General features: G+C 41.9%; 2 protein-coding genes, 2 non-coding genes and 2 pseudogenes across 7 annotated transcripts; 4 read left to right on the forward strand and 2 right to left on the reverse strand.

Annotated features, from left to right (window-relative positions):
• Positions 1–22478: 22478 nt before the first annotated feature.
• On the reverse strand, positions 22479–77610 carry TRAPPC11 (trafficking protein particle complex 11). Its single transcript, XM_010377919.2, has 30 exons — positions 77436–77610; positions 73140–73364; positions 70454–70623; positions 69745–69815; positions 68764–68878; positions 61784–61883; positions 61355–61428; positions 59016–59112; positions 57079–57212; positions 56282–56429; positions 53740–53833; positions 52511–52590; positions 52342–52420; positions 52207–52261; positions 51728–51873; positions 51430–51491; positions 51172–51304; positions 49835–49965; positions 44335–44490; positions 42634–42821; positions 42035–42183; positions 41744–41865; positions 41057–41176; positions 38187–38252; positions 37920–38076; positions 34301–34412; positions 30626–30717; positions 29045–29178; positions 27425–27592; positions 22479–23463 (listed from the first exon to the last, which is right to left on the reverse strand). The coding sequence occupies exons 2-30, from the start codon at positions 73341–73343 to the stop codon at positions 23419–23421; spliced, it is 3402 nt and encodes a 1133-aa protein (XP_010376221.1). The 5' UTR covers positions 73344–73364; positions 77436–77610; the 3' UTR covers positions 22479–23418.
• Positions 29647–29747, reverse strand: LOC115896057 (annotated as a pseudogene).
• LOC115895827 lies at positions 60867–60973 on the forward strand. The gene has a single exon (XR_004055932.1). It is a non-coding gene; the product is annotated as a U6 spliceosomal RNA (small nuclear RNA).
• Positions 77611–77670: 60 nt separating the features above from the next.
• On the forward strand, positions 77671–96780 carry RWDD4 (RWD domain containing 4). 3 transcript variants are annotated; one of them, XM_010377916.1, is made up of 8 exons: positions 77671–77954; positions 80908–80988; positions 85808–85917; positions 86004–86151; positions 87512–87629; positions 90492–90541; positions 90675–90677; positions 94947–96780. In XM_010377916.1, exons 1-8 carry the CDS (start codon positions 77931–77933, stop codon positions 94977–94979), a joined length of 567 nt encoding a protein of 188 aa, XP_010376218.1. In that variant the 5' UTR covers positions 77671–77930; the 3' UTR covers positions 94980–96780. The 3 variants fall into 3 exon arrangements, with proteins under 3 accessions (XP_010376218.1, XP_010376220.1, XP_030774751.1); XM_030918891.1 differs by having other exon boundaries at positions 77683–77954; positions 85812–85917; XM_010377918.1 differs by lacking the exon at positions 90675–90677.
• Positions 83481–83585, forward strand: LOC115896087. The gene has a single exon (XR_004056069.1). It is a non-coding gene; the product is annotated as a U6 spliceosomal RNA (small nuclear RNA).
• A 26950-nt stretch (positions 96781–123730) lies between the features above and the next one.
• Positions 123731–125499, forward strand: LOC104673782 (annotated as a pseudogene). Its single transcript, XR_749555.2, has one exon. The product of XR_749555.2 is annotated as an alpha-enolase pseudogene (transcript).
• The last annotated feature ends 18680 nt before the right edge of the window (positions 125500–144179 follow it).

Genomic DNA, 144179 nt, shown 5'->3' on the forward strand with positions numbered 1-144179 from the left:
ATGTGTCAAAGAGCTCAAAACAAATAGAAAATAATATTTTATAAATTAAGACTAAGCTAGAATTTACATGAGGCATTACAGAAAGCATAGCAAAGACATTGAGATTAGAAAGAAGGCAACAAAAATCAAATGGGACATTTTTTGGTTGTTGTTTCTTGCTTGTTTGTTTCTGAGACACGGTCTCCCTCTGTCACCCAGGCTGGAGTGCAGTAGCGCAATCACGGCTCACTGCAGCCTCAATCTCCCAGCCTCAAGCAATCCCCCTGCCTCAGCCTTCTGAGTAGCTGGGACTACAGGTGCTCGCCACCACACCCAGCTGATCTTTTTATTTTTTTACAGAGATGGGATCTCACCATGTTGCCCAGGCTGATCTCAAACTCCTAAGCCCAAATGATTCTCTCACCTTGGCCTCCCAAACTGCTGGGATTACAGGCATGAGCCACCATACCCAGCCCAAACAGAAAATTTTTAAAAATATTTTTGAAAAGATAGATATAGAAGATTGGCAAAGGAAGTCTATGACAATATGACATAGGATTTCCTTAAAAATGAAATCAAATAAATAGATCTGAACAAATAATAATGTAAGTAATCTTTTGACAAATAAAAAGATACTTGAACTGGGCACGGTGGCTCATGCCTGTAACCCCAGCACTTTGGGATTCTGAGGCGTGGAGCACTTGGGCCCAGGAGTTCGAGACCAGCCTGGGCAGCATCATGAGAAGCCATCTCTACCAAAACAAAAAATATATATATATGTTTAAAAAGTAGCCAAGCATAGTGGCACATGTCTATAGTCTCAGCTACTCAGAAGGCTGAGGTAGGAGGATGGCTTCGGCCCAGGAGTTCAAGGCTGCAGTGAGCCGAGACCAAACTACTGCACTCCAGCCTGGGCGACAGAGGGAGACCCTGTCTCAAAAAAAAAAAAAAAAAAAAAAAAAGATACTTGAATCTACCATTAAGAGGATATACTATGTACCCAGGAAAATCACTCAGAGATCTATTCTGAGATACATCTCACACTGAGATATTCTTGTTAACCTACTGGGAATTAGAGAGAAAGAAAAAATTTTCTGAGTATCTAAACAACAACAAAATGAGAACTACAATGGAAAAAAGATAAAATTTGTATCAGACTTGTTAATAATAACACTTCATAATGGAGGACAGGGAACAATATATTGACAATACTCAAGGAAAGAAAATGTGAGTGAAGGATTTTATATCCAGTCAAACTCATCGACAATAAAGATCACCATTATAAAGACATAAGACTGGCCCGGTGCGGTGGCTCAAGCCTGTAATCCCAGCACTTTGGGAGGCCGAAGCGGGCGGATTACCTGAGATCAGGAGTTCTAGACCAGTCTGGTCAACACGGTGAAACCCCGTCCCTACTAAAAATACAAAAATTAACCAGGCATGTTGGTGGCAGCCTCCTATAGTCCCAGCTACTCGGGAGGCTAGGGCAGGACAACTGGTTGAACTCCGGAGGCAGAGGTTGCAGTGAGCTGAGATAGCACCATTGCACTCCAGCCTGGGCGACAGAGCGAGACTCCGTCTCAAAAAATAAATAAATAAATACAAATAAATAAACAAATAAACAAACATACAAGACCTCAGATAATATTGTTCCCACATGCCTTTCCAAGAAATCTATGAAAATGAGCTCCAAACAACCATTCAAAATAATCATAAGAAGCTTCAGCACAAAGTCTTTGATAAGCCTTAAATATATTTATCTGTAGAACTAAGAAAAAATAATAAGAATAAAAATGGAAGAAGGGTAGGCCCTGCATGGTGGCTCATGCCTATAATCCTGGTACTTTGGGAGGCAGAGGCAGGAGGATTACTTGAGTCCAGGAGTTCAAGATCAGCTGTGCAATATAGTGAAATCTTGTCTCTACCAAAATTTTTCTTTTTTAAATTAGCTGAGTGTGGTGGCACATGCCTGTAATCCAATTAACTCGTGAGGCTGAGATAGGGTGGTCCCTTGAACTCAGGAGGCAGAAATTGCAGTGAACCATGATCACACCACTGCACTCCAGCCTGGGTGACAAAGCAAGACCCTGTCTCAAAAAAAAAGAAAAAAAAAAAAAAAAGGAAGAAGGTATTTCAGTATTATATACTCTGAAAATATGGATATAATAGAACTAATAAAAATGAGTTTTGGATGAACGAAGTACTTGGAAAGCAGAATAAGTAACTCGCAGATATTAACTGTGAGTGAAAGGCTATCCCTTTAATTTGGAGGCTGGAAGAAAAAGAGTAAAGAGTGGGTATTAGTTAATTTCATTATTACCCATAGCTGGGAGCAAACAGACAGTGCATTAAAAAGAAGGACTTGGGCCGGGCGCGGTGGCTCAAGCCTGTAATCCCAGCACTTTGGGAGGCCGAGACGGGCGGATCACGAGGTCAGGAAGTCGAGACCATCCTGGCTAACACGGTGAAACCCCGTCTCTACTAAAAAAAAATACAAAAAACTAGCCGGGCGAGGTGGCGGCGCCTGTAGTCGCAGCTGCTCGGGAGGCTGAGGCAGGAGAATGGCGTGAACCCGGGAGGCGGAGCTTGCAGTGAGCTGAGATCCGGCCACTTCACTCCAGCCTGGGCGACAGAGCGAGACTCCGTCTCAAAAAAAAAAAAAAAAGAAGGACTCAAAGTTCTTATACAAAGATATGAATACCAAGATAACAATCAGAACAAAAATACAAAACTTCCTGAATATTAAAACATACCAAAAACTTTAAATCTACATTGTAAAAGAATATATATTGAGAGAGATATATGGCATATCTATCCTAAAGCAGTATAACAGAACTGAGAACTTTTGTATAAGAAAAGAGAAATAAATAAAATTAGACATTTGCCTAAATTTGCAAAACAAAAATAAAAACAAAGGATGCAAAAACCAAAAACCCATAAAAATGGTTCCCTGTGGGAGTGGAGGTTAGAACACTACAGAGAACTGGGAGGCAAGCAAGGCTTCAGTGAAACTTACCTTGTGGTGTCATTTAGAAACTTCAAGAACATTGTACATGGTTCACATGGTTAAAAAAATAAAATTAAATCACCAATTAAAAACAAAGCAAAACCAAAAATGAAAAACAAACTGAAATACAGCTGCTGTACATATAAAGCTGGTGGCACAAGCAGACAGAGAAAGGAATTATTTAAGTGAAACCATTAAGTGAATTAATAAGGTGAATTAACAAATTAAGTGAAATTATTAAGTGAAACAATTTTACTGTATATCCTTAGAGATGTATAATCTAAGGACACAAAGTCCCATAGAAATCTGAAATACAGTTAATAGTATTTTAGTAATAATGGTATTTTTATTTTAAAACTATTTTAGGGGCCGGGCTATGTGGCTCACGCCTGTAATCCCAGCACTTTGGGAGGCCAAGGTGGGCAGATCACAAGGTCAGGAGATCGATACCATCCTGGCTAACACAGTGAAACCGCGTCTCTACTAAAAATACAATAATTAGCCGGGCGAGGTGGCGGGCGCCTGTACCAGCTGCTCGGGAGCCTGAGGCAGAAGAATGGCATGAACCCGGGAGGCGGAGCTTGCAGTGAGCCGAGATCGCGTCACTGCACTCCAGCCTGGGCGACAGAGCGAGACTCCGTATCAAAAACAAACAAGACAAACAAACAAACAAAAACTATTTTAGGTATTTGTAGAATAAAGCCAATACGTAATTGCGTTATTATCATTAGGAACTAAGATTTTCAATGATATAAGAGATTAATTTACTCAATTTAATTTTTCTTTTCTTTTTTTTTTTTTAAATGAAGTCCTGCTCTGTCTCCAGGCTGGAATGCAATGGCGCGATCTCAACTCACTGCAACCTCGCCTCTCGGGTTCAAGTGATTCTCCTGCCTCAGCCTCCCCAGTAGCTGGGATTACAAGCGCAGGACACCACGCCCAGCTAATTTTTGTATTTTTAGTAGAGACAGGGGTTTCACTGTGTTGGTCAGGATGGTCTCGAACTCCTGATCTCAGGTGATCTGCCCACCTTGGCCTCCCAAAGTGCTGGGATTATAGGCGTGAGCCACCGTGCCTGGCCAATAAATTTGATTTTTTTAAAAGTAACAACTCTGTAATCTTAAAGCTGAATTGGAAATCTCAGTATGAACTTTTACAAAAGTAAAAGGCATTTCTCAAAATTCCCTTGGAATTTCACATAAAGTATATAACAGGTTTAAAAATAAAAGCTATGAGACTTTTAGGAAAAAAACATAGAAAATCTTTGGGCTCTAGAGTTAGTCGAAGAGTTCTCAGGCTAGCCCCTAAAAATAAATCCATAGAAGGAAAAAATAATAAATTGGACCACATCAAAATTAAAATCTTTTGCTCTATTCTCCTCAAAGAAGATGAAAAGACAGGCTACAGACTGGGAGAAAAAAAGTGTGCAAACAACATGTCAGACAAAGAACCGGTGTCTAAAATATGTAAAGAACTCTCAAAATACAGCAGTGTCAAAATCCCGGTTAGAAAATGGAACAGGTATGTTTTCACTGAAGAGCAAGTACAGATGGCAAATAAGCACCAGAGAAGATGGTCAACACCACTAGCTGTCAAGGGAATGCAAATTACAAGCATAGCGAGCCACAGGTATCATTACACACCTATCCAAATGGCTACAATAAAAACAGTCACAATGCCAAATGGTAGCAAGGATGCAGAGACACTGAATCGCTCATGTATGACGGGTGGAAATGTAAAATGGTACAGCCACTCTGGAAAACAATTTAGCAGTTTATTGTAAACTGGAGCATATCATTACCATAAGGCCCAGTAATTGCACTCTTAGAAATTTATTTCAGAGAAACGAAAACTATGTTCACAAAAACCTGTAAACAAATACGTATTGCAGTTCTGTTCATAGTATTTAAAAACTAGAAACAACCTACATGTCCTTCGATTTGTGAATGGTTAGTTAAGTTGTGGTCCATCCATCACGCAATAGTAATCAACAATAAAAAGGAACGGGTTAGGCCGGGCACGGTGGCTCATGCCTGTAATCCCAGCACTTTGGGAGGCGGAGGTGGGCAGATCACTTGAGGTCTGGAGTTCAAGACCAGCATGGCCAACACGGTGAAACCCCGATCCCACTAAAAAAAAAATTACAGAAATTAGCCAGGCAGGGTGGTGCGCACCTGTAATCCCAGCTACTCTGGAGGCTGAGGCGAGAGAATCGCTTCAACCTCGGAGGCGGAAGCTACGTGGGCCGAGATCGCGCCACTGCACTCCAGCCTAGGCAACAGAGGGATGTTCCTTCCCACCCGCCTCCAAATAAAAAACGAAAAAAAGGATCAGGTTCATTTCTGGGGAATTATGCTGAGTGAAAAATGCTAATCCCAAAAGTTACATATTGTATTATCCTATTTATATAACATTTTTGAAATGATAAAATGAAAGAAATGGAGAGCAGATTAGTTGTTGCCAGAGATGAGGAACTGTATAAGGGGGACGGGGTGGTGGGGGGGCGGGGTGCTGGGCGGGGGCGGGGGCGGGGGCGGGGGCGGCAATACTTAACAACACATGGAATCCTCCTGGAGATGGATCTTTTCTGTATCTTGTTGTTTTGTTTTGTTTTGATTTTATCTTAGAAAAAAAAATAGGTCTCACTGTGTTGCAGGCTGCTCTCAAAAACTTCTGGCCTCAAGCAATCTTCCCACTTTGGTCTCCCAAAGTGCTGAGATTATAGGTATGAGCCACTGTGCCTGGCCTATTCTATATCTTCACTATGGTGGTGGGTATATCAACCTACATAGGTGATAAAATTGCCTAGAACTCAATACACACACACACACACACACACACACACAGACACACACGCCAGGTGAAAGTGGAGAAACCTGATTAAGACTGGTGGATTATATCAGTGTCAATAGTCTCTTGTGATCTTGTACTCTAGTTTTGCAAGGTACAAAAGATCTCCCTGTAATAGTTCTTACAAATGAATGTGAATCCATAATTATCTCAGCATAAAAAGTTTAATCTAGTTTTTAAAAAATGCAGTGCTCTGGGCTAACCAATGTTCTTAAATCAATATTCAACATTAAGGGAAATTTCACTGATGACAACAATGACAATGGTGGAGGTGGCAGTGCTGATGACGCTGTCGTTTGCTGAGCTGTTACTGTGGGCTCCAAGATAGCTAAGACCTTGTCTGTATCATTCACTACTATATCCCAAACACTGCAGCCTCCTGAACAGTTGTTTGTTAGACAGCACTAAGCAAACAATTGTTGAATAAATAAATGAAGAATTCTGCAAGATTTTTATTTTTTATTATTATTACCTATTATCGTGTTTCAGATGAGAAAACTGGAACTCAAAAAGTTTAAGTAAGCTGGGCACGGTGGCTTACGCTTGTAATCCCTGCATTTTGGGAGACCCAGGTGGGTGGATCACCTGAGGTCAGGAGTTTCAGACCAGCTTGGTCAACAGAGACCTGGGGCGGATGGAGCCCTGCGGCGCGGCAGCCCGGGCCCTGCTGCTTACAATACCTTATGTCAGCACAGAAGACCGGGACTCAAGCGCAGGGAATACAATTTTCTCACAAATAGGAGTTCTGGACACACAAACAAAACAGAAGGCGAGGGAGACTCAGTCACATCTGTCAGGGCCATCGTCCACCGTCTGCTACAACTGTCCTGGTTACCGGGCTCGGGCAGGTGACTCAATTCCCACTTTTGTGATTGATGAAATACCATAAGGGGTTTCTGAGGACGTTTCCAAAAGGCAAAATCTTTTTATCTGTCTCTACTAAAAATACAAAAATTAGCCAGGCATGGTGGTGCATGCCTGTCAACCCAGCTACTCAGGAGGCTGAGGCAGGAGAATCGCTTGAACCCAGGAGGCACAGGTTGCAGTGAGCCAACATTGCACCACTGCACTCCAGCCTGAGCAATAGAACGAGACTCTGTATCAAAAAAATAAAAATAAATAAAAAGTTTAAGTAATACCCCAAGGTCAAACAACTTACAAACAGAGAAGCCAAGACTGACTCATCACTGTCTGTGCTATTAATAAACTAATCACAGGCTCCCAAAATGCTAACATAGCTTCCAATAAACCAAAACGAATATTCTTTATTTTAGCAATAATCACTTTAACTGCCTAACATCTCTCAACTGAACCTCCGGATGGTTCTTTAGTTCTTATTTATAGAAAGCCATCACCAGCCCTCCTCCCACGCCCTATTGTTCTCTGAGCGTCATTGTGAGAGGGTATTATTAGTGCTTAATGGGTGTGCAGAAAAACTACCAATGACTAAAGCATTTTTAAAGCATGTTAGCCACTGTGGCAATGTCCATTAATTCCTGAGAATACTCTTAGGAATCTTACCCTATGGGTTTGTATTACTCCAATTTAAGTTGGCCATGTAAACTGCAAATAAGATCGGTCATGGTGGCTCATGCCTGTAATCCAGGCACTTTGGGAGACCAAGGTGGGAGGATAGCTTGAGCCCAGGAATTTCAGACCAGCCTGGGCAACGAGCGAGACAAAAATAAAAGCTAAGAAAAGTAGCCAGGTGTACTGGCACTTGCCTGTAGTCCCAGCTACTCGGGAGGCTGAGGCAGGAGGATCACTTGAGTGCAGGAGTTCGAGGCTGCAGTGAGCTATGATTGCACCACTGCATTTTGGCCTGGGTAACAGCACGAGATCCTGTCTCTAACAAATACAAATTAAAAATCTGCAAATGAGTTTAGTGTCAGGCATGAGAGTTAGTTTAAAAATAATAGGTCTGGGCCGGGCGCAGTGGCTCAAGCCTGTAATCCCAGCACTTTGGGAGGCCGAGACGGGTGGATCACGAGGTCAGGAGATCGAGACCATCCTGGCTAACATGATGAAACCCTGTCTCTACTAAAAAATACAAAAAACTAGCCGGGCGAGGTGGCGGGTGCCTGTAGTCCCAGCTACTCGGGAGGCTGAGGCAGGAGAATGGCGTGGACCCGGGAGGTGGAGCTTGCAGTGAGCTGAGATCCAGCCACTGCACTCCAGCCTGGGTGACAGAGCGAGACTCCGTCTCAAAAAAAAAAAAAAAAAAAATAGGTCTGGCTGTTTTGAGGACAACTACTTAGAAAATAAGCACTCTTGATGCAAAGAATAAAAACTAGAAGAAAATTCTGCAGAAAGTTCAAGGTCTTCATGATTCAGTAATGGCCGGTGAATTATTTTCATTTTCTTATTTATATTTTGCTGCATTTTCCAAATTTTCTACTATAAATATATATTCCTTCTATAAATAACACAGTAAAAATAAGAAAATGAATGGCCTAGGTCAAAAATTTTGCAAACACTATTTTAAATTGCAAAAAGAAGTCAGGGCCTGGAGTGGTGGCTCACACTTGTAATCTCAGCACTTTGGGAGGCCTTGGTGGGCAATTCACTTGAGTCCAGGAGTTCAAGACCAGCCTGGCCAACATGGTGAAACCCCATCTCTTCAAAAAACACAAAAATTATCTGGGCATGGTGGTGCGTGCCTATAATCCCACCTACTCGGGAGGCTGAGGCAGGAGAATCACTTGAACATGGGAGGCGGAGGTTGCAGCAAGCCAAGATTGTGCCACCATGCACTCTAGCCTGGGCGACAGAGTGAGACCCTGTCAAAAGAACAGAAGTAAGGGAAGGGAAAAGAAGGGAAGGGAAGGGAAGGGAAGGGAAGGGAAGGGAAGGGAAGGGAAGGGAAGGGAAGGGAAGGGAAGGGAAGGGAAGGGAAGGGAAGGGAGGGGAGGGGAGGGGAGGGGAAGGGAGGGGAAGGGAAGGGAAGGGAGGGGAGGGGAGGGGAGGGGAGGGGAGGGGAGGGGAGGGGAAGGGAGGGGAAGGGAAGGGAAGGGAGGGGAGGGGAGGGGAGGGGAGGGGAGGGGAGGGGAGGGGAGGGGAGGGAGAAGGAAAGAAGGAAGGAAGGAGAGAGGGAGGGAGAGAGGAAGGGAGGAAGGAAGGAAGGAAGGAAGGAAGGAAGGAAGGAAGGAAGGAAGGAAGGAAGGAAGGAAGGAAATTCAAGATCAAGATATTCTGGAATAAACTTATCTTAGCCCAGGTTCTCTGGAAACCAGAACCAAGGACGAGGCATTCGTGCTAATGCTTTACTAGGGAGAGTCATCCCAAAAAGTATCAGTGAAGGAAGGAGGGAAGGAGGAAGGAGAAAAGGGGAAAGAAAAAAGAGAGAAGGGGGAAAAGAGGAAGGAGAAGAGGAAGAAAGGGGAAGGAGGAAGCAGGGAAGGAAGGAAGGAGCAAGGAGGGAGAGCAAATACAAGCGCACCGCTGAGCTCCTCACAAAGCCGTGATTTTTCTGCCTTACAGGATGTCTCTGGAGAGGCTGACTAAACTGTAAACAGTATCATGAAACCGTCCATGAAGGAAGGCAGACTTTATCCACTGACTCTTGTCTGTCATTGACTGAAGTTTGTCTCACCGGACACCAACTGCTCGTCCCCTTATCTGGGTGGTCTCTGCAGGCAGCCACCAGGAGACGGGATCCCAAGCAGTGGTGGCAGCCTCCCTTGCCCACCTGCAGCCTGCAACTTCCGGGGCCTGGTGAGGTGAGCAGGATGGCAAATGTGGGCTCCAAGAGGTCACGGGAGCCGAGGAGTGTCCCTCAGGAGGGCAGAGGAGAGGCAGGCAGTGGGGTGCTATCTGATGGTGAACGCCCTGGGCACCCCTGCAGCCAGAGGCCAAGTGTGCAGGTGTAGCTCCACGTGCCACTGCTGGCATCATGAGGTGCGGAGGCAGCTCAACAGGCCTCCCTCCCAAGAAGACAGAAACGCCCTCTCTGGACATGTGGGTTGTTAGGGATCGTGGACAGTCCAGCGGCTTCTGCAGTGCTGCTCAGATGGGCACTCAGTACATGTGGTCAATGACAGTGGCTTCCTGGGCTTCAAGGGAGAGTCTGAAGCCAAGGCTCTGTGCGTCTGTGGGTACGCAATCCCTTCCCTGTACCTTGTTTTCAATGAGAAAATAAAGTTCATCCTAGTGTTTGCTGCAGAGAAAATAAGAGCAAATCTTGCAGGCAGATTTCACTGAGAGGCAGAAGCTACACGTGGCCTATCGGGATGCGCGGGGCTGCCCAGGCTCACCGGTGCAGCCTCTGATCACCCAGGGCCTCTGCCCAGCCAGCAGCAGGCACAGAGACCTGGGGCGGATGGAGCCCTGCGGCGCGGCAGCCCGGGCCCTGCTGCTTACAATTCCTTATGTCAGCACAGAAGACCGGGACTCAAGCGCAGGGAATACAATTTTCTCACAAATAGGAGTTCTGGACACACAAACAAAACAGAAGGCGAGGGAGACTCAGTCACATCTGTCAGGGCCATCGTCCAGCGTCTGCTACAACTGTCCTGGTTACCGGGCTCGGGCAGGTGACTCAATTCCCACTTTTGTGATTGATGAAATACCATAAGGGGTTTCTGAGGACGTTTCCAAAAGGCAAAATCTTTTTATTATCTGCCTCCTACTTTATTTGAAGAGCCCTCCAGAGACGCCATCTTCTACTGTCTCCAGAAGAAAAGATGTCAGCTGGGGTTTTCCCTGGTGGGAGGACAAAGAAACGTGGCTTGGGAAAAGACAAAAAAACTTTTGCAAAGGGATTTAGGGCTAGAGTGCCCGTGGTGAGTGAGCGGCATGGCCATCAGCCTGCACTGTCTGATAGAACTCTCATGCTTACACTTCGACAGAAATTCTCGGTATCCTTAGGCACATTATGTCGGCCACGGTACATCTCCAACTTATCTGGAACTAGCCATGAGAATCAAGGGTGCAGTCAAAATCACTGTGCTTTGGTTTCCGCCTTCTCTTTCTTTTCTTTTCTTTTCTTTTTTCTTTTTTTTTTGAGACAGAGTCTCACTCTGTCACCGGGCTGGAGTGCAATGGTGCCATCTTGGCTCACTGCAACCTCCGCCTCCAAGGTTCCAGTGATTCTCCTGCCTCAGCCTCCCAGGTAGCTGGGACTACAGGCATGCGCCACCATGCCCAGCTAATTTTTGTATTTTTAGTAGAGACGGGGTTTCACCATGTTGGCCAGGATGGCCTCGATCTCTTGACCTCATGATCCGCCCACCTCAGTCTCCCAAAGTGCTGGGATTAAAGGCATGAGCCGATTTCTGCTTTCAAAAGCACCAGGACTTTGCTGTGATGGGACCTGGAAGCTTCCAGATATTAGGGTATTAGATAAGATTATGGCCAGTGCTTTTATGGGTATTCATATGGGCCCATTATTTATTTATTTATTTATTGAAACAGGATCTCATTCTGTCACCCAGGCTAGAGTGCAGTGGCATGATCTCAGCTCACTGCAACATCCGCCTCCCGGGTTCAAGCAATTCTCCTGCCTCAGCCTCCCCAGTAGCTGGAATTACAGGCATGTGCCATGACGCCTGGCTAATTTTTGTATTTTTAGAAGGCATGGGGTTTCACCATGTTGGCCAGGCTGGTCTCGAATTCCTGACCTCAGGTGATCCACCTGCCTTGGCCTCCCAAAGTGCTGGGATTACAGGCGTGAGCCACCGCGCCTGGCCTGGGCCTCTGTGGTTTGATTCTGAGCAAATGACAAATGGACATGGGGTGGGGTGAGGGGGGAGTTCTCAAATGTAAACGTAAATGTGGAAAACGAAGAAGAAAGGCCGGGTGCAGTGGTTCACACCTGTAATCCCAGCACTTTGGGAGGCTGAAGCGAGAGGATTGCCTGAGGCCAGGAGTTTGAGACCAGCCTGCGGAACATAGCAAGTCCCTGAAATAAATAAATTGATAAATAAATAAAAAGAAGACGAGAAAGAAAGAACAAGGAATAGGAAAGGAAAAAAAAAAAAAAGAGGAATCTGCAACTGGGGAATAAATCATTTCTAAAGAGTAGGCCTAAATTCACTTATATATGCAACAAATATTCTTCTCTTCTAATGTACCATGGATGGTTCTGGGGGAGCTGGAGACGAGGCGGTGAATACAACATGTCTGTTTGGCATGTCTAATGGTTCTGCTGGAAGACCCATTTAGGAAGCTGTGGCAAGACTGAAGCTATGCCCTCAGGTTTAATTAGGGCTCTGAAACGCTTTAGGTCACTTGGCGGCATCCCCTAAGCCAGAGGCTTAAGTCTAGATCTGTCTCCCGCAATCTAAAGGCTGAGATACCTCAGAGTGTCTGCTATGAGAACCCCTCCTGGCCACATTAGGCTGGAAGTGGGAGTCTTGGTGGGCTTTGTTCACCAATGTACCTGAACTGGCTTGAGAGAGCACCTGACACATTTTTAGTGTTCAATAAACATCTGTTAAGTGGCCGGGCGCAGTGGCTCACGCCTATAATCCAAGCACTTTGGGAGGCCGTGGTGGGCGGATTGCCTGAGCTTAGGAGTTCAAGACACCCTGTCTCTACTAAAATACAAAAAAAAAAAAAAAAAAAAAAAAAAAAAAAGCTGGGCATGGCAGCATGCACCTGTAATTCCAGCTAATCAGGAGGCTGAGGCAGGAGAATTGCTTGAACCCGGGAGGTGGAGGTTACAGTGAGCAGAGATCGTGCCACTGCACTCCAGCCTGGCAACAGAGCGAGACTCCATCTCAAAAACAAAACAAACAAACAGTATCTGTTAAGTGAAAGAATGAATGAACAGTTCAGAGTACAGTAAGAAAAGTCTCCATCCACGTGCAAATAGGACTCTGGATAAGATGGTTACAAATGCCCAGCCAGGTTCCCACTCTGTCTTCCCAGGCAGTGGAAAGGCATATGTGAGCAGATGCAGGACCCGGTCAACTTCCAGGGAAAGCTGCCCCTTTGTTAGTAAGGAACGTTTGTTTCTGGTGCGAGACCCCAGCTTCCTCTACCCAGGTTCCAACAGCCTCGGTGGGATTTGTGCTGCGGTCAGAGACCAATGAATGATGGATGCACCGACACTGGGTTGCTGTCAATCACAAGATGTCTGCCAGCCCCTCTCTCTCCTTACACACACAGTTCGGAGGCATTCACTCGTGCCATCCCCTTCGACTGAACAGAATCCAGTGGAGAGCTGCGCAGAAGGCAGAACAAGCTACTATTTGGCAAAATGGTATTCTTAGCATTGGCCAAACTGGGGATGTGCCCTTAAAAAGTAGATCCTGTTAAGGTCTGGGATCTAGGCCAGGCGTGGTGGCTCACACCTGTAATCCCAGCACTTTGACAGGCTGAGGCGGGTGGATCACTTGAGGTCAGGATTTCGAGACCAACCTGGCCAACACGGTGAAAACGTCTCTGCAAAAATACAAAATTTAGCCAGGCACAATGGCTCATGCCTATAATCCTAGCACTTTGGGAGGCTGAGGCAAGTGGATCGCTTGAGGTCAGGAGTTTGAGACCAGCCTGCCAACATGGCGAGACCCCATTCTCTACTGAAAATACAAAAAAAAATTAGGCGTGGCAGTGGGCACCTGTAATCCCAGCTACTGGGGAGATTGAGGTGGGAGAATCACTTGAACCCAGGAGGCAGAGGTTGCAGTAAGCCGAGATCACGCCCCTGCACTTCCTTTCAAAAAGTAAGCATTTATTAGCCCTTCTTAGAAAAAAAAATATATATATGCTTACTGTGGTAAACCATTCAGAATAGATAAATAAAATTATTATCACCTGTACAATCCAACAATCCAAAAACTTTTTCTAGAGAAAGAGAGAGAGAGAGAGAGAGAGATGGGGCCCAGCTCTGTCACCCCGCCTAGAGTGCAGTGGCACAATCATAGCTCAGTGCAGCCTTGGCCTCCTGGGTTCCAGCAATCCTCATACCTCAGCCTTTTGAGTAGCTGGGACTACAGGCCCACACCAGCACCTGGCTAATTTCTTTTTAATTTTTGTAGAGAAGAAGTCGCGCTTTGTTGCCAAGGCTGATCTTGAACTCCTGGGCTCAAGCGATCCTCCTGCCTTGGCCTCCCAAAGTGCTGGGATTATAGGCATGGGCGACAGCCCCCTGCCCCAGAACAATATTTTTATGCATGACCATTTTCCTTTGGGTTTGTATTTGTGCAGTGTCTGTTTTGTTTTGTATTACAAAACAGGATCATTACCATAGACACTGTTCTGTCCTTGCTTTTTTTCTTCGACAGGACCTAGTGATCATTTCCTCACGTTACTGTTAAGTACTGAATCTCTCTATGACAGATCTCTGTAATCCGAATAAAAGTGATTTCATGAAGGAAGAGGGTCCTTCTTACAAAGAAAGCCATGATTATCAAGGTTTCAGGCTCCACTGAGAGCACTACCATCTGCCAAACCAAACAGAACAGACAGAAGGAGGGGCATAGGGTCAGGAGCACCTAGCACCTGCAGTGTGCACGCACTCACTTCCGGGTAGGAAGCTCCAGGGCACCTGAGTTTGCAGAGGCCAGGTGCAGCCGAGAGGCCAGGTGCAGCCGAGAGGCCAGGTGCACCAGAGGCCAGACGCAGCAGAGAGGCCAGGCGCGGGAGAGGCCACGTGCAGCAGAGGCCAGGTGCAGCAGAGAGGTCAGGTGGGGCAGAGGCCAGATGCAACAGAGAGGCCAGGTGTGGCAGAGAGGCCAGGTGCAGCAGACAGGCCAGGTGCGGCAGAGGCCAGATGTGGCAGAAGCCAGGTGTGGCAGAGGCCAGGTGCAGCAGACAGGCCGGATGCAGCAGAGAGGCCAGGTGCAGCAGAGAGGCCAGGTGCGGCAGAAGCCAGGTGCAGCAGACAGGCCAGGTGCGGCAGAGGCCAGATGTGGCAGAGGCCAGGTGCAGCAGAGGCGAGGTAGGGCGGCTTTGCAAACCCTCACCGGACGTTCTGCATTGTGCTTCCGAAAAGCCACAGGAGCCTCCCGCAAACGGTCGCGGCGCGGTTGCAGGTGGCGACGGCGCAGAAGGCCCCTGCAGCGTCCGCGTCGGACGGGCTTCCCAGGCGGGCGCTGGCGGCGGCGGGGCGCGCCGGAGTCCTGGTCCCGCCACGGCCGCTCCCTGGCGGCCCCCGCTGGCCGCGTCCCCCAGCTCCACGGCGCCCGCTCCCCTGGGCGCGCACGAGTTCCTGCAGGTCTCTCGTGCCAGCCGCAGGGGAGCCTCTTCGCGGCGTGGCCCCGTTGGGTTCCGGCTTTAAAACAGAAAGGTTCATTGTCCCGAGGTCCCCGGGCCGGTCTAACCGCTGCAGAAACTCCCCGACGCCCCGCCCCACGCCGAACGGCCCCGCGGCCTGGCCGGAGAAGCCGGGACCGGGAGCGGGAGCCGGGCAGGCAGGCCGAGCTAGAGAGGCAGGGCTGGTGTGGGTTTTTTGTTTTACCTTTTTTTTTTTTTTTTTTTTTTTGAGATGAGGTCTCGCTCTGTCGCTCAGGCTGGAGTGCAGCGGCGCGATCTTGGCTCACTGCAACCTCTGCCTCCCGGGTTCAAGCCATTCTCCTGCCTCAGCCTCCCGACTAGCTGGGATTACAGGCGCCCACCACCGCGCCCGGCTAATTTTTGTATTTTTAGTAGAGACGCGGTTTCACGATATTGACCAGGCTGGTCTCGAACTCCTGACTTCAAGTGGTCCACCCGCCTTGTCCTCTCAAAGTGCTGGGATTACAGGCGTGAACCTCCACGCCGGCCTGGGTGAATTTGCTGTGTACGTAAGGGAAGCAGCACCGGATCGCCTCCTGTTCCCTTGCGTTCGCCGTAAGCACCGTGGACACTGCCACCTGACCGCGGGTTGGGGGGAAGTAGCCGGAAAATAAAATGCTGCAGGGCGCAGTTACGCGTATCTGTTAGTGTGCGTGTGGTAAAAGATCTGTCATTCAATAAGTACCCGTTTTCAAAGAATGAACATAAAGTGAACATTTATTAAACATAATTTAAACTCTTGTCCATTTCAGGCCCTTGCACTGATTTCCCAAGGTGAGCATTCGGATCATCCTTACCTTAATACTGATTTAAGTTGCTAAAGGTTGTGTTTGAAGCTGCCGTCTTGATTTTTTTTTTTTTTTTTTTTTTTTTTTTTTTTGAGGCGGAGTCTCGCTCTGTCGCCCGGACTGGAGTGCAGTGGCCGGATCTCAGCTCACTGCAAGCTCCGCCTCCCGAGTTTACGCCATTCTCCTGCCTCAGCCTCCCGAGTAGCTGGGACTACAGGCGCCCGCCACCTCGCCCGGCTAGTTTTTGTATTTTTAGTAGAGACGGGGTTTCACCGTGTTAGCCAGGATGGTCTCGATCTCCTGACCTCGTGATCCGCCCGTCTCGGCCTCCCAAAGTGCTGGGATTACAGGCTTGAGCCACCGCGCCCGGCCGCTGCCGTCTTGATTTTATCCTTGCAGCTGAAGATACCTTGTGAACTTTACTTTTCAGAGCAGAGCGTCTGAGCGGTGGGCAAGGCACAAAGCACGAGGGAAGCCGCTGGAGGGAGCTGCTCTCCTGCACGGAGGGCGCAGGCGCCAGCCGCTGCCAACGCCACCGGAAAGCCCTCACCCTAACCTGAGATTCCTGACCCCAGGCTCCTAATTTACATCATCATTCCATAACAACAGGGGAGAAACGGAGAGGGCACCAAGCACAAACACGGAAGCCATGGGATAACATTAGAGATACGAGGGCCACCAACTCACTACACTGAAAATTAAAAAGACAGAGGCCTGCCGCTAGGGCTCACTCCTGTAATCTCAGCACTTGGAGGCTGAGGCGGGCAGATCACTACAGCCCAGGAGTTGGAGACCAGTCTGGCCAACCTGGTGAAACTCCGTCTCTACTAAAAATACAAAGATTAGCGGGGCTTGGTGGTGCGTGCCTGTAATCCCAGTTACTCTTGGGAGGCTGAGGCAGGAGAATCGCTTGAACCCGGGAGGCGGAGGTTGCAGTGAGCCAAAATCATGCCACTGCACTCCCATCTGGGTGACAGAGTTAGGCTCTGAAAAAAAAAAAAAAAAAAAAAAAAAAAAAAAAAAAAAAGGAAGAAAATTACAAATAAAGAGAAGGAATTAGGTTATTAAAAACTATCTTTGCTTCCTTGTCTGATGAGCTGAAATAAGAAATAAGAAAAAAAATTCTCTTTGCTGTGGAAACTATATTGTAGGGTAATTAAATAGACCTAGTGGATGAGGAAAAAAAATCTCTAAGAATTCCAATCAATGAATGCAGAATAGCATTCTTTAATTACATTTTGAAACTTCTAATTGAATAACTTCTAATTTTAAAACATATTTAAGTTAAATATACAGTTCAGCTAAACAGCGATCGATGCGTCAATGCAATGAACGTCATTCAATTCAGACAACTGCATCGATAGCTGTTTAGCTGAACCTTATGATAAAGGAATTAGGCTGCCACCTTCTAAACCCATTGATCAATCTTACCACGAAAAGCAAGACAACTAGACATGAAGTGTGGCAATAGGAAATATCACCTATGAAATAGTCTTATCCAAAAAAAAGGAAAGATGGAAGGAAGGAGTGAGGGAGAGAGAAGGAGGGTGGAAGGAAGGAAGTAGAGGAGAGAAGAACTGGAGGGCGGATGAAAGTGAGAAAGAATTTGAGCTCACGCCAGCTTGTAACTCTAACTCCCAGTCCACTTGAAAAACAGCAGATAGAGGAACAAGTTACATAAACACCCTGGGTTGCAATTAACCAAACCCTGAATGTGGGATATTTTACAAAACAACTGACCCATTTCTTCATCAAGTCAATAGGGGATGTAAAGGGGGATGGGATGGTTCTACATTAAATGAAACTTAATATAATGATGGACCTTGTTTGGATCCATATTCAAACAAGCCAACTGTAAAAAGACTTAGGGAAAATTGAATAGGTTATTATACTAGACAATGTAAAGAAATAATTGATTAGATGTAATAATGCATTGTGGTTATGTAATTTTAAAAGTCCTTTTCTTTCTGGTGAAATGAGTTCGGGAGGATGGATGGTAGAGGGCAAGGCATTAATGGCTGAAGCTGAGTATAGCATGGAAGTGTGTTACAGTGTTTGGAAATGGTCACAATAAAAAAGTAAAATGAAATAAAGGATGGCAATCAGAAGGGGAGAGAATATCATAAATGTAGTCTGACCAACTGTGTCACTAATGCCTTTGATTAAAAAAATATATCAGCAATTTGATTTTTAAAATAGCTCCTCGGAGCTCCTCCCATCCTATGACTGAATAATTCCGTATTTCATCTTTTTTTTTTTTTTTTTTTGAGACAGAGTCTCACTCTGTCACCCAGGCTGGAGTGCAGTGGCATGATCTCGGCTCACTGCAAGCTCCGCCTCCCAGGTTCAGGCCATTCTCCTGCCTCAGCCTCCTGAGTAGCTGGGACTACAGTAGGCGCCCGCCACCACACCCAGCTCATTTTTTGTTTTAGTAGAGACGGGGTTTCACCGTGTTAGCCAGGATGGTCTCAATCTCCTGACCTCGTGATACGCCCTCCTAGGCCTCCCAAAGTGCTGGGATTACAGGTCTGAGTCACTGCACCTCGTCTATTTCATCTTGAATTAAGGGTTTCTGAATTGTTCCTGTTAAATTTGGCATTTGGAATTCAGTCCTTGTTGAGATAGTGATTTTGAATTATTCTCCAAGATCAAATATTTTGTCAGACTACAGTTCTTCAATCTGATGAGCATTACCAAAAAGAAGACCAGCTTCCTCCAAAAGCTCCAGGAGAGAAGCCCTCCTCCCCAGAGGCAGCAGGGAGACAGCAGCAAGCGCTCTTGCATTCTTAAATGAGTTTCATCCCCCACCCACCATTCTCTTATCACTGAATATCTAAGGTAGAAAAAATAAAAGGTTAGGTTTACTCAACAGTGGACAAGTCTGTCTACGTTCAAAGCACTGGCATGCCAGGGTGCCGCAGGGGCGCATGCCAACAGTCCCTTTCATCACCTGGAAAGCTCTTCCTTGATCTGTTTATTTTACAAACGTTTCTATGTCCTCCAAAATCCAGTTCACATAATATTATCTGTTCATGGATGATGGAAATGCATTCCCACAAAACAAAAGCACAGAATCATTTTATTATGAACACAAAAACAAAACAACTCCAATGTCAATGTCACTCCTTGAGGAAGCCCTACCTCCCTGCAGCTTCCTCCTCACACTCTAGAAAGTTAATCCTTCCCTGGGGCTCTTTCTACCCTCTATCCTTTGTTATGTTTTTATGATGGAAATTTTCAGACATACGCAAAAGGAGAGCGAATGGTAAAGCCCCCAGGCCCACTCATCTTTAATGTTATCAACCTTTTCTATTTAGGACTAAGCCCTGGCAGCATTAGAATGGTGGCTGTGTAGTGTCACGGCCTCTGCACAACAGTGCCTTGATTGGAGTCCCAGCTCTTCTCCCACTTGCCACGTCACTAGGTACAGCAGATTCTCTTTTCCAAAGATGGATGCAGTAACACCTCCTGTCCTATACCTTCTGGATGACGCCATTTCCCCCTCAAGAGGTGACATTTATAGTTTGTGTTCCCTCCCCTTCAATCTGGGTGGACTGTGACCCTAGCAGTGACGTTATGTGATACCGAAGGCAAGGTCAAAAAGGGTGATGCACCTTCCCTTGCTGGTTCCATTCTTACTGGACGTTTGAGCTGCCGGGTAAGCAGTCCAGCCACCTTGAGCCGGCCATGCTGTGAGGAATCCCAGTGAACACATGGAGCAACCCTAACTAAAGAGAGGTGCCTGGCTAGCTCCAAGCTGCCTCCGTTCCCTGGTTCTCACAGTTGGCCCTATTCTAACTCCAGCTACTGTTTGACTCCAACTACATGAGTGACCCCAAGCCAGAACGAGTTGTTCCCAAATTCCTGCCCCACTGAAACCATAAAGATAATGACAGTTGTTTTAAGCCATTAAACGTTGGGCAGATTTGTTTTGTAGCAATGGATAACCAGAACACTGGGCAAGTTACTTAACCTTTCTGCGCCTGAGTTTTCACATCTGTATTTTTTTATTATTATTTTTAAATTATCATACATGTACTAGGGTACATGTGCCCAATGTGCAGGTTACATATGTATACATGTGCCATGTGGGTGTGCTGTACCCGTTAACTCGTCATTAGGTAGATCTCCTAATGCTAACCCTCCCCCCTCCCCCCACGCCACAACAGGCCCCGGTGTGTGATGTTCCCCTTCCTATGTCCGAGTGATCTCATTGTTCAATTCCCACCTATGAGTGAGAACATGCAGTGTTTGGTTTTCTGTTCTTGCGATAATTTGTTGAGAATGATGGTTTCCAGCTTCATCCATGTCCTTACAAAGGACATGAACTCATCCTTTTTTATGGCTGCATAGTATTCCATGGTGTATATGTGTCACATTTTCTTAATCCAGTCTATCACTGATGGACATTTGGGTTGGTTCCAAGTCTTTGCTATTGAGTTTTCACATCTTTAAAATGGGAATAATAAGAGTACCTAAAACCACATTGAGCTTTTATGAGTGTTATGAGATAAAAACATACCCATGTGGCACATCACAGTACTCAATAAATGTTAGCAATTATCATTTGGGAAAGATAGTTTAGAAATCATGACCAACCTAACGAGGTCATATTTGTAGGTTTCCATTTACCATGCACGATGACACTATTTTTTTTTCCTGAGACAGGATCTCGCTCTGTCACCCAGGCTGGAGTGTGGTGATGTGATCATGGGTCACTACAGCCTTGACTTCCCAGGCTCAAGTGATCCTCCCACCTCAGCTCCCTGAGTAGCTGAGACTACAGGACTACAGGCACGAGCCACTATGTCCGGCTAATTTTTTTTGTATTTTTAGTAGAGACGGGGTTTTGCCATGTTGCCCAGGCTGGTCTTGAACTCCCAGGCTCAAATGACCCGCCTGCCTCGGCCTCCCAAAGTGCTTGGATTACAGGTGTGAGCCACCACACTCTGCCTCATGTTGATACATTTTGGAAGGGTGTATTCTGTAAATAAAGAAACCAACTTCAGGATTACTATGAGTTTTATGTTCTTTCAATGGAGAGAAAATAGAAGTTAAAAAAAAAAAAAACCGTTTGGAGTGAGCATAGTAAAACAAGAAAAAAAAGTTGCTTAGAGTGTAACTTGGATGATCCAGAGGCCCTGAAATGCAGGGGTACTTGGCAGTTTGAGTTTTTTCCTTTTTAGTACAGCTCCTTACAGAGCAGGGCTAACTCAGGCAGCGCACCCGGAGTGGGCTTGCATGGCAGTTTTGACCTTGGTTCTGCTTCCCCCTCCAGTAAAACATGCTTCAGAAAGCAGAAGCAATAAGACGTTGTGATCGCGTTCTCTCTCGTTTGCAGGCATAAGTAAACTGAGTGGAAGGGAATGTTTTTTCACCAATTTGATCTTTAAGGAAAACCTGAATATAATTGAACTATGCATTTTTCTTTTTCATGAAAAACATGGAATTTTATACTCATTTAGTGAATTTTATGGAGCTCTTCAGTAGGTGTGTCCGAGAATAACATCGTTTGCTAAAATAAAGGGTATGGTTATGGTCACCAAAGAATGGCACGAGTATAGCCAGGGACGGTGGCTCACGCCTATAATCCTAGCACTTTGGGAGGCTGAGGCGGGTGGATCACCTGAGGTGAGGAGTTTGAGACCAGCCTGGCCAACATGGCAAAATCCCGTCTCTACTAAAAATACAAAAATTAGCTGGGCATGGTGGTGCACACCTATAATCCCAGCTACTAGGGAGGCCGAGGCAGGACAATCGCTTGAAACTGGGAGGCAGATGTTGCAGTGAGCTGAGATCGAACCACTGCACTCCAGCCAGGGCAACAGAATGAGCACAGCGAGACTCTGTCTCAAAAAAAAAAAAAAAAAGAACAGCAGGAGTGTCACTCATTAGAAACGTTTCCGAACAAATCTGTAAGTGTAAAAAAGGGTATGTAAGAATACTGGGACAATGAAATAATATAAGAATTTGTTTCCTTATATAACTGAATGCTTTTACTTAGCATTCATTCATAATGCTTTAGCTGAAGAAGATTCAGTCCTGTGGGGTGAGTCCACATGGCATGAAAAAATGAGGAGATGAGATTTCTATTTGGTTATCACATATTTGTTCAACAATCTCTGATCACTAATGCTGCATGCACATACCCACTCTGAAAATTACCATCACTGCTATTTATCCACTCTACCATTAAATAATGCAACCCATGTCTAACTTTTAAACTGAGTTGGGACACTTTGGGTGCTTTTTCTGAATTTTAAGGCCAAGTGAGAAGGCTTCAGAGGGGTATTTGCTGGGACTGCATGGACCCTCCCCATTAAAAGGTGAGCTTCACTTGTCTACTTGCTGTCCTTTCCTTAAAAGCACTCCCTCTCTCATTACAACACCAACATGGAAATCACAGCTTGGAATTCTTCACAGTTATTATTTCAGAGTATCAACTGGGGGGCTTTTTTTATATTCTGGGTGGAAATGTAACATGGGCCATGAAAGAAATGACTGAATTTGAACAAAAATAATGAATCTCCAAGTAATGTGAAGACATTTTGAAAAACGTGAAGAGCCATGCTCTGTAAAACCTCTTCATTCATCAAACCAGCTCAAAATAAAAGAAACAGACAGACAAGCATATCTGAAAGAGAACATGTTTATTTACATTACTATTTCCTTTTTACAATTCCTCCACCTTTCAAATAATAAAATTTTCCAGGAAATCGGGTAGTTTTAAATTACTAAGATATTTTAACAAATACAATTTTCACCCTATGATTTTTATTTACATGAGTTTGCAAGAGTTTTAAATAGTTCTTTTGAAGCTGCACAATATAACCAAAAGGTCTGACTCAGACCCTGCATCTTTTCCAAAAACTTTTAGTCTATGAAATTATGTTTATCATCAAATCCTTGCAGTTTGGCTCTTTTTAGATGAGGATTTTATTAACACCTCTAAAATATGAACCTGCTTCACAAATGATCCTTATTTTGGCTGCAAGCTGAACCTATTTGACATTTTTTGATACTAAGCAAAGGTATTTTTGATACCTTAATTAAACTGCTTTGATTAAAACTTTCTGGAAGTTTTCCCTATCAGTCATACAACTCCCTATGTTGTGTATGTATTCTGAGTACACACTGAATTTCTGAGAATAGATTATTTCCGGTCTGGCCAGTTCTGAAAGAGACACGTAGGGGATTCGGAAATTTATAGCACAGGCATTGGTGCATCTACTCTCTTTGTCCAGTCATACTTGGGATGCTGAATTTTCCTGATAGTATACATGCAAATCACTTACTTTTGACAGAATTTACCATTCATCAAATGACTTTCAACAATAACAATGGTCTGACATCCTTTCATGTCATACTGAGATTTCAAATATTTATTAGAGAAACTGTAAGACAGATTTTCCTAATATTTTCAAAGTATGGTTCCTCTGAATAGTTGGTATAACATCCACTAAAAAATAGAAAAGATTAACTTTTTACCATGATCAAAGCTAGAGTTCACAGTGGAACACCTGTATAGCTCTGCCCAACGTCTCTGTAACGACAGCCAAGGGCCCGTCTTCAACATCATGCGGCAGCAATAGAGGTATCATCCATGAGCCGACCCTGTGGCTTTAAAGTGGGAAAGCAAAGTGGGTTTACAAAGTTACAATGTAACAAAAGCTCTATTTACTGGAAGGATTTTGAAATTCTTGAAACTGCTTCACAAAAACAGAATAAATGAGTGTAAGCATCAAAATAAAAATGGTTATGTGGTGATTCTCCTCCTCTCACCCCACCTCTTTCGTTCTTCACTTGCACCTGGGGATGGCCACGGCACAGGCTGGGAGCCGCCCTCTCCCGCAGCCATCACCAGCTGACTCTGCACTTCCACCCGCCGAATCCTCTTCGGTCAGTACTTCTCTCTCAACCCTGCGTTCCAGCAGCTACTGCCAGGCCATCTCCCACTGACGGCATGTGGAATGGAACCTTGTTTATCATTGTTTTATTCTCTCTCGCTTGCTCAGGGCCCTCCTATGTCTCAAGGTTTAAGCAGGCCCAGAGCCCGAGCTGACAAGTAAGTCCCTTTTGGGGACTCAAGGTTGCCTAATATCCTGTTTGAGAAAAAGTTTCTGCAGTGAACTCCAACGCATGCTGCGAGGATAAAAGCAGGAGATAAAAACAAAAACTGCCCTATCTCTAAGATCACTGATTGAAAGAATTTAAAACATCACATCAGAAAAGTCAAGACTAAGAATGAATAAAAGGTATCATAACTGTTTTTAGCTGTAAAATTTCTGGCAGGTTAACAACATCCCAGAGGGATATCTAGCAGCTGAAAGAATAAAATTCTTACAAATAATTTTATTTTATTTTACAGATATACAATAGCAGACGTTTGTGGGGAAAGCATGAGAAAGATGATTGGGAAATGAAACAGAAGAGTGTTCACAATCAGAAGTGATTTGCTGCGCTTTCAGCAGAAAGACTCTGAGGAATTCCCGAGGCAGTGAAGACAGCACTCCTCTTTCAGTGTGTTGCTGCTGTGGTTGCTCAGATGTATATAGGGGTGTGTGTGTGTACATACATACATAAACACAGTTAAGTACAGCTTCCAGACATTCACGGCAGGAACGGAGTGAGTGAAATAGGTTCCCAATCCTTGATTCTTGACTATTTTTTTAGTACTGATGGAAGCTGCTCAATTTTAGAAACAAAATCATGGCTCAAGCTAGTGAAATCCCTGCCAAATGTAGCTTTTACAAACAGGAGCAAAACATGAGTGCATCATACAATTAGAAAACCAAAGTCTTTTATTCAAAGGAAGAAAAGTATGGATTCAACCTTGCCTAGGACGTCACTGTCCGCTATGGCAGCCACTAGATACATTTAGCTATTGAGCACTTGAAGAGCAGCAGTGTAACCAAGTACATTTCATTTAAACTGATCTCAGTAGCCACATGTGGCTAGCAGCTATACTGGACAGCACAGCTCTGAAGTTTAATACAGGTGCACTGGGACCTAAAGTTTCAGTCAGTGATTGTCCGGTAAGTGGGAAAGGGTAATCCTCAGCCACTGTCCTTAGTGTGACAAGTAAAACAAAATTGTAGACATTTATGGCATACAACATGATGTTCTGAAATATGTACACTATATATACACTGTGGAATGGCAATTTTTTTTTTTTTTTTTTTTTTGAGACAGAGTCTCACTCTGTTGCCCAGGCTGGAGTGCAATGGCACAGTCTCGGCTCACTGCAACCTCTGCCTTCCAGGTTCAAGCAATTCTCCTGCCTCGGCCTCCCAAGTAGTTGGGATTGCAGGGGCCTGCCGCCACACCCAGCTAATTTTTCTATTTTTAGTAGAGACGGGCTTTCACCATGTTAACTAGGCTGATCTCGAACTCCTGACCTCACGTGATCCGCCCGCCTTGGCCTCCCAAAGTGCTGGGATTACAGGCATGAGCCACCTCTCCTGGCCAAAATTTTTTAATTATAAGTTTTCCTAACTGATAAAAGAGCTGGCTCTGCAGAATCCAGTCAACATTTTTGGCAGCAGTCAAGTTGCTAAAAGGTGGTACTTGTACTGAGAAAAGGGATCCCTGCAGTTAAAAAGGGCATGCTAGTTATGTTAAAACTTAAAAATGTTTATCTTCTGGAACCTTTCCTTGTGAATTTAAACACTACCCAGAAGAGGTTTACCTTGAGAGAAAATCAAAAGACTGAACTAGCATTAGTTGGGATTAGGTTTGGGTCTCCTGATCAACAGAGAAAGGAATGAAATCGATTAATTGATGGAATCAAAAATCTCTCCTTTTCAAATCAGAATTCTTTCTGAGCCTCTTTCATTGTCCCTAACATAATCACTTCCAGAAAATTGTGTATCTGGAATCAAAGAGATTTAACAGCAAGACTCCAGGTTTTAAAAATATAATCATTTTTTTAAATGTTCGTGTTTGTAAAGCACCTTCAGTTCTTTGGATGAAAGGTGCTATATTCCCCTGGTGTAAATGAGTAAAAAGATTATAAAAAGAAAAAAAAATTCTCTCCTTTTCAATATTCATTACTGTAGTATTTCAAACAAGCTATTTCTGTGCAGCTAGAGTATGACCAAGTCTACATACGTCTAAATGATTCAAACAGTACTTCTAACTTTAAAAATAGCAAACTTCAAAAAGTCAAACAGCTAAAAGGACATGACAGAGGCCACCTGTTCCCCTCTGTTCCCCCACCCAGTCATGAGACTCCTCCCCTGCCCTGCTAAGTGACTTCACCATGGGAGTGTGCGGCCAATGGAAGCATCAGACTGAAGGGATCCGGTGAAAATATTCAAAAAGTCACTGTTTAAACATAAGGAGATCCAAAATTATGAGATTTTTCTTTTACAATTTATTTGTTTATTTTGAGACAGAGTCTTGCTCTGTCGCCCAGGCTGGAGTGCAATGGCGCAATCTCCACTCACTGCAAGCTCCACCTCCTGGGTTTAAGCAATTCTCCTGCCTCAGCCTCCCGAGTAGCTGGGACTACAGGCATGTGCCATCACGTCGGCTAATTTTCTGTATTTTTAGTAGAGACGGGGTTTCACAGTGTTAACCAGGATGGTCTCGGTCTCCTGACCTCGTAATCCGCCCGCCTCGGCATCCCAAAGTGCTGGGATTATAGGTATGAGCTACCACGCCCAGCCTCTTTGACAATTTAAAAGTATGGTGTGGAATAGGAACTTGGGAGGGTTTTTTTATACAGATAGAAAAAACTCTGTATAAAACTCTGGAAATATAAAAGCTGGCAGAGTACGGAGAATATATTAACAGATAATTTACCAAATCTTGGGTTATATAAACAAGGAATGGTTCCCCTGAACTTGAATAAGACAGACACAAAAAAGAAAGTAGTGAGCAATATAAATTGTCATTCCAAATGAGGGTAGAAACTTAAAAGAGGGCGCAAAGCAGTGACATATATTCATGTATATGTATATTCATGTATATGTATGTTAGAGGGACACCAGAAGCATGTGAAGGGATGGCTCTTATTTAGGTATCAGGGAGTGACAATCAGAGGTGGACTGCTGAGCTAAATGAACCACTCATCCCTCCAATCCACTCTCTTACACACTGCCCATCCTACGTATACTTTTATTGTAGGAACCTGGAAATTGTGTAATTTAAAAAAAAAACAACATTAAATCAGAGTATACTTTCTGAGAGATGGTCATTTTCAGAAGAGAGCTAAATCCAATATTACACAGTTACAAGGAATCAGGAAAGTTTAAGAATATTTAAAGTCAATTCATTTTGATGAAAGACTAGTTACAAACAAATTACAATTTTAAAGCATACTTTACTAAGCCAAAGAGAAAATATGCTTAAGGATATTATAAAGATAAATCATTATTTACCTAAGGAAATACAAATCTTTGAAATTAGATTCTATAAAAAGCAACTTTATAGAAATGAATAGCAATACCGCCAAATACATAGAATAAAAGGCAAAACTATCACTGTTGGTCTCAAAATACTGTTCAGTGAAGTGTACATGAAAAAGAAGTCGGTTTAAGACTTTGAATTTAAAAAGCAGAAAATGTCTAAGCTTTACCTTGACAAAAATACTGGTAGGAATAAAACGCCTGAGCAGCTGATTTGTGAAGTTAGGAAATCTAAGCAAGTTGATGTTGAGAGACGGCAGCTGCTGGTATCCAGCCATCAGAGGATAGAAATTATATAGCATTTCCTGCTCCGTGCCGGGGAGGATACGTAATCGAATCTGCATCATAAAAAGTCACAGAGAAAGATAATCAAATACACATACGTGCAGTATCTATATGTTGTTATCCTCAATTATTTACAAAAGATTGGATAACCAAATCCTTCTAGTGAAATATTCACTCTCTCCTAGTCCACCTTCCAAACAGATTCTAAAGCGTAGGGCTGAATTAGTATGAGCTGAGGACACGGCAGACAGGAAATGTGTAAGAAATACATGCATGATTTCTGTTTCTACCAAGACCTGCAACGGTAACTTATACCTCCTAAAGAATGAGAACACTAGGCAGGTGAATATTTTCTTCTTAGCCCAGGTAGATTTTATGTTCACAATATGTTCAGGGATAATTTGTACAAGTGTCGTAACTTGTAGACATTATGCCAATATAAGACAAATTAGTTCTTTCTAATCTACTTAGTGGTTTCTGTTTTCTTTTAAGGATTTTACCTTTGTGTTAAGTAACTACAGGAGGAAAAAAAAGATGTTTTGAAAATCCTCGACAATACTTTAAGAAAGTACACAAACTGGTAAGATTTTAGCATCTTTATATTTCCTACTATTTATAAAAGTGAACACCTGGAAAAAATCAAGACACTCAAGAAAAAAGCTTACTCATTTGTAAATGTTATAGCTGGTATATTTAATGCTGTATATTATAAATATAAAACAGTACCTGAACATACAGCATATTTCATATAAACTTCTATTTTGCATTTAACAACAAGCACAGCACTCAGAATAGGCAGAGCAGCTCATTAGTCAGGGTAGACACTTCCAGGTGTTAAGACACATTTGTTCTCTAATTGTGCCCTTGTTCATTACAAAGTATTTCCTGACTTTGGAGGGGCATCTCTGCTCTCCCTCTGACAGTGGAGGGCTGGACTCTCACTGAAGCATAGTTCTGCCTGGGTGTTTTGTTTGCTCATTTAAAAACTCAATGAACTTTTCCAACTCTGATTTGACTGAATGAATAAAAAAGTCTAGGTAATTTAAAGAATAGAAACAAAATTGTATCTAAACACACCAAAGGTTAAGTATAGTCTATGCAAAATCAAAATTTCTATGAAACTTCACTGATAGAAAAATGGACTGTTAGTATTAGTACAGTGAAGTCTTCAGACCTCACACTGACACACACACACACACACACACACTCATCAGTAACAAGGGGAGTCTTTAAGTTTTTCAGAAATTATAACATATTATCATACAGTCCAAGGATTTGTGGACTTTTGTTTTATAAGAACCCACACGTCTGATCTCAATGATGTCACAAGGGTAACCCACCTTTATAGGTAGCTGTACTTCAGGTGCTTAAAAATTCACTATTACCAAAACAACAGGGGCCACAGTCAGCTTTACTCAGTTCATTCATAAAAACTAAAGGTACAGCTCTCCGTCTCCTGGCCGCAGTTTTGTGTCAACATAAACAACACAGGAAATGACCTGTACCTGTTTGAGACCTGAGAACATGAAGGCATCACTGGGCTCCACAGAAATTTCCACATCTTGAACGAAGTCGGTCTTATTCTGTAGGTGATACTTGACAGGTAAGGACTCTCTGACACGCCCAAATGACGGCAGATCTACAGAGAAAGACGACACATTTCTCTTGGTTTCAAAAATAGCTCACCACTTATGGCTTCGGTTTGTAAATGAATCTCATTCTACGGACACAGTATCGTTTATATGAATGGTGTTACTGTACTCTCGCCAGGTAAGACAATTCTTTGATCGGACAGCAGCAGTAGGACTAGGATAAAACAGGCTAAGGAAGTAAGTGTCCTTCTAAAAATGACTGGCCCAGACAGGGTCCTGGCTATCAGGAACCAAATTATATTTTAGGGATCATTTTTTAAATCCATAAAAGATTTCCCAAAATACCAATCATGGTTCCTAAACTAGAATAAGCAAAAGCTGTGTTTTAGTGAAGTTGTAAGTAAAACTTCATTCATTCATTTGTGGATACACTGTTGTTTGGTGTGTGTGTGTGTGTGTGTGTGTGTGTGTGTGTGTATTCTGGCAGTTCTGCCATTTTATTTTTCCTAGGATACAAAAATATGGAATGCTTCCTGAATCTGAGTGTCATCCTTGCACGGGGCCATGCTAATCTCTGCACCACTCCCATTCTAACATATATGCTATTGGTGAGCACTACACCCAGGTTTTGTAAATTAGAGACATCAGGATAAGCAAACAGTTGATAAAGGGAAGTTTCTCTTGATAAAGTATTCCAGTAAAGAAAGAATGATGGACAGATACTACCTGCCTCCTAGTGGGAGCACATACCATTAACTATGAAGCATTCTTGCCAAAAACTTGACCCTGAATCTGATCAAGCCTACAGACAGGCTGCCAATTCATAGGGACAGAGAAACATCGAAAAATAACACCATGTAATCTGCAAAATCCAGGCTGTGGGAAACTCTACAGGACAAATGACTTAGTTTCTTCAGCAAGGAAGACATGGGGGCAGGGAGAAGAAGGACAAAGTGGTAGAGAAAGTGGTATTGGAAGAGGTGATAGAGGGGTTAATGGTCAGGGGGGAGAGGAGAAAGGGCATGGGGGAGGGAGAGATAGTCAGCTTACCAGCCTACATATAGGTTATAGACGTATAGTATAAGACTATACGTCTTATACATCAATTAGTGTATAAACCTCAAAATAAACTGAAAAACCATCCAGAGTTAACTAGGAAAATTTCAACATTGGAATTTGATGACATTAAGACATTACTGCTAATTTTTAAAGTCGTGATAATGGTACTGTCATTGTATATTTTAAAATAGCCATTCTTTTTCAATCAGGCATATGAAAGTATTTATGGCTTGAAATGGTATCTGGGATTTGTTTGAAAATAACAGAGGTAGGAGGAGTGTGTAGAAGTAGAGATGAAACAAGACTGGCCATAACCTACTTTTACAAATGTTGAAAAACTTTCATAATAGAATGTTAAAATAACTAAACTCTTAGAAGTTAAAATAACTATTGTTATTGGGTCCTTCTTATCAAGTAAAATTTGAATTCCGCTACCTGCATTCACATGGAGAGGGATATTTTCCACAATCACATGTGGCAGAGTGATGACAGTTCTGATGACAGGGATGTTCTCCATTGCTGAGGTCCTGTGGCAGAAGAGGTCATCTTTTTAAACTCACATTTTATGAAAGAAGCTCATCAAAAACAGGAAACGTGTATTCACCAACTAGTTTCAAAGGAACTATGTTACTTACCCATTTCCCAAAACATTATTATTATTATTTTTTTTTTTTTTTGAGACGGAGTCTCTGTCGCCCGGGCTGTAGTGTGGTGGCGCGATGCGATCTCAGCTCGCTGCAAGCTCCACCTCCCGGGTTCACGCCATTCTCCTGTCTCAGCCTCCCGAGTAGCTGGGACTACAGGTGCCGCCACCACACACGGCTAATTTTTTTTTTTCTTTTGTGTTTATAGTAGAGACGGTGTTTCACCGTGTTAGCCAGGATGGTCTCGATCTCCTGACCTCGTGATCCGCCTGCCTCGGCCTCCCAAAGTGCTGGGATTACAGGCATGAACCACCGCTCCTCGCCTTTTTTTTTTTTTTGAGACAGTCTCGCTCTCTCACCCAGGCTGGAGTGCAATGGCGCAATCTTGGCTCACTGCAACCTCTGCCTCCTGGGCTCAAGTGATTCTCCTGCCTCAGCCTCCTGAGTAACTGGGATTACAGGAGCATGCCACCAAACCCAGCTAATTTTTGTATTTTTAGCAGAGATGAGGTTTTGCCATGTTGGCCAGGCTGGTCTCAAACTCCTGACCTCAGGTGATCCACCTGCCTCAGCCTCCCAAAGTGCTGGGATTACAGGCTTGAGCCACCGCGCCCGGCCTGGAAATAGTTTTGTGAAGTTAAGAACTTTTAAAATCACACTTCTGAATATTTCCAATTAACAAACTGTTATAACCCAGGGCCGCTGTGTGTTACCAGCGGCGGATAAGTCAGGAGGTGTGTGAGACTGTCAGTCATGATGCACACCATTTAATACAGTGTTTGGGTAGCAAGGCTTTCTCAATTCAGGAACAATTCAGTGATTTACATTATGACATAAATTCCTTAACTCACCGAGGATGGTTTACAGGCGGGCCCCAGACCACTCTGTTGTAACTCACTACAAGTATATGGTAGAAACTGAAGAACTAAAAGTATTTTACTATCAACAACATAGTGGTGCTCCAATATTTATGGAGCTGAAGTAATATCATGAAACTGTTAAATATTTTCCCTGTGATACAGTTAAAGTGGGAACTACAGGGGTGGTGCCAGGGAAATCCCTTGTGAGTCTAAGGGTGGAGCAGCTGACATGATGTGCAAACTATCACAGAGCAAAAGCAACAGGCAAAGCAGCTAAGCCTTCATCAATAATAAATGAATATATCTCTGTGGTAATACTGTAGTATGATGGAATAATTTAGCAGTGCCTTTAAAATGCTGTTTTGACACCTACAAACAAATAAATAAAACTAAACATCAATATGGTAAATTCAGGAATGGGGAAAAGACAAGTTTATTTACTTCTTAATAAAATTACCTATTTCTCCATTCTTAAAAAGTTTCTGCTTTGGTTTCTAACATGGTAAATATCTATGCATATAACTCACATAAATAAGCTGTTTAGGGTTCTCGATGATTTTTCAAAGTGTAAAGGTGTCTTGAGACCAAAAAGTTTGAGAACTGCTGCCCTACAGTTGTCTGTTTGTTTTCTGCCTTTGTCAGGTTTAGGTATGGGTGCTCTTCACAAACCAACCCAGGGAATTTTCCTTCTTGTTCTATGCTTTGCATATAATGTATAACGTGAAAACAATAAATCATACCATGTAATTACATATACTAAACATACATTCTTTGAAGGTAATTTCATGAATTTCCTCCAGTTACTGTTTTTATAGGTTAAAAAATTTTCCTTTAGTCAATTTTGATAATTTATAACTTTTTCGTGACAGCCATTACATTCAGATCTTCCTACTCATTATTCCGAGTTGCATAAACATTCCCTTAAAACTAATATCTTCTGCCAGGTGCGGTGGCTCACACCTGTAATCTCAGCACTTTGGGAGGCTGAGGCAGGTGGATCTCAGCACTTTGGGAGGCTGAGGTCAGGAGATCGGGACCATCCTGGCTAACACAGTGAAACCCCATCTCCACTAAAAATACGAAAAATTAGCCAGGTGTGGTAGTGGGCCCTTGTAGTCCCAGCTACTAGGGAGGCTGAGGCAGGAGAATGGCATGAACTGGGAAGCGGGGCTTGCAGTAAGCAGAGATTGCTCCCACTGCACTCCAGCCTGGGTGACACAGTGACACTCCGTCTCACAAAACAAAACAAAACAAAAACAAAAACAAAAAGAACTACTGGCCGGGCGCGGTGGCTCACGCCTGTAACCCCAGCACTTTGGGAGGCCGAGGTGAGTGGATCACAAGGTCAGGAGATCGAGACCATCCTGGCTAACACAGTGAAACCCTGTCTCTACTAAAAATACAAAAAATTAGCCAGGCATGGTGGTGGGCGCCTGTAGTCCCAGCTACGCAGGAGGCTGGGGCAGAAGAATGGCGTGAACCCAGGAGGCGGAGCTTGCAGTGACCCCAGATCACGCCACTGCACTCCAGCCTGGGTGACAGAGCGAGACTCTGTCTCAAAAAAAAAAAAAACTAGTATCTTCTGACTCCTTTCTCATTTTATTGTTTTAAAATTTCTGAAAATAAGCCACACCAAGAGGATACACATGAATATCATGTATCTACTTCCCAGTCTAAGAAAGAAATTACAATGATACAACTGAACCTTCCTGCAGAGCTGCTTATATCCCCCTACCCCAAAGGTAACCCCTATCCTCAATTGGGTATTTATCATTTCTATGTATTTTATACTTTTCCAAATTATGTATGTAGTCCTAAGAAATATATAGCATGTTTTTCAAAGTCATATAAATGCAATTTATTCATATTTCCATCAGTAGCTTGCTTTGTTCACTTTACCTTAAGATGGTGATGGTGTAGCTCTGGTTCACTCATGTCATTGATATGTATTCCACTGTACGAATGTGCCACAATTTATTCTCTTTTCTACTGATGGGCATTTACCTTTTGTTTTTGTTTTTTTCCCATTTTTTTCCTATTACAATCGATGCTGCTATGAACGTTTTTTTTAAAACAGGGTCTCGCTCTGTTGCCCAGGCTAGAGTGCAGTGGCACAATCTCAGCTCACTGAAACCTCCACTTTTTGGGATCAAGTCATCCTCCCAACCTCAGCCTCCTGAGTAGCTGGGACTACAGGTGTGCATCAACAAGCCCGGCTAATTTTTGTATTTTTTGTAGAGACAAGGTTTCGCCACGTTGCCCAGGCTGGTCTCAAACTCCTGAGCTCCAGCGATCCTCCCACCTAGGTCTATGAAAGTGCTGGGATTACAGGTGTGAGTCACTGTGCCCAGCCCATGCACATTCTTATACATACACCCTTTGTGTACAGATTTAGTTTGGCTAAAATTTCAATAGCATATAAGTCACAAATTGTGACAAGCACAAATTCAGGTTTAATTATCTTTTTCAGCTTTGTGTTCATATCCACGTGACTTCTGCTCTTCAGAATGACAGAAACTCTCAAATATTAAGTGACAAAGATGAAAAAGAAAGGTATCAGAATAACAAAGACATTGAAGAAAAGACAGGATTGACATAATTTTTACCTTTTCCAAGAGATAATATAATGCCCGGTTGCTACTCCACCTTCAACATTTCCAAGAGATGGGCATCGAAGACAAAAGCATTCACTAGCACTCTCTCCAGTCTGTAAGACAACTACAGGGAAGAGCTTTTTACTCTTTAGGCAATGGTTTCATCTATGAAAGGAGAGTTTCACATCCAAGCAACAAAGAAAGAACATCTCACCCACTATATATTATTTGTAGAGACTTAGAAAGTAGGGCTCAGAGATGTTAAATGACTTTTTCAAGGTCACAAAGTCCACTGTTTTTGCTAATGTATCAATATTCCATCACAATAAAATCCAATAAGGCATCTGTGTATCTGCGAGAAAGTCCTAAGGAAACTAATAAATGCGAAAAGCTTTGAGACAGAATCAATATTTTATGGTGATTGTTTTTCTTTTTCCAGATTATTTCATGCCTCCAGAGTAAACACTTTGGGGTAGAGAAAAAGAAAATAGAAAACTTCAGTTACTCTTAAAGTACTCAAAATACCATTCCAGAAAATTGTGGCTTTCTCTGAGTAAACACATAGAGGTTGACCATCCCTAATCTAAAAATCTGAAACCAAAATGCTTCAAAATCTGAAATGCTTTGAGTGCCAACAAGACACGCAAAGGTTATTCCAAAAGGAAATGCATCCAGGTGTGGTGACTCACAATCTCACTTAGGGGGGCCAAGGCAGGAGGACTGCTTGAGCTCCAGGAGTTTGAGACCAGCCTGGGCAACACAGGGAGCCCTCGTCCCTATAAATAATTTTAAAAGTAGCCAGGTGTGGTGGTGTGCACCTGTGGTCCCAGCTACTTGGGAGGCTGAGGTGGGAGAATAGCTTGAGCCCAGGAGTCCAAGGCTACAGTGAGCCATGATCCTGCCACTGCACTCCAGCCCAGGTGACAGAGTGAGACCCTGGCTCCAAAATGAAAATAATTTTTTTTTTTTAAAAGAGGAAATGTTCTTTAAAGCATTTCAGATTTCAGATTTTTAGATTAGGGATGCTCACCCACTAAGTATAATGCAAATATTCCAAAATCTGAAAAATCCAAAATCTGAAACACTTTTGCTAGCAAGAATTTCAGGTAAGAGGTACTCAGCCTGCATTACTAATAGCACTCATACCACCTCAATATTGCCTCACATGGCTATTCACCTCTGTGCAAGAATGCTTTCCTCCTGGTGAATACCACCTTTCAGCTCTTCAGAGCCTGCAATGTCTCACCTTTAGATGCAAGCAGGCAATAGTACTCATTTAATGGCAATTTTAGCAATCTGTGAGTGAAACTCCGAAGTAATAACAATAACAAAGGTTCTAAACATTAGGTTATTTTTAAGGTTTTCTAATGAAGAAGGTTGTGACAGATGAATGGAGTTCTGACTGTGGACAGATAACAGCAGTGAAAGGGAAAAAAGCTGGATCAACCTTTGCTTTAATTACTTTTAAATAATGTTAAAGACTTGGAAATGATATTGTAGCCCAGTAAATAAAATACATATCAATTGGAGCTTCTAGAGATCACCTTTTAAAAAACCTGGGCCATTCATATTAAACTCTACCAAAGTTCTCCTTCATTCTAAGAAGTTAAACAAAATGATCACAATGTTTATGAACAATTAACATTAGGGTCAATTTGCGAGAAAGAAGTGCTACACTGCTGGTTTTGAAGACAGGGGAAGGAGCCACATGCGGAGGAGTGCAGGAGGCCTCTAGAAGCTGGAGAAGGCAAAGAAACAGATTTTCCCTGAGAGCCTCCAGAAGGAACGCAACCACGCTGACACCTTGTTTTTTGGACTTCTAACCTGTAGAACTTTAATATAGTTGAATCTGTGTCATTTTAAGCCACTAACTTTGTGGTCATTTGTTACAGCAGCAGTAAGAAACTAATATACTGGAAGTTCAAGCCAGAGATTTAGTAAACACTTATTAGCTAAGTACTACGATGCTGGCGATATGAAGATGAATAAGACACAGCTCGGGTTCTAAGGGAACACACAGTCTAGTAAGGGAGACATATTTACAAATAAGTAATTGCAATATAATGTAAGTGTTACAATGTAGGTATGTACAAAACACCATGGGAGTAAAGAAGGAAGAGTACTTAGCCCTGCTTGGGAGGAACAGGAAGTTCAAGTTTACATGAGCCCTGAAGAGCTCATGAATCTCTCAGATTCAAGCCAGAGTTCAACAGCTTGAAAAAGATGAAGGTTTTGGACAAAAGTTCCAAATATATGTTCAAAAGCAGCTGGGGGCAATGTTGGACGAATGCCCTAAGTTTGTCTTGGTTGAAAACTGGGAGAGAACAAAGCGCAATAGACAGCCTCGGGGAGAGGCAGCTGGGAAGGTCAGCCAGAGCCTGACCAGATGAGGTCCAGCGTGTCACAAACTCTAGTGGCAATATGAAAGGCAGGCTACGGAAGAGAATGACTGCCAAGGAAGAAAACAGTTAAGGGCCTACTTCTATAGACTAGGTGAGAGACATGGTGAGGATGGCACTGAGAATGGAGATGAAAAGCTGGATTCAAAAAATGTACGGATGTGGGTGTGAAGGACGGATGTGTGTGTGAAGGAGTGTAGTTTTTTTCTGCAGTTTCCAGCTTGGATCAAGTGTACATACAACAACCCCTCCAACTGGACGAGGGAATGCAGGCAGCCTAAGGTCATGTGGCAGCTGAAGACTTGCAGACAAAGAACAAGAGAACCAACGTCAGGATACTGGAAATGACCAACGCTGAAAGAAAAGGAATCAGCAAGAATGGACAAATAACCAGCTTCTGTTGAGCTGTTAGAAAATGAGCACTGAGTTAAGATATTTCATATTTTCTCATATATATTACTTAGTTATTTCACATACATCATCCTCTTTGACTCTAAGAAGTGACGAAAGGAACCAACCAAGTTCACAAAAGAGCAAGTGGTAGGGCTGAGAACCGAATCCAGTTCAGCCTGACCCTAAAGCTCATTACTCCCAATTAGCACAATAAGGAAAAAGGGAAGGAGACAGAAAAACAAAGTAGGACAGAGACAATGATTTCCAAACACACAAGAGAAAACCAAGTTTCAAGGAGAGATGAAAAAAAACTCATGAAGACATTGTGAAAGCAAAAGATATTATTAGTACTTTTTGAAACCAGAAAGGTGTTGTCCTGGGTTTCAGTCAGTCTTACAAATTGTTTTACTTGGGTGACTTAGAAAATTTATCTCCTACTTTTCTATATTTTCCAAAGTTTCTTTAATAAATACCTTTTCTCATTTCAAATTATGAAAAACAGTAAACATTGAGAGTCAATGAGAAAAAAATATTTTAAAAATTCAAAAATGAAAAAAGAATTCTTTTGGTGAAGTGCATTTTCAAAGTATAACTTCCTTAGAGTAGGAAAAAAATCTGACCTTTTAAAATCAGGTATACTCAAGCAAATGGTATTATAAATGACACTAATTCCACCCTAATTCCATATGCATTTGCTTTCACGAGTGCAGGTCTCAAGTTCCCTCACTTAGAAAAAGCTAATTAACTCTTCCATTGCAAGATTACACACACACACACACACACATGCATGCACACATGCTGCTCCTGCTCTTTTAAGCGGGAATGAACCAAAGACTCACCATTGTCCACTTGAGACTCTAGCTGGTCCACTGTGGTCATGGATGGAGCAAGCTGGAGCTCACTGGAAACAATAGTGAGGGCCCAGGGTGAGGCACTTAAGAGGTCCGTCATCAACAGAAAGGGGATGTCAGCATAAACCCTTTCCAGGTGCTCAAACTGTCACAAATGAAGATAAAAGGTCTGTCGGGAATTACATTAATCCATTTTATCATTTCAGTCCATTTCTATAACCTAAACGATTTCTAGTTTGCCTTACAGAAACATACCTTGGTAGAAACAAATTTAACCGCAACATCAAATGGAAAGACTGTTTCAATTGTTACAGTTTCATCCTGCAAGAAAATGTAAAGGGCACATTCAATGGATTTTCTAAATCTTTTTATATAAAGTTTTAAAAAACACAATCTATCACTGATCAATAAATAACCCCAAATTATACATACTAAGAAGTAAAGGCCTTTCTTTTAGACAACATTTGTGTTGAAAGAACTGAGTACTGTTTTTTTTTTTTTTTTTTGGAGACAGGCTCTCACTCTGGCAACCACGATGGAATACAGTGGCACCATCACAGATCACTGCAGCCTCGAACACGTGGGCTCAAGTGATCCTCCTGAGTAGCTGGGACTACAGGCACACACCACCATGCCCAGCTACCATATTTTATTTGTTTAGAGATGGGGTCTTGCTGTGTTGCTCAGACTAGTCTTGAACTCCTGACCTCAAATGATCCTCTTGCCTCAGAACCCCAAAGTGCTGGTATTAAAGCCGTGAACCACAGCACCCGGTTAAAGTGTTTTCTTACACATTATTTATCTCTGGATCTAATGAAGTAGGCAGGGCAGGCATCATCACCATTTTACAGAGGAGGAATCAGATGTTCCAAAAAGCTAGGGTCTTCCTTTTGTCTAAGTTCTTACTACACCTCAACTCAAAATGACTAATAAGATAATAATAATGTAATGTGACAGACACTGCTATCATCACTATACATGTATTATATAATGTTCATAATCACACAAGGAAACAAGTGCTATTATGATTGCCACTTTAAGATGAGGTCACATAGCCAGAAGGTAACAAAGGCATAGAAGCAGAACTGTAATTGGCCATGGAGCCTACACTCTTAACCAACATGCTACATCTCCTTCCTAAAAGAGTCTGTTAGAAAAACAATGAGGGATGGGCATGGTGGCTCACATCTGTAATCCCAGCACTTTGGGAGGCTGAGGTGGGCACACTGCTTGAGATCAGGAGTTTGAGACCAGCCTGAGCAACATGGCACAACGCTGTCTCTACCAAAAATACAAAAAATTTGCTGAGTGTGGTGGTGCACACCCGTAGTCCCAGTTACTCAGGAGGCTGAGATAGGAGGATTGCTTGAATCCAGGAGGTGGAGTTTGCAGTGAGCCAAGATCGTGCCACTATACTCCAAGCTGGGCAACACAGTGAGACCCCATGTCAAAATTTAAAAAAAAGAAAAAAGAAAATAAAATGGGGTTATTTCATCTTTCAAAACAAATAACACAACCTCTTGGTAAGAAACCTTTAAAAAAGGTCATACTGGTTAAAAGCTCAGGCTGTAATGCCAGACAGAGCCGAATTCTAATCCTGGCTCAATACATACTTACCAGCTCTGTGACCTTGAACCTAATGATGTGACCTTGGGAAAGTTATACAGGTTATCTGAAATGCTTGGGGCCAGAAGTGTCTCCGATTTTTTGGATTTTGGAATATTTGGATTATACTTAACTGGTTGAGCATTCCAAATCCAAAATGCTCCTGGGAGCATTTCCTTTGAGTGTCATGCTGGCTCTCAGAAAGTTTCAGATTTTGGAAAATCTGAAAATCCAGAAAGTTCTGGATTTTGAATTTTCGGATTTGGGATGCTCAACTCATACAGTCTCTTTAAGTCCCAGTTTCATAATCCTCAGGGTTGTTAGAAAAACCAGATGAGACAATAGATATAATGTGCTGAGATTGGCACCCTTATCTCCTAAGTTACCATATAGGACTCTATGTATTATACCAGGCTATGAGAAATTTTCAACAGTACATTACATGCCTTCTTCTCTCCCACTTGGAAAATAGTAACAATTTTGAGATGGTTTTCTTTCCTAATGACTTGTAAACAGCCCACAGCCCAGACTCTGTGCAGTAACAAAACTACAAATCCCCAAACTGCTAGGCCTTCTGCTCTGCTGGGTTGAGGACCCAATTCCTAAGAGAAAACTAAGACAACATTACTGTCAGGACCAAGAAGATACTACGTATCACAATGTTCTATTAACGAAAGAGAACATAAACATTATATACAGCACAGTTAAATCTATTCAGAAACATGGCCTGTTCAAAATCTCTAGAAACAGAAAAGAGACCAAAAAGAAATACAAAGACTTAGCAGTTGCCTTCGAGTTGTGAACTGTAACTGTGATCGTTTGTATTTTCACTTTTATGTGCACTTACCAAAACCAATTTTTACCAGTATTTTTTAATAACAGAAACATTTTTTTCAAAGGGAGACCTCCTTTTCTCCAGAACCTTCTATATATAAGTCAACTTACAGATTTTATCTCATGTGTGATTTGCTTGAGATCTCAAATCTGTTGATCCTCTATATGAAAAGCCATATAGGCCAGGCACAGTGGCTCACGCCTGTAATCCCAGCACTTTGGGAGGCCAAGGTGGACAGATCACCTGAGATTGGGAGTTCAAGACTAGCCTGACCAACATGGAGAAACCCCATCTCTACTAAAAATCCAAAAAATTAGCTGGGCGTGGTGCTGCATGCCTGTAATCCCAGCTACTCGGGAGGCTGAGGCAGGAGAATCGCTTGAACCCGGGTGGTGGAGGTCGCAGTGAGCCGAGATCGTGCCATTGCACTCCAGCCTGGGCAACAAGGGCAAAACTCCGTCTCAAAAAAAAAAAAAAAAGCCACATAAGCCAATTTTCTGTTTAATGTTTGAGCAGTGAATGCCAGCCTCAACAAAACTCAACATAAGTGATTTTTTAAAAAGTTTAATTAAAATTTATAACAGACTATAAGCACCCAAGCTGCTTATTTTATAGTTACACTAAAATAACACAGAATGGGACTACTCCACATATGACGCTTCATAAAGTAGTTATAAAAAATTACCTTGTGGCACTTGCAAACAATTTCTTTTTCTTCAGCCGTTGTATTGATCAGATAAGAAACATATACAAGAAACATTCTCGAACCCACTGTTCCACAGCGAACATACAACATTTTTTCCAGCTGTAACAAAATAAATGTTGTAATTTAATATTTAATTTTACAGATATTTCCTCTTGATACATATTCTAGGATAGTGTTCCCACCTTCTAGAGTTTATCTATACTAACTGGCTAAATTCCTTATCACTTTTACAGAACGTTACAATGTAACTGACCAAAGCTGCCACTGTAGAAGAGCCCTCTGATTACACTCCAGCCACAGCATAAGGGTGGGATCATTACTACTGCATCTTTTAGAAATTATTACTCGCAACTTCCAAAACATTTTTGTATCTAGTTTGGAAGCAGAAGTTGACTGAGAAGTTACTGCACTAAGTTACAAACAATGGTTATTTTATTAGCCAACTAATTCATGTTAAGCATGTTTTCTAAATTCCCTTGCAGAAAAACTGCTTAAGACATTTTACACATTTAAGTATGTAAAATGTGTATGAAATGTTCATTAGTTAAATCGCTTTTTCAGTCCAAGAATATGCTGTTAAAATGCTCTGAACTGTTAAAAACTCACTATATATTTAAAATTACAAACTAATCGATTTCCTCCTCAATCCCAGTTGACCAAGTTTACCTGTTCCCCTGGATGTAAGTCTCCAACAGGAATGTCAGTGAGTAAAGCTGGGTAGGATTCATCGCACAGTTCTGTTCCATGAAGAGTCACGTGAGTTTTCTGAGTTAAATTGGCATCCTGTCCTAAAAGAGTTAATAGTGGTTCTTCAAAACAAAGAATTCAAACATTATCCCAATAATCAATACTGTGTGAAGAGCACTATGCCATACCTTCTTTTAAACAAGAGTCCTAGAGTTGACATCCCTGATGCTTACTTAATGTTGGATCAAACTTACAAAAAGGAATGCTTACCTGGTTTTAAGCCAGCGGTGAGCTTCACATCTCTGATTTGGGTCTTTTCATGGGATTGAACAGTCACCACCAAACAATACATTTCATTAGTCAGAGCAGGGGGCTCGTGTCGCAGATGTACAGAAATGTTTGGAACTCTGGAAATGATCCTTTGAAAAGAAACTTTAGCTAAGTAACTGATTAAAAAAAAAAAAAAGCAAATAAATTATTTAAATAAAGTATTTAAAAGAAATAAGAGGCTGGGTGTGGAGGCTCAGGCCTGTAATCCCAGCAGTTTGGGAGGCTGAGGCAGGAGGATCGTCTGAGCCTAGGAGTTTGAAACAAGCCTGGGCAGCATAGTAAGACCCTGATCTCCAGAAAAAATACAAAAATTAGTCAGGCATGGTGGCACCTGGCTGTAGTCCCAACTACTGGGGAAGGCAAGGGTGGCACCTGCGGTGGGAGGATCGTTTGAGCTCAGGTGGTCAAGGCGATAGTGAGTCATGATCACACCACTGCACTGCAGCCGGGGCAAGAGAGAGACTCTGTCTCCAAAAAAAAAAAAAAGCTAAAGAAATAAGAGGGTGACCTTTAATACCAGCTTAGGAAAGCAGACTCACATCGTGCTTGCCTGAATTATAATGCTGTCCCAGTGAACTTCATTGTCAGGTAGCTTAGGTCGCCTTTTGAAAGACCGAGCTGCCTGTAAGGCTTCTTGGGAGGAAGCAGCATCTCCTCCTCCTCCCTGCCAATTTAAAACCACACATCTTCCGGTCTCATTGCCCAGAGCAAGATCCACTGAAGTAATCTAAAAAAAAAAGTGTCAGAAATGCCATCTCGTATGTGCTTGTCACCATCCCCTCTCACCAAACTTACATCGTCGACGGCTAGACCATGGAGTTCATCTAGAGACCCCAGTGTGACAGAAGTCAGAACACCTGCTATTAAGGTATTACTCGGGCTGGGACAGAGACTAACTGCGCTCTGGGTTCCAACTTTAAACAGGTTTCACCTTTAAAACAGAGACAATAACCTGACTTTCTACTGAGAGGCTGATTGTACAGTAGTGTTATGATTTTAGCATCTGGCATAGTCCCTGATGTAACGAATGCTCAATTAGGGGTTGCTGAATGAAATAAATATTGTGATGGCTATGGATACATTATAACCTAATTTCTGATTCCACAAATATTTTTCCTGAAAATATTTATAGTATTAGCAATAAAATGCTTTATTAATTGAATACATGCTCTATTCAACTAAAACCATTAACAAAAGGACTCAAAATAGGCTTACTCACTATAATTTATGTCTGGTAAGTTTCCTTAGGCATGAAAAAATCAAATATGCAATTAGGGCATTTAGTCAAAATCATGAAGTTTTTTTTTTTTTTTTTTTTTTTTAAATGAATAAGCAAACAATTCTGGATACTGGTGAATAATAGAATCAACATGTTCACAGAAACTGTTATGGGAACACTGGTAGTACAACTTTATAAACCATTTATCTTAGCAATGGTACCAAGTTTAGATTAGCTAACTAACCATTCCCATTCAAGTCATGAAAAACAAGCACTCAATGAGTGCTTACTGTGTGCTAATCACTATTCCAAGCAAGTTACATTAACTAGCTGATTTAATCCTCATGAAATCCTAAGAGATTAGTACTCTTAAGATCCCCATTTTACAGATGAATACACTGAGAAGACACAAAGAAGCTAAGTAACTGCCCAGGGCCACAAGCTAGTAAGCTAGAGAGCTGCAATTTAAACCCATACAGTTTGGCTCCAGAGTTTATGCTCAATAAAGACATTACCTAGATCCTATATTTCTAAAAGGCATTTCAATTATCTATACTATATCAATCTTTAAAATATATATGCTCATTTTTCTTTAAGAATATGTACTCAGTAATGTTTAAACATCAAAAGATATTCAGTCTGAATAACATAAAAAATCTATTTGCTATATTACATAATATACATTGTTTAAAACTCCTTAACTATGTAGTCATTAAAAACAAGATTGGTTTACGTACTAACAAGAAATAATATCTAGTATACACTATCAAGTGATAAAAGCCAGCTACAGTTTATTACATATATTCTCAATTTTTTAATTGAAAAAAAATTTATACCACAAATAGTTCACAGAAAAATGTCTGGAAGGAAACCTCCCAAACTATTATGAATGGTTTCCTTTAGGAAGTCCAGGTAGAAGATTTTCATTTTTTACTTAATAAGCTTTTGTATTATTTAAAATATTCTGATATAAACATACTTTTATCATTAAAAATATTTTTAAACAAATTTCATAACTAACCTCAATTTTCTTTCCCACATCTTCAGTTTTCGCAACAAACTTAAATAACAGTTTTCTTGTTTTACCAGGAACTAGGCACATCTTTCCTTGAGTTAGATTTTCTAAAACTTCACTTGCTTTGGATGCTTCTTCTATTACACAGAACTGGTTGTACTCCTGAAAGAGGTGAAGAGAGGTCATCAAATGTCAGATGTCTGCTAACACTAAATGCCGAGTGCTTTGGAGCTCATTTAGTTTTAACTCCACAAACACTGAAGCATTATGAAGGGTTACTTATAAAAGTATTTTTATGCCAGATAGAGGCGCTTATCCACTCACGACTGCCGCAATAAAACAATTCACTACACATGAGCTGCTTTTTGAAAATATTTAGATACCTCTCTCCCAGAGAAACAGCTTGTTCTTTGTTGTGCTGGACACTACTGCTTATCACCTCCTTTTCTCGAAGAGCCTTTTTTTACTTGGCTTCTGTGATGCTATAATCTTTAGGGTTTCTCGTCCTGCTTAGTTACTTCCTGTTTTTCCCACCTGGAGTGCAGTGGCATGATCTCGGCTCACTGCAGCCTCAAACTTTTGGACCCAAGGGATAGTCCCACCTCAGTCTCGAAACTAGGTGGGACCATGGGCATGTACCATCACACTTGACTAATTTTTCTATTTTTTGTAGAGATGGGGTCTCACTATGTTGCCCAGGCTGGTTTCAAACTTCCTGGGCTCAAATGATCCTCCTGCCTCAGCCTCCAAAAGTGTTGGGATTACAGGCGTGAGCCACCAAGCCCAGCCCCATTCCTTTGCTTTCTTTCAGGTCTTCATTTCTCTCTACGTTCACTTCATTGGAAAATGTATTTGTTTCCACATACACTACGTCATTGTTGCTAGTATCTCTCACATACAGTTGTCCTATTCTGTCTTATTTCCTTAATTACAAGCTTATATCCACAACTGTCTAGAGGACATGTCCACTACCACCTGAAACTCAGCATGTCCCAAAGTGAATGTGCATCTGCCTTCCCAGAAGAGAACAATCCACATAGATGAGTAAAGGAAGACATCGTTCATGTTTCTATCTATGGAATCACCATTCTCACCTGTTCAATAAATATCAAGACCTTTCCAAGAGCCATCTTCAATCCCAGCATATAAATTACCTTCATAGAAACTCTTACACAGTTCAAATTTTATACTTTCCCACTAATTTTCATTTCTATTCCATGCTTATAAAACCTACTCTACTTTTTTTCTTATGGTTTATATTGTGAATTTCTTTTCTTTTAAGACAGAGTCTCACTCCATCGCCTAGGCTAGAAATGCAATGGTACAATTTCAGCTCACTACAACCTCCAACTCCCAGGTTCAAGCAATTCTCATGCCTCAGCCTCCCAAGTAGCTGAGACTACAGGCACCCACCACCAAGCCCAGCTAATTTTTGTATTTTTAGTAGAGATGGAGTTTCACCATGTTGGCCAGGCTGGTCTCGAACTCCTGACCTCCAGTGATCCACCCACCTTGGCCTCCCAAAGTGCTGGGATTATAGGCATATGCCACTGTGCCTGGCCTGTATTTTGAATTTCAAATAAGATATATTCAGAGGCCGGGCGCGGTGGCTCAAGCCTGTAATCCCAGCACTTTGGGAGGCCGAGACGGGCGGATCACGAGGTCAGGAGATCGAGACCATCCTGGCTAACACGGTGAAACCCCGTCTCTACTAAAAAAATACAAAAACTAGCCGGGCGAGGTGGCGGGCGCCTGTAGTCCCAGCTCCTCGGGAGGCTGAGGCAGGAGAATGGCGTAAACCCGGAAGGCGGAGCTTGCAGTGAGCTTAGATCCGGCCACTGCACTCCAGTCTGGGCGACAGAGCGAGACTCTGCCTCAAAAAAAAAAAAAAAAAAAAAAAAAAAAAAAAAAAAAAAAAAAAAAAAAAGATATATTCAGAATATAATCTAAACTTTAAAACTAATTGCTTTATATTCCATTTTAGCATTTTTATTAGTTTTTAATTATAGAAGTTTATGTTTTTTGTTAAAAAAAAAAAAAAGGAAAGAAAAGAAATGAAATAGTAGGCTATTAAGGGAAAAGTAAAATAAGAGTCCCCATACTTCAGTTGAGCCCAGGAGTTTGAGGCTGAGATGAGCTATGATCACATCACTGCACTCCAGCTTGTGCAAAAGAGTATCTTTTTTTAATAAAAAAAAAAAAAAAGAGTCCTTGTTTTGACCCCCTAATTTCATAACGAACAAAACAAACGAACACACACAAAAAAACCTCTGCCCTTCTTCCCTTGTGGAGCTTAGATTCTAGTAAGGAAAACAGGTAATTTACCAAATAATCACACAGACAACGGTGAAACCACAGTGTGATTAGTACTACTAAGGCTATGAGAGCCTGGCTAAGTGATTCACTCATGTAAGTCAGGGGAGGCTTCCTTGAAGAAGTGATGCTTTTAAGTGAGAAAAGGCAAGGAGGAATGAACTAGTCGGAGAGGAGGGCAAACCAATTCAAGCAGAGGAAAGGGCATGTATAAGAGCTCCTGTCCTTCATTCATCCTATCCCCACTTTTCAGCCACTCTATGTACTCGGCAATGCAGATTTATCTATTTTTAAATGCCTCTTGTATCCCTAAATCTCCATGCCCAATACCAGCATCTTAATTCCAATACTTGTACTTTTGTATGTGGATTAATATAAAGAGCCTCTATTTGGCTTCCATGATATTGTTTCTATTTTGCTACTAGAATAAAGTTTCTTGAAACTTTAAGAATAAATTTCATGCTCTTGCTTTAAAATTCTGAAACTGGGCCAGGCATGATGGCTCACACTTATAATCCCAGCACTTTGGGAGGCTGAAGTGGGTGGGCTCCTTGAGCCCAGGAGTTCGAGACCAGCCTGGGCAAAAGAGCAACACCCCATCTCTATTAAAAAAAAAAATACAAAAATTAGCTGCGCATGGTGGCATGTGCCTGTAGTCCCAGCTCCTCAGAGGAGGCTGGAGTGGGAGGATCACTTGAGCCTGGGAGAGTAAGGCTGCAGTAAGTCAAGATGGAGCCACTGCACTCTGCCTGGGAGATAGAGTGCGGCCTGGTCTCAAAAAAAAACAAAAAAAAAACAAAAACAAAAAACAAAAAACCACACACACACACACAATAAAATAAAATTCTCAAACTGATTAGAGGAAGTCCCTGGGTAAGGGTCTGAAGTTGAATAAAACATACTGATCTTCAGGTGACCCAGCTTCATTTAATCATTTATATTAGAGATATTTTTCATTTCTTATGAATCAAATTCTAATAAAACAGATAACATCGTTTCTCTATCACCATCCAATAAATAAAACACAGATAAAAGAATGAATAAATCCTGAGAGACATCTGTTTGCTAGCCTATCCCCGCTTAACTCTTCAAGGTTCCTTTAAGCCACCTGGCCTTATTTCCCATACTCAGCATTATAAACCCCCTGATCTAGTGAGGCTTGACTTCACCAGAAACACAGATTGTGCACTTCTGTTTCCATGCAGTGTTTTCTCATTGCCAAACATGTTCTCCCCTCCCATCTTTTGGACCTACTGTAATTTCATCTTCATTCTTGGAACTCCCTCCCTTTTCTCCAGCATGCGTACTACAGCTGTACTTCCTCCTTGCCTATACAACGTCATTTAGTCTTCATTACCTACTTGGACAATCTTTGATTCTGTCCTGGCCCTTGTCCCCAAAATGCCTACATTTTAATGAGGTCGACATATGCTATACTCAGATTCAGCATGTTAAGAATATCATAACTCTCAATAAATGCTTGTTGGTGAAAGACTCACTATACTTTCTGGGTAATCAAAAGATGATTATCTACTAAGTGAGATAATAACACTGTTGTAATGAAGTACTTGACAATATACTATATAATGCTTCAAATATATTCAAACGCAGGAAATACGATACGATCCCAATTCTGCAAGAAGAAAAGTTGCTCATATATTCGTGCCCAGAAAATGTCTAGGTTATTCAAGAAGTTAACATAGAGGGTGTGTGGGAGAATGGAGTGGAAAGACACACATTTACTTTTCACATTATATCCATCTATTCCATTTCAATTTTTTAAATATCAAACATAAATTAGTTTTATAACCATAAACTAGTAACATTAACTAATAATGCTGAAGTAGAATATAAACCAAATTATTTTTTAAATTTTATTCATAGGCCGGGCGCGGTGGCTCAAGCCTGTAATCCCAGCACTTTGGGAGGCCGAGACGGGCGGATCACGAGGTCAGGAGATCGAGACCATCCTGGTGAACACGGTGAAACCTGTCTCTACTAAAAAAAAAAAAAAAAATACAAAAAACCAGCCAGGGTAGAAGGTGGGCACTTGTAGTCCCAGCTACTCGGGAGGCTGAGGCAGGAGAATGGCGTAAACCTGGGAGGTGGAGTTTGCAGTGAGCTGAGATCCAGCCACTACACTCCAGCCTGGGTGGCAGAGCGAGACTCCGTCTCAAAAAAAAAAAAAAAAAAAAAATTTATTCATTCCGAACATAACTTATTTGGAATTCAAGTATACATTATAAAAAAATATAAGGCCAGATGTGATGCCTCACACCTGTAATCCTAACACTTTGGGAGGCTGAAGTCGGTGGATCACTAGAGCCCAGGAGTTTGAGACCAGCCTGGGCAACATGGCGAAACCCTGTCTCTACAAAAAATACAAAAATTAGCTGGACATGGGGCAGGTGCCTATAGTTCCAGCTACTTAAGGGGCTGAGGTGGGAGGATCTCTTGAGTCCAAAAGGTTGAGGCTACAGTGAGCTATGATTGTACCAATGCACTCTAGCCTGGGCAACAGAGCGAGACCCCGTTTCAAAAAAGACAAAATTAAAAAGTATATATATATACATATACTGTGTGGGTACATATATACACACACAAACACAGAGAATTCTTAGACTTCATAAACATAGAATGAAAACAAAAATTGGAGTAACCAAAATGTAAACTTGAATTGCTAGAAGTTTAGAAATATATATGTGTATGTGTGTGTGTGTGTGTGTGTGTGTGTGTGTGTGTATATATAAATTATTATTTTTGAGACAGAGTCTCGCTCTGTAGCCCAGGCTAGAGTGCAGTAGCATGATTTCAGCTCACTGCAACCTCCACCTTCCGAGTTCAAGTGATTCTCCTGCCTCAGCCTCCCAAGTAGCTGGGACTAGAGGCACGTGCCACCATGCCCAGATAATTTTTTTGTATTTTTAGTAGAGATGGGGTTTCACCATGTTGGCCAGGATGGTCTCGATCTCTTGACCTTGTGATCTGCCCACCTCGGCCTCCCAAAGTGCTGGGATTACAGGCATGAGCCACCATGCCCGGCCCTAGAAATATATTTTTAAATAGACCTTATCAAAGTTCATTTGTTACTATGAAACCATCAGACATAAAATTCACTAAGCTCATTTCATTTAGGTTAACACAAGCTACAATAAGATAAACGTGGTAAAAACACATGAAACGGCACCATTACCTGGTTATTAAAGCTGACACAGAGCTTGGAAAACCTAATGGGATGTGGACAATCAGCCTTCAGATAAATATCAAACTCAACGGGAACATCAACATGAAAACTTGGGGAATGAAACTTGGCTTTGCATTGTACTAGAAATAAAACACAAGGGCTGCGTTATGCACAACCAGATACCCATGACCCACAACATCCTGTCAACCAAATTCATTCTTCAGAAAGATACATCTGCACTGACCATTCTTACTGACTTCTGCACTTAAGGCATTTCAAGTTGACAAATGAGCTCTTTTTATTATAAAAATAAAATTTAGGCTGAGCGCAGTGGCTCACGCCTGTAATCCCAGCACTTTGGGAGGCCAAGGCAGGCGATCTCTTGAGGTCAGGAGTTTGAGAGCAGCCTGGCCAACATGGTGAAACCTTGTCTCTACTAAAAATACAAAAATTAGCCGGGCGTGGTAGTGTACACCTATAATCCCAACTACTAGGGAGGCTGAGGCAGGTGAATCACTTGAACCTAGGAGGTGGAGGTTGTGGTAAACCAAGGTCACACCACTGCCCTCCAGCCTGGGCGACAGAGCAAGACTCTATCTCAAAAAGAATAATAAATAGGACAGGTGTGGTGGCTCATGCCTGTAATCCCAGCACTTTGGGAGGCTCAGGCGGGCAGATCACCCAAGGTCAGAAGTTCAAAACCAGCCTGGCCAACATGGTGAAACCCCACCTCTGCTAAAAATACAAAAATTATCTGGGCATGGTAGTGCACGCCTGTAAGTAATCCCAGCTAGTCAGGAGGCTGAGGCAGAAGAATCGCTTGAACCTGGGAGGCAGAGGTTGCAGTGAGCTGACATCACGTCACTACACTCCAGCCTGGGCAGCAGAGTGAGACCCTGTCTCAAAAAAGAAAAATAAAATAAATACATAAATAATATAAAATAAAATTTAAATAAATATAGCTTCAAAACCATCTTTAATTTTAAAAATACAGCTACTCTTGAAATGTAGATGACAAGATTTTAAACGAAAAAGAAAATAAATTTATTATTTCAAAATACCCACCTAGACAGTAAAGCACAACCTTTTAAATAAGTATCAAGTGTTTCCAATAACACCTGAACTACAAATGAGCAAAGTATATCTTAAAACATAAATTAAGTATTTAAGATCCTAACTATCTTTATAAGTCACTGAGGGGATACACACACAAAAATCAGTTTATCTATAACATGATTCTACTTTGAAAATTCTTTCTTGACTTTTATGTTTATTATTCCGCATCTATTCATTTTGTAGAGAAAGACAATTTCTCTGATATCATACTGTAGATGTTAGCTACCTACCAAATGGCACAAAGTCCTGTACTCCTATTGTGAAAATATTGCTGCCAGCCAGAGAAATCCGGTCTGCCCACAGCTTCTGAGCAGTTTTCACAGCAAAGATATCACAGTCGGGTTCTGGATCAGGACTTTCATTCTGCATCAACACAGAGTTAACATTCATTCAACTAGTTGAAAAAAAACCACGACTTGCATTAGTTGATATAGATATAGGTATACATATTCCTAATACCACACTCTATATAAACAATTCCAACCTACCATTAAAACATTTATGAGGTTCTTTTCTATCCGAGACTTTTGGTCATCTTTCAGAGTTGAAGCTAGTATGAAGAATGAAGGAAAAACATTGTAAGTACTTATAATTAAGTCTACTACCCCCATTTATTGTTTTAAAAACTTTATAAAATACTTCTTTAAGATGACTAAGCACAGTGATATGCACATAGTAAAAGTATACTAATTATCTGGAACCGAATTATTCTTTAAATTTTAAAAAGCTTAAAGGTACTAAATAATTTTATATATCAAGAATTTTACTCAAAAAACATCAGGTTACCTCTGCCAAGGAGTTCTAGGGAGTAAGTAATGTAATCCTTTAATTGGGCCATGAGGTAGGAGCACTTCAGAGCTGTAGTTAATATAGACGTGAGCAGAGTCCACCACCCTTCACTCCGATAATCACACATCACATAATCCAGCAACCTCAAAGAAGACAAAATGTAATACTGAACCGGCTTCACAAGAAAGGGTTTGAAGAGTTCATGGAGAAAAAAGTACTTTCCTCATTTTATGTAAGTTTAGAAAATCTTACTGAGATGGTTGAACAGCTATTCTCCTATTTAGCTAAACGTGAGATTTCTTAAAATGCTGAAAAAGTTTGTGCCATTAATGGCACTTGAAAACACATTACAAAATGGAGTTTAACAGCAATAGAAATAAACGTGAAAATACGAACTCCTTCTACACCGATTTCTATTTCAATTTCACTTCAGATAATCCAAATACTTGTAAAAGTAAATCGTGAACAAGACTCACTTCAAAGCTTTGGTATAATCCTTTGCGTAATAATATTCCTCTCCCATCTGAACCACTATAAAGGAAAGAAGATTTATGTATGTAATTTAAAGTCATTCAAAGTTGCATGCAATGGTGACGTTTGTGGATACATACTTAGGTGACTTTTCATTCGCGGGCACTTATACTTCTTGAACTGTGCGACAGCATTGCTCAGGAGAGTTATGATGACTTCCTAGTAGAAAAAGTAGAGTGCAAAACATTGCAATACAAATATATTTTTTTAACAGTGTAAAAAATAGTTTATATTGGACACAAAACTTACAGAGTGAGCAACATTTCTCTCCTTCAGCTGAATGGCAAGAACTCCCACTTTTTCTTTTTCAGGATCAGAAAGATCAAAACCTGTGTAAGATGAGACACAACCCATTCTAGATAGCTCATTTAATATAAATGTTCACATGAATATTGTATGTGTACACTCCTTGAAACCTTTATTTAATATAATCATTTCAGATTCTTCAACATTCTAGAATCTTAAAGATGCTAAGAGGCAGCTTTATTAACATGGAAACTTCTGTGTTCTGTTCTGATGGGAACATTATTGAGCTCCATGTTCTTCTACCTACTGGAATCAATGATCTGAAAAGCAATGTTACTATCATCCTCTATAGAGGATACACTCACTGGAGATTAAATCATTTCCTTTTTTTCTTTTTTTTGAGATGGGGTCTTGCTCTGTTGCCCAGGCTGGAGTGCAGTGGTACAATCACAGCTCATTGCAGCATCAACCTCTTAGGCTCAAGTGATCCTCCCATCTCAGCCTTCCAAGTAGCTGGGACTACAGGCACGTGCCACTATGTGTAGCTAATTTTTGTATTTTTTTGTAGAGATGGGGTCTCCCTATGTTGCCCATGCTGGTCTCAAACTCCTGGCCTCAAGCAATCCTCCTGCCTTGGCCTCCCAAAGCACTGGGATTACAGGCATGAGCCACTTCGCCTAGCCAGTAATTTAACAGTTCTAGTTCAATTGCTTGAATTAAAATTATGTATAAAGTATTAAAAAAATGCAGAGAAATTGTTGTTAAGGTAATACAAGTTAATGCTGTTTTAAAAAGTCAAATCAATTGTTAAAGTTAACTGGAATTAAAATATTGAAATAAGACAGCAGTGGCATGTGTCATTTAAAACAAAAGATGTTCAAATGTTGTACTTTTTTTTTTTGAGATGAGGTCTCACTATGTTGTCCAGTCTGGAGTGCAGTGGCTGTTCACAGGTGTGATCCTTCCGCCTCAGTCTCCCAAGTAGATGGGACTACAGGCATGTGCCACCACACCCAGATAAATGTTTTAATCATATCAACGACTTTAATTATAAAGTCACTCTAAGATGTAGTGATACACACAAAGCATTCTAAAAATGAAAACAGTGTTTAAAAAGCACACATTTTTACTTCAACATAATTTCTTATGCACGTGCAGCCAATGGAAAATCTATTATAGCTATTGCTGCCTTTTGAGGTTGAGAGGAAAGGATAGAGGGAAAAATTATTTACTTAGAATTCCTTGTCGCCATGATCTTTGTCCATAAAAGTCAAGAACGCCTGTTTGTGTTTCTAAGGGATCAGGATTGGGATACATTACAGAGGCCTGTAAATTAAAACACAAACCTAAATAATAGTTTATGGAACTCATTGCAAATCAACTCTTGCCCAATCTTGGATGGAACAAAAAACTTTTCATAAATACAACCACCAAACATACATTCAATTATCAAATTTGTGAATATTTTAACATAAATTTTAACAAAAATTAAGCTAAAAATGTTTCATTTAATATTTAGGTAGTCTTATAAAAATCAATCTGATTCTCACGAATATTTCACAGTAATTTCTTCACTTTTTTAAATCTTTGCTCTAATAAACCAGTAAAACTATATTACAAATTATGTTCTATATTTATTCCACATGCATACATGCTGTTTGTGTAAATGAAAACAATGTTACAAGGAGTTTTACAAAGAAGACACTATTTCCCCTCTTTATCACTTCTGTATTAAATGCTGTATTGTGGGGGAATATTTCTGGCACCAGAACTGACAGATTTACAGTGCTTTTTCTTCTTTTTAACTTTTCCCTCTGAAACCAAAATGTAACACATGAAAAATGTAGAAAACATCCAAAGGAAAAGGATGAAAATCTAAATTACTTATAAACCTACTACCAACTCCCACTATTAAGAAAGTATGTTATCATTCTTCCAGATTTCACAGGCAAAAATTTGTTAATGATTAATTTTCAACCTCCTTCTTTCATTTAAATATATTCTGTATATTTAACCCAGCATTAAATATTCTTCTAAAACATCATTTTTCATGGCTGCTTGCTAGTGCATATTTTAATGAATTCCCTACAGCTATTCATCTTATTTCTATTTTACAATTAATAAATCTGTGAGAACAACTGTATAAATAAATTTTGGTACTTATCTCAGAATTTATTAGCTGCCTTAGTATCTCCAAAAATTAAATTCTAGGTCAAAAGATATGCATAGTTTTAAAGCTTCTCAAATTATTATTTGATGGAAATATTATTTTACATTTTAACCAACGATATTTATTAATGTCCAGTTCCTTACATTCTTGTAAAATCTAGTGTTAATCACTTTTTAAAATACTGTGTTCAAATTAGAATATGCCAAACTTTTGAAATATAATACATACAACAAAATTATAAATCATACAAATAACATGGTAAAAACAGTTAACTCATCATTTCAGAGAAAAAAATCATTAAGTATTAATATGCAATCCATTTGTTTTTGGAACAGTTTTTTTTTTTTTTTTTTTTTGAGACGGAGTCTTGCTCTGTCGCCCAGGCTGGAATGCAGTGGCCGGATCTCAGCTCACTGCAAGCTCCGCCTCCCGGGTTCACGCCATTCTCCTGCCTCAGCCTCCTGAGTAGCTGGGACTACAGGCGCCCGCCACCTCGCCCAGCTAGTTTTTTGTATTTTTTAGTAGAGACGGGGTTTCACTGTGTTAGCCAGGATGGTCTCGATCTCCTGACCTCGTGATCCGCCCGTCTCGGCCTCCCAAAGTGCTGGGATTACAGGCTTGAGCCACCGCGCCCGGCCAGAACAGTTTTAAAGATAGTACTACTGATAATATTTACTCATCTTCAGACAACTGTAGGTTTTAAGTGAAAATAAACTGATGTAACTCTATAAATAAAAATGTATTAAATATGTATACCACGTTCTTATTTTAAAGGTGTTTACAGGAAAACTGGTATCTAAACGTAATTATCCAAGAAAAAGGCAAAATGAAATATCAAGTTTAAGAAACTATGCAATTAACACTATTCCTCAGACTCTTAGTCTCCATGCAGGAGGCCGGGCGCGGTGGCTCACGCCTGTAATTCCAGCACTTTGGAAGGCCAAGGCGGGCGGATCACCAGAGGTCAGGAGTTCGAAACCAGCCTGGCCACCATGGCGAAATCCCATCTCTACTAAAAGTACAAAAATTAGCCCGGCGTGGCGGCGGGCACCTGTAATCCCAGCTACTCAGGAGGCTGTGGCAGGAGCATCACTTGAACCCGAGAGGTGGAGGCTGCAGTGAGCCGAGATTGCGCCACTGCACTCCAGCCTGGGCAACAAGAGCGAGACTCCGTCTCCAAAAAAGAGTCTCCATACAGGAAACCCCAGGAAGAGAAAGAAGTCAAAAGTTATCCCCTCCAGTGGGTCAAAACATATTTCCAAACTCTTACAGCAGTGATCGTAGAAACAAAACAATGGATTTATAGTGTAACAAGGATGAAAATGCGGCTTTTACTTTAAAGTAATTTTCTCTTGTCTAAATAGTCACTAACTTACTGCCAAAAATAAATTAGTTCTTCAAAGAAAAATGTCTGCTCAATTCACAGGTGAAAATAGAGTACTCGGGCTAAAACCAAAAATCAATGTAATTCCTAAAACTATAAAAAATAAAAACTCATTAAATTTAAAGACTTGGAAAAAATTATCGACACCAATCAGTTCTAGCTTCTTTCAAAAGAAGAATAACTTTTCTACGTGCTAGATAATATGGAGTCAGTAACTTACTTCGTGGTTACAGAGGCTTTTTGCAAGCTGTTTCCGCTCCTGGGCATAGTATGCTGCCTGCTGGTAATAGAAACCAGGATTCTGAGTTTGAATAGCTGTTAACCCTAACTTAATCGCTTCATCAAATAAATCTCCAAAGGCCTGGAATCTTAAAGAAAAAAAAAAAATCAAGAAATAAAAAGGAATGAAAAGAAAAAGAAGCTTATTTCTGGTAATTCATCCTGGGAATCTTAACCTCAGCAGATCGTATTAAAATGGTGCTAGTGATGAACAGTTAATATTTGTTGTAATTTCTGTGTAAATATTAATACACACTAACTGTAGGTTACAGATAGGTTCTATATTTAAGTCATCTCTTCTAACAAGTCTTCATAAATATACCATCAAACTAGATCTCAATATAGTTCCTACCACTCAAATAAATACACCCAAGTTCCTGGGAACAATTTCATTTTAGCAATTTTTAAACTTCATTCTCAAAAAGTAAGCTCCAGGACAGCAGGAATTTTGTTTACTGCTATATCCTCAGGACCTAGACACATGGTAGAGACTCAATAAATATATGTTGAATGAAGAAGATGGTACCATGAACTAAATAATTGCCATTAAGGAACTGTATACAAACAGTATCAATCTACAGTATTACCAGAAACATACAAACATACTTATGCTACATCATCAAAAACCTACTTAGTGACCAAAAACCTGGTTCAGTTTTAGAACCAGAGTCCATGCTATTTCTCCAAGTACTATATATTATTTTTAAAAATATTCTAAAAGTACAATGTAAAACATACTGTTTAGACATCCATGCAGCATGCTCAAAAGACAACTCTGCACTTCCAATCTTTTTCTTACACAAGTCGATGTGTTTCCGGAACTGAGCAATTGCATCTAATGGGGTGTTGTGTTGAAAACACAGCCTACAGATCTGCAAAATGTAAAATTGATCCCAAAATAAAGGGAAAGAAAGAAAGTCAAAAGGCATATTCATTTAAAAACTATTTTGAGAATCACATTAAAAAAAGACTATGAAATTTCCTTCTCTGAAGCTCTTTGCAATACAATTGATTTTCCTCATCAGAATGGTTATGCTGAAACCAAAGGTTATATATGCCTTTTAGAAATGAAATAAAATAACTCAGTGTTTGTACATAATTTATTCTAAACTTTAGAAAAGCTTTTAAAAAATGTGGAATAGAATTTTAAATTATCCCCAATGAAGAACATAAAGATGGACTAAAATAAACGATGTCCAACACGTAACAGAGAAGACTGATCAATTTTCAGTTTTAGATTTGCCATAAAGCTAAAGATTTTCTGTAGCATAATTAAAGCAAAGTTACCTCTATATCAAACAAGTATTACAGAAATTCTTGAAAATTTTGTGTCTGGTATGCTATTTCAAAATAGTACTAATATTTACGTACTTGGGGTAAAAGGAAAAAAGGAAGAAACAAAGCCTAAATGTATTTCCATATGCTTGTTACAATTTTCACTTTTATTTTTTAAGTACAAAGGAACATATTAGAAGTCAGTGTCTCATCCATTCCTGCCCCTCAGCCATCTAATTTCCCTTTCTAGAGGCAGTTTCTGCCATATGCTTCCTGATATATTCTAAACACAGATAAGTATGTGTGTGCCTTTCTATAAAACTATTGTTTTTATACAAATAACAACATCACACTAAATACGCTAATCTGTGACTTTATTCATCTGGCAATATATTTTGGGTATCATTCCATATCACTACATAGAGTTGCCTTATTCTCAATAGCTTTTAATATTCCTTTGTTTACAGTTATAATTTACATAACCAATCACTTATAATTGGGTTGTTTCTAATCTTTTCCTATTAGAAAAAAAACAGTGAATTAAAGCATCTATTTGGCCATACATCACCAACACAGTGTCAGGCATCTTTAATATAAATGTGAAAAAACTAAAATCAAACCAAATAGCTGTTGCTTGACTTCTGAGGGCATCTATTCCTGTGATGCACAATCTCAAAATAAAATGCTCAAACAGTAGGTATAAAAGTTTCCTCTGGCCGGGCACGGTGGCTCACACCTGTAATCCCAGCACTCTGGGAGGCCAAGACGGGTAGATCACGAGGTCAAGAGATCGAAACCATCCTGGCCAACATGGTGAATCCTCATCTCTACTAAAAAGGCAAAAAGTAGCTGGGTGTGGCGGCGCATGCCTGTAGTCCCAGCTACTCGGAAAGCTGAGGCAGAAGAATCGCTTAAACCCGGGAGGCAGAGGTTCCAGTGAGCCGAAATCCCACCACTGCACTCCAGCCTGACAACAGAGCGAAACTCCGTCTCAAAAAAAAAAAAAAAAAAGTTTCCTCTAAGGTGAATAGATACACCTTTTCTGTGCCATTAAACCAAGAAGGAGTCACATAGTTCTAATAATTTTATCTTTTAAAACTCAGTAATACAGGCAGCTTTCTTCTCAACTCCTCCTTGCTCCCACTGAAAAACAAATAAACAAAAACTAAAAAACCTTCCAAACTTTAGAAACCTCTAGAATTTATCAATTCAAAACACAACTACTGTAAATAGGCTACTAAGAATCAAGGCCCTTCTGAGAAAAAGGATATAAAAGGAGAGATCATAATTAATCAAATACTAACTTTTCAGAGCAAGAAACTGATTTTGATATTCAAATTTTAAAAAGATCATTGAATATTTAAACACAAATTCCCTGTATTTGGAAGCAGAACTATTACCTTGTAGTTTATAAATCCTGCCATAGTCTTAATTTCCAGAATATTAGTTTCATGGGCTCTCAATTCGTGTACAAGATTATAGGCGGTCCTATAATTCCTAAATGGGGAGGGTGGTTAATAATGATATAAATTAGTTTAATAAACAATTTCTACAACCAAATCACTAGAAATAACAGAATAGTTACTCAACATTTCTTAGTGCTCAAGAGCTCAATAATGTCAATCTCTGATTTCCTGATAAATGAGCTATTAACAAATGTATGTGAGAGGAATCAATGATTTCATAAAGAATAGAACCACGACATGTGCATTGTTATTTTCATCATCAACATTGGTCAATAACAAACAGGTAACTTAAAAAAGGAAACTGGACAACTGTCCAGAAAAATGAGCATTCTGCTAAAAAACATAAGTATTTTAAAGTACCATTACAGGCTCTCAAACAAATAGAAATTGTATTAGCAAAGGTGATATCAAGACAGCACAGGTCAGCCGGGCACGGTGGCTCACACCGGTAATCCCAGCACTTTGGGATGCTGACGTGGGCGGATCACTCGAGGTCAGGAGTTTGTGATCAGCCTGGCTAACGTGGTGAAACCCCGTCTCCACTAAAAACACAAAAATTAGCCAGGTGTGGTAGCATATGCTTGTAATCCCAGCTACTCAGGAAGTTGAGGCAGGAGAATCCCTTGAACCCAGGACGGAGAGGTTGCAGTGAGCTGAGATTGTGCCACTGCACTCCAGCCTGGGTGACAGAGCGAGACTTCATCTCAAAAAAAAAAAAAAAAAAAAAGACAGTACAGGTTAACAGCTTTTTAACCCCAAGTACCTCTACAGGTTAAGTGAATATTACTGGCCTCAGGGAAAGTCTACAGAGGAGGGAAAAATGTCCTCAGGGCAGCTCATACGGAGGAGAAGGATAGTGAGAAAGGAGCGCCTGGTAGGAACAGGGCCTACCTTGCACATGGAAGGTAATGAGAAAATCTCAAAACAGGCTTTTCATAGAAAAAGTCTGTTCATAGCTTCTCCAGGTAAAAGTATTTCTTTCCAGAATTACTTTTGAACAGAACTGAAATTGGAGAATTTAAACTAATACCATCCATAAAAATGAACCACAGGCCAGGCGCAGTGGCTCACACCTGTAAATCCAGCATTTTGGGAGGCCAAGACGGACGGATCATCTGAGGTCGGGGGTTCAAGACCAGCATGGCCAACATGGTGAAACCCTGTCTCTACTAAAAATATAAAAATTAGCTGGGTGTGGTGGCAGGTGCTGATAGTCCCAGCTACTCGGGAGGACGGGACAGAAGAATCACTTGTATCCGGTAGGCAGAGGTTGCAGTGAGCCGAGATCGTGCCACTGCACTCCAGCCTGGGCAGCAAGAGCAAAACTCTGTCTCAAAACAATACAAATAAACTACATTAAAGCCAGTTATATGAAGTTGTTGAGATTCAGGAAACACAACTTGGTGCTCTGGTCCTTAAACCTCTCAAAACAACAAAGATAAGATATTTCTGCAATATTCCTGTGAATACTAAAATTATTTTTATTTATTTCTATTTTTCTTTCCCCTCCTCAATTCTGGGATAAATAGCTGTTTTTTAATACCTTTGTCTTCAAAAACGGAGTTAAAGCTACAAAGAGGTCAAGTTTCATTAAATTCTCCTTGGTAAAAAGCAAAGGACTAAAATGTTTAACCACTGCCAACACATCTGCAACTAATCTTCAAAGCTCTAAGCAGAGACTTCAAATGGAAAATGATGCAACTGATATTAAAATTTTTTAAATTAAAAAATACTTGAATTCAATAAATGTACTAGTAATACAAACCTATAAAAATCAACAGTCTGATGCTCACTTCAGCAGCACATATACTAAAATTGGAGCAATACAGAGAAGATTAGCATGGCTCCTGCACAAGGGTGACATGCAAATTCGTGAAGAGGTACATATAAAAATTTATTTTGGAAAAAAAAGTCAAGTCTGATTTAGATAATGTTTAAATCAGTGTCTTTCAAGAATTTTACTGAATATACACATAAAAAATAGTCAAGAAGATGGGGGAAATTTTAATATTACATTTCTGTGGCTCACAAAATTTAATTAATCAAACCAGAAAGCTTTATGACACAATGAAATTTACTTCCAGTAATAAAAATGAAAATTTTTTAAAATCCTAAAATATTATATTCCATTCATCTCTAGACTAATTCCTAAATCTAAGCAATATGAACACTTTAAAATTAATTATAGTTTGGTTGAGATTCAGAAATTGCCATTTCATGTTATTGTTAATATAAAAATAGGAAACATTTAGTTTGAAAGCTTAACAACTTACTTCAGCGCATTTTGTGTATCTTGTTTCAACTCACTGAAGAAAGCTATTTTGAACTGATGCCTAACAAATAAAAGCTAAAAAGAGACAAAAAAAATCACTATTAAACATATTCTATTTAAAATGTGAAAATTATAATAATGTTTATTACGAGGAAACATAAAAGAATGAAGAAAAATATTCAAAATTGAAATCCAAGAATTATTCCCACAAGTAAGGGTACAGTTAAGAAGGCTATAAAAATCTACCTTTAAGAACTTTAAGAGCAAAGAGTCTAATTTAAAAACAAATTAATTTTTAAAAGCTTTAAAAAAATCTTTAGAAATGCTGAAAGCATTGAAAACATTAAAGTATTAACAACATGTAATAATCACCTCAAAAATAGTAATAATCCACTCTAGAATGCTTCTATTATTGCAAAAAATCACGTACCTGGTGTGTTGTTTTATTCAAAAATTCTTTATGAGATTTCACTCTTCTGATCTCAGTGTAGTAATAAGTCTGTGCATGTTCATAAAAGGCATTTTCCAATCTGTTAAAAAAAACCAAACCAGCATTTAAATATTACAGTTATTTTAAACCAAACTTTTCAAGAATCATATTTGTGAGACCTGAAAGTAAAACGGTGACAGAAATATCTATTTTACATTATGAATAAGACAAAGTGAAGCAAAAGATAACCTGAATTTTCAGATTAAAAAGTCTAAAAACAAGACCATCCAAAAGCCATTTAAAATTATTTATAATATAGGATACAACAAATAAAAATACCTTTTTCTGACTCATAAACACTTGATAATCTCTTTTTTTTTGAGACAGGGTCTGGCTCTGTCACCCAGGCTGGAGTGCAGTGACACAATCTTGGTTCACTGCAACTTCCACTTCCCTGGTTCAAGCGATTCTTGTGTCTCAGCCTCCCGGGTAGCTGGGACCACAGGCATGTGCCACAACGCCTAGTTAATTTTTGTATTTTTAGTTGAGGTGAGTTTTATCATGTTGGCCAGCCAGGCTGGTCTCGATCTCCTGACCTCAAGTGATCCACCCACCTTGCCCTCCCAAAGTGCTGGGATTAGGATCACAGGTGTGAGCCACCGCTCCCGGCCTAAAATTTGGTCGGAATCTCTAAAAGGACATTTGCCCTACTATTTTATTTTTTATAAAAAGTCTGAAAAAAAGTTATTACTCAATTAGATCTCACATTTTTTGTGATTTTAGTATTTAGAATTTAAAGGAATAAGAAAACTAATGGGCAAAGAACCAAAAATGAGAACTGGCAAATAAGGTGAAAACATTTGTGTGATTTAAGTCGTCCATCATTCTATCACCTACACAGGAACAAGAAAATCTGACCAGAGATGGATACACAACTCAAGTTTTCTTTGGTGAAAAGAAGTCATTAGGAGTTATCTGCCTAGGGCATGAAAGAAAGCAGAACTCATAGCCAGATAAAAGATGAACTTAAATATCAGATATTGTATTTTAAATTTGATTTTCTAGGTTACAATTTTATTTATTTATTTATTTAGAGACAGGGTCCCGCTCTGTTGCCTAGGCTGGAGTGCAGTGGTGGGATCAAGTCTCACTGCAGCCTCAGCCTCCTGGGCTCAAGTGATCCACCCACCTCAGCCTCCAGAGTAGCTGGAACTACAGGCAGACATGACCACACACAGCTAATTTTTACATTTTTTGTAGAGACAAGGTTTTGCCACGTTGCCCAGGCTGGTCTCAAATTCCTGGACTCAAGCAATCCAACTGCCTCAACCTCCCAACGTGTTGGGATGACAGGCACGAGCCCCTACCATGTCCGGCCTTCTTTTTTCTATTTTCAAAACTGTAGTTTTAAAAATGTTAAAATATGACAAAATTAGAATCAACCGTGAACCAAATAACGTGTGAAGGAATAGTATTAACCTAAGCTGTCCTTTAAATTTTGCAAATAGGGGCCGGGCGCAGTGGCTCACGCCTGTAACCCCAGCACTTTGGGAGGCCGAGGCAGGCAGATCACGAGGTCAGGAGATCGAGACCAGCCTGGCTAACATGGTGATATCCCATCTCTACTAAAAATACAAAAAATTAATCAGGTGTGGTGGCGGGCGCCTGTAGTCCCAGCTACTCGGGAGGCTGAGGCAGGAGACTGGCATGAACCCAGGAGGTGGAGTTTGCAATTAACGGAGATGACGCCACTGTACTACGGACTGGGCATAGAGCGAGACTCCGTCTCAAAAAAAAAAAAAAAATTGCAAACAGCAACAAGGCACTGACTAGAATGTCTAATGTTATGGTAACCAGAAATATGTCTACAGGCTATTCTGAATGATTAAAAAAACAAAAACAAAAACAAAAAATCCTTCTCAAATAGAGAATCAGTATTATTAATCTAGATTGTCTCAGTAAATACCAAAGATAAGTGTGGTTTTAGTTTTCAAGCTGAATGTGCACTTAAGAGATAAAATACCCGTTAAACAGTCAATACAGAAGACTGAGAGTAAGCAGGCCTGGTAAGTGCTATTATTTCCTCTAAACTGAGGGACACAGAGTCAAATCTTCCCCTCACGTTAACCGTGACAGGCTACAGAGACATCACGGGATACAGAGCGTAAGTGTTGTAAGGCTTCCACTTTTTAATTCATACACTTCTTCATTATTTGAGGTTCATTTGGAGAAAACCTTATAACCTTATAATTCACAAACATAAACAAAGAAATGACAAATCTAGTCAAGACATAAGGGGGTTGGTGAAAAGACTAATTTTTTTACCAGATACTCAAACATTAGGCTGTTAAGGCAACACCAAACAATTAAGAATGGTCTTTTAAGGAAAGAGAACTTGAGTGTTCTTTGTTCTACAATAAAAAAAATCCAACTGATTCACTCTTCCCGTTTAGTGATTTAAACCAGCTGAACTTCAAATGTCCATGCTTTTTTATGACATTCCTCTGTCCGAAATAAACACTACTTCCTCCCACTAATCCACACCTTCAAGCAAGTTGCAGACCTTCCTCTTCCTTAAACCTTCCCAGATCGCATCTATTCATTTCTTCTCTGAAATCCTGTAAAACTTACAAACTATATTACAGAATTTACACTTGCAGTGCTCTGTGGGATTTAACAAGGATGCTTTCGGTCTCCACATTTAAATCAGCTTCTTTATGAAGGTAGGAACCTGCTCAACTTGTTTTGAGCTAGACAAGATGCACACGTACATACCTATATACAAATACGCACACAGTTATCTATATTTTATTGTTTGACCTGTCCTGAAATAGAATTTATCCTACCAGATAATTAAGGTTAAACTTTTAATTACAAACTGCTCCCTATTCTAACTTATTAGAAAACACGTATATTTACTCTTAGCAATAATAATATAAAAATCACCTGGAGTCCATTTTCTGCTACCACTGCACTAACATATCAAGTAAGCACATTTTTCAGAGCATACAAACATATATTTTAGCCACTGCAACTAACTTTGAAAAACTAGCACTGATTCCAGGAAAGAGAGGAGCTACCAGTTTTCAGGTAAAGGACACTCTAGGACATTGTAGCTTCTAAGTTATAGATGCAGATTTATGTCTAAAAGGGGTGTTCTTGAATTTTGTAAAGTACCTAAGAGGCAAAAACATTCACACAACTTTGGAGGACAAAAGGAGGAACTACTGTGTACTTAAAAGGAAGTTATATTGAAGGTAGATCCTGTGCTAAAGACTGCAAATAAAAGGCACAAGAGCAGAAGCAGGAGCAGCAGTTGGGGCTGGGAGGGATGAGGGGTGGGGTCCTTACATCCTTTTTACCTTTCCCCTCCAGCCTTTTCAGTAAAAGGGGACAGAAGGGAGACTGAAATACTGCTTCAATATCATCCCCGCCCAGCCAAATGCTTACAGCAGTTCCGATTTTTAATTTATGGAAAGACAAAGATCAGAGACAAAAATCTAACTGCACGGATCTGTACATCTGCATACATTGTTTTGTATTTTTAACAACGGAGTTCAGGCCCATTGAAATTCTTTGAAATTCTTTGCTTCAAATAATTTTAAACTAATTAGAAAACTGCTTTCAAGGCCGGGAACAGTGGCTCACGCCTGTAATCCCAGCACTTTGGGAGGCCAAGGTGGGCGGATCACCTAAGGTCAGGAGTTCGAGACCAGCCAGGTCAAGATGGCCTATAATCCCAGCTACTTGGGAGGCTGAGGCAGGAGAATCACTTGAATCTGGGGGGCGGAGGTTGCAGTGACCTGAGATCGTGCCACTGCACTCCAGCCTGGGTGACAGAATGAGACTCCATCTTAAAAAAGAAAAGAAAAGAAAACTGCTTCCAATATTTTCCAGAGCCATTTTTGGCATGTTCTCTCTATAGCACAATTTTTCTCTGAGAAGCATTTGCTTTCTTACTCATTATTCAACTGTCACCTTTGTTTTGAAAGGCAAAATATGTGTGTGGTTTTTAAACAGTTGCTAGTAAGCATGACACAGGCAGCCTACTCTCCTAAGAGGAAAGGTCTGAACGTTGGGAAAACTTACTTTTTAATAAAAGAAAAATGCTTACTCGAATCATTAACTTGGACAACTCCTGTATTTTGCTTTGAAATGATCAGCAAACTTCTCCAATACAAAATATTTTCACAATCACTCCCAATGCATTATACAAGTTTTTTTTTTTTTTTTTTTTTTTTTTTGGTGACGGAGTCTCGCTCTGTCGCCCAGGCTGGAGTGCAGTGGCCGGATATCAGCTCACTGCAAGCTCCGCTTCCCGGGCTCACGCCATTCTCCTGCCTCAGCCTCCCGAGTAGCTGGGACTACAGGCGCCTGCCACCTTGCCTGGCTAGTTTTTTGTAGTTTTTAGTAGAGACAGGGTTTCACCGTGTTAGCCAGGATGGTCTTGATCTCCTGACCTTGTGATCCGCCCGTCTCGGCCTCCCAAAGTGCTGGGATTACAGGCTTGAGCCACCGCGCCCGGCCTATACAAGTTTTACAAAGATTCTAACATTCTGACACTTAAAAAAACACTAATGAAATCATTGTAGCATGTACATGTAATACCTCAAAAGGCTCTGAAAGCACAGGAATAAGTGTGCCATCAGTAGCTCTGCTACTTCCCTCCCAGATCAATGAGATGAAGATGTCCTGATATTCAGCGTTACTCTCCCTCTGAAGATAAACTATAAATCTGAAGAAAGGGTCTGTGTGTTTCCTTATCCCCAATGGACTGTCACGCACTCCCCATCTCGTATCCACACACTGGAGGCTATGGACCCAGGGAACTTGCTGTTTACATCTGTTATTTTGACAAAGTACTCCTTATGCAGATGTTTCATTATCCACAACAAAACTACAAGTGGTTAAGGGCAGGGCCCCATCCTCTGTTTGTCTTGAATCCATAACTGCCTAAATTTGAAAGCTGAGGCAGGCAAGGTCACTGATGGTTAAGGTAGGGTTCTCAAGCTCAGCACTGCTGACATTTCAGTCAGGTAATCGTTGTGCAGGGCTGTCCTGTACACTGTACAGTGTATGGCGACATCCTTGGCCTCTACCCACTAGAACCCAATACAGCAACCCCCTCAGTTGTGGCAATCATAAAAGTCTCCAGGCATTGCCAAATAGTCTCTGGAAGGTAATGCTGCTCGGTGAAGAGTCATTATGGCAGGGTGTAGCACAGAGGACAATGGCTTTCTAACGAAGGCTTCATTGAAGCCTTAAATGTCGAGTAAGAGAGAGCCCAGAAAAGGAGAGCTGGCAGGTGGGCATGACTATGAAAGCATCTGACAAGGAACAGCACTGCGAATAGGAAAGCACTGAAATGCAGAGTCAAGGGGGAGCTGTCCAGGCCTGGAGAGTTGAGGCCAGGTGTGACGCTGGGATGAGCCTCGGTGGAAAGAAAAGCTGCCTGCGTGTGCTACCAGCTGCCCCTCTCTTCTCTCTGTTCCCTATTGGTAATATGTCTGCATTTAAGGAACAAAACCCATTTATTCTTTTCCTCTGAATTCCAAGCAATTATCTCAATGTTATCTTCGGCACCACTGACTTGATTTCCTGTGGTGTGAATTCTACTGTTTACTGCTTCCAGTGTGAAGGTTTATTTTGCTAACTGCATTTAGGTTTCTTTGCAATTCATTTCTTCATTTGATCCCATTCCTCTGCATGTTCTCTGCTAAATCTATGCTTCTCTTTCTTAGAAGCCTGGTCATTTATATACCAGTGAGAAGGCCAGGTAACCTCCTGCAGCAGATCATTTTCAGAGGTTTGCTTCCGAGAAAGAAACAAATGCAAGAAAAGCAATAATCAAAAATAAATAAAACTCTTCATGAGTTAACAGAGGACACATGCAGAATGAAAAAGGAAAACCATTTTACAGTCAAAATCAATGAAAATATTCATATCTAAATATATCCTAGCATAAAATGTACTACTACAAAACTTCTGTGTAACAATAAATGCTACAAAACAGTGAATAATGGCCATGTAATTTTTGAGGTAATGTGTCTCCAGGTAATCCGCCCTTTACACACAAAGGCTTTATAAAGATATTTAAGATATGATAGGGCTCAGACCCTTCCTAAAAAATTACTTACATAGATACATCAACATCTCAAGAATGAAGCAAAAAGCGGCCAGAATGGAATGGAGACACTCTCATAAAAGAGGACAGACATGTCACTCAAGGACATTAGGTAATTACTGGAAAGTATAATGGAAAAACATACAAACTTTGTTTCTTTAAATCAAGTTGACCTAGATGCACATATGGAAGAGTGTCCATGAGGTAAGGTTAAGTGAAAGATCACTGTCTATCATACGAGCACATTTATGTTTTTGTGTTTGTGGGTGTGGCATAGATACTATAAAGAAATACATACATTTGTTCCTATACAAAAAGACATTTTTTTGGAAGGAAACTTAAGAAACCATTGATGGCTGGGCGCGGTGGCTCAAGCCTGTAATCCCAGCACTTTGGGAGGCCGAGACGGGCGGATCACGAGGTCAGGAGATCGAGACCATCCTGGCTAACACGGTGAAACCCCGTCTCTACTAAAAAAATACAAAAAAAACTAGCTGGGCGACGTGGCGGGCGCCTGTAGTCCCAGTTACTCAGGAGGCTGAGGCAGGAGAATGGCGTAAACCCGGGAGGCGGAGCTTGCAGTGAGCTGAGATCCGGCCACTGCACTCCAGCCTGGGCGACAGAGCGAGACTCTGTCTCAAAAAAAAAAAAAAGAAACCATTGATATTGGTTACCTCCAGGAATTGGAGAGGATTAAAAATTTGACAAAAGAGACTTTTATTTTTACTCCATAGCCTCTGTATCATATGAATGTTTTTCATGAACATCATTTTTAAAAACATAAATGGGTCTAAGCTACCAATTTTTCAATTCTTAATAATCTAAAAAAACAAAACTTTAAAAGACCTCTACTTACCTTATAATATAACCCACAAGGTGGTCAGTGTGCGGCAGTACAAACAAAGACTTTCCTGAGAGCTCACATGCATTGCATAAAGCTGCAGCCCTTTCTGAAGCAATGACATCTTCTCCTGTTGATAATCCCCATCAAGACGAATGAGAAATAAAATAACTAATGTGCTTCCCAAATAAGTATTTCCCCAAGTCTGAACAATAGAATTAGGAATAAAAACCCAAACGGCTTTTATCACATCAACAGGACTCACGGGTTCCTTGAAAGCTCTGTGTGGTTCTTAGAGGTCACACAGTATATGCCTTTCAGGAAAACACTGTGGAATTTTCTACGGAGCCAGGATAGGTGGCCAAGTAATGCCAACAGATACACCACTTAACTATTTCAAAAAACATAACTAAAACTGGAAACAATAATTCATGAAAGAAGTCTCCAAAACCATTTTGGATGCTGTAAGTTTCAACACAGAAACAAAAATATATTTTGGTCTACAAAAGTCTGGGAAAGGGGAAATAAGAATCTGAAACTAAGGAATTTTCCAAGAGAAAACTACAAATCCAGCCTTTTTCTTTGCCTTACAGAAAACTAACGAAAAAATTTCATATAAGGAATATAGTTTCAAATCTATCTTAGATAAGTAAATTATATTCTTTTTGGGAAAGCTTTGGAAGCCAAAAAAAATTATACTCTTGTAAAAAAATTCAAGCGAATTAATTGTTTTGTGAATTAAACATGCCTTCCTATATCCCCTACATAAGAAGACAAGTGGAACTAGGGGAAGAGGACTTAAGATTTGCATTCTTTACTATCTTTAATTTTTTACAATAAGCATTTGCCCATGTATCCTTGGTGCTTTTTAAAGTTAACGCACTATCAGCCCTGTAACTGAATGCATAAAAGATTTAAACATCCAAAAAGCCCCTATCTCCCTTTAATAAGAATTGGAGGTATGGAACAATTAATTAATTAGAGAGACTTCGATACCTGGGGGCAAAGGGGTTTTCTTCTGCATCAGAACGACTGCAACTTTTGTGTTTCTTCCTTGTAAACTTTGCCTGCAATGGAAAAGCAATAGTAACATTAAGTATTTTAACTTAAAAAAATGTATTCACGACTTCACATAAAACACAACCTTGGTCATCCAACTGAAGATAAATTTCAACTAAAAAAACCAAGATCGGAAGAAATCTTTTCCTGCACACAAAGCACATATATGTCACAATGATTTAAATTCTAAAAGTATGATCTCACATCTTCTAATCTTAAAAATCTTCCTTAAAAGGAAAAGATTAACGCATACTTTTAGGTAAAAGTTATAATGCAACTTACTTCTTTATGGTGATACACTGCAGAGTAGTCATCCAAAAGAATAAATTATTTCAAACTTAAATAGTGATAAAGCAAAGTGTTTTAAGAGACTAAACAGTAAATTACTATGTCTCCAAAAAAGACAATAAATACAAGAAAAACATTTGGAAATTGAGACCAATTAGTCTTCTAAATTTCTTCACATACCCAGCATTAAATACGGTCAATAATTATGCTACCTGTGAGGAAGAGAACAAGATTAATTGGAAGTCAATCCCCAAAGTGACTACTGCAGTCTGAACGGTACTCCATTGCCTTCAAGAAATGTTAGTGAATAACACACAGGTGCAAACTGAAATAGCCGCCCTGACACAGAAGATCATACCTGACTATCTCCACTCTGGTGGCGCACTCAGACTGCTTTTCTTTCCACTGAGGCTCATCCCAGTCCAGTTCATAGAACACAACCACCAGGGCTGGCACCAGATTCAGATGCTTATTCATCCAGCCAGTCTTTAAGATCCCTTTAGGAATGTACCACTCATATGAAGTTCTCTGCAAACATTGGCAGAAATTGAAGTTACATGAGAGCAGCAGAAACCACCTGTTACTGAGTGCCAAGCACTTTATGTGCATTGATCTCATTCAATATACACACCTCCCGTTTTTGATTAGGAAACTCAGGCTTACAGATTCAGAAGGAACTAGAAAGTGTTGAAGGTGGACTCTCAACCCTGGAGAAGTGATACTTCCCATTTAAAGACTGACTAAAGCCAAAGAGTTTCTATCAGCCCCATAACTGAATGCATAAAATGATGATGCATGTCTAATGATGTCAAGGGTCTCAAATACTTTGTAAAAAAAAAAAAAAAAAAAAAAAAAGGCCGGGCGCGGTGGCTCAAGCCTGTAATCCCAGCACTTTGGGAGGCTGAGACGGGCGGATCACGAGCTCAGGAGATCGAGACCATCCTGGCTAACACGGTGAAACCCCGTCTCTACTAAAAAATACAAAAAAATTAGCCGGGCGAGGTGGCGGGCGCCTGTAGTCCCAGCTACTAGGGAGGCTGAGGCAGGAGAATGGCGTGAACCTGGAAGGCGGAGCTTGCAGTGAGCTGAGAGCCGGCCACTGCACTCCAGCCTGGGTGGCAGAGCGAGACTCCGTCTCAAAAAAAAAAAAAAAAAAATAGTCCATTTCCGGGTAAGTTCTACTTATATTATTCACCATTCCAGCTTCTGTTCTTATAAAACTGCTCAAAAAAAAATTACTTAAAATCCAATATGGCTTTGTTTATTTCAAAGACATATTGCTGTGATGGCATTTCACCTCACTTGTGGATGAAGTAAAAAGCAGAGACCAATTCTTAAACAGAAGCCTCACAGGAGCCACTTGGGTCTGAGCACTAAGTGCCACAGAGTGAGAAAAGGATGCTGTGGATTTGAATGTTAGCCCTGAAGGATGCAGTTGAAACCTCATATTCCTTCTAAATCACCTGCGCTGGCTCAGACTACTCCACTTCATGTTGATCCAATGTCTGCCTCCACCAAGGAAAGATGCGGTCTATAAGGAAAGCTGACACAAAATAACATGGGGACTCAGCCAAGAGCTGGGAATAGAGAAATGAAAAGCAGCTTGAATTCAAGCATTAAAAGAGGAGAAAAGAGGGCTTGTGCTGGGCCCCCTGCCTTCTTGACACAAACATGACACTAAAGAAAAATAATTGTGTAGGCCTGGTGCAGTGGCTCAAGCCTGTAATCCCAGCACTTTGGGAGGCTGAGGCGGGTGGATCATGAGGTCAGGAGATCGAGACCATACTGGCTAACACGGTGAAACCCCGTCTCTACTAAAAATACAGAAAATTAGCTGGATGTGGTGGCAGGCGCCTGTAGTCCCAGCTTCTCGGGAGGCTAAGGCAGGAGAATGGCGTGAACCTGGGAGGCGGAGCTTGCAGTGAGCCGAGATCGCGCCACTGCGCTCCAGCCTTGGGGACAGAGCGAGACTCCGTCTCAAAAAAAAAAGAAAAGAAAAGAAAAATAATAATGTAAGGGCCAGGGCTGGGATGCTATTACTTGCACAATTTCAGACAGCTCAGTTTCCAGGGCTGGATATATGAAATGGTGTCTCCTGTGTGTGGTTCTCAAACACACACAAAATAATCAGCTAGTGACCAAGTCCTACATTCCCAGAGACCAACTGAGGAGGCCCGCAATCTACATTTTTAATAAATAACCCAGGTTATGATGACATACTTGGTCCAGAGATTACTGTATCAGAGACACTGCTCTAGGGCAAAAGGACAAAAAAGGGTATGGTTCAGAACTAAAAGGGTTTTATCACCTAACTTTCAAACCAACCTCATAAGATTATGATAAATAACAAATAATCAATATACATAAATTGCTTAAAACAGCAAACTGTTTTACTGTTTTTTTTACAACTATGTTAGCTATTAGTGATACTATCATCATGATAATAATTATTACCTAAGGTAAAGTAGTCTTTGCTATGTCGTTCACCTTAAAAGTCAGTTTTGAACTTAATACCTTTCTTCATTCTGCAATGAAGAAACTGCCTTAGTTTATGTGTAACTCCTGAAGAACAGGGAATCTGTCTTAAATTCGTATCACTGGCTTGTGGCACAGTTCCAGGTGCCTATCACAAAGCAAGTGCTCAAGAAATCTGTGAAACTGAGCCAAATTACACAGACCATGGGATTCAAAAACGACATTAGTAATGACGGTGGGGACTGCAAGACCTTCCTTTTAGAGGGGACGATGTTAAAAATATGGAGACTTGGGTTTTCTTCCTAAAAACAAAAAAGGGAAAACCTAAGTTCATAGGATAGAAGCTTTACGAAGTAATTATTCCTGAGTTTAAAAAAAAAGAACTATGATTAAATAGACATGCAGTGTATTACATGAAAATGCCTAAGGCTTTCTTTATGCACCGCTGTGACCACTGTCTTGATAAACTCGGCACACACAACAGAACAAAAAAGACACACACACACACACACACACACACACACACGAGAGAGAGAGGGAAAGAACACATACCAGCACAGTGCCATTACCTTGGGTCTACATTTGGGATACTCATGGTCACCTGGGAGCACCTTGAAAGAAATTGGTACTCGATCAGCTCTCCGATTGGCACAGAAGGCGTCCCAGACCGCTCGATGGACTGCATTATAAACTACATCCAGGCCTGTAAGAGTAACAAAGGCCATAGGCCGGCAACACAGTTCCACAGGCAAGTCCCACTGTGTGGGGCTCATGTTTACGATGTCACAAAAAACCTGAAATACAAAGGTTAATATATACATAATTAATTTTTAAAACCTCATATTCATTTACCCAGCCTGGGCAACAAGAGCAAAACTCTGTCTCAAAAAAAAAAAAAAAAAAAAAAAAAAAAAAAAAAAAAAAAAAACCTCATATTCATTTCCAATATATAAATCTCTATTTAAAAATCATTACAAAAAAATCATTACAAGGCCAGGCATGGTGACTCATGCATGTAATCCCAACACTTTGGGAGGCTGAAGCAGGTAGATCACTGGAGGCCAGGAGTTTGAGACCAGCCTAGCCAACACAGTGAAACCTTGTCTCTACTAAAAATACAAAAAATTGGTCGGGCATGATGGCTCACGCCTGTAATCCCAGCACTTTGGGAGGCCAAGGCGGGCGGATTATGAGGTCGGGAGATCAAGACCATCCTGGCTATCATGGTGAAATCCCATCTCTACTAAAAATACACACCTGTAGTCCCAGCTACTTGGGAGGCTGAGGCAGGAGAATGGTGTGAACCCGGGAGGCGGAGGTTGCAGTGAGCCGAGATCACGCCACTGCACTCTAGCCTGGACGACAGAGCGAGACTCCGTCTCAAAAACAAAAAAATTAGCTGGACATGGTGGCACACGCCTGTAACCCCAGCTACTTGGAGGCTGGGGCATGAGAATCGCTTGAACCCAGGAGGCAGAGGCTCCAGTGAGCCAAGATCATGCCACTGCACTCCAGTCTGGGTGACAGTGAGACTCTGTCTCAAAAAAAATGAAATAAATAAAATAATCATTACAAAAAGGCAAAAGGATTTGAGTATCTGCAAACTGTCACGCAAACAGAAGAGAGAAAAAGGGAAAACTTTAATTCCTGAATTGGATCTATTAAAATGTAATAACTACATGATATTTTTAAAAAAATCTTTCATGTTAAAAATGTTGAAGTCAACTTTAAGACAAATGGGTATTTTCAGTAATGTCTCAAAATGCACACAGAACTTTGAAATTAGTAGACCAAGAAAGCAAGAAGGTGATAAAATTAAAATAGATCTACATGATCTATTTCATCCATAAAAGAAAAATATATTGAAAGAAAAATATAAAAGAAAAAGTTGACTTACATATAATAAACTTCCTCTAATTTCTCTGTAATTGCTAATATTGAATGTCTGAATACCTAGGATATTATTAAAATAATAGCCTTTAATTTATGTAATTATCTAAATAGTAGCTATGTTGTCTCATTTGCCACAATATAAAATGTACTCTTTAAAGAAAAATCTGTAAGGGAAAAACTAAAAATGAATGGAAACTTCTCAGAGGATGTTTGCATTGCATTCTTTAGCTAAGAATCAGTCCATAATAAATCTAAAGTATGCCCTGACTTTGTAAGTATATAAAACTATGTTTATCCCAAACAAGACTATCATTATATATATATATAATATATATATATATATATATATATATTTTTTTTTTTTTTTTTTTTTTTTTGAGACAGTCTTTCTCTGTCACCAAGCTGGAGTGCAGTGGCATGATCTCAGCTCACTATAACCTCCACCTCCCAGGTTCAAGTGATTCCCCTGCCTCAGCCTCCCTAGTAGCTGGGACTACAGGCACGCGCCACCACGCCCAGCTAGTATTTTTGTATTTTAGTAGAGACAGTGTTTCACCATGTTGGCCAGGATGGTCTTGATCTCGTGACCTCAGGCGATTGCCCGCCTTGGCCTCCCAAATGAGGTTCTTTTAAAGGATAATCTATACCAGTATACTATAGAGAATTCTGGTAAGGCACAAGTGGCTCATGCCTATAATCCCAGTACTTTGGGAGGACAAGGCCAGAGGACTGTTGAGGCCAGGAGTTCGAGACCAGCCTGGGAAACATAGTGAGATCCTGTCTCTAAAAGAAATAAAAAAGAAAATAGACAGGCATGGTGGTACGCACTTGTAGTCCCAGCCACTTGGGAGGCTGAGATGGGAGGATCACTTGAGTCTAGGTGTTTACAGTTACAGTGAACTATGATTGTGCCACTGCACTCCAGCCTGGGTGACAGAGCAAGATTGTGTCGCAAAAAAAAAAAAAAAGTTATTCCAAACAATATTATCGCTATATTTTAAATATAATCTTATTTGAAAACGAATGTGTCATGAGGCTCTTTTAAAAGGTAATCTACACCAGTATATTATAGAGAAGTCTGATACAATCTTTGTGAAAAGTGAGGCACACTTAGGCTAATACCTGATCCCCAAAACATGGAATATTTTCAACTGAAAGGTTAATTTAGGAAAGACTATTAGTTTTCTCGTGTTTACGTACTGAAAGAACAATAGGTATTGAATAAATGATTTGCAAAGCTTGCCAGAAATGTCTACAACAGATAGTTTTAGAATTGTTTAAATATTTTTAGGACAGGATTAAGCTATGAGGGCAAAGGATTGCATGTTCAGAGAAAGAAACAGTCTAGTTCTGGGTAATTTGGGAATGAAAATTAAAAAGGGGTGACCAGGCTGGGCACAGTGGCTCACGCCTGTAATCCCAGCACTTTGGGAGGCCAAGGAGGGTGATTCATGAGGTCAGGAGTTCAAAACCAGCCTGACGAATATGGTAAAACCACGTCTCTACTAAAAATACAAAAATTAGCTAGGCATGGTGACAGCGCGCCTGTAGTCCCAGCTGCTCAGGATTATGAGGCAGGAGAATTGCTTGAACGTGGGAGGCAGAGATTGCAGTGAACTGAGATCGCACCACTGCACTCCAGCCTGGGCAACACAGCAAGACTCCGTCTCAACAACGACAACAAAAAACACGTGAACAAAATACAATACGGGCACCTTTGCTTAATATGAACGAGTCTAGACTAGAGGCCATTTCCTGTAATAACTCCAGAGTCCCAAAAGACATAGCTGTGGTCTTTGAATATGGAGCTGAAATAAGAGGAACTAAAAATGACTGTGTCATCCAATACAAATACGAGTCACATAAATAAATTAAAATTTTCCAGCAGTCATATTAAAAAGTAAAACGTGGATGGAATTCATTTTAATAATATTCAATTTAACGCAGTACAGTATGTCCAAAATATTATCATACTGACACTAATATAGAAGTTATTAATGACATATTTTACCTTTTTTTGTACCGAGTGTTCAAAATCTGGTGTGTATTTTACACTCACGGCACAACTCAATTCAGACTAGCCTATTTCAAATGCCTGATGTAGCTACCGGCTACAGAACTGGACAGCAGAGATCTAAATTATGGGAAATCTGTTCCAAAATCACTGCATGAAAATTGTAACAGAAATTATTGCCACGTTCTCCCATGGCACTTGAAATGGTCGTGCTTATTCTGCAGCAAAGGAATTTGAATGAGAACACCGATATGCACAGGCGCAGACTGAAAGGATCTCAATGACAGGCTGGAAGGAGAAATTTTCAGATATCCTGGAAGAAGCCAATGGAGCAACCAAGGAAACTATACATGAAAGGAAGCGCAGCTATAGGAGGTGAATAATGGATGGGAGATCCAGTAATGCAAGGGAAGTAAACTGGAAGCTAGCGTGAGAGGTAAGAAAAGTGGCCCAATCAAATTGGGAACTAAAAAAACCCTAAAACCTAACGCGGTTGCTTTTTTTTTCTTTTAACTAACTGGAAGTTCAGGGTGTAGGACACAAGGCTGCTGAGAATGGGATTGAGAGATGTTCAACTACAAAACGAACAAAAGAGGAACGACAGTGTGGGGACGAAACGATGTTTCGATGTTAAAGATGAGAAGAAAACAACCCAGCCTAGGAGAAACACCGCCCCTATGGTCGCAGTATCCGCTCTGGTAGCTCCGGCGAGGAAAGGCAGAGGAATAACATTGCAGTCCCTAAAGTCAGATATCTTCTTCCTCCTCTTATTCCCCTGTCTTAAACCTGGGAGGCCCTAGAAATGGGTGCGTCTTTCCTTGGGTCTAAAAGAGAAGTGCCAGGATTGCACTCGTCGATGGGATTGCAAAACGCAGGCCCCCAAACCAGCATTGTTAAGAGTTAGCTCTCTTCCTCTGCGATCCCGCCTGGCCTCGCGGGTCTCCCGGCCCGGACTCACCCAGGCCCCACGCCCCGGGCCCGCTGCAGCTGAGGCCTGTCGCCGCCAGCCGGGACAAGACGAGGGGAGGCGGCGGGATGTCACAGAACGCCGGGGCCCGTCTCCACCGCTGCAGCCCCACAGCCAGCTCCAACAGGCGAGACTTCCCTGTACCCACCTCCCCCAGCACAGGAAGCACTTTCTGGGCCTGAGTGACAGCGCTCTACACCAATCGCTGTCCCGGAACTTGACGCCGCTCCTCCGAGCGTCAGGAAGACGCTGCACTTCCCAGGCCCCACCAGCCGCGGCTCCTGCTCCGACCCCACAGCCCACCGCCGGCGGCTGGGCGCTGCCGAGACCCGGGGCGCACGCGATTGGCGTCTGCCAGTGCGAAGACTGTGCCGCCGCCACAACCGAGGCGTCAAAGGGGGACGCCCGGCCTCTGGGCCGCTGCCCGCGCTGTCTCTTCGTTGTTGGGAGAGCCGTCCGCTCAGGAGGCGCCCCGCGACCGGCGCGATGAGTGCCAACGAGGACCAGGAGGTGAGCCACCCGGCTCAGGGCCCTCTCCCGGCGCGGGCGCGGCGCGCAGCCCCGGGCACCGGTGAGACCTGGTGCCCGGACGGGCTGCCCGGCACGTGCCCTGCGCCCTCGGAGCCGGCCGGGGTGCCCCGAGTTCCCCAGGGTCCCACCCAAGCGCGCGTGAATGATCAGGAGTCCGCCTCTGCCTCTCGTCCCCCCTCATTTTTCATGTTTGCAAATCCTGGAGTCTCGGTTTCCTTAATAACAGGGATGAGCGTCCTTGGTACACGATCCAGTGCTCTTGGCTCTCCTTGAATCCCATGTGTTCAGTGCCTGTTTACTGAGTTAGGCTGATCACCTTTAAATTTTAGTCTGGTCACCTTTTTAAATCTCTTGGCTAGTAGAGGGCTAATTGAGTTAGTTACATTTCTCATGGAAGAAAATGACATTAGTGATGCTTCTGTCCATATTGTTTGGGGAGATCTTTTACCTGTCTGTCTGTTTTGAGCATTCATGTACCACCTGAACTTACGGTTTATGCTCAGATATTTCCTGGTGAGATGCCATTTTGACATTGAATCATGCGATATTAGAGTTGGGAGTGGGTGCCACAGGCCGTCTGTAGGGGAACCTTCTAACTTTGATAGGTAGGTAAATGATAGCCGCAGGGCTGCACGGTAAGTAAGTGGTAGAATCGGGACTAGAAACCAGTTTTTACTGGGTGGTAGATAAGTTCACTGTTAATTTAGAGTATAATGCTTGAAACTTACCACTTTTACATGATAAATGTAATTGAATCTCTGGATTGGAAGTTAACCTTTAGAGAACCCAAAGTCCAACTAGTTAGCTAGTTGATATCTGAATCTCTTCTAAAATATTCTTGCCAGGTAAATTTCTAAGTGAATGTATTAATAGCTTTGTCTCCCTGCAAAGCAAAGAACATACAGTGTAATATTTCTCAAGAGTTTGACCATAGTCCCCTACCTTAGAACCATTTAGATGGTTGCTGGAAAACAGATGCCTGCACTCCACCCCAGACCTACTGAATCAGAATTTCTGTGGTGGGCCCAGGAATCTCCAGTTTAACAGGAAAATTTCATTCTTCTTTCAGATGATCGATGTTCTGATCTTTGCAGATAGTTTCCTGCCCAGTTTCTCAGACCTCTTCTCAGATGAAGTGGTTCCTTTTCGCTTGTCTTCACATATCCATTCTTTGTTCATTTCTTCACTATCCTGGAATCACATGTCTGTGGACAGATTTTAATCTTTTAAATGTCCTGTTTCAAAATTGTGGCATCATGCTGTTTTGTCTAGTTAAATTTACTGTCAACTAAAATCTTTTAAGTGCTTTATACCAAGCAATTTGTCTTTCATCTTCAATTTCTATATTTAGGTAGCTAAGTGTTAATACAAGTTCTACTTAACCTGCTAAATTTCATCATTAGCTTGCTTTTCAAAGACTTTTTGGGTTCTCATTCTGCCATCAGCATTATTCACCATCCCAACAAATTGTCATCTACAAATTTAATAAACTTGCCTTCTATTTTTGTACCTGTCCAAGTCATTAATTAAAATATGGGAAAGGATTAGGGACGGGAGTAGTACTGTATCTTGAGTAACGTTTTTGTTCTAATCTAATCTTAGTTATTCTTGAATCCAGCTTGAATTTCTGTTTTTTTTTTTTTTTGTTTGTTTGTTTTTTTTTCTGTAAAGGTAGCAAGAGAAACCTGTGGAGCCTGGCTGAAATCTGTATAGTCGGTGTTTTATGCCTTTCTTCATCGTGCCAATCAAGTTTCCCTTTCTAAGAAGGGTATATCTTGTTTTTCATATGCTTGCTAGGTCTTAGGAACTACTCCCAGTTCCTCACACACTATTTCTTCAATAATTTCTTTTTGCTGTTGTTATTGCTGTTTTTGAGACAGAGTCTCGCTCTGCAGCCCAGGTTGGATTGCAGTGGCCTGATCTCGGCTCACTGCAACCTCCACCTCCCGGGTTCAAGCAATTCTCCTGCCTCAGCCTCCTGAGTACCTGGGACTATAGGTGCCCATCACCACGCCCAGCTAATTTTTGTATTTTTAGTAGAGATGGGGTTTCACCATGTTGGCCAGGCTGACCTCGAATTCCTGACCTCAAGTGATCCGCCCGCCTCGGCCTCCCAAAGTGTTGGGATTGCAGGCATGAGCCACCACGCCCATCCAATAATTTCTTTTCTAAAATTTTGGCTGTAGATCAAGCCCACTTTCACCATCTTTAGTTTGTAGAACTCATGACTTGCATCTTTTTGAAAAACTCAAACGTGTACCCAAGTGTGGTCTTTCTTTACTTATTTTCTCAGGTATTCGTCAGTGATCACAGTGATGAACTTCTCAGTTGTAATAGCAAAATGTTCTAAGAACTATGTCCAAGCAAGGATTACTAGTTACATTTTCTCTGACAGTCCTGTCTCATCTCGGGGAGATACTTGTCAGCTTTTTTCTTCAAGTTATTTTTCTTGCCCTTAGGTGTTTTTTTAAAGCTTTGTATCACTGTGGGAAGGATTACATATAAAAGAAATGTGTGTAAATAATGGGAAAGTATTGTTTTTCATAGTTCTTATCTTCAGGTTTAATGCTGTTTCCACCCAGGTTCCTCTTCAGCAGGGTGCTGAGAGCACTTGCTCTGGAGTGGCTTTAAGCGGAGACTTCTTGCCTCCGTAGGAAGGAGAAAATAATAGGAGCCTCTTGACAGGGTTGATGTGAGAAGTCAGTGCGATAATACATTGTACAGTGCTTAGCAGTGCCTGACACAGAGTTTGAAAGTATCATTGGTAGTAATTTTGTCATGTGTTGCTGCATGCACCTGTGTGGTAAGTACCTAAGGTATGTAAGTTAGTCAAGATTTACATAGTTGAGTGGGCTTGAATGAGAAAGTAAAGACCCTCTATTTCTAATTCATTTATGCCACTAAACAAAACTCATTCAGTTCTTTATTTCAGATGGAACTAGAAGCATTACGCTCTATTTACGAAGGAGATGAAAGTTTCCGGGAATTAAGTCCAGTTTCTTTTCAATATAGGGTAAGACATGGCATGAGTAAGAGCATTTAGAACTTTGCTAGAAAAGACTAAAAGTGGCTAAAAATGCTTATTTTGTTTTTTAAACTTGTTTAAATTTATTATGTCTGTATTTTCTATAGCATTTAAATGGAAACATCAGTCATTTTTAACATTTGAAAACTTAGTTCAGAAACTTTTAAAAAACCAGGATAAACTTGTTTTTATTGTACCAGAATCATAAGCTGTTAGAAACGGAGAAAACCTTAAAAATTATGTGATCTTATCTTTAACATAAAATAGTAACAGTAGGGCTGGGCGCGGTGGCTCACGCCTGTAATCCCAGCACTTTGGGAGGCCGAGGTGGGTGGATCACAAGGTCAGGAGATCAAGACCAGCCTGGCCGACATGGTGAAACCCCATCTGTACTAAAAATACAAAAAATTAGCCGGGCATGGTGGCCCGTGCCTATAGTCCCAGCTACTCGGGAGGCTGAGGCAGGAGAATAGCGTGAACCTGGAAGGCAGAGCTTGCAATGAGCCGAGATCACGCCACTGTGACAGAGTGAGACTCTGTCTCAAAAAAAAAAAAAAAATAGTAACAGTATTTTATTTTGTAAATAAGTCATATAAACCTTTTATTCAAATGATTATAAGTAGGCGGGGCACAGTGGCCCACACCTTGAATCCGAGAACTTTGAGAGGCTGAGGCGGGTGGATCACCTGAAGTCAGGAGTTCAAGACCAGCCTGGCCAACATGGTGAAACCCTGTCTCTACTAAAAATACAAAAATTAGCCAGGCATGATGGTGCACACCTGTAGTCCCAGCTACTTGGGAGGCCGAGGCAGGAGAATTGCTTGAACCCGGGAGGCGGAGGTTCCAGTGAGCAGAGATTGTGCCGCTGTACGCCAGTCTGGGCGACAGAGTGGGACGCAAAAAAAAGCAAATGATTATAAGTAGCGAAATGGGAAAGTTTTTGGAAAAGATTCACAGTTATTATTAACATGTCACAATTTAAACTATGAGAAATGATCCTTATGCAGGATCGATGGATGACCGTCACAGAAAATAAGTTTCTGTTCTCAATTCCCTTTCAAGCTTAACAGTCCTTACACCATCTCCAAGTATATAATGACCAGGGACCTCAAATGTCTCAAGTTCACAGTGGATCTAAGTCCTAGGCCCTTCTGTTTGAATCCAGTTGCTACTCTCTCCTTAGCAAATGGGAGGTTGAGAATTTCCCTATACTTTCCTAAATGTCTCATTCACCATGGCAGTGATTTAGAGCACACTGTGCAGAATGCTGCAGGACATTTATATGTACTATCAGACAGACACTGATGTGACCCATAGCATGGATTTAAGAGGAATGAGACATGAGATTAGGAGACAGCGTGTTGATAGTCAAAGGGTCAGGGGTAAAGTTCTGCCTGTGTCCTAAGTCACACTACTCAGTTCTTGCACAGAATAGTCTGGTAGCCTTCTAGTTGACTTCCTTGATTTAGTACTTTCTTTAGCTTCCCCCTTATACTCCACCATTAGTCCTCCAACCGTACTAGCTGGCTGTCTGAAACATTTGTCATCCCATTCTCTTGTTCAAAAATGTTCCTCCCGGCCGGGCGCGGTGGCTCAAGCCTGTAATCCCAGCACTTTGGGAGGCCGAGACGGGTGGATCACGAGGTCAGGAGATCGAGACCATCCTGGCTAACATGGTGAAGCCCCGTCTCTACTAAAAAATACAAAAAACTAGCCGGGCGAGGTGGCGGGCGCCTGTAGTCCCAGCTACTTGGGAGGCTGAGGCAGGAGAATGGCGTGAACCTGGGAGGCGGAGCTTGCAGTGAGCTGAGATCCGGCCACTGCACTCCAGCCTGGGTGACAGCGAGACTCCATCTCAAAAAAAAAAAAAAAAAAGTTTCTCCATGGGTTCCTCTTGCCTATAAAATGAGGACTAAATTTTTTCACATGACACTCCAAATCCTTCTGTTTGTTTCTGTCTCTCCAAACTTCCCCCACCACTCTCATGCCTTAGACATAATGGGTTGTTAGATTTTTCCCCCATATATTTTTTTCTAGTACTGTGCTTTTGCACACACTGTTTAATCTTTCCCTCACCTCAGGTCCATTATGCCCCTGCCTCTCCTTTAAGGCCTAGCTCAGGCCTCCTCTGTGACACATTAATATTTGGGCCATGTCTCCTGTGTCTGCTCTGACTTTGAATCAGAATTAGCCATTCCCCATTTCTTCATACTTTGTTTTGTTACTTTGGAATTATTATTCATATTGCAGTTTTGTAAGTTATATAAATATCTGTCTTGAAGATAGGAATGGCCTTGTCTCTATCTTTGTATCTTCAGTACCCAGCACAGTGTGAGGCATGTGATAATTTATTCCTAAATGCACCATGAGAAAGGATGTAGTGATTGCATGAAGCAGGTAACTTTTATCACTTTTTATCATCTATGTTTAAAACATAAACATAAACCAATGACATCTATTATGGAGATAATCCTTATCCAGGTCTATCAGTAGATCCCTACATTTATTTTAATAACAATACAGACGAGATTAGCATAGCCCTGTGCAAGGATGAGATGTTGATTCATGTATCATTCCATAGTTTTACTAGAAAATCACCATTTTGCAACCACCAGTATGATAGTTGATTCAGTTACCATTGAGGACTGTTAATGAAGGCTAAAGCCTTTGGGTGAAAGGTTGTTGAGGAACAACTGTAGAGTTGCCCCACAGATGATGATGATTTTTTTTTTAATAGGAACAGGTCCTGCTATGTTGCCCAGGCTGGTCTCTAACTCTAGGCCTCAAGTAATCCTCCCGCCTCAGCTTCCCAAAGAGCTGGGATTACAGACATGAGCCACCTCACCCAGCGAGATTATTCCTTAATTACAAAATGAAAGGGTTTACGTTGAAGAGATCTGGAGAAGATCACTGTAACCATGTGATCAATCTTAGCGTCACTAATGATGATTCTGGAAGATCTTGTGTGCCTCCTCATATGATGCTATGGGAAGATGCCACATCACCTCTATAGTTTTCTTACCAAAAATGTTTAATTTGAATGAGTTCAGATCTGGGGACATTATATAAGAAAACTAGCCTGTATTATTTTTGGTTTAAAAGGCAGGGGAAGCCAGGCACAGTGGCTCATGCCTATAATCCTAGCACTTTGGGAGGCTGAGGCAGGAAGATCACTTGAGCTCAGGAGTTCGAGACCAGCCCGGGCAACATAGGGAGACCTTATCTCTACCGAAAGTTTTTTAAAATTAGTCTGGTATGGGGCACATGCCAGCTACTTGAGTGACTGGGGTGGGAGGTTTTTGTGTTGTTTTTTTTTTTTTGAGATGGAGTCTTGCTCTGTCGCCAGGCCGTAGTGCAGTGGTGCGATCTCAGCTCACTGCAACCTCCACCTCCTGGGTTCAAGCGATTCTCCTGCCTCAGCCTCCCGAGTAGCTGGGACTACAGGCGCTGCCACCACGCCTGGCTAATTTTTACGTTTTCAGTAGAGACGGGGTTTCACTGTGTTGGCCAGGATGGTCTCGATCTCTTGAGCTCAGGTGATCCGCCCACCTCAGCCTCCCAAAGTGCTGAGACTACGGGCTTGAGCCACCATACCCAGCTGATTTCTTTTTTTATTTTTTCACTTTTGCCACAGACTCTTGCTCTGTCGCCTGGGCTGGAGTGCAGTGGCACAGTCTCAGCTCACTGCAACCGCTGTGATCATGCCACTGCACCCCAGCCTGGGCAATTGAGTGAGACCCTATCTCAAAAAAAAAAAAAAAAAGCAGGGGAGAAGGCTGGAGACTGTTCTAAATTAAAGCAGAATAAAGAGGCAGAGCAACCCAGTGCAATCCATGATCCCTCAATGGATTATGGATTTGTGGATTGGGATGATGCCTATTAAAGGACACTTTAGATATGATTGGGTAGTTTTTAATATAGTTTATGCATTAGGTAGTATTTTTGTACCAATGTTGAATTTCTTGGGTGTAATAATGATCTTGTGGTTATGAAGAAGATTGTCCTTTTCTTAAGATACTTTACTCAAATATTGAGGAAATTTCATTACTGTTAAATGTTTCAGCAAAAACCAAAGGGGGAAAAAATCACATTGGGAGAGGAGGAGTTGATGCTATGGTGGAAAGGGGGATGGATAAAGTAAATGGGGCAAAAAGTATTTGGTGAATGAGATCAGTGTCAGTGAGTGTTCATTATACTATTTCAATTTTTCTTTAAGATTAAAAATGTTTAAATAAAAAGTTGGCAGAGCAAAAGAAGAGTGTCTTTATTCAGAAATTGTTATCAGCTGAAGGCATTCCTTTCCCTTATCCTTTGCCTTTTCCTTCTTTCTCTCAGTTTTAAATTTCATTTTCTTACACCTCTTGGGGTTGTGCCTCTTGGGATTTAGCAGTTGGATAACTTAAAACAAAGATGAGGTGTGTCGAGTTTGTGAATTGCTTTTGTCCACTCTCTTTCTGTATCCCACGGATAAGTTGATGTCTTACTTTCATCCTCAGAAAACGGGTGAAAACACTAAAAACTCCCTAAGATGGAGGCGTGGTACTAGAAAAGCTGGTAGGCTGGTTAGGGACAGGACATGGGCATAAACTGAACCTATGAAGGCACGCTAGGACTAAATTAAATTCAGACTGTCCTGTGACTCCTTTCACCCCTGCTCGTTCCTAGCCTGTGTCCCTGTACTTTTCAGAATATTACATTTCTGATCTGAGCATGAGTATTGGAAAGAATTCACCCTTTTGAAGATTATAATTTAGTTTTCTGTCTTTTTATCACTTTATACAAGCCTAAGATTTCCCCTTCTCTTCAGATAGGTGAAAATGGTGATCCCAAAGCCTTCTTAATAGAGATTTCCTGGACAGAAACATATCCCCAGACACCTCCAATTCTATCTATGAACGCTTTTTTTAACAACACCATGTGAGTAGTGTCTTGTTTTTACTGCTTTTCATTTCACGCTCTGTTACACTTTTCTCTCAGCAAGGTTTTTTTGCTGTGCATTGTAGATCGTCTGCTGTAAAGCAGAGTATATTAGCCAAGCTGCAGGAAGCAGTGGAAGCTAATCTGGGAACCGCGATGACCTATACCTTGTTTGAATATGCCAAAGACAATAAAGAGCAGTTCATGGAGGATCACAATCCCATTAACTCTGCAGTGAGTGTGTGATTATTTTTTTGCCAGATTCTTTTGTTGTTTTCGTTTTGCTGTTAGTAATAAATTTGTACTAGTTAATATATATTCAGAATTGGAAGAAGACTTGGTTAAAGTGAGAGTTACCCCTGAGTTAAATAAGAACAATGAATTTCAGATTTTTTCTATTTAACCTAGAAAATGATATGATATTCTCTAGATTTTTATCCTTTATCAAAGACCAGTATTTGTTTAATCTCTTCATAAAGCTTAGACAGCTAAGGGATCTCTTAGGCAGTGCTAAAATAAGTATGAAATTGCTTTCTCCATGAGGCTTGTTTTGTTGTAAGTAGTCTTGCCACAGTTCAATTTGTAGGTGTTGCAGCATGTGGAAACTTTATTGAATAGAAAAAATTGTTTTATTATTATTTCTAGAATAGTTTTAGGAAATATTTCTTTCATGGCCTTAAACAACTGTGTATGAGACCCCTTTACACCACGTCATGCACTAAAAGACTTTGAGTGGTTCAGTATAATTTAGTGTTGTCTTGTGAACCCCCAGTGGTAAGCTTTTGGCAGCAAGGCCTGTTTTCTGTTTGAGTGGTTTTGGCTTTCACATTCCCAACAGGGCACAGAACCCCAAGAGGCAACTGGAGGAGCAGTGGAGGGTGGTAGCTAAGATCATGGACTCTGGGCTAGACTGCCTGGGTTCACATCACTGCACCACTTACCAACTCTGTGACTTTGGGCAAGTTTCTTAATCTTTCTGTGCTCAGTTCCTCATCTGTAAAATGGGGGTTATGTAGTATCTACCTCCTAAGATTGTGGTGAGGATCAAGTGTGTGGTATGTGGAAAACATTTGCAGCAGTGCTTAGACCTAGTAAGTGTTTTAAATTTTAGCTATCATATACCCTGACTGCATTAATCCAAATGTCTTAAATTTTTTCTTCTGGAAACCAGGATGTTCTAGGTAGGCACATGTGATTTTTCTAAAGACATGTTTAAACTGTCAAATATTCACACTGAGAAATAGCTCTGTAAAGAAAAAAAAAGGTTTTAATTGAATTTCCAAATAATAGCAAGTTAATTGAATTGTAAAACTACCTTACAACCTCAGATCTTTAACATAATGCTGATAATCAGATCCTCCTTCCCAAGATGTTGGTTATAACAATTGAACTAATATGACGTCCTTTGATCTGAACTTTTAAAAGAGTGAAACCAATAATGTGTTAAGGGCACCTGATTTTAAAAATTAATCATACTAATACAGGATTCTTTTATTTCATAAGTGTAAAAATTATCAACCCACTTCAGGGTGTAGCTGTATTTAGTGTAACACAAGTTGTAAGGTATGAGGCTGATAATTGTTTCTTTTTTTAGACATCGATAAGCAATATCATCTCAATTGAAACTCCTAATACAGCCCCATCAAGTAAGAAAAAAGACAAAAAAGAACAACTTTCAAAAGCCCAGAAGCGTAAGCTGGCAGACAAAACAGGTTTGTGTGTGTTTCTTTTCTCTTTTTTTTTTTTTAGACTGAGTCTTTCTCTGTCGCCCAGGCTGGAGTGCAGTGGCATGATCTCAGCTCACTGCAACCTCCATCTCCCAGGTTCAAGCAGTTCTCCTGCCTCAGCCTCCTGAGTAGCTGGGACTACAGGCACAGGCCACCACACCCGGCTAATTTTTGTATTTTTAGTAGAGACGGGGTTTCACCATATTGGCCAGGCTGCTCTTGAACTCCTGACCTCAGGTGATCTGCCTGCCTCTGCCTCCCAAAGTCCTGGGATTACAAGTGTGAGCCACCACACCCAGCTGTTCTTTTTCTTTTATAACCCAGATAAATGGATTGCTTTTTACTGTGATCTGGTGGATATATCTAGATTAATTCTCTACTCTTTCTTGGAGCATTTGGGCCAGTGAACTTTTGGGTCACATATGTATCTTGAAAATATTTCGGGAGGCTGAGGCAGGAGGATCGCTTGAACCCAGGAGGCAGCCGTTGCAGCAAGCCGAGATGGTGCCACTGCACTTTAGGCTGGGCAACAACAGCAAAACTCTGTCTCAAAAAAAAAAAAAAAAGAAAACCTTTACTACTACTTCATCACAAGAGGTCGCCATTTGAAAAAAAAGGTAACTGAGTGGCAAAGTATAAATGAGTCTAGAGGTTGAGGAACATTCACATAGTCTACAAAAACATGTTCTACCTGGAGTTCTAACATGTTTGGGATTGTGTTTACCTCTTTATTAGCTGTGTGTTATTAAAAATTTTTTGAAATACAGCTTTCATTTGAAATGAATACTGGTATACCATTAGGTGTTAGTGTGATAAATAATTTAACATTTTTGCCTGTAGTTAACTTATTTATACAACAATAATATTTGAGAACAGAATTCTCATATGTTCTAAACAAGAATTCTTTAGAAGAAGATTATAAACTCCAGCTCATACCAACAGTAATATTTGATTGCTTTTCTTTATTTAACCTGAAAACTTGCAAATTGATTAACAGTCTGTAAACTTTTTCACCGGGCAAATGAGGACATTGTCATTTGTATCTATGTGTGTGCTACTATGTGAGGTTAAAAGTTTCTCTTGAGAAGAACAGATCCTTTTATTTTGGTGAGGGCCTTTTTTTTTTTTTTGAGACAGAGTCTCGCTCTATCACCCAGGCTGGAGTGCAGTGGCCGGATCTCGGCTCACCGCAACTGCCACCTCCTGGGTTCAGGCAATTGTCCTGCCTCAGCCTCCTGAGTAGCTGAGACTACAGGCATGTGCCACCACACCTGGCTAATTTTTGTATTTTTTGTAGAGATGGGGTTTCACCATATTGGCCAGGCTGATCTCAATCTCCTGACCTCGTGATCTGCCCGCCTCGGCCTCCCAAAGTGCTGGGATTACAGGCTTGAGCCACTGCGTCCGGCCTGGTGAGGGCCTTTTAAATGCCCTTTCTTTTGCAATGGAATGGCAGGTTTTCTGTGATTTATGTTCTATTTAATGTCTGTCTATGGCAAATAGCAACTCTGTGTTTGTCCCCAAAATACATTTTTGAAATGGTAATGGTTTGTGAAATAAAAAAAAGTAGGAATTCATTCTACCTAATGTCAGAGCAGCATTAAAGTATAAAGACAACTGAAACAGTAAGTTGTTAGCCATTACAGTCTGTTGTCAAAAGTTTGGTTTATCTCTCTTTGAATGTTGTAGCGTCTATGTCAGTGAGGTACTATTGCCTTCGTACATGATGATCTGTGATCACTCTGGTTCATTAATATCTCCCTACCTTCATCTCTTTGATGATGCCCACCTAAAGCCATTGCCCTCCTATAATGACAGTATAGGAGTTTGTGACTTGGAGCTTTCATTCTAAATAAAATTTTAATGGGACAACCATGGCACTGTGGCTAAGTTTTAGTTAACCAAAACTGGGATGTGCCCCCTATAACCAGTAACCAGTGGGATACGATTCTTCTTGGCATAAAAGAGAAAAGAACCAATAGCATCTAAAATTGAGCTCCAATAATATTGCTTCTCTCCTGTAAGTATCATGGGTTAATTTCTTTTTCCCTAGCTGGAAAATTCATATAATGTACTTATTTTGAGTGTAAGTTTTGAAGGTTTCATAAAGTTGAGACGTGTGTGTTATACATCAAGCATAAAGGAAATCAAGCCATTTTAAATTCAAGAATTTTTAGATAGTATTTGTTAAACTATTCTTTAAGTTTGAATATTCTGTTAAAGGAATAAAAGCACTTTGTACATGAATGAATTATAAGCTAGTTTCCAAGCAATCCCAACAGATTAAAGCCCTTTTTAAAGAATGTTAAATAATGAATATTTTATCAGAGCATAGCAACTAATACATAAGTTAGCCAGCCCTCCTCTTAGTCTTGAAGCCAAGCCAAACATATATTTGTGAGTCCTCCTGTCTTAAGCCTAGCTTCTGGGTATGAAACACTAATTTATTAAACAGAGCAATACAACTTCTTACTTAAATAAACAGTGACCTTATATAAAGCAGTAGCTTCATCCAAATGCATGAAACTAATAAATGGATTAACTGCTCTTCTGGCATTACCAACGCATCTCCGTATTTTTTCCTTGATACCAGGTTTTGTCTTGGATAGCAATACCATAAATGTAAAAAAGGAGTATACCTAAAATATTTTGCAAGTATTCCCAGGAGAACAGTATCGATTCATAATGATAAACTCTTTTTCCAACTTAGTAATATGTCATTTAAATTTTTAACCTATTCGTGAATAATAGTATATAAAATCTTATATTATTACATATTATTTAGAATATTAATTTAAAGCTAGCTGGTTGGTCTTAGAAATAAAGTTACTATTTTTTGTCTTCTAGATCACAAAGGAGAACTTCCTCGAGGCTGGAACTGGGTTGATGTTGTGAAGGTATATAACATTTATATTCTAGTCTTTGAACTTGTTATGATTATTACCAGCAAATAATGAAATTCTCATTTTTTGTTTTCCCCTTCACAACCTTTGAAATTTACTGGGATGTCTGTTTCTTTTTTACATTCAGCATGTAAGTATTTTTGAAATACCTTTTACATTCTTCTCTTCCCTACACTCTCAATTTTAGATTCTTTTTTTTTTTTTTTTAATAATGGAAAATTTGCAGAAGTTACAACTACAATATAGTATGACTATGTAAGTACATCTTAAGAATGCAGATGCTTAGGGCACAGTGGCTCACACCTGTAATCCCAGCACTTTGGGAGGTCAAGGTGGTTGGATCAGCTGAGGTCAGGAGTTCAAGACTAGCCTGGCCAACATGGTGAAACCCTACAAAAATTAGCTGAGCATGGTGGCACACAACTGTAGTCCCAACTACTCAGGAGGCTGAGGCAAGAGAATTCGCTTGAACACAGGAGATGGAGGTTGCAGTAAGCTGAGATCGTGCCTCTGCACTCCAGCCTGGGTGACAGAGTGAGACTCCATCTCAAGAAAAAATACTGCAGATTCTTAAATATGACTCCAAGTTATCAACAATACATGGAAACTGAAGAAAACCAGATATAGAAAAGAATGTTTTACTTTCTTAGTAGAAATTACTTTTAAGTTTTTTGTTTTTGAGACAGGGTCTTGCCCTATCACCCGGGCTAGCTGGTGGCATGATCACAGCTCACTGCAGCCTTGACCTCCCAGGCTTAAGTGATCCTCAGCCTCCTGACTAGCTGGGATCAAAGGCATGTGCCACCATGCCCGGCTAATTTTTTTTCGTTATTTGCAGAGACAGATATGTTGCCCAGGCTGGTCTTGACCTCCTGGGCTCAGGTGATCCTTCTACCTCAGCCTCACAAAGTGCTGGGATTACAGGCGTCAGCCACCACACCTGGCCCCAGTTTTTGTGGGTTTTATTAAGGACAGATCTTAAACGTAGTTGTTCATCATACCAAGAACAATTTTCTGTTTTTGTTTAACATTGTTTGCTTTCATTTTGAATTTATCTGCCTACACGTCTCAAATTTTTCTTGTATTAGCTGTAGTTTCAAATACGTTAAACTAATTTTTAACACAGTAAATTAATTCTCTTTGTAGGACTTAATGAAATAAATTTTGCATTCCATTTAGTGCCACAACTACTGTGAGAAGTGTTTAATGTGATGCAAGGGTAGTTAAAGACTAGGATTTTAGTGAGGACCCACAAACACAGGCAATTTACAAGCAGTGTGTTCTTAAACCTTTTTGTTTTGTTTTGGGTTTTTTGTTATTGTTTTGTTTTTGAAGACAAGGTCTGGTTCTGTTGCCCAAGCTGGAGTGTAGTGGCGTGAACATGGCTCAGTGCAGCCTTGACCTCCCCAGATTAGGCGATCCTCTCACCTCAGCATCACATGTAGCGGGGGCCACAGTACCCAACTTTTTTATTTTTACTAGAGACAGGGTCTCACTTTGTTGCCCAGGCTGCTGGTTCTGAACTCCTGGGCTCAAGTGATCATCCCACCTTGGCCTCCCAAAGTGCTGGGGTTACTGGCATGAGCCACTGCTCCTGGCTTTTTTTTTTTTTTTTTTTTTTTTGAAGTTGAGTCTTGTTCTGTCACCCAGGCTGGAGTGCAATGGCTTAATCTCAACTTACTGCACCCTCTGCTCCTGGGTTCAAGCAATTTTCGTGCCACAGCCTCCCAAGTAGCTGGGACTACAGGCATGCACCACCATACCTGGCTAATTTTTGTGTTTTTAATAGAGATGGGCTTTCGCCATGTAGACCAGGGTGGTCTCAAACTCATGGCCTCAAGTGATCCCCCTCGCCTCTGCCTCCCAAAGTGTTAGTATTATAGGTATGAGCCACGGTACCCAGCCCTGGCCATTTTCTTAAACTTTATGTGAAAGCCAGCAGTTTGTTCCATGGAATGCATTTTCTATTGAAACTTTAAAATAATCTTAGTGCTCCCAGTAGCTAATACAAAATTATTTCCTGGGAGTGGGGCCCTAACTTACAATTGGAAGAAACGCAGTATTTCTTCCTCCCCTATATAAGACAGCTGTATGAGTGAAGCCTCTGGCGTTCTCTCATTTTCCCAGGCCCTTCTTCACTGATGCTCGATGGCTACTCATGTGTCCTACGTGTGCCAACATAAAGCCTAACCAGCTAAATTCATTCTTTCCTCCAAATATACTGTGCTCCAGAATGAGTAATTTTCTTAGTCAAAATGTTGCCTCTCTTAGTGCAGCTCTAAGCCGAAAGTGAGAAGAAAAAGAATCTGATCTAAAGGTGTTGATAGTGCTCCTCCTTCCCTAGCTCCAGAAGTTTTTATTTTTAAGAGTCCCTGTTAATATAAATAGAACTCCAATTTGTTACAAAGAGTAAAATTCAAATTATCCAGTAATCTTGGGAGATAAAAGAAGTTTTTTGTTGTTTTTCTTGTTTGTTTGTTTTTGAGACAGTTTCGCACTTGTTACCCAGGCTGCAGTGCAGTGGCGCAATCTCAGCTCACTGCAACCTCCACCTCCCAGGTTCAAGTGATTCTCCTGTCTCAGCCTCCCAAGTAGCTGGAATTACAGGCGCTTGCCACCACGCCCCGCTAATTTTGGTATTTTTTAGTAGAGATGGGGTTTCACCATGTTGGCCAGGCTGGTCTTGGAACTCCTGACCTCAGGTGATCCACCTGCCTCGGCCTCCCAAAGTGCTGGGATTACAGGCATGAGCCACCATGCCCAGCCCGAAAGAAGATATTTTTAAGGAGGTTACCACTTAGACATAATTTGGTCTCTGAATCTATTATGCTAAGCCAGTAGTTTCCAACTGTGGGCTTTAGACCCCTGGGATGTCCCTGAGGGACTGTCTCGGGGTAGGCAAGGTCAACACTATCTGCATCATAATACTAAGATGATGTGTGCCCCTTAACCCTTTTTTTTTTTTTTTTTTTTTTTTTTTTTTTTTTTTTTTTTTTTTGAGATGCAGTCTTGCTCTGTCACCCAAGCTGGAGTTCAGTAGCGCAATTTCAGCTCACTGCAACCTCCACCTCCCAGGTTCAAGCAATTCTTCTACCTCAGCCTGGGACTATGTGCATGCACCACCATACCCGGCTAATTTTTGTATTTTTAGTAGAGATGGGGTTTCACCCTATTGGCCAGGCTGGTCTCGAACTCCTGACCTCAAGTGATCCGCCCATCTCAGCCTCCCAAAGTGCTGGGATTACAGGTGTGAGCCACCACGCCTGGCCTTAACCCATTTTCTTATGAAACTTCTCTGGCGTTTTCCAGAAGCTACATGACATTTGATGATGCCATCACTAATACTCTTAAAGCACTAAGAGAACATGTGCTTGTATTTTCTTATGTTTACCAGAATTTTCTCAATTAGTAGGTTGAGGATGTGCATATTAACCCAGGTTGTTCTTAGTACTGCTACTGTGTTGTTAGCTGTCTTCCATTATACCTGATTTACTGTTGAAGCATATTTGTGAAAAGCCAGCTGTCTTCCACTGAGCTTGATAATAAAGAGATTTGGGGTGGGGCGTGGTGGCTCACGCCTGTAATCCCAGCACTTTGGGTGGCCTAAGCAGGAGGATTGCTTGAGCCCAGGAGTTCAAGACCATCTGGGAAACTTGGTGAGACTCCCTCTCTACAAAAAGTTTTAAAATTTTAAGAATGGGAAGAGGTCCTCAGGCGCCGAAATATTTGAGAACCAGCACCTTTAGTAGTTTCTGCTTTTCACAACTTCCCACACCCTCTAGCGTTCTTGTCAGGTGCAGTGGCCTTTCTCAGTAGCTGGAGCACTAGTCTGATCAGAATCGTCTTTGTATTTTATCTGCCCCCCTTTACCCCAAATTTGCCAACCCCTGCCAAAGATTTTTCTTAGAAAAAAAACTGCAATGCAAAAATAAGACTTTTATATTTTCAAAACCGTAAGAATTTATTGTCTGGTTAAGATGGTAAATCTTATGTTACGTATTTTTTTATTTGACCACAATTTAAAATTATTTTTAGAAAATTTAAAAAAGAATGTGTGATAGAAAACAAGAACTTGAAGAATGTCATTCATTTTTATAGATGGTGCTTCTATTGGTGTATTCTTGGTTCCAGTTTATTCCCTAGAAAGCTTCAAGAGTGTCCACTCACCTACCCACCACCTCTTTCTGTTGAGTTTAGATTTTTGTCGAGGTTACATTTTGAAACCTGTTTGAAGTAGCTGAGCTTGAAGTTGAAAAGTAGCTACATGTGATAAAAGCTACAGGTGATTTAAGTTACTTGAACCTTGTTGCCTATAGTTTAATTTTGATACTCCATGGAAATAATGAACTCAGAAAACATCACTTAAACTTGTTGACTATATTCTCTCTTTTTTTTATAGTTAAGCAAAACTGGCTCTAAGGATGATGAGTGAGTAGCACTTGGAATTTGAGACAAGGAGAGAGCATTCTTTAAAAAGTAAAACTGGGTTCAAAATCTTTCATTACTATTTTCTGGTATTGAGGTGGCTTTTTATAAAACAATTTTTTATATGTTTCTTACATTAAAAAGGTTGTAAGTTGAAAGTTCATGAAGAGATCTGGTTGTATTAAATTATTTTCACAAACTTGCCTTAATAAAAGGTGAAAATGTTAATGTTTAGTATACTTTATGAAGCCTCTTGAGCTTCGTAAATGAACAGGCGTGGGGAATAAGAATCAGTGTTAATTTATATGATCTTATCCTGGTGGATGCGCTATTTTCTTAAAGGAGAATGAAGCCCTTTTCAAACTGTCATCCCAGTGGAGCAGAGTACTCAGTGTAACAGTTACTCCATGGTGCAATCCATATTAATAGGCTTCTCATCTTTAAGCCTTCATCTCTTCTTTTGCTTAATTACTGAACCATAAATTGCTTCAGAGAAATTTAAATGCTGGTATTAGAACTTTATACATGATACTTTCTGTAGTTTCTTTTAATTTTTGAAAGGTCAACTGCTTCCCTATAATAACTTAATATCTGTTTATACTTTTCTCTTGATTTGGTTCAAGATGTTTGATCATGAGTGCTTTGAGTGATATGCAGAATAGGAGAATATAAAAGCAAATCTGCCAAATACACTAGAAAGCATTTCAGTAAGAAATACTGGCCCTTCTTTAAAACATTTCTCTTGCATATACCAGGATGGGAGTAAAAGATGCCTTAATGTTTAATTTTTGTATTGTTGGAGACATTGATTTTAATAAAATCCTATTTATCTGCTGTTGCGTGCTTTTAGTTGTTGGATAACTGAGGTCTCCTAAATGGTTCAACATAAAACCACATTTCAAGTCTTGTTTCTTTTTTGGAGTGTCTTTTCAAGTATTCAAATGTATTTCTCAACCTGAGCATCTTTTTAATCATGTACATGGGAGTCTTTTATATGCTGAACTGTTACACGTGCTTGATTTAAAAATAATAATAATAGAGGAAACTATTGGTCTACTTGTACCAGGAAAAGTTTCTGATGTTTATGTGTTTGTACAGTGATTTTGTATATGCGCCCAGCTTTAAGAACACATAAAACTGTTATGTCTGGTAGGGAGCTTGTTAGTGCCTCAAGTTACACCTGTGCAGCTTGGGTCTGAGTTTTGATAGAACAATAAACGTTTAAAGAAGTTAAGAGTAGTTTGAGCTGTGTCCGCAGTTTTCACTCATTAACTGACTTCAGCTAAATAGTTTGAATTATAGGGTAAGTATAATGACAGCAAAGGAGTTAATCTCATTTTCAAAAACTGTTTCACATTTTATTTATTGAATTAATATAGAGCAAAACGTTAAAATTCAGGACCACTGGAATATGGCAACTTATGTTTCAGGGTTGTGTGTGGGCAGTATTTGTCGTTGTATTGGTTTGTCTTTTGTTTTGGAAGAAACATCTGCTGGTGGAATAAAATACTTTGTTTTGCTCTGAGGAGACTGAAATTGTTCAGGCTTATTATGGCTCATAGATTACAGAGAATGATGCTACTTACATGCCAGTGAAATATTTTTACTCTTTTTATATGAAATGTACAAATTTCTAGGAGTGATGGTGATGGTGGTGCCTCTTATTACCTTATGTAAAACACTTGAACAGCCTCATCAATATTGCCGTCATCTGTTTAACACTCCCAGTATATTTTCTCAATGTCTGTTTACTTAAAATGTTGTGGAGTGACATAATTAATAAGCAATAAAGTCTGAATTATACACAGTGATTTATCTTCACATGTTATTTCACATCACTTCAGAGAGAATTGTTGATTTTATAAATCTGCATGGCCTTATGGTGCAAGATGTACCCTCCTACTAGAAACTATTCAAAATGTTGGATTAAAAAATGTGTTTTTTTTTGTTGTTGTTTTTTTGTTTTTTTGTTTTTTGAGACAGAGTCTCTCTGTTGCCCAGGCTAGAGTGCAGTGGCGCTATCTCAGCTCACTACAAGCTCCGCCTCCCGGGTTCACGCCATTCTCCTGCCTCAGCCTGCCGAGTAGCTGGGACTATAGGCGCCCGCCACTGCGCCTGGCTAATTTTTTTGTATTTTTAGTAGAGACGGGGTTTCACCGTGTTAGCCAGGATGGTCTCGATCTCCTGACCTTGTGATCCGCCCACCTTGGCCTCCCAAAGTGCTGGGATTACAGGCGTGAGCCACCGCCCGGCCTAAAAAATACTTTTCAAATGAGCTCACAGACAATAACGAATGCCTAGAGGCTAAAAAATTCAGTGAAAGTTGGAACCTGGAGGTTAAGGACAGCTTTAGTTTTCAGTTTCAAGGGTCCAGAAGACACGAGATGAAGGCCAGGATCAGCCTAGGTTAGGGAGTCACACCCCTGAAACATCTGTAAAACTGAGGCCCATCCTTCAGTGCGAGCCCTGAGGACATTTCTGTCTTGAACTGTGGTTCTGAATGGAAGAGTAAAATACAAGTATATACATATATATACACATATGTAAGTGTATATACACACACTCCTGACAGTTTGTGCCCCCAGGTTACCTCACACTGGGATTTCAGCCCAAATTCCTCCCCCATGTGTGATTTTAAAACAGAAACCCTCAAGCCAATGTTTTAGTTGAAAGTAGAACCAAATCACTAGGGGCTCTAGGTAATGGTGAGAAATGAACACACATCTGCTGTGTTCTTTCAGAACTCAACTTGAACCCAGACCACCAAGCAGCTGCCCCATAAAGAGTTTATGGAGTGTGCCCTCACAGTCAGAAATCACAATACATAAAAGCAAAGCGTGAGAGCCTGCCACAAAAATCTTAGGGGAGTGGGAGCTGCAAGGTATAGTGATACTGTACAGTGTGCTTCAAATAAGAAAATAGGGAACAAGAAAATTATCAGACAAGATTTGAAAACCAAAGAACTTCTTGAAATGAAAAAATTGAAATTGAAGTTAAAGATGACAAATACACTTGCAGTGAACCTTGACCACTCTGATATGTATAAATATCCTATGGAATGAAACTGGTACGAAGCCGGCAATTTGGATTTTCTCCTTTTGATTGCAGCATTCGAATCATTCCACATCATTTCTTCACAGGCCACAACTTTTTTTATTTGTTGGTTGGTTCAAGCTTTCACCAAGTCCTGCTTGGTTCTATAGATAGGCCTAACCCTGGATCTTGGATTTTTTTTTGGAGGGTTTTCTTTTTCTTTTTCTTTTTCTCTTTTTTTTTTTTTTTTTTTTTGTAGAGAGATAGGGTCTTGCCCTGTCTGTCACCCAGGCTGGAGTGCAGTGGCACGATCGTAAGTCACTGCAGCCTCCCCAGGACCTAGGCTCCCAAGTGACTAGGACTCCAGATTCGCAGAAGAGGGCAGTTCTGAGGATTCGGCCAGTGTTTCCGGAAGGCTGTCTGTGATTGCTTTAACAATAAATTTGGCAGGGTGCGGTGGCTCACTCCTGTAATCACAGCACTTTGGGAGGCCGAGGCAGGCAGATGACTTGAGGCTGGGAGTTCAAGACCAGCCTGGCCAACACAACAAAACCCCATCTCTACTGAAAATACAAAAAACTAGCTATGCAAGGTGACAGGCGCCTGTAATCCCAGCTACTCAGGAGGCTGAGGCACAAGAATCGCTTGAATCTGGGAGGTAGAGGTTGTGGTGAGCAGAGATTGCGCCACTGTACTCCAGCCTGGGCAACAGAGCAAGACCCTGTCTCCAAAATAATAAATATAAGAGTCATGCTATGTAGTAACAATAGAGATTTGTGTTTGCGCGTTTTTACCTTTGAATATTCCATAGTGAAAACAGAACAAGAGGGATTGCCTGGTCATCTAAGATTCAAAATTTCAGTATTTTCAGTTAATGTGACAAAAAAAAAAAAATGTAACCTAGAGTGATTTTCAAATTTGTGTTCCTTTAGTGAGGAAATTAGGGGTCTTTACTAGCATTTTTTAATGGAATGGGAGGCAATAGAATTGAACAGAGAATACCAGCATGCACTACCTGTTGTAAGAGGTTTTTTTCCCACTGTGAAAACTTTAATTTGGGGTGTGCATGTATGGGTACTGAATCACTATGTAAAATTTACTAAAATGAGTCATGAAAAAAGTGTGAAAGCCACTGATCAGAGCATGCGAAAGATGAAACGACTTTTCTATGAAGACTTAATTTTCAGAGGCACAAAATGTGCCTTTCAAAGTGCTAAGGACCTTTATCATTGATTTTTGCATTATTCCTGAAGATCAATTAAGTAAACCTACGTTGCACAGTATGAGGAGAGGAGCAGGTGTTTGATTGTGAGTGACATCTTTAATGACTTAGTAAATTTGTAATAATGAAAATTCTTGCATAATTTTTGCTTATATGAAGAGCTGAGAACATTTTAAGAGGCAATGCTTGAATAAATAGATAAGTAATTTTAATAGCCTTAATTTCTCACTAATGTGAACCTAAAATAAGAAAATTAGTTTGACTTTCTCATTTCTAGTGGAATACCATTTTTGCTTCCTGAGCTTCCTGTATCAATCTAGTTTCCAGAATAAATTGTCGTAATAGGTTGATGGTGGTGATACGGTAGACAGGAAGCGTCCCCACCCCTGCCCATTTTCCGTTTGTTATTGCTGGCACCTGGGAAGTTTTAAGTGATCTTGCCTGTTTGGCTGCAGCCCTCTGGAGCTATAATAGGTCCTTTTCTGGGCCTGCCACGAAGTCTGGCCTGTTGGGAAACTATTCTTGATATTTTAAATACCAAACCACGTCTATGCTCTGTTGTTAGTGAAAGGGAATCCAACTTAGAAAAGGAGGAAACTGCTGGGGAGTGGAGGGGGATGCAGATTTAAAATATTTTGCTTCATAATTGGGTGATTAGAAATCAACCTTAAGAGTTTAACACTGGGACGCTTTTTAGAGTACACAAAGCAATCGAGGAAAAGGTTTGTGTTTAATGTAGCTGTGGAATCAACTTAGGAGGAAGCTTTTCCTCCTAACTGCTCCGGCTCTTCATTCTTTTGCTCCTTCGGCAAGATGAAGCTGCATATGCCATATGTTTGTTTTTACGGAGGGCAGCAGGTATTCTGCGTCGCTTACAGTCAATCTCATTTGTGAAGGAACATACGAAGATTTGGACCCTGGAGCCTACGGGAGATTTTCATCTCTGAGGCTTCTTCACAGGAAGCTTCAGCGTTCCTATTCTCTTCACTATCCTGTGTATTCCTAAAATCACACTTTTTTCAAATATCTACCCAACAGTATGATTATTTTTAAAACAAAACAATTGGCTGGGCGTGGTGGCTCATGCCTGTAATCCCAGCACTTTGGGAGGCCAAGACAGGAGAATCACCTGAGGTCAGGCATTTGAGACCAGCCTGGCCAACATGGTGAGACCCCATCGCTCCTAAAAATGAAAAATTAGCTGGGTGGCCTGTAGTCCCAGCTACTCCGGAGGCTGAGGCAGGAGAATTGCTTGAACCCGGGAGGCAGAGGTTGCAGTGAGCCGAGTTCGTGCCGCTGCACTCCAGCCTGGGTGACAGAGACAGACTCTGTCTCAAAAAGAAAAAACAAAACAAAACAAAAAAAACAAACTATAAAACCTTTTCCTCCCCCTTCTGTTCTTCTGAAGCTCGCTAAACCTACCATTGTCACTTTGCCATTTCACTTGATAAATTACACTAACAAAATATTCTTTAGCTCCCAGGGGCATCTCACAAATTAAATTTTAAATTGATGGATGTGAGTTTTTCTGTTTGAAATCCTCATGATAACTGGGAAATCATGCAGTTTTGGTTATAAGAATGTCCATCCATCTGCTAAAGGAAAGCTGAACTCCCACTGCATGCTGACAAATACCATCTGTTACATTTTTCTGTTGGTTTCTATATTTTTCTTTTCGTATGTCAGTGTTTTAAAATTTCTTATTTTGTATTTTTATCAAAGTCATACATGTAGATAGTTTTAAAGGCAAGTAGTTCTGCAAGTCTTTTACTTTTGTGAAAGAAGATCTTTTTGCCTCCTATCACAGTCCCCACTCTGCGGGGGTAACTAGTTTCGGCTACTTTAAGGGTGAACTGGTCTCTAAGGCCGTATAGACTCCTGCCAACTCTAGCCCTCCCCTCCTGCTCTTCCCCAACACGATCCTGCCTGTGGCCTTTGTTCTGCCTGTGTCCTCTGCTCCGGCTGTGTCCTCTGCTCCAACTCTGCTTTTTACTGAGTGAGGCGGAAAGCCTCCAGAGTGTCTGTATTGAGCGGAGGAGTGAGGGGATCTGATTTGCGTGTTGAGAATAGTCAAGCAAGAGGAAAGGCAGGAAGGCCAGTTAGGAAGCTGTTGAGGAAGTGGGTGAAGAATGACGATTCCTTGACAAGGGTGGGAGGGGGAGTGGGTGAGAAGCGGTCAGTTTCTGGATGTATAGTGAAGGAACGGCTGACGAGCTTGCTGGTGAATCAGATGAAGGATATGGGAGAGCTAGAGGCATCAAAGATAACTCCAAATTGGGTTTTTGGCCTAAGCAATTGAAAAAAAATCAATTGATAATATTAGTTCTGCTTAACTGATCCTAGAAATAAGGCAGTCCTGTAAATAAGGTAATCCCAGTGAAAATGCAACTGGATTTTTAAAAGAAAGAAAAGCTGATTCCAAAGTTCTTAAGGAAAACTAAGCATACCAGAATAGACAAAAAAAAAAAGTTCAAAAACAGTTATGATGTGAGTTTAGTTCTTTCAATTAGCCAAACATGGCCGGGCGTGGTGGCTCAGCCTGTAATGCCAGCACTTTGGGAGGCCGAGGTGGGCAGATGACTAGGTCAGGAGATCGAGACCAGCCTGGCCAACGTGGTGAAACCCCGTCTCTACTAACATACAAAAACCCCCATCTCTACTAAAATACAAAACTTAGCTGAGTGTGGTGGTGCACACCTGTAGTCCCAGCTACTTGGGAGACTGAGGTAGGGGAATTGCTTAAACCCGGCAGGTGGAGATTGCAGTGAGCTGAGATCACACCACTGCACTCCAGCCTGGGCCACAGAGCAAGACTCCATCTCAAAAAAAAAAAATTAGTCAAACATTTCCAGCAGCAGGAATTAAAGTGATACTGTGCTGATACCTGCTCAGATCACTGAAAGAAAATGGAGCCCAGAAATAGACATATGTATAGATATAAATGAGAAAATTTAATATGCAATTTCTTGAGTGTGTCGTATTGGACAGCCAAACAACCACTGGGGGAAAAAGGAAAGGTACTTCTATCTCACTCTTAACATTGCAGTAAATTCAGAGCGATGAAAAAAAGTTAAAATAAAATGGATTTGTAATCCCAGCATTTCGAGAGGCCAAGATGGGAGGATCGCTTCAGCCTAGTAGTTCAAGACCAGCCTGGGAAACACAGTGAGACCCCCATCTCTACAAAAAGTTTAAAAAATTAGCCTGGTGTGGTTGCATGCCCCTATAGTCCCAGCTACCCAGGTGGCTGAGGTGGGAGATCGCCTGAGCTGGGAAGGTCAAGGCTGTAGTGATTCTGTGATCATGCCCGTGCGTTCCAGCCTGGGCAACAGAGCAACACCCTGTCTCAAAAAAAAAAAAGAAAAGGAGATTTTAAAAATAGTTTCAGGATGAGACAACCTTCCCAAAGTATGACACAAGACTCTGAAGCCATAAAGAAAATGTTACATTTGATGACATAAATGTAAAAAATTGTGCGTGGAAAAAAATTGCATAAATAAACCTAAGAAAAAGTACTTTTAGTATCCTCATACATAACAAACTCTTTGATGTGACAGTTTCAGAAAAGGAAATGTAAATTTCTCTTAAACAAAAGGACACACCCTCATCACAAGAGAAATTAAAACTGCAGAGAGATTCTGTTTTTCTCCTGTGACACTGGCGAAGACAGAATAGCTTGGTGGCGTATCAAAGGTATCAGGAAACCGGTTCTCTCTCACAAGTTGTTTTGAGTGTAAGCTGACGCAACCCTGAAAAAGGACAATTTAGCAATATCCATCAAAATCACAAAGGCCTTTGGTCCAGAAATTCCACTTCTAGAAATTGTTTCCATGTCTATGCTTGTCTGTGTGAAATGATCCATGTACAGGGATAAAGTCTTGTGTCATTACTTGCCCAGACTCATCAGTTATCTTCAGGTATGTCCTGGGTCAAAGGCGTCAGATTAGATAGGGGATCAAAGAAAAGCATTTGCATCAGAGTAAGGGGAATGTATGAGAATGAATACTCTGCCACATTATTTGTGTAGATTTAAGAAAATGATGTCTTTCGGCCGGGCAAGGTGGGTCACGCCTACTGTATAATCTCAGCACTTTGGGAAGCCGAGGCAGGTGGATCACCTGAGATCAGGAGTTCGAGACCAGGCTAGCCAACATGGTGAAACCCCGTATCTACTAAAAATACAAAAACTCGCGGGGCGTGGTAGCAGACGCCTATAATCCCAGCTACTCGGGAGGCTGAGGCAGGAGAATCGCTTGAACCTGGGAGACGGAGGTTGCAGTGAGTTGAGATTGCGCCACTGCACTCCAGGCTGGGCGACAGAGCAAGCCTCGGTCTCAAAAAAAAAAAAGAAGAAGAAGAAAATGGTGTCTTTCCGCTATAAAATGGAGAATTATTGAGAGAGTCAGTCCACCACGGCCCCAGGGCGCTGCGTGTCTTTGCAGACTATGCCAACCTGCAAGGCCCTCCACCCTCTGACCAGTAGCCATTTGTGTAGCTACTCATGGAGGCAACCACAGCATGACTGCCAGGGCACTGCTTGCCCCACGGGGAGGAGACTGGCTCTTCCCACTTGCTATCAAAGATGCAGAGCCTGGCCTGTGCCATGGGACTTGGGGTCAGGAGACCAAGCTCTGTCACGCTGAGCTGCTATCACGTGCTGTGCTGAGAGTCATGAATTGTCTCGCTCGGATCCACCGAGTCTCATCTACTGCCAGCAACCATGCACTGTGGCAGGTCCCTCTGTTTGCTTGCTTGGTCGTCTCCTTTGGGGTCTTGTTACTCCTGGCTATCCTCTGTGAGGTTGGGGTTCATCCCTTGTTGGGAATGATAGTACCCTAAATTACAAGGTTGTTGCAGAGATTCGAGAAAATGTTATATTGTAAAGAGCCTAATACTGTAAGAGTAGGCAATAAGTGGTGGTTATTATTTTTTAAATAAATACCTTTGTCACCTTTGTTCTAATCAGATGTCCTTGAATATTAATATCAAATGTTTTCCAGTTTATAAAATCTTGGCTGTTATTCTAATACATATATGATTAAAATAGAGAAAAATACATTTTCTAAACCTGTGTTTTTCAGACAGGCTGGTTTGTAACCCATTAGTGGTTAAAAATTCAATTTAGGGCCGGGCGTGGTGGCTTACGCCTGTAATCCTAGTACTTTGAGAGGTCGAGGCAGGCAGATCACCAAGAGGTCAGAGGTTCGAGACCAGCCTGGACAACATGGTGAAGCCCCGTCTCTACTAAAAGTACAAACATTAGCCTGGCGTGGTGGCAGGTGCCTGTAATCCCAGCTACTCGGGAGGCTGAGGCAGGAGAATCACTTGAACCCAGGAGACAGAGGTTGCGAGTTCAGATCGTGCTATTGCACTCCAGCCTGTGCATCAGAGTAAGACTCCGTCTCAAAAAAAAAAAAAAAATCAATGTCAATGTAGTAGATTTTTAGCAACATCTTTTTTAATGAACAGAACAGAGTTGAATAGAATATATTGATCAGAATGCAATACGTGTTCTAAGAGTAGATACTGTTTGTGAAACATTTTTGGCTTGCTTTAGAATGAGTGTGTATATGTTTAAGTACTGGGTTGTGACATAAAATCTGTGAGTTCTATTTTAAAAAATTGAAAACCACTTTTCTAAATCTTAAGTTGCTGCTTGACTTCAATGGTTGCGAGGTTTTCAATGGAATCAAATCAGATGACCTTGAATTGAACCAGAACAGTGCCTAGATTAGGCCAAAGGTGGCAGGGAGTCAGTCTGGTGAATTTTAACAATCCACTAGTTAGAGTGTCCAGAGCGTTTTATCTCTGGCACCAACCCATTTAACAGGGCAAATGTCCTAGAGAGTCCAGTCTGAGACTGAAAAACAAAACAACACACAAAAAAACCTGACCACTTTCCACTGTTAGTAAATAACGTCTTTAAAATTTTATTTTTTTTTCTACCTATACAATGGAGCAAAGTATAATATAGAGCAAAATCCTGCATTTTACTTAAGCCTCCTTTTTCTTTTCTTTTTTTTTTTTAGACTGGGTCTTGCTCTATTGCCCAGGCTGGAGTGCAGTGGCACAGTCTCAGCTCACTGCAACTTCTGCCTCTGGGGTTCAAGTGATTCTAGTGCCTCAGCCTCCTGAGTAACTGGGACTACAGGCACCCGCCACCACGCCCAGCTAATTTTTGTATTTCTTGTAGAGACGGGATTTCACCATGTTGATCCAGGCTGGTCTCGAACTCCTGACCTCAAGTGATCCACCCGCCTCAGCCTCCCAAAGTGCTGGGATTACCTTCATAAGCCACCGCACCCAGCAAGCCTCCTGTTTCTTAATAAGCTGCAGAATTTGTTGTACACTGTTTCCCTCCTGAGCTGTATCTGTCATTCCAACCGCATCATGCTTGAAATCAGAACATCTGCTTTACTTCTGCATTGAGTCAGTGATTAAAAACAAAAATATATTCAATTTCTACACTTACGTTGTGATTTTTTTTTTCTTTTATTTGCAATCCTATTAACTGACATGTTGTGATTATTTTTTTTTTTTTTTTTTTTTTTTTTTTGAGGCAGAGTCCTGCTCTGTCGCCTAGACTGGAGTGCAGTGGTATGATCTCGGCTCACTGCAACCTCCACCTCCCGGGTTCAAGCGATTCTCCTGCCTCAGCCTGCCGAATAGCTGGGATTACAGCCACGTGCCACCACACCCAGCTAGTTTTTGTATTCTTTGTAGAGACGGGGTTTCACCACGTTGGTCAGGCTGGTTTTGAACTCCTGACCTCAGGTGATCCACCCACTTCGGCCTCCCAAAGTGCTGAGATTACAGGTGTGAGCCACCGCGCCCGGCCTCCATGTTGTGATTCTTTATGTGAAAGGAGAAACATCATTCTGAAGAAGCTCATAAGCAGTTTAAAATTTCCTCATCTTTCTAAATGTCGCCCTTAAATCACTTCGCTTTCGCACATTCAGTGATTTTTTTTGTTTTTTTTTTGTTGTTGTTTGTTTGTTTGTTTGTTTGTTTGAGGCGGAGTCTCGCTCTGTCGCCCGGACTGGAGTGCAGTGGCCAGATCTCAGCTCACTGCAAGCTCCGCCTCCCGGGTTTACGCCATTCTCCTGCCTCAGCCTCCCGAGTAGCTGGGACTACAGGCGCCGCCACCTCGCCCGGCTAGTTTTTTGTATTTTTTAGTAGAGACGGGGTTTCACCGTGTTAGCCAGGATGGTCTCGATCTCCTGACCTCGTGATCCGCCCGTCTCGGCCTCCCAAAGTGCTGGGATTACAGGCTTGAGCCACCGCGCCCGGCCGATTTTATTTGTTATTGAAAGAAATGCTGAGTGACTGTTTCAGAAGGGAAGACCTGGCAGACATCTCTACCTAGACTATGGGCCCACCTCTGGCTGCAAAGTAAACACTTGACCCCATGTCTAAATCTGACTCCAGGGAATTCTGTCCCTCTTCTGAGGCTATTGGGCTGGGCAGCTTCCCTAGCAATTTTCTTCACTCTTCCCCGTGGTGGAAACTTTTTTTTTTTTTTTTTTTTTTTTTTGAGACAGAGTCTCGCTGTGTCCCCAGGCTGGAGTGCAGTGGCATGATTTTGGCTCACTGCAACCTCCACCTCCCAGGTTCAAGCAATTCTTGTGCCTCAGCCTCCCAAGTAGCTGGGATTACAGGACCACACCACTACACCCGGCTAATTTTTGTATTTTTAGTAGAGATGGGGTTTCGCCATGTTGGCCAGACTGGTCCTGAACTCCTTGCCTCAAGTGATCTGCCGGCCTCCCGAAGTGCTGGCATTACGGGTGTGAGCCACCACACCCGGCTGAAACTGATTTTCATTGGCTGGCTCAACAGAATTTGGTTTCTTGGATTTACAGCTTAAATCAGGAATAGGTAGATCTGTGGACACTTAAGTAAAAGATTTTGGTGAAGAGTCATTAACTCAAAACTTGCGGCACTACCATAGACAGCCTAGGCAAAACTGTAAAGATTGGCAATTCTGTTTCCCACCTCTCTTCCCTGTCCCGGCATAGATGCACTCACTGTTCCATAGACTCTCAGAGCCCACATGCTACAGTAAAACCCCAGAGTTCCAACTTCATGTCCCATCCCCTTACCTGCCTCTCTCAACCATATCCTAAGTTCACGTCCCCTTTCCCCATGAAACTCATATTAATGCCTCTAATTAAGTGCCAATCTATGTTTGGAGGAAAATTCTTTGCTTTAAGTAACTCATCCGCCCAGCACCACAGCTACAGCCTGGCTATAGGAGTACCCATATCCGATTTCCTGGTGCACAGGATCAGACACCTCTGCTCTTACCCGAGGCCCACTTGGGTTCTAAACCCCATTGCCTCTAATGTTCTCAAAAGGCTTCCACAAGTCAACCTTTTCTCTCTTGTATCCACTTTCTATCTACCGGCTCATTCCCTTCAGCAAACAAGCATGCTCCAGTATCTCTCAGCTAACAAAAATGGAAGCCCTTGGTTGATCTCCCACCCGTCTCCAGCTCACTACCCCTCTTTCTGCTGACCTGCACAGCAAAGATCCACTTTAACGTAATAACTGCCCAGTCTCTGATCTCCACATGGAGTAGAAACCAGTGTTAATCCCATTTCACAGCGGATCCATTTATTCTGGGTTTGCCTCTGACTCACCTAGGCTGGTGTGTCTGTCCATGACACACAACGGCTGGCGTTTTTGTGCCTCTGAAGACCTGCCGTTTCACTTCACGGGGGACTCACTACAGTGCAGACAAGCAAGCACGTTCCCTGAGTCAAAAGGGAGACACCAGCTCACACAGCGCGGCCTCTGCCTGATGGGAGCCTGTGGTGTACCGAGAAGGTCACAGCAATGTCTTCCCTGATTCTGGACATCCACTGCAGGCCAAGGGCTGTCAAAGCCCCAGGGGGTCCATGTCAAGTCTGGCTTCCCTGGAGTAAGTTCATTTGTGTGTGTGTGTTTCTTGGGAGATCCCAACAACCTCGCATTCAGCATTCTGAACAGATGGCTTTTATTTCAGCAGATGTTTCTGGCTGACAGCTTATAGAAGATGGGTATCACAGATAGCATCAGCCTCTACAGAAAGGGGGAGAAAGACAGCCGGGAAAGTTGCAAGGAGCCCCAGGGCAGCTTGTTCTCCCTCGCTATGGGCGGTTGGTTCTCCCTTGGCCCACATCCTCAATCTGAAATACTCATCCCGCTCCTCTTGTCCTTTACCTTCCTCAAAATCTGGCTCAGGAGCAATGTCCTCCTAGAAGCCTTACTCTCCCTGAAATCTAAACACAAACACAGTAGATACATGATCCTTCCTCCAAGCCACCAGAACCCTAAAGACATGCATGACAAATCTGAGATTGCAGACAAATGGAAGTGCAAAAATACAACATTCATGTGCTGTTGGAAGGTTTGGTCTGGGTCGGGTGCAGTGGCTCACACCTGTAATCCGAGCACTTTGGGAGGCGGAGGTGGGTGGAACACCTGAGGTCAGGAGTTCAAGACCAGCCTGACCAACATGGTGAAACTGTGTTTCTACTAAAAATACAAAATAAGCCGGGCATTGCGGTGCACACCTGTAACACCAGCTACTCAGGAGGCTACGGCAGGAGAGAATCGCTTGAACCCGGGAGGCAGAGGTTTCAGTGAGCCAAGATCACACCATTGCACTCTAGCCTGGGCAACAAGTGCAAAACTCTGTCTCAACTACAACAACCACAACAAAAACCAACAAGGAAGGTTTGGTCTGGACTTATTAAGAACCAGTAGTATGCAATGAGATTTGGCAGGACTCCAAGGACGATGCTCTTGTTTTCTGGCTTAAGCCAAGAGCCTGTAAGGTTTGAACTTGCTGCAGCCTCACCTTGTCATCAGTGGAGAGTCAGATAATAGCAGGGACTGAATGCTACAAAAACGCCCGGGAGCTGGGCACAGTGGCTGAAACTACAGTCACAGCCACTCGGGAGGCTGAAGCAGGAGGGTCACTTGAGCCTAGGAGTTTGAGGCTGCAGTGAGGTATAATCACACCACTGCACTCCAATCTGGGTGACAAATCACTCCACTGCACTCCAACCTGGGTGACAAAGCAAGACCCTGTCTCAAACAGACAAAAACCACAAAGCCTACAGGGGTTGGGCTGTCACAAAACGTAAGCAGGTTCGGTTTAGAGAAAAAAACAACACAAAGGACTAAGGAATGATGAGTTTCTACTCAGCCTCCAAGTCAGTGACAGTCAGGGGTAATGCGGAGTATGGTGATTTGTGGAGTTCAACGTTAGCCGCTGCTGTGTGACTTCAGCCTGCTGGTGCCATGGAAGAAGAAAAGTAGAGTATTACTAGATCTTTTAAAGAGTAGACAAAAAGTTGTGTTTCTATTTTTATTTATTTATTTGGAGACAGAGTTTCACACTTGTCTCCCAGGCTGGAGTGTGGTGGCACAATCTCAGCTCGCTGCAACTTCCACCTCCCGGGTTCAAGCGATTGTCCTGCCTCGGCCTCCGAAGTAGCTGGGATTACAGGCGTGTGCCACCACACCCAGCTAGTTTTTGTATTACTGGTAGAGACAGGGTTTTGCTGTGTTGGCCAGGCTGATCTCGAACTCCTGACCTCAGGTGATCCACCTGCCTCGGTCTCCCAAAGTGCTGGGATTATAGGCATGAGCCACCACACCTGGCCTAAAAGTTGTGTTTTTATGTAGACTCTCCTGAATTTTACGCATTGGTATACTTAAAATATTTTTAAAAACAGGCCTAAAACAATGTGGCCATGGGCTAGAATTCAGCCCCTGGACCATGAGTTTGTGATCCCAGCAAAGCAAGGCCATCCTTGTTGTACTTTGTGTTTGTACTTGCTCAAGGGGCTCCCGTGAATCACCGAGTGGTGTGCCCAGGCTTGAGACAGTCTCAACGTGGACAAAGAAAACCTTTTTCCTGGTTGGTCTGCCAAAAGGATGGGTCTCCTTTTCCCAATTTGCACAAAGCTGCCTGTGTGTACCAGCAGTTATCCTGCAGCCAAGATAAACCACCCAACAGTAAGGCTACTGAGGGGGTTCCCAGGACACAGGACTTTCAGTAATAAAACGAGACAATTACTGACGAGTTGGTCACCCTCAACATGACTGTGCCCAGCCTCTGTTCATGATGTTAATTTCTTTGGTTCTTTGGTTAATTTCTTTGATGGATCTGTGCAAGCTGTTCTGTTAAAAGTTAAGTAGAAGTACATTTGCTTATAATTACAACTTACAGTAGATTTTATGAAGGAAAATACAGGGTTTTGTGAGCTAGATTGATGGGAAGAACCCACACTTGTTTGGCAGTAGCCAGGTGGTAGGTACAATTCATGCTAAGAAAAGGGAGCCCGGTAGGTGCCTGTAGCCGACCTCTGCATCCCCCGTCCCTGCTTCAGGCAGGCAGCCTCCTGCCTAGGCCTCTGGGACTCCAGCTGGGCCAGGCCAGGCTGGGGTGGTACGTAAGACATCCAAGTCAGCTAGTAAATACTCTTTTTTTTTTTTTTTTTTGTGAGACAGAGTTTTTGCTCTGCCTCCCAGGCTGGAGTGCTATGGCGTGATCTTGGCTCACTGCAACCTCCACCTCCTGGGTTCAATAGATTCTCCTGCCTCAGCCTCCTGAGTAGCTGAGATTACAGATTACAGACACATACCACCATACCCGGCTCATTTTTATATTTTTAGTAGAGACAAGGTTTCACCATGTTAGCCAGGCTGGTCTCCAACTCTCCAACTCTTGACCTCAAGTGATCCACCCGCCTTGGCCTCCCAAAGTGCTAGGATTACAGGCATGAGCCACTGTGCCCAGCCTACTCCTGCTTTTTTTATTATCATTGGTAGGTACTTGTGTTTGGCCCAAAGACCACATTTCTCTACTCAGCCTCTCCCCCGCAGACAGTTTTTAAACTGTTTTTAAACATATGTATATGTATATACATATTTAAACGTGTGTATATATATGTATATATTTTTAAATGTGTGTATATATATGTGTATATACACATGTGTGTATATATATGTGTGTATACACATACATATATACATGTTTAAAAACATACTTATATACATATGTTTAAAAACAGTTTAAACAGTTTTACATATATACATATGTTTAAAAACATATATACACACATATACACACACACACACACACACATATATATGGTCAGTCCTCCATGTTCATGGGTTCTGCATTGCTGGATTCAACCAATTGTGGATCGAAAATACTTGGAAAAAATTGTGCCGGCACTGAACATGTACAGACATTTTTGGGAGGGTCAATATTCTCTAAACAATAGAATATAACAACTGTTTACATAGCAATACATTGTACTGGGTATTACAAGGAATCTAGGCATGATTTAAAGTATATGGGAGGATGTGTATGGGTTCTAGGCAAATACTAAGCCATTTTATATTAGGGACTTGAGCATCCTTGGATTCTGGTATCTGAAGGGGTCCTGGAACCAATCTTCTGTGGATACTGAGGGATTACTATATCTATATTGATCTTTTTTTCTTTTTTCCTACACAACAATAATGGAGAGAAACAGCCAGCTCTCCTACTCCTTTCACATCTTGGATTAATCGAAACAAGTCAGATAAAAACTTACCTGCTTATTCCAGCTCAGGGTCGGGAGTGGCCACACAGTCCTTCACAGCAGCTTAGGGCACCAGGTGGGACCCGCTCTGGCCAGAACACCCTCCTGTCCTAGGGTGACTCATAGTCACCCCCATTCATTCGCACTTGCTCACACTCACACTCAGTCACACACACCCACACTCACCCACATACCTTTGCCTTATCTGTGACTCCCTAACAATATTTTTCTAGCCTGTAAGTCCTGCCTTCCCTGACCCAGTTCTCTGATATCATACGTGAGAGCATCATCAATAAATGTAATGGGGGCAGAGCGCGGTGGCTCACACCTGTAATCCCAGCACTTTGGGAGGCCGAGATGGGTGGATGCAGGCAACTGAATCCACAGAAAGCGAAATCGCCGATAAGAGGTGATTATTGTAATATATGTACATGTATAAAAAGAGATAGAGAAATACATTGGGAGGGAGAGAGAGAAGAAGAACAGTAAAGTAAATATACGGGAGGCCAGGCACGGTGGAGTTGGAGACCAGCCTGGCCAACATGGTGAAACCCCATCTCTACTAAAAATACAAAAATTAGATGAACATGGTGATGGGTACCTGTAATCCCAGCTACTCAGGAGGCTGAGGCAGGAGAATCACTGGAACCTTGGAGGCAGAGGTTGCAGTAATCTGTGATCGCACCACTGTACTCTAGCCTGGGTGACAGTGAGACTCTGTAAAAATAAATAAAACCCCCAAAATAAATGCAACGAGTTTCAATTATTTATATGAAAATTTCATGAAAAATACCCTGTATTTTGCTAAAATTCTTATTTTGTTAGACATTTCCACATGATAATTTAAAAATTGTTACAATAGGCCGGGTGCAGTGGTGCACATCTGTAATCCCAGCACTTTGGGAGGCCGAGGTGGGCAGATGGTTTGAGCCCAGGAATTCAAGACGAGCCTGGCCAACATGGTGAAAATACAAAATTTAGTGGGCATGGTGGCAGGCGCCTGTAATCTCAGCTACCCAGGAGGCTGAGGTGGGAGGATCACTAGAGCCTGAGGAAGTTGAGGCTGCAGTGAGCCCAGATCACACTACTGCACTCCAGCCTGGGCAGCAGAGCAAGATGCTGCCTCAAAAAAAAAAAAAAAATTTTTTTTTAAGAATATAATATGGACGTGTATTTATTTCCAACACTGTTTAACTGTTGCCTCTGTCAACTCTGCGCTGAGATCTGCTCTGAGATCTTCATGCAAACATGAAGTGAGCTCCCTCCCTCTGTGATTATCACCTTTGAATGGCAGCGTGGTTTCAGTTTGTTAACAATGCTGGCTGCCTGGATTCTACCCTTGGTTCTCCTGCTTTCTAAGCTGGTGAGCTTGTGTGCTTCCTAACTTGTCTGTGCTTCAGTTTGACCATCTGTAAAGTGGGGACAGGAACATGAGTCGCCACCTGGTGGGGTTTTATGTACAGTATTTTGTATTTTTAGTAGAAACAGTTTCACCATGTTGGCCAGGCTGGTCTCGAACTCCTGACCTCGGGTGATCCACCCACCTCGGCTTCCCAAAGTGTTGGGATTACAAGCGGGAGCCACCATGCCCGGCCCACAGAGCATTTTCTATAGGGTCCTCCATGGTCACTATAGTTAGCTAGGAACTACAGATGCTCCTTAGCCCTGAGCCTTCTGAACATAAGGATGAAAGGGAAACAGTTTCATACTTTTAACAGGCAAAAAGAGAAAATGTACAATCTTTGGAAAAACTTAAAGCTTTTATAGCTTTTAATTGTAAGAATTTGCTCATATGAAGTTTCACAATTGGGATGCAGAGGTTTAAGCCTCTCACAAGTACAGTAACGGATTTCATAAGATTATTTCTTCTATTCATTTCATTTTTGAAGTAATTTCAGACCACAAACAATTGCAAAAAAGGTACAAAGAAGTTGCTAATACTCTTCATCTAGATTCCCCAATGTTATATTTGTTGTACTTTCCCACATATTCACTTTTTTTTTTTAGTTTTTTGAGATGGAGTTTTGCTCTGTCACCCAGGCTGGAGTGCAGTGGCTCGATCTTGGCTCACTGCAACCTCTGCCTCCTGGGTTCAAGCGATTCTCCTGCCTCAGCCTCCCGAGTAGCTGGGATTACAGACACACACCACCACGTCCGGCTAATTTTTGTGTTTTTAGTAGAGATGAGGTTTCACCATGTTGGCCAGGCTGGTCTTGAACTCTTGACCTTGTGATACCCTACCTTGTTTTAACCTGAGTGACTCTCTCCTAGCAGAAAGAGAGCCGGACAGACTCCATTTTCATTTCTTCACTTGCAGCCCCCTTTACCTCCCTCCCTTAAGGGCATAACTAGTGTAAACTGACTCAAAGCACGTCCAGGAATGCACTTACTGATAAGATATTGAGGTAAGTTGCACCAGTAGCTCCTGGGGATGTGCATTGTGGATGGCACCCAAAGCCCCTGCATTTATCTCTTTGTGATAGTTTAAGCCCCTACACCTGGAACTGTTTATTTTTTTGTAACGCTTTTGTGACCAATTAATTTTTTAACTTTATGCCAGTTCTGCTTCTGTAAAAATTGCTTCAGCTAAACTCCCCCCTCCCCTATTTAGACCACGGTATAGAAACAAAACTAGCCCCTTCCTCGAGGCTGAGAGAATTTTGATCGTTAGCTGCCTCCTGGTCACTGGCTAATAAAGCTTTGACTCCTTAATTTGTCTCAAAGTGTGGCGTTTCTCTATAACTCTCTTGGTTACAACAACCTTAGGTGATCTGCCTGCCTCAGCCTCCCAAAGTGCCGTGATTACAGGCATGAGTCACCGTGCCTGGCCTCCCATATATTGACTTTACTGTTCTCCTTCTCTGCCTCTCTCCCAATGTACTTCTCCCTCTGTCTCTCTCTATACACGTACATACATACAGTAATCCCCCCTTATCGGCGATTTCACTTTCTGTGGATTCAGTTGCCTGCATCAAAGGGGTTTGAAAATATTTTGTGAGAGAGTGAGAGACCACATTCACAAAACTTTTATTACAGTATATTGTTATAATTGTTCTTTTTTTTTTTATTAACTATTGTTGCTAATCTCTTACTGTGCCATGTTTCTAAGCTGACTTTTACCATAGATGTTCCCATATAGGAAAAATACAGTATACACGTGGATTGGTTTCAGACATCCGCTGGAGACCTTGGACTGTAAGTGGGGGATTACATATTTCTGAACCATTGAGAGATAGCTGAAGACACTATGCCCCTTTACTTCTGAACACTACAGTGCATACTTCCTAAAAACAAGAATGTCCTTCCCTGTAACCACAGTGCAATGACCAAAATCAGGAAGTTACCATGAATACAGTAGTATTTCCTAATATATAGGACTTGTCAGATGTTATCATTTTTCTTAAATACCTTTACGGCAAAAGAGAAAAAAAAGAGGTTTTTTTTCTGCTCAACAATCTTATCTAGGCTCAAATTTGTACTTGTTATCATGTCTCTTTGGTCTTTAATCTGGAACACTTCCTAAATCTTTCTTTGTCCTGCAAGCCCTTGACATTTTGGACAGCACAAGCCAGATGCTTTGTAGAGTGTTTCCGAGTTTGGGTTTGTCTATTCTTCCTCATTAGATCCAGATTCAGTATTTTTGGCAGGAACATCTCAGAAGTAGTAGTGAGTCCTCAGTGTATCCCGTCAGGGGGCATGAGATATCTACTTTTCCCATTACTGGTGATGTTACTTTTGAATGCTTGGTTGAGGTAGGGTCTGCTGTTTCTCCACTGTAAAGTTACTATTTTTTACCTTTATAATTAATAAATACTTTTAAGGAGACACTTTGGTGTCATAAAAATCTCTTGTCTCATATCCAACCCACTAGTTTCTTTGCTGACTCTTCCAGAAAACAATTATGTCTACAACAATAGCCAAGTGGGGATGTTCGAGTTCCATTATTCCCTGGGCATTCATTTGTTGACATTCCATGGTTAGAAACAACTTCCCATTTGCTTCCATGTATTAATTTACATCAGTACAGACAATTTTTTTTTTTTTGAGATGGAGTTTCACTCTTGTGGCCCAAGCTGGAGTGCAATGGCGTGATCTCGACTCACTGCAACCTCTGCCTCCCGGGTTCAAGTGATTCTCCTGCCTCTGCCTCCCAAGAAGCTGGGATTACAGGCATCTGCCATCAAGCCCAGCTACTTTTTTGTATTTTTAGTAGAAACAGTGTTTCACCATGTTAGCCAGGCTGGTCTCGAACTCCTGACCTCAAGTGATCCACCCACCTCCGCCTCCCAAAGTGCTGGGATTACAGACGTGAGCCACCTCGCCCAGCCAGTACAGACTATTTTCTTGCTGGGTTAATTCTGTAATCCATTTCATCATTATTTATTTTGCTGCTCAATTTCTCTCAGATTTGTCCAGCAAATGCCACATCAGACTAGCACATCTGTCCTTTGACAGGTCCCCATCATGCTTAATTCTTTACTTTCTGCACAGCAATATTCACAAGGTTATTTCTTAATGAGTTCTTGGACAAAATCCTAAAATGTGGCTCCAAGAAAAGTTTTCTAGAGCGCCAAGACTCTGTGATCCAGAAACACTGCTATGGGCTTGCTTGATTCAAAGCTAAAACTCAAATAAATTACGGAGATGGGCACCCTTCCACCAATCGTCCGTAAATATTGCTTCTCCTAAGCAGGCTTTTTTTTTTCTTTTTTATTCTGCCCATTTCTGGTGTAAACAAGCTTTTTTATGAAACCTGAACACCAGACACTTGAAGACTTTGTTTCCTGCCAAAGGTCAGCAACACTGTCCAATGTGACTTTTTGCAATGATGGAAGTGTCCTTTAGCTGTGTTACCTGATAAAGTAGCCACTAGCCACATGTGGCTATTGACCACTTGAAATGTGGCTAGGGTGAGGGAGGAACTAACTGTTCATTTAAACTAGTTAATTGCAGTTTTCATTTACATAACCACACGTGGCTAGTGGCTACCTTATTGGACACACAGGTCTAGAGGGAAGGTTTGCTATGGTGTTGATAGAGGATGGATTAAAATGTAACAGAGATGAAATAATGAAATGTAGCCCTGAATGATTAAACAAGTAAATAGTTCTGTGGTGTTATTGAACATACACCACTTAAGTAGTTGCATTATTTAAACAGTAAATTGTAAAACTACCACACTCCATTGAGGCCCCTCGTAATTTGTGACAACATCATCACAGCGTTAGCTTATGGGATATTTGTCCTCGTTTGGTTTTTGTTTTGTTTTGTTTTTGAGACGGAATTTCAGTCTGTCACCCAGGCTGGAGTGCGGTAGCGCCATCTCGGCTCACTGCAACCTCCGCCTCCCAGGTTCAAGCAATTCTCCTGCCTCAGCCTCCCAAGCAGCTGGGACTACAGGCACGTGCCACCATGCCCAGCTAATTTTTGTATTTTGTAGTAGAGACGGCGTTTCGCCATGTTGGCCAGGCCGGAACTGAACCCCTGATTTCAGGTGATCCGCCCGCCTCCGCCTCCAAAAGCGCTGGGATTACAGGCATGAGCCACCGCGCCTGGCCATCCCTGTGTTTTTTCTTGCACGCAGATCATCTAAAAGTTGTTTCAAATCAGTAACATCTTTGGGCAAGGAGCGAGGGGGACGGAAAAAACAAGCCCTATTTATGTTCCCTCAACAAGCTAAATGTTACTTAAGCTATGCTTTGTTTATGGTTGTCTGTATACTTTGTGGAAAGACAAACAGGACAGTCTGACCCTGAAGTTATCGGTTGCCTGGCAACAATCTAAATGGGACCAGAACCTCCCCCCTCCCCTCGCAGGAGGGGCTGTGCCCAGATGAAACTTCCCACAAGGTCAACAGGTGCTGGCAACAGGCACTCCAGACAGCGAACTGCCTGAACAGCTGTCACCTAAGCCCAGCCTGCCCGATGCCCAAGCAGACATTTTGTTCCCCCTGGCAAGGCCACTCGGGTTTGCTCTTTAAAAAGAGAACGCAACTGAGTGGGGGTGGGGGCCCTGAGGCCTTCTCTTACAGTCCGGGGCTGTGTTAGTCCAACTAGACGGACCCAAGTGTCCCTCCGCCGAGGTCTGAGGGTTGGAGACTGAGCTGCAGCATCTGTGCGTGTGAGTGCCAGCCTGCACCAAAAGACCCACTGTTGTTTGCCCAAACCCTTTCAGTGACACGTTTTGTAAAAATAATCTATATTTTCCCCCAAATAGCTGACATCAGTGAAAATCATCAAAGAAAATCCAATATATGACCACAGAAGAGAAAATGCAAAACCTAAAAACTGTTCCAAAATAACGCAATAAATATGTTTTCTAACACATGCAAATCAATTTTCTAATAAGATTTGTGTGCATGTGTTATTAGGAACTAAGACTTTATTAGGAACTAAGACTTAATTCAATGTTAGCTAAACAGTGCGTAGGAAATAGTAAGTCAAACTTTCGGAAGTGATTGCGAAAGAAAATCAATGTCTCTTTGAAAAGAGAGAGAGTTACGGGTGACGGTTCGTTATGTGTCAACGTGGCTTGACTGTGGGGCCCAGCTGCTTGGTTAAACACTAACTTGGATGTCGCTGTGAAGGTGTTGTGTAGATGTGATTGATATGGAAAATCAGCTGACTTTGAGGAAAGTAGATTATCCCTCCCCAAGAGAAAAGGAACTCTGCCTGGAGCCTGCAGCACAGAAACTTGGAGTGAGTTTCCGGCCAGCTTGGCCTGCTTTGCGGGTTTCGGACTCAAGATGGCACCATCAACTCCTACCTGAATTTCCAACCTGTGGGCCTGTCCCAGAGATTTCAGACTTGACGGCCTCCACAATTACTCGAGCAATTCTTTAAAATCTCTCTCCCCCCCTCTCTTTGTGTGTGTATGTATACACACACACACACATGTGTATCTCCTATTGGTTCTGTTTCTCTGGAGAACCCTGACTGATACGATTATATTCTATTAAGCATTTTACAGAAGTTATTTGAGCAAGAAATGTTTAACAGCTGAGTTTTTCTTTTTCTTTCTTTCTTTTTTTTTTTTGAGAAGGAGTCTTGCTATGTTGCCAGGCTGGAGTGCAGTGGCGCGATCTCGGCTCACGGCAACCTCTGCCTGCCGGATTCAAGTGATTCTCCTGCCTCAGCCTCCCGAGTAGCTGGTAATACAGGCACCGCCACCACACCCAGCTAATTTTTGTATTTTTAGTAGAGACGGAGTTTCAACACATTGACCAGGATGGTCTCGATCTCTTGACCTCATGATCTGCCCGCCTCAGCCTCCCAAAGTGCTGGGATTTCAGGTGTGAGCCACTGTGCCTGGATTCTATGTTAACTCTTACTGTAAAGGTCATGAGTCAAGGAAATTCCTTAACTGCTCTTGGTCACTTGTTTCAATGTGAAAATATATTTAATGTAATTTTGTCTGAAAGTCTAATCTGACTTTCTTTTATTGTCATCTGAACATATTTGCTCTTATTTTCCACTCAATGTGAAGATTAAAGTCTCAATCTCTGTGGACTACACAGTAAAGGAATTAAGCCACATGTAATACTACCTTTTCCAGTCGACAGTAATCATCTTAATCTAATTTGGGATACTATGAAATTTGGATGATTTCATATTTAGTTCTAAATAAGTATTATTATTTAAGAAAAAAACAGGCTGGGCCCGGTGGCTCATGCCTGTAATCCCAGCACTTTGGGAGGCCAAGGTGAGCAGATCGTTTGAGCTCAGGAATTCGAGACCAGCCTGGGCAACATGGTGAAACCCTGTCTCTACAAAAGACATGAAAATTATCCCAGTGGGGTAGTGCAGGCCTGTGGTCCCAGGTGCTCGGGAGGCTGAGGCAGGAGAATAGCTTGAGCCTAGGGAGGTCAAGGCTGCTGTGAGCCAAGATCGGGTCACTCTGTACTCCAGCCTGGGTGACAGAGCCAGACCGTCCTTGAAAAAAAAAGGGGGGAAGGGAAGGGATGGGAAGGGAAGGAAAGGGAGGGGAGGGGAGAGGAAGGGAAGGGAAGGGAGAGGAAGAGGGGAGGGGAAGGGAAAGGAAGAAAAAAAAGAGAGAGAAAGAAAGAGAAAGAAAGAAGGGAAGGAGGGAGGGAGGAAAAAGAAAAAGGAGGGAGGGAGGGAAAAAAAGAAAATTTGAGAAGTAGGGCTTAGTGGCAGTCTCTGTATTGTTTTCGCCAGGCAGACTGCGTAGGGTAAGGAGAGTGGAGGAGTCTGGCCAGGAAGGGAGAATGAACACACACAAGAGGGATTAGTCCAATAGTGAAACGTACTGAAAGTGGTAGGAGTCAGACTTTTCATTGTTGGAAATGACCAGCAGGGTGAATAAGACAACTAATCTGAACCTTGTGGTGTTGGATTGGAATTAAAGGCATTGGTGCAAACTCATGGCTTTGAATACATAGGTAAGGGTTGGGTGCAGTGGCTCACACCTGCCTTTAATCCCAACATTTTGGGAGGCCAAGATGGGAGGATCACTTGAGGCCAGGGGTTTGAGACCAGCCTGGGCAACATAGTGAGATCCCTTCTCTACAAAAAAATTAAGAATCATCCAGGCACAGTGGTGCATACCTGTAGTCCCAGCTGCTTGGGAGGCTAAGGTGGGAGGATCGCTTGAGTCCAGGAGGTTGAGGTTGAGGCTGCTGTAAGCCAAGATCGTGCCACTGCATTCCAGCCTAGGTGACAGAATGACAGCCTGTCTCAAAAAAAATGATATGGATAAATATAGATATAATACATATATTATATAAATATATGTCTATATTATGTATAATATGTAGGTTTAAATACAGATGAGTGTGTATAATCCTGGATTATGGGGGGGAGTTCCCCAGTGTGGTCACAAGGGTCCTTACACAAGGCAGCCATGAGGAGCAGAATCAGAGAGAGGATAAATGGATGAAAGCAGAGATCAGAGAGGAGAGAAGGTGCTACGCTGATAGCTTGAAGATAGAGGAGGGGGCCACAGCCCAGCAATGCAGGCGTTCTCTAGAAGCTAGAAGGCAAGGGAACGGGTTCTTCCCTGGTGCCTTCAAGAGGAACACAGGCCTGCCAATGCTTTGATTTTAACCTATTGAAACCGATGGGGAATGTCTGGCCTCCAGAGTTATAAAATAATACATTTAAGTTGTTTTAACCCACTAAGGTTATAGTAGTTTGTTATAGCAGCACGAATGCAATATGACATACAATAGGACACTCAAGCAAGCGGCAACAAGTAAATGTAGAAACAAATGATGCAATTAGAAAAAGCACTGTTCGGTGATTAATAGGGCGATAATTAATCCATCCAAAAATATCAATGGAAACTAAAATCAGTGAGTCAATGTTTGATAAGAAATGGGATATTGAGGCCTGGCACAGTGGTTTATGCCTGTCATCCAGCACTTTGGGAGGCCAAGGTGGACGGCTCACCTGAGGTCAGGAGTTCCAGACCAGCCTGGCCAACATGACAAAACCCCATCTCTACTAAAAATACAGAAATAGCTGGATGTGGTGGCAGGCGCCTGTAATCCCTGCCACTCGCGAGGCTGAGGAAGGAGGATTGCTTGAACCCAGGAGGCAGAGGTTGCGGTGAACTGAGATGACGCCACTGTACTCCACCCTGGGTAACTGAGTAAGACTCCATCTCAAAGAAAGAGAGAGAGAGAGAGAGAGAGAGGGAGGGAGGGAGGGAGGGAGGAAGGAAGGAGATATTTAAATAGTCTCACATTTCCTTACTGATTCCAAAAGACTAGTCATGCACAGTGGAGAAATCTGACAAATACCACCTTAATCAAGTTGATAGCAGCAGGAATGGACAAATCGGAATCATGTGCCACCTGATAGAAGGCAATGAGAAGACAGCCTCTAGACTGAAGGTGGGTAGAGACATGACCAGTGAACGCAGTGGGAGACCCTGCCCTGGATCGTTTGGCTATAAAGGATATGACTGGGGCAATTGGAGAAACTGGGGTGGAATCTGTAAAGTTAGGTGGTAGGAAGATTTCATTGTTAATTTCCTGATTTTGCTGGTGGTATTTTTGCTTGTGTAGGATAATCTTGTTTGTAGGAATCACGAACTAAAGAATTCAGAATGATGGGGCATTGTGTCAGCATTACTCTTAACGTGGTTCAGGGAAAAAAGTCCTACTATTCTTGAAAATTTCAGTATGTTCGTAATTGTTTAAAAATCAACAACAACAAAAGAGGTACAGGTTACAGGGAAGATTCTGTCTCCTTGCCTTTTCTGACTTTTGCATTTCTTTGCTCAAGACCCTTTCCTCAATCTTCAAAGCATCTTCTCGTCTCTCTGACCTCTGTGCCCATCCTTACATCATCTCTCCAACCCTAACTCCACTGCCTCCTTCTTGTAAGGACACTTGTGATTACCTTGGGTTCACTGGGATTATCCCGGGTGCACATTGCTTATTTTTTTAAACAATATATCTTGAGGGTCTTTCCATGTCAGATTTTTTAAACATAGTTTTCCTTACTATGAATAAACTGTAACTTACCCATTTCTCTATAGATTGTTTCTAGTTATTAGCCATTGCAAACAATGTTACGTGGTATATTCCTGCACTTGTATTCTTCTGCATGTGTCAATATTTCTGTAAAGTCGAAGAAAAATTGCTGTATGAAGACATGGGACATTTTGTTAGATGATGACAAATTATTATCCCAAAAGACTGTACTTTTAGACTCACTCTAGGTGCACTGCCTAGGAGTTAGCTCTGGAGCAGTTAAGGAAAAAAAAAAAAAAAAAAAAACTATACCTTTAGATTCCTACCAACAGGCAGAGACCATTCACCATACACTTGCTGAAACAAGATAGTATCAGCTTTCAAATGCGTAAAATATGGTATATTGTCGTCATTCTTTTTGCACTTATCTACTAGACTACTAGCGAATTTGAGCATCTTTTTATGTGCGTAAGGGCCATGTGTATTTCTCTATTAGTATCCTTTACACACATCTCTATTTGATGTTTATGTTTTCCTATTTTTATGTGCAAAGTGGCAGTGAAACATGACAATCTGCAGTCAGTAACTAAGGTCTGTGTTCGTTACTGTTGACCCTAAGCTTGGAGTTTCTCTGGGGCTCTGTTTGGGAGAATGGCACGCCTCTGACAATGCCTGTGTTTAGTGGTGGAACTCTCTGCCTTAGTTTCTTCCTAAATTGAGGCCATTTGTTTTCAATATTCCAGAAATCTGTACCACCCCCCCACCCCATCAAATTCTGCTTTAATGATGGCAGCCTTTCTTCCTTCCCATCTCTGTGATGGAGAATGGATTGATTCTCTTAAGAAAATATATTGTGTATCTTTTTCATTAGATCTTGGGAGCTAGGGAGGGAGGTAAAGATAAGCACCGACTGTGTCATCCTCAAAGAGGAGGCTCACTGCATTTTTCCCTGGTCTCTTGGGTCATTTTCCAGGACAAGTTTTCAAGTACTGTAGTAAAGGAACAGATTGTCACCCTCAAAAGAAAAGTAGCTCCAATACCAAGAAGAGCTCATGGCAATTTGTGCATTTTACAGAAAAGAAGGCAGGTGAAAGTCACTTATTCCTGAAGATTAGAGCTGCTATATACTTACTTGATAAGTGGCAATAGACTAAACAATTATTAAAGAAGTATCTTCCCAGTTGTATTTAATTAAATGTGAGCATCCCTAGGCTGCTGATAGAGGATCTGATGTTTCACTTTCCAAATGATGGTGAACTTAACATGAGGATTAGCATATCCAAAATCAAAGCTAAGGCATACAACTGAGCGTACAGGAGCTCAGGAAATAACGTGATGATTATAATTCACATTATAGTCTGTATCTAGAGACTCAGAAAGAGAATTCATTTGAATATACATGAAGTCCTTATTTAACGTCATAGATAGGGTCTTAGAAACTATAAATTTAAGCAAAACAATGTATAATAATGCAGACCTCGCCGGCTTCACACTCACCTCGGTGTCTGCTGCACCCGCCGCTTCCTCTCCTAGGCCACGAGACCCAGCAGCTAGAAATTCAGCATCTCTATTCTCAAGGTCCATGCCAGGGAGATCTTTGACTCTCGTGGGAATCCCACTGTTGAAGTTGATCTCTTCACCTCAAAAGGTCTCTTCAGAGCTGCTGTGCCCAGTGGTGCTTCAACTGGTATCTATGAGGCCCTAGAGCTCCGGGACAATGATAAGACTCGCTATATGGGGAAGGGTGTCTCAAAGGCTGTTGAGCACATCAATAAAACTATTGCGCCTGCCCTGGTTAGCAAGAAACTGAACGTCACAGAACAAGAGAAGATTGACAAACTGATGATCGAGATGGATGGAACAGAAAATAAATCTAAGTTTGGTGCGAACGCCATTCTGGGGGTGTCCCTCGCCGTCTGCAAAGCTGGTGCTGTTGAGAAGGGGGTCCCCCTGTACCGCCACATTGCTGACTTGGCTGGCAACTCTGAAGTCATCCTGCCAGTCCCGGCTTTCAATGTCATCAATGGCGGTTCTCATGCTGGTAACAAGCTGGCCATGCAGGAGTTCATGATCCTCCCAGTTGGTGCAGCAAACTTCAGGGAAGCCATGCGCATTGGAGCAGAGGTTTACCACAACCTGAAGAATGTCATCAAGGAGAAATACGGGAAAGATGCCACCAATGTGGGGGATGAAGGCGGGTTTGCTCCCAACATCCTAGAGAATAAAGAAGGCCTGGAGCTGCTGAAGACTGCTATTGGGAAAGCTGGCTACACTGATAAGGTGGTCATTGGCATGGACGTAGCGGCCTCCGAGTTCTTCAGGTCTGGGAAGTATGACCTGGACTTCAAGTCTCCCGATGACCCCAGCAGGTACATCTCACCTGATGAGCTGGCTGACCTGTACAAGTCCTTCATCAAGGACTACCCAGTGGTGTCTATTGAAGATCCCTTTGACCAGGATGACTGGGGAGCTTGGCAGAAGTTCACGGCCAGTGCAGGAATCCAGGTAGTTGGGGATGATCTCACAGTGACCAACCCAAAGAGGATTGCCAAGGCCGTGAACGAGAAGTCCTGCAACTGCCTCCTGCTCAAAGTCAACCAGATTGGCTCTGTGACCGAGTCCCTTCAGGCGTGCAAGTTGGCCCAGGCCAATGGTTGGGGTGTCATGGTGTCTCATCGTTCTGGGGAGACTGAAGATACCTTCATCGCTGACCTGGTTGTGGGGCTGTGCACTGGTCAGATCAAGACTGGTGCCCCTTGCCGATCTGAGCGCTTGGCCAAGTACAACCAGCTTCTCAGAATTGAAGAGGAGCTGGGCAGCAAGGCTAAGTTTGCCGGCAGGAACTTCAGAAACCCCCTGGCCAAGTAAGCTGTGGGCAGGCAAGCCCTTCGGTCACCTGTTGGCTAAATAGACCCCTCCCCTTCTGTCAGCTCGGGCAGCTCGAGGCCCTGACCAACGCTTGCAGGGGTCCCTGCTAGTTAGCGCCCCTCACCCACCGCCGTGGAGTCCGTGCCGCTTCCTTAGAACTTCTACAGAACCAAGCTCCCCGGAGCCCTGTTTGGCAGCTCTAGCTTTGCCATCGTGTAATTGGCCCAAATCACTGTTTTCTTGCCTTACTTTCCACCCAGTGTCTGGAGTCATGTGAGCCTCGTGTCATCTCCGGGGTGGCCACAGGCAAGATGCCCGGTGGTTTTGTGCTTAAAATAAAAAGCCTCAGTGACCCATGAGAAAAAAAAAAAAAAAACAATGTATAATGAAACAGCTTTTTTTCCCTCATCGACATTATAACCAACGTTATTCAAGGACCTGCTATATACACTTTGCTTAAAGTCACAGTTTCCAAGACCCTACCTATGATGTTAAGTGAGGACTTACTGTATACATGTACTAATTTTTTTTCAGAAAGGAGGTTTTGGTGATAACCTCTGAAGGCAATTAGAAATGATGGCTTCCCCTAGAAATGTCTTTCAAAGAGGAGTTAGGAAACCAGAAGGAGCTGTGATGCTGATGTCCCTGAGCGCTGATGCAAGGCAGCAATGCTTGGTAGTCATCAGCTCAAGTTCAGCCCAGGGGGCAGAGTGTATCTGAGCAGGGGACGGAGAGATACTAGGCAATGACCCCATGTGGGAAAACAACCCCTGTACTCGGTAGGACCAGCCTACATGGGAAGAGAAAAGATACAGCAGAGTCCACGTGCCCGGGGTGGGTGACAGGTAAACAAAACAGCCATGTGACCAGTGAAGGGAGAAAGCAGGCATCCCGGGGTGGCCAGAAGCGTGTGTGCAAGGACGTGCTGGGGGGAACAGAGCCAATAGGACGTGTAGAGATTTATATTCAGATATCTGTGCCCGGGAGTAGGCTCACACAGTCCTGTTGGAGGCTCACACAGTGTTGTTGGTGAGCCCACCGTCTGCAGGGTAGGCTGGCAGGCTGGAGACCCAGGGAAGCATTGATGCTGCAGGTCAAATCCCAAGACAGTCTGCTGGCAGAATTCCTTCTTCAGGGGAATCTCAGTCAGTTTTCTCATAAAGCCTTCAACTGCTTGTGTGAGGCCCACCCACATTACAGAGGACCATCTACTTTACTCAAAGTCTGGTGATTTAAATGTTAATTTCATCTTTAAAATACCTCTGCACCACCTGGGAAACATGAGGAAACCCCCTCTACAAAAAATACAAAAACTAACCGGGCATGGTGATGCTCACCTATAGTCCCAGCTACTTGGGAGGCCGTGGTGGGAGGATCACTTGAGCCGGAGGCGGAGGTTGCAGTGAGCCATGTCTCACCACTGCACCCCAGCTTGGGTGACAGAGTGAGACCCTGTCTCAAAAAAACATAAAAGGAAATAAAACAAAAAAACAAACCTTTGCAGCAACAAAGGTGTTTGAGGCTGCGTGCGGAACTCATGCCTGTAATCGCAGCACTTTGTGAGGCCGAAGAGGGCAGATCACTTGAGGCCAGGAGTTTGAGACTAGCCTGGCCAACATGGTGAAACCGTGTCTCTACTGAAAATACAAAAATTAGCTGGGTGTGGTGGCCAGTGCCTGTAGTCCCAGCTACTGGGGAGGCTGAGGCAGGAGAATCGCTTGAACCCAGTTGGGAGAGGTTGCAGTGAGTCGAGATCATGCCATTGCACTTCAACCTGGGTGACAGAGTGACACTCTGACTCAAAAACAAACAAACAACAAAGGTTTGTGTTTGTTTTTGTTTGTTTTTAGACTGGTGTTTGATCAAATATGTGGGTACCATGACCTACCCAACCTGACACCTAAAATTAACCCTCTTCTCCACCATTTTTCCTGGGTTCCTTTTCAATTGTTCAGGAGGCCTGGGAAGAGGCAGATGGTGCAAATTCCTGCAATTCTGCAGATAGTGAAGAAATGCTGTCTGGTTTCTGTCGTTATTGCCTGGGAACTAATCACACTGCAGAAAAATTAACATTGTTACTTCATGCCACACCACATGCATATGCCCACGAAGTACATGGACACACCTACACACAGATATCTTCCCGAGTCCTGACGAATCCCTCTCGTCACAACTGAAGCCCATCACCCTAAGCCTCAGTCCTCAAAGTTCTAGAGAATGGAGCCATACGTGTGTGTGTGTGTGTGTGTGAGAGAGAGAGAGAGAGATGGAGTCTCACTCTGTCCCCCAGGCTGCAGTGCAGTGGCGTGATCTCAGCTCACTGCAACCTCTGTCTTTCAGGTTCAAGCGGTTCTCATTCCTCAGCCTCCCGAGTAGCTGGGCTTACAGGCACTCTACCACGCCAGCTAATTTTGTATTTTTTTTTTAGTATTGATGGGGTTTTGCTATGTTGGCCAGGCTGGTCTCAAACTCCTGACCTCAAGTGATCCCCCTGCCTTGGCCTCCCAAAGTGCTAGGATTACAGACATGAGACACCACACCCGGCCTGTTGTTTTATTATAAGGAGGAGAAGACAATATCAAAGCTCCCTGTTTTTTCATTTTCTAGAAGAGAGCAAAGATTGATTCTTCCACAAACCTCTGAGCTTTGCATTTCTTCGGAATGAGAATGTGTGTTTCTGAGGAAGAAAAACGTGTTTGTGAGATTAAAAGTTTGTCTTAGCGTCTCCCAGCAAAAGAGCAACCCTGTGTTATGGAGAAGCTGCTTAAGAGGAAGACAGTGTTCTCCAGAGTGCTCTCCTGGCTTTCAAGGGATCCCAGAATAGGGCCATTATAATAAGTGTAGAGGCTGTTCAAGAATCAGGCGGGTCTGGATTCTGAGGCTGGTTCTGCACAAGCTGATCATGTGACCTCAGGCAAATGTCTTAGGTGTTCTGCCCCTCTGTTTTCCAGATCCTCAAAATGGAGATAATAGCACGTGCCTGTCTCCCGGAGTCACTGTGCTCATCAATTTTGATAATAGATATGAACGTGCAAAGTGCTGTGTCAATGTGAACAACTATCACTTCTTTGAACACAGTCAGTGATTTTATGGATAACAATTTTGAGATGGAGAGACTAAGGTTTAGGTCCTTTATCTGAGAATTTTTATCTTTTATTAATAGGTAGTAGGAACCCTGTAACTAAAGCTTGCTAAGTCTGTGGAAAGAGGGAGTGTTTGGGGGCCAATTTGCTCTAAATTTTATGAACTATGGAAATATCAATTGCAATTTTTATTTTTCCTTCAAATCTGAAACCAGATGAGTTGCAATTATATCTACCCAGCATTCCTTCCCTTTTGGAAAACTCCTTTCTCCATCCCATGTGACTCTGGTGAAGCTGTCAGTCACCTGACTCCTCGTTCCCCAGTGCACATGAGCATGTGACTCAGGCTGGCCAATCAGAGTGCCCGCCTCCCTTGATACAGCCCAGGGGTGGTCACATGACCCAAGCTGACTCCTGAGTTCCTTATGGGACTGATATAAATGTTGGGGAAGAAAGATCCCCTCTCTCTTTGAGATTTTGAGCATGTTGTCTTTGGCAACTCACTCAAGCAAATGAGCATGTAGGGGATGGAATAGTGTCCCTCTGAAATCTAGTCCACCCAGAACCTCAGGATCTGACCTTATTTGGAAATAGGGTCTTTGCAGATGTAATTAGTTGAGGATCTTGAGATGAACTCTTCCTGGATTTAGGATGAGCTCTATATACAACGACTGGTGTCCTAAAAAAAAAAAAACAAGGGGCCACAGAGATTGGAGTGATGTGTCTGCAACCAGGGAGTGCCAAGGATTGCTGGCAACACCAGAAGGAAGCTAGGGGAGACACTTGGGGCAGTTTCTCCTTAAAAGACCCCAGAAGGAACCAATCCTGCCCACACCTTGTTTTTTTTTTTTTTTTTTTGAGGCGGAGTCTCGCTCTGTCGCCCGGACTGGAGTTCAGTGGCCGGATTTCGGCTCACTGCAAGCTCCGCCTCCCGGGTTTACGCCATTCTCCTGCCTCAGCCTCCCGAGTAGCTGGGACTACAGACGCCCGCCATCTCGCCCGGCTAGTTTTTGTATTTTTAGTAGAGACGGGGTTTCACCAGATTAGCCAGGATGGTCTCGATCTCCTGACCTCGTGATCCGCCCGTCTCGGCCTCCCAAAGTGCTGGGATTACAGGCTTGAGCCACCGCGCCCGGCGATTTTTTTTTTTTTTTTTTTTTTTTTTTTTTTTTGAGACGGAGTTTCACTCTTTTACCCAGGCTGGAGTGAAGTGGCGTGATCTCAGCTCACTGCAAGCTCTGCCCTCCAGGTTCAAGTGATTCTCCTGCCTCAGTCTCCTGAGTAGCTGGGAGCATATTTGCCCACCACCCAGCTAATTTTTGTATTTTTAGTAGAGATGGGGTTTCGCCATGTTGGCCAGGCTAGTCTCAAACTCCTGACCTCAGGTGATCCACCCACCTCAGCCTCCCAAAGTGCCAGGAACACAGGCGTGAGCCAACACGTTGATTTTGGGTTTCTGGTCTCCTAAACTGTGAGAGAATCCATTTCTATTGTTTAGGGGCACTCAGGTGGCAGTAGTTTTTATGGCAGTCCTAGGGCCCTAATACAGAGTGTTCCACAGGAACTCCAGGAAGAGTTGATGACAATGGGCCTCAGAAAAGGCAGGAAGCAGAAAAGCCCCAGAAGCCCAGCAGGGGCACTGTGGACCTTGAGTCTGATGCTCTTCTAAGTGATACAGTTCCCACCTCTTTCAGGCTCAATCTCTCAATTCAAATAAAACAAGAAAAAAGTCTGACTCAGCTTACATCAGATACCTTCTCTTGGTCAAATCACCATGCCCCAAAAGAAAATAATGTACCAAAATTAAACTTGTCAGGACCCACTACTTGTGGATAGAGAAATAGTTCTCAGAAAAGCAGGTCTGCAAGAGCTCAGTATTTCTAAACTCATCTACAGCACACCTATTAAGTACTAGAAGATTGAGATAAACAAGTGGCTTCTAAATCTGCCTGATCATCATAATCCCCAAAGGAACTTTTACAGTTGTTACTGGGTCTATTCCAGATTTACCTATGGGAATCTTTAGAAATCTGGCCTGGGTTTTTTTTTTTTTTTTTTTTTTTTTTTTTTTTCCCAAAAACTCATAGGTGATTATGATGATAAACCAGTGGAAACACTGGGCCAGGGAATGCCTTAGTCAGTTCAAGCTGCTATACCAAAGTACCTTAGACTGGGTGGCTTGTAAGCAACAAATAAGTATTTCTCACCATTCTGGAGGCTGGAAGTCCAAGATTAAGGTGCCAACATGACTGGGTTCCTATGAGGGCTCTGTTTGGGTGCAGGCTGCTGACTTCTCATTGTATCTTCACTCTGCAGAAAGAGGACGAGGAAGCTCTCTGGGGTCTTTTTCATGAGGGCACTCATCCCATTCATAAAGGTTCCACCCTCATAACCTGATCACCTCCCAGAGACCCTGCCTCCAAACACCATCACACTGGGGTCTTTTTCATGAGGGCACTCATTCCATTCATAAAGGTTCCACCCTCGTAACCTGATCACCTCCCAGAGACCCTGCCTCCAAACACCATCACACTGGGGGCTAGGATTTTAATATGTGAATTTTGGGGAACACAACACACAGTCCATAAGAAGAGTTACCTAAGATTTCGGGTTAAGTAAGATTAATGGGAGGTGTGACTTGAGTTGGGTCTTAAAGGAAGCATAGGTCTTTGCTTGCACAGAGCAACAAATTCCCAGCAGATTCTTCAAAAGATTCTAGGAGTCCTCATAAATTAAACTGAAGTACATAAAAATGGCTGCAAATGAAACAAGTGGATGTGTAGGAAAGATTGTTAGTTTTTGTGACCTGATTTCCTGTATGGGTTTGTTTTTGAATTTATTACTTAGCATAATGTCATGAGGAATTTAATGAATCAGCCAATTTTATCCATCTTTCAAGGAAAACTGTATAATAACCTGAAAGGAATCAGGCCACACACACCTTTGAATTCAAAGGCTTTAATGGAACACAGTGAACTCCATCCTGTGGCATCTGAATTTGAATCGACGTTTATAATGGAAATACTGACATTCCACCAGCAACCAGGAACATAATTTATTTCAATGCCTCTGCCAAAAATCACTTAATTTCTGATTTGGAGAGATTTTCATTCTTCAAGCAAGGGTTTGATACTTATCTGTATATATTACTATACTGATAGTGATACGGGAGTGGGGGCAGGAAAGTGCTGGGTAGAGAAGGGCAGGGTCCCTGGTGAGAGCTCCACCCTTGGCCCTGTGCTCACAGACCTAAGTGAGAATAGGTTCTCCTGTTTTGATTTTGTGCCCAAATGTTGCATTTTCCAAGACCTCTCTGGCCTGACATGCCCCTGCCAGCCTGTGCCCACATAAGCCCGAGACCTTAGCAGGCACAGACACAAGTGACTGGGCATCGAGAGGAGCAGAGGAACACACCAGCAGACACCAGCAGACCAGGGATGGTGGAACTATGTGGACACTGAGGGGAGTTTGACTAGGGGCCGCTGGGCATCCTGACTCCAGGGGAAGACCACCTTCCCACTCCATCCCCCTTTCAGCTCCCCACCCATCTCACTGAGAGCCACCTCCACCACTCAATAAAACCTTACACTCATCCTTTGAGCTCACGTGTGATATGATTTTTTCAGTACACTGGGCAAGAACTCAGGATACAGGAAGCCCTCTGCCCTTGCAGTAAGGCAGAGGGTCTATCAAGCTGATTAACACAAGCTATCAGCAGACAGCAAAGTTGAAGGAGCACACTGTAACACACGCCCACTTGGGCTTCAGGAGTCGCAAACACTCACCCCCAGACCCTGCATTGGGGTCAGAGCCCAAAAACGCTCCCCACGACCTCTGCAGCTGCCCGTCTGCATGCTCCCCTAGGGGTTTGACCAGCGGGGCACCAAAGAAGCCAGTCACATGCAATGCGAGGGAGATAAGGGAACTCCCCCATTTCAATAGGTGTACCGAAAGCCTAGATATGTTCTTCCTAAATATTCATATTCCAGAAGGTGGAGTTCTAAAATACAAATGCACTCATGCACTCTCATAAACACACACACACACACACAGACACACACACACAGACACACAGAAACACACACACACTGCTTCCCAAAGTTTTCATTTAGAATGAAGATCACTTCTAGCCAATCTCACCTCTATTTAACACTTACTAAATGACTTGCTGTGAATAATATGGAATTTAAGATTTTGCAAAATAGAGAGCCTTGAAAGCCCTTGGGAACTTAACCTGTAGGGAAGAGCGGAGTTAGAATGTTACCTTACAAAGCAGTGAGCCAGTGAGTGAATAGTGAGCAAACACTTTCAAATTGCTTACTATGTGCCAGCTACTATTTTAAATACTTTTGTTAACTTGCTTAATCCTCACAACAAGGTTATTAGGTAGGCTTTATTATTATCACCATTTAACGGACGAGGAAACTGTGATTCATGGAGATTATTTAAGGCACCCAAGTCACAGAGCTCCTAAGTCATGGTGCTTGAGTACATATCCAAGCCCTTTGGCTCTGCATTATGGTATAACAAGAAATATATTTGGCCGGGCACAGTCGCTCACGCCTGTAATCTCAGCACTTTGGGCAGCTGAAGCAGGCAGATCATGAGGTCAGGAGTTCTAGACCAGCCTGACCGACATGGTGAAACCTCTTCTCTACTAAAAATACAAAAATTAGATGGGCATGGTGGTGCGTGTCTGTAATCCCAGCTACTCAGGAGACTGAGGCAGGAGAATCGCTTGAACCCAGGAGGCGGAGGTTGCAGTGAGCCAAGATCACGCCTCTGCACTCCAGCCTGGATGACAGAGCAAGACACTGTCTCAAAAAAAAAAAAAAAGTATATATATATATTTGTTCTTTGTCTCAGGTTTCTGCAACAAAGCTCTTCAAATCCTTGGAATTTCCTGAATGATAGGAGTGGCTTTTGTCCCTGTTAAAGAGTCCCTTTCTAGCAACCTTTAAGTTATGCTAATGAGGTGACTTAGGGTGGGGACCCTAAATAGCCTTAGGATGGGATTGGTAACCAGAAAGACCAAGTGATTAGGAGGTTGTAACTTTCAGCCCCACTCACTGGAAAACCAGCTCTCTGAAGACTCTTGAACAAGAGTTGATGAACTTCCAGGGTGCTGAGCTCATGGGGGTGCTGGGATGGTGGCCTGCCCCAGAGGGCATGGAAGCTCCATGCACCCCCACCCCATACCTTGACTTATGCATCTCTTCTGTCTGGCTGTTTCTGAGTTGTATCCTTTATAATAAAGCAGTAAACATAAGTAAAATGTTTCCCTGAATTCTGTGAGCTGTTCTACCAAATTGTCAAAACTGAAGACAGGGTCCTGGGAATCCCCAAGTTACAGCTGGTTTGTCAGAAGTACATGCGGCTGGGACTTGAAGCTGATGTTTGAAATGAAGGCAGTATGGTAGGGCTGAGTCCTTAAATCTGTGGAATCTGACACTAACTACTGAAGTTAGCGTCAGAATGGAATTGAATTGTAGGACTAAGGGAGGAGACCACCCCTCATATTATCTTATGCCCAGTTTCTGCCTCCAAAGAAAGAAGAAGTAAAAACTAAAAGGCAGAAAGGAAATCCACAGGCAGACAGCCCGGCACCACACCCTGGGCCTGGTAGTTAAAGATCGACCCCTGACCTAATCCGTTCTGTTATCTATAGATTACAGACATTGTATAGAAAAGCACTGCGAAAATCCCTGTCCTGTTCTGTTCCGATCTGATTACCAGTGCATGCAGCCCCCAGTCAGGTACCCCCTGCTTGCTCAATCGATCACGACCCTCTCACACGCACCCCCTTAGAGTTTTGAGCCCTTAAAAGGGACAGGAATTGCTCACTCGGGGAGCTCGGTTGTTGGAGACTGAGTCTTGCCGAAGCTGCCAGCTGAATAAAGCCCTTTCTTCTTTAACTCGGTGTCTGAGGAGTTTTGTCTGTGGCTTGTCCTGCTACATTTCTTTGTTCCCTGACCAGGAAGTGAGGTGAATGGCAGATGGTCGAGGCAGCTCCTTAGGCGGCTCAGGCCTGCCCTGTGGAACATCCCTGCGAGGTACTCCAACCAGCCCAAGTGACGCGGATCCTGAGAGCGCTCCCGGGTAGGCGTTTGCCCCGGTGGGACGGCTTGCCAGAGCAGTGTGTAGCAGGATAAACACAGTGGCTGAACACCGGGAAAGAACTGGCACTTGGAGTCCGGACATCTAAAACTTGGTAAGACTGGTCTTTGGAACTTGCCCACTCTGAGTGGAAGCATGGCCTGATCACCCACGGCATGCCTTTATCGGCACTTTGGTTTTGGTTTCGGTTTTGGTTTTGACTTGGTTTGAATTGCTTGACAGGACTGGTCTTGGGAACTTGCCTACTCCATTTGAGGGGACGCGTGGCCTGATCACCCACGGTGTGCCTGTACCGGCACTTTGGTTTTTGTTTTTGACTTGACTTGGATTGCTTGATACTTTGGTTTTGATTTTGACCTGGCTTGGATTTCTTGATACTCTGATTTTGGTTTTGATTCTGGTTTGGCATAAACTGTAAAAGTGTGTGTGTGCCCTTTTTACCCGTTCTTTCTTTTGTGGTGTGCATGTGGTGTGAGCGTGTTATTTTGTCTCGAGGAAACATGGTTGAGGCACAAAGTAAGCCCACCCCACTAGGAATTATGTTGAAAATTTTCAAGAAAGGATTTAAGGGAGACTATGGACTACTACGACACCAGAAAAACTTGAAACTTTGTGTAAGATAGACTGGCCAGCATTAAAGGTATGTTGGCCATTAAAGGTATGTTGGCCGAGAGAACAGCAGCATAAGTGGCTGGGAGAGGCAAGGAAAGACCAGCAGAGAGAGAGAAAAAAGAGACAGAGAGGAAAAGAGGCAGAGAGAGAGGAAGAGACAGAGACAAAGAGGGAGTCAAGGAGAGACAGAGAGAGAGATGGAGAGAGAGACAGAGACAGAGAGGAAGAGACAGAGGCAAAAGGAAAGTCAAAGAGAGACAAAGTCAAAGAGAAAAAGAAAGAAAAAAAAGAGAGAGATACGACTAGTTAAGAAAAAAACAGTGTACCCTATTCCTTTAAAAGCCAAGGTAAATTAAAAACCTGTAATTGATAATTGAAGGTATTCTCCATAACCCTATAACACTCCAATACCACTTTGTTTTTCTTCCATGTACGCTCTATGTAAATGAAAATGAAGAGGACATTTCCTGTCATAGCTGAAGTGTTTCATTTGATTTAGTTGTAGGAACTCCTTAAGTTCCCTGCCTCATTGGGAGAAAAGTAAGATCAAAGGAAACAGAAAAAGAATCGGAGATAAAAGAACTTTAGGCTGGGAGCGGTGGCTCACGCCCATAATCCCAGCATTTTGGGAGGTCAAGGCGGGCGGATCACCTGAGGTTGGGAGTTCGAGACCAGCCTGACCAACATGGAGAAACCCCATCTCTACTAAAGATACAAAATTAGCTGGGCATGGTGGCGCATGCCTGTAGTGCCAGCTACTAGAGAGGCTGAGGCAGGAGAATCGCTTGAGCCTGGGAGGCGGAGGTTACGGTGAACCGAGATCAAGACATTGCACTCCAGCCTGGGCAACGAGAGCAAAACCCCATCTCAAAAAAAAAAAAACAAAAAAAAAAAACTGCCACCACTGCGTCACAGAAACCACAAGAATGATACATGTCAGACATCAGATGCTTTCCAGACAGACTTCAAGACAAAGAAGGTCCACGTGAATGTCTTACTGGACTTTGAGGATCTTTTTTTTTTTACATGGAGTCTCACTGTGTCGCCAGGCTGGAGTGCAGTGGCGTGATCTCAGTTCACCGCAGTTTCTGCCTCCTGGGTTCAAGCAATTCCCCTGCCTCAGCCTCCCAAGTAGCTAGGACTCCAGGCACGCACCACCATGCCCATCTAATTTTTTGTATTTTGGTAGAGATGGGGTTTCACCATGTTGGCCAGGATGGTCTTGATCTGACCTTGTGATCTGCCCACCTAGGCCTCCCAAAGTGCTGGGATTACAGGCGTGAGCCACCGAGCCCAGCTGGGACTTTGGGGATCTTTAAGGACTTTCAGGAATACAGGTCCTGAAGGGGACCAAAGTCAGGATTCAGAGTATAGAGGATTTAAGTGAGAACCAGCAGTAGGGAAGCAGAGATGGCAATTATGGAAGACTTGTCTTTTAGAAATTTTGCTGGAAACGATGGAAACAATTAGCAAAGCGTAAAGTCTTTGTATGTTTTTTCATATGAATAGGAAAGACATAGTAGGTGCTCAGTGAATTCACAAATGAATGAAGATAACTAACATTTATTTGTGCTTTCTGGGTGTCAGGTGTTAGCCTAAGCACTTAAAGTGATTTAACTCATTTATTATTTCCAACAATCCTACATGAAGTCGTGTTATTACCACCAACATCCCATTTATACTAAGGAAACTAAGGCACAGAAAGTTTAGGTCACATGCCCAAGTTTGTTTTCAAGGTTCATATTACTGTCTTTAATGGTAGGTTTGAAGATCAGAGACAAAACTTCTAAAGGGTTTTATTTTTTAAAGTAAATCTATAGTAATTGCATTAATCTTCATTAATGATTTCATCTATTATCCAAGGAATGGTTATGACAATGAAAACAGTTAGGAATAAACCCATGCAGATTTATAAGATCAAAGAGTTTTTTTTTTAATTTTTTGAGACAGGGTCTCTGTTACCCAGGCTGGAGTACAGTGGAGTGATCTCAGCTCTCTGCAATCTCCACCTCTGGGTTCAAGTGATTCTCCTGCCTCAGACTCCCATGTAGCTGGGATTGCAGGCATGCACCACTGTGCCCGGCTACTTTTTGTATTATTTTTTCTTTTTTGAGACAAGGTCTCACTCTGTTGCCCAGAGTGGAGTGCAGTGGCGTAATCTCGGCTCACTGAAACCTCTGCTTCCCGGTTTCAAGTGTTTCTTGTGCCTCAGCCTCCTGAGTAACTGGGATTACAGGTGTGTGCCACCACACTCAGGTCATTTTTGTATTTTTAGTAAAGATGGGGTTTTGCCACGTTGACCAAGCTGGTCTCGAACTCCTGACGTCAAGTGACCTGCCTCGGCCTGCCAAAGTGCTGGGATTACAGGCATGAACCACTGTGCCCAGCTAAAGAGCATTATTAAGACAACCCTCTTCCTCCCCTGTGTATCCACAGCACCCAGCCCCATGCACTTTGCACATAATGGGATCATAAATATTTGTTGAAGAATAAATAAATAACTCCAAGCCATGAATTATTATGATCAGATTGGTAGTATTTATTAGTGCGAACATAATTTTTAACAATGATGAAAAGATGCCGTGAAAGAAAAAGTAGCTGTTTTAGAAAAGTGTATTCCATAGCCTCTTTAGTTTTTCATATGAAGATTGCTGCTTTTATAAAACTTTCCAGCCCCAAATCAGTTTCTTTCCGCTTCCCCTCCTTAAGAGTTCTTAGGGATTTTTTTGTTGTGGGTTTGGTTTTCTATTGTAGTTTTTTGTTTTAATAATCTATGTTGCTGAAACAGCAGAGGGAGCTAAAATTAATGAGCTGCGGTTGCTGCCGTCATCAGCAATGTTTCCAAGGCACAAGGATTTGAAAACCAGACACATCGCCTCTCCATTCCACCTGAAACATGGTTTGAACAGAGAGTAGGAGGGCACCCCTCACCTAGAAGGTAAGAGAGTCATGGTGCTTAAGATTAGGGAATAGACCTGAAACACTGTGTTCACATGTTGAGAAAGCCTAAGTCGTCCAAGAACACATTCCAGAGGAGGCCGGAAGAATCAGCGACTCTGACTACTAGGCCTGCAAATCCACATACTACATCTCAGCCATCTGGGAGAGAAGTCAGGCCCAGAGGCCTCTGTAGAGTGACATGTCACCTCCAGCAGATGCAGGCCTTTTTGGAAGTGGTCAAGTTGGGAAGAGAGTTCTTTGACTACAGCAGATCTCTTTTAACTGCAACATATAGTCCATTTACATGTCATGTAATTATTGATATATTTGGGAGCAAATTTACCTATTTGTCCCATCTGTTTTATTTATTATTATTATTATTATTTTTGAGACAGAGTCTTGCTTTGTCGCCCAGGCTGGCATGCAGTGGCATGATCTTGGCTCACTGCAACCTCTGCTTCCTGGGTTCAAGCAATTCTCCTGCCTCAGCCTGCCGAGTCGCCACCATGCCTGGCTAATTTTTTGTATTTTCAGTAGAAATGGGGTTTTGCTGTGTTGGCCAGGATAGTTTTGAACTCCTGACCTCAGGTGATCCACCTCAGCCTCCCAAAGTGCTAGGATTACAGATGTGAGCCACCACACCCCGCCTGTTATATATTTTTGTGTTATTTAAAGAGGAGGTTGAAATTATGCTTCATGTCATTCACTTTAAGAAACAATATGACTGTATGGTATGTTTTAGAGGGATTTCCTTCAAAATTGATAAAAATTAACATGTCAGAGCTTAAGCTTCAGCTATTTGGAGAATTGTGGTGTGTGCACTGTCTCATCTCTGATGATGCTGCTGAATCAATGAGATGCTGCTCTCTGCTTATTAGTCTTACTTCTCTACTTACTAGTTCACATCCCTGTCTCCTAAAAGGAGCATGACCAAAGTCACACCGTGAGTCTCTGGTGGAGTAGGTGCTAGATCTTCAGTATTTTGATTGTCCATTGACTGTTTCAGACACTAAACAACCCAGGAGCGTACCTGAGCCTTTTCGTCTGCTCCATCTGAGAGTTACCAGCATTCTGTGTCAGTGCATGGCTGCAGTGCAGAAGGTGGTAGTGCATTCACTCTTATTAATATGCTGAAAATATTTGCTTCCTGACATCTGTCATTTTGCATAACTATGAACACAAACCATAGACACCATCTGGGATGCCAGGGCAAAGGGAAGTGTGGTTGTTTGAAATTCCTTTCCAATTTAATTTCACAATTTTAAAGAGCCCTGTTTTTCTTCCATGATAATTATAGGGAAAATAATTAACAATTATCCTCTGAGTGATAAAATTACTACAAATTAAGAAACAGTTATGAATACAATTTACAAATAATTATGTGATAGGAGTATGAAAGTGCAAAACTAATGGAACAAAATTAATTAAAGCTATTGAAAGATAATCTTTCTATTTATTTGTTTTGGTTCCTTGAGGGCAGACTGTCCCAAAATGACTTACAACAACTACAATTATAATTCAGAAGGATATCTGAAGAATGTGCTCACAAGTATGTATGGTAAATGTGTTGGATTTCATTACCAGTGGCACACAGCTGGAAGTCTCAGCAGGACCTCCAGAGAAACAGAGCTGTCTTAATACAAAGTGTTAAAATAATTGAAATGAACATTATAGGGGTGAATATAATGATATTCATTCACTAGACTAGTATTTCCTTACTGGGAGTTTTTGATTTTTGACACAGAGTCTCACTCTGTTGCCCAGGCTGGAGTGCAGTGGTGCAATCTCAGCTCACTGCAATCTCTGCCTCCCTGGTTCAAGTGATTCTCCTGCCTCAGCCTCTGAAGTATCTAGCACTATAGGCACGAGCCACCATGCCCGGCTAATTTTTTGTATTTTAGTAGAGACAGGGTTTCACCATGTTGGTCAGGCTGATCTTGAACTCCTGACCTCAAGTGATCCACCCGCCTTAGCCTCCCAAGGGGCTGGGATTACAGGCAAGAGCTACCACACCTGTCCACCTTACTGGGAGTTGATGTCAGCAAAAATAGTAAAGTGAGGACCTCTGAAAATTCTTTCTTCCATAGAAAGAAAATGGCAAAAATGGTCAGAATCAACTTTTCTCAGAATTCTGAAAATTAAGGTCTTGTCACAATCCAGGGAGCATTTATTCAAGAAAAATGGCTGAATCTTGGTAAGAACAACTAGCTTTATGGCATTTTCACTAGCCCCATCCCCATTCCATTTTCTCTGACTTTGTATTAGCCTTGAAAACAGCCTCCCAATCACAGTGAAAACCAGCAACTTGGCAGCCACCGGAGGGGACGAAGTGGGCTAGGGTTCTTCAAGGCCTTATTCCTTGAGAATTGTCATTTTTTCACCTGTTGGGTGGTTCCCTGAGAGACCCTACTAACAAGACTGTCTTTGTTTGACCTGACTCTGAGCTCACCTGGTACCAAAGCCTTTCCCTGGGGACATTTGTCAAAAACACTTAAAAGGCATTGTTTAACTTTGTAGCCTCCCAAAACAGTGGATAATGGTTGGGGCAAATAATAGGCTAGCCAAAAAATTTAAAAGAAAAAGCTAGAGAGTGACATGTCCATGGGGCTTTGAAAAGCTACTGCATATTCCTGGGAATCTACAAGGCCACAGTGGGCTGTGTACATGCCCAGCATTGTCTGCATGCTCAAGAAAGACCTGAGAAGGTCCTGAGCTCTGACTTCTGCTGACCTTGAACCTCTGCACGGTGAGGAAGTGAAGGCTAAGAGAGAGTTGTCAGCTGCCTGACTGAGTCCTAAAGGTGTGCCCAACGTACACAGATGACCCACTGGCAAAGACCAAGAGGCGTATTGGTGCCAGGTGTTTAAGGAAATCTCTCTGTAACCATTAGCTGACTACCAAGCTGACTACTGAGCAGGAATTTCAGTGGCTACACACAACAAAGAACACAAAGAATTCATTCAGAGAAGTCACTGAACAAACAAACAACAAAAATACACACAAAAGCAGTAATAACAAACTCTGGGGAGTGGAGAGAATCTGATTTCCAGAATTGCCATATTGTATTGTTTGAAATGTAGTTTTCAACAAACATTGTGAGACATGCTGTCTTAGTCCATGTTGTCATTGTTTGCTGCTATAACAGAATATTTGAGACTAGGTGACTAATAATGAACAGAAATGTATTTGGCTAATGGTTTTAGAGGCTGGGAAGTCCAAGAGCATGGTGCTAGCATCTGGTTAGAGACTTTATACTGTGTCATCCCATGGCAGAAGGCAGAAGGGCAAGGGAGAGTGAGAATAAGAGAACAAGAGGGGGCCAAACTCACTTTTATAACAAACCCACTCTCATAATAACTGACCCACTCCCATTACATGATGTTAATCCATTCATGAGGGCAAAGTCCATCTGACCTAATCACTTCTTAAAGTTCCCACCTCTTGACACTGTTGCATTGGAGATTGTTTCCAACACATAAATTGTGGGGGACACATTCAAACCATAGCGCATGCCAAGAAACAAGAAAATATGACCCATGTGCAGAAAGGAAGCAATCAGTGAAACTATCCCACAGTAAGCCCAGATGTTTAAATTACTAAAAACATGTTAAGTCAGCTATTTAAAATATGTCCTCAAAAACTAAAGGAAACCGTGTCTAAAGAACTAAAGGAAAGTATAAGTGATGTCTCACTAAATAGAGAATATCAATAGATATAAATTACTTTTTAAAAGCAGCAAATAGAAATTCTGGAGTTAAAATTTACAATAACAAAAATGAAAAAGTCATTAGATTGTCTCAACAGCAAATTTGAGACAGAAGGAAGAATCGTCAAACTTGGTTGATTCATCAACAAGATTGGTTAATTGAGATTATCCAGTCTAAGAAACAGAAAGAAAGAAAAATGAAGAAAAATGAAAAGAGTTTTAGTACTATGTAAACACCATCAAGCCTACTGACATATACATAATAGGAATCCCAGAAGGTAAGGAGAGAGAGAAAGGGGAAGAATAATTGTTTGAAGGCATATGGCTGAAAACTTCCCAAATCTGGTGAAAAACATTTATTTATGTATTTAGAAAGCTTAATGAACCCTAAGAAGGATAAACTCAAAGGGATGCACACTTAGACACCTGACAAACATCAAAACTGAAGATAGAGAATCTTAAAAATAAGAAAGAAGCAACTCATGACATTCAATAATTTCTCAATAAAATTAAGAGCTGATTTATCATCAAAATATATGGATAGTAGAGAGAGTAGGATGTTATATTCAAAGTGCTGAAAGAGAAAGACTGTCATCTAAGAATTTATCTAACAAAACTCCTTCAGAAGCCAGGAATTCAGCAAAATTGTCCTTCAAAAATGAAGGAGAAATAAAATATTCCCAGATTTTAAAAATAGAGAGAATGTATTGCTAGCAATCTACCCTACAGGAAATACTGAAGGGAGTTCTTCAGGCTTAAATTACAGCACCCTAGACAGTAATTCAAATCTATATAAAGAAGAAAGGCGCACCAGTAGAGGTAACTACACAGGGAAATGTAAATAACAGTATAATTATGTTTTCGCATGTAACTCTTTTTTCTTCTATATGATTTTTTGTTTTACCTTTGCTTCTTTTTTCGTTTATTTATTTATTTATTTATTTATGTGAGACAGAGTCTTGCTCTGTTGTCCAGGAGGCTGGAGTGCAGTGATGTGAATTCAGCTCACTGCAATCTCAGCTCACTGCAACCTCTGCCTCCCGGGTTCAATGGATTCTCCTGCTTCAGCCTCCTGAGTGGCTAGTATTACAGGTGCACACCATCACACCTAGCTAATTTTTTTGCATTTTTAGAACTGACAAGGTTTCGCCGTGTTGGCCAGGCCGGTCTCCAACTTCTGACCTCAAGTGATCCACTGGCCTCAGCCTCCCAAAGTGCTGCGATTACAGATGTGAGCCACCATGCCCAGTCAGTCCTATATGATTTAAAAGACAACTGCACATAACAATAATTGTAAATTTATGTTGATGGGTATAACCTATATAAGACATCACCTGTACGATAATAATAGTACAAAAAAGAGGAGTGAATGGAGTTATACAGGAGCAAAGGTTTTGTATACAATTTCAATTAAGCTGATATAATTCAAACTAGATTTTTGTAAATTAAGATGTTCATTGCAATCCTCAGGGTAACAAGTAAGAAAATAACTAAAAAAAATACAGGAAAGAAATCAGTAAAAAGATACACTAGAAAATCTCTAACACAGAAGAAAGCAGTAATGGAAGCATAGAAAAACAAAAAGACATAGAAAACAAATAGCAAATTGTAGATATAAATATAATTACTTTATCAATAATTACACTAAATGTAAATGCACTAAGCCCTTCACTAAAACTCAAGAGTTTGGCAGACTGGCTAAAACAGTGTTTCTCGGTACTCATCAAATAAGCTGTAATGCCCTCTAATACAGCGGTTTTCAACCTTGATGGCACATACTTGGAAGCCTTAAACCAAACTTAATTTTCCATAAGCAATTAAATCAAAACCTCTGGGGGTGAGACCCAGATGTTGGTATGTTTAAAGCCTCCCAGGTATTTCCCATATGCAGGCAAATTTGAAAACCACATATATAATATGTGTTTCCCTGGGTCACACTAACTTGGAGGGCACAGTGGAGTCACAGTGTCAGAATCAGAACAGTAGCCCCTGATTTGCTGTAGGTATCATTGTATTGTTGGACATTTCTGGATTCAGGAAGGCTGTAGAGTGTATTTTCACATGGGTGTTTTATGAAGGCATTCTTGATCCTCTGTCACTAGCGCTCCTGGAATAAATCTTCCCCAGACTACACAACCTCCTGTCTCTGCACCTCTAGTGTTTTACTCTGGTGAGGTTCTAAAGCTGTCTTGCCTTTATTGGCAGTTTTGTATAAAAATGTTTGTGTAAAAATTCAAATCCTTATGTAACTAACTCCTTTTTGTACTTGTTACGAGTAAATATTTTGGAGTCAGAATGCCTATGTTTGAATTCTTTTTCTACAATTTAATGGCTGGGCATCCCTCCTCCGGCAGCCTATTTAATTTCTCTGTGTCTCCAGTTTTATTTGCGCATGCATTTTATGATTGTTATGAGAATGAAATGAGATAATACACGTAAAAGCTTAGTGCACTGCCAAGCCCATATTAAGCACACACTATAAATGAAGGCAGTGGTGGCAGTGATTACAGCCTCATTTTCCTAAGACTCCAAGATGTGCAAAGGAAGCTGAGCAGTGGGAACTAATCTGTTCTCAGACGCATTCATCTTCAACCTGGC

The sequence above is a fragment of the Rhinopithecus roxellana genome, chromosome 2 (genome assembly GCF_007565055.1).
Source record: "Rhinopithecus roxellana isolate Shanxi Qingling chromosome 2, ASM756505v1, whole genome shotgun sequence".
Lineage (NCBI taxonomy): Eukaryota > Metazoa > Chordata > Mammalia > Primates > Cercopithecidae > Rhinopithecus > Rhinopithecus roxellana.

What these genes read in the sequence shown, in the direction of transcription:
- TRAPPC11 (XM_010377919.2), bottom strand. Translation starts at nt 73,343, where the DNA reads ATGAGCCCCACACAGTGGGACTTGCCTGTGGAACTGTGTTGCCGGCCT. An exon ending in CAGGATTTATAAACTACAAG is followed by an intron (nt 57,213 to 59,015) that starts GTAATAGTTCTG and finishes TACATTTTGCAG; the next exon opens with ATCTGTAGGCTGTGTTTTCA. An exon ending in ACTTACATCCAGGGGAACAG is followed by an intron (nt 41,177 to 41,743) that starts GTAAACTTGGTC and finishes ATTTTGTTACAG; the next exon opens with CTGGAAAAAATGTTGTATGT.
- RWDD4 (XM_010377916.1), top strand. Translation starts at nt 77,931, where the DNA reads ATGAGTGCCAACGAGGACCAGGAG. An exon ending in ACAATCCCATTAACTCTGCA is followed by an intron (nt 86,152 to 87,511) that starts GTGAGTGTGTGA and finishes TTCTTTTTTTAG; the next exon opens with ACATCGATAAGCAATATCAT. An exon ending in TAAGCTGGCAGACAAAACAG is followed by an intron (nt 87,630 to 90,491) that starts GTTTGTGTGTGT and finishes TTTGTCTTCTAG; the next exon opens with ATCACAAAGGAGAACTTCCT.